This window comes from Euleptes europaea, chromosome 11 (genome assembly GCF_029931775.1).
Source record: "Euleptes europaea isolate rEulEur1 chromosome 11, rEulEur1.hap1, whole genome shotgun sequence".
Taxonomy (NCBI): Eukaryota; Metazoa; Chordata; class Lepidosauria; order Squamata; family Sphaerodactylidae; genus Euleptes; species Euleptes europaea.
In genome coordinates this window covers 39,929,613-40,073,791 of record NC_079322.1, presented here as the reverse complement: position 1 = coordinate 40,073,791, position 144,179 = coordinate 39,929,613, and the positions used below count along the sequence as shown (strand labels likewise).

The window sequence follows — 144,179 nt, the reverse complement described above, 5'->3', positions numbered from 1 at the left end:
CTCCTGAGGGAAACATAATGTCAAGCCTTGAATTCACCAGCTCTAAAAACACAATAAAGGATTTCATCAGAAATGACAGTTGGGCTGGGCATACACAAGAGAGACACATATTTCTAGGGTTGCCCACTCCAGGGTGGGAAATAACCTGGAGATTTGGGGTGGGGGCACAGCCTGTGGAGGGTGGAGTCTGGGAGTGGAGGAGGGACCTCAACAGAGTATAATACTATAGAGTTCACCCTCCAAAGCAGCCATTTTCTCCGGGGAAAGTTGACAAGACTACATCTTTCCCCCTTGCCCACTAGTGTTTGGATTCTTCCCCTCTTTCTAGTATGCAGACTAGTCACCTGTGATTTCTGCAAAGCATTGTATGCCTGAAAACCAGAACTGCAAGCTGTGGTTTGATCACAATTCCTAATTCTGGTTTCCAGACAAACAGTGCTCTGTAGAAACCTCCCTCATTCTCATATATAAAGGCAAAGAAAGAAACAGGAAGGGAATGATGATGCACAAGGGGAAGGGAAAAGGGGAGAGGAGAATGAACTGCATGAGTGTGCACTATATTCCTAATCCATGGTTTAGATCAGTGTCTCTTCACTGGTAGTCCACTACTGCCACCAAGTACACAACATTATCAGCGAAGTCCCCCAGCCACAAATAAAAAATTGGAACAGAAAAAGAGCTCTCCAGGGAAAGGCAAATTCATTTACATAGTTATGATATATGTGTATGATACCCAAAACTCAGGCTTGTGTTCAATGACAGCCTTGTGTATGATGTAAAAGGTAAAGGTCCCCATTGAAAGCACTGGGTCATTCCTGACCCATGGGGTGACGTCACATCCCGACATTTCCTATGCAGACTATGTTTATGGGGTAGTTTGCCAGTGCCTTCCCCAGTCATCTTCCCTTTACCCCCAGCAAGCTGGGTACTCATTTGAACATCGGAAGGATGGAAGGCTGAATCAACCTTGAGCTGGCTACCTGAAACCAACTTCTGTTGGGATCGAACTCAGGTCGTGAGCAGAGCTTGGACTGCAGTACTGCAGCTTATCACTCTGCACCAAGGGGCTCCTTGTGTATTATGACCATCAGCCAAATCCTTAATTCTAGGTTTTATTCTAGTTTACTCGGCCACTTTATTAAGGACCTGGGAGGGAAATCTAGGATCTGAGATTTTATTCTCAGTGCGGGGTGAACAGCATAAAATACCAAGACCACGGTTACACAGCCCGGATAACCTACAAGAACCAGCATAAAACCTCTCTCCTTTGCTTGCAGTCAAAAGTCATTGCAAGTGGGTACAAAGGTCTTCCTAAAACCCCGCATGCGCCCCAGTTGTCTCCCAAAGTTCTGGATGTTTCCCAAAATTTGTAGATTGTCCTCTCAAGGCCCCTGATAACAGTCATCAATTTAGTTGACTGGACGTGGATCCTGCACAGAGCCCTGCTTCATAAATAATAACTTGCCTGCCTCCCCACTTTGGCTGCAGTGTCTGGCAGCTCTCTGAAACCGTTCCTTTGTGGATCAGTGGACAGCAGACACTGACAAACATGAGTGGGGCAATGGCAGGACTGCAACAAGTGGGAGAATCAGCAAAAAAAATGGCCCTAAACCTGTTCCATGAATGGATTTGCCTCCCACAAGCAGAAAGGTAGCTCAGGTTCCAAGCCATTATGCCTAAGCCCATCATCAACAGTTTTTATTCAGTGAAAGCAATAGAGGAAATGCAGACACTCACAAAGGATGACCAGCCTTTAGGCCATTTCAGATCCTGCATCCCCAAAACTTTCCACAGAGTACATATGGGACAGGAATTGAATAGAACTGCCAGCTCTGGGCTGGGAAATATCTGGAGATTTGGAGGGTGGAGCCAGGGGAGGGTGGGTTTGGGGAGGGACCTCAGAGGGGTAGAATGTCATAGAGTCCACCCTCCAAAGCAGCCTTTTTCTCCATGGGAACTGATCTTTGTAGTGTTTTTTAAATACATCTATATCCTTGCCTTGTAGAGAATTAGTTAGTTTAGCGAAATGTATATAATCCAGAAGTTTACTTCTCCAGTCTCTTTTATGTAACTTTTTATCCCCTCTCCAAGATTTAGCAATTACTATTCTGGCTGCAGCAAAACAATATTGGCAGACAGTTTTGTCCTCCTTCTCAAGAACATTTGGTAATAAACCTAATAAGCAGTATTCTGGTTTTCTTTTTATGTTGCCCTGTATCAAATTTTGCGTTTCCATTGTTATAGATTTCCAAAAAAAATTAACAACTTTGCAGGTCCACCAAGCGTGGTAGAAGGTTCCCTTTTGTTCGTTACATCTCCAAAATGTGTCAGAAAGTGACTTATCCATCTTTGCTAGCAGAACTGGTGTAATATACCATCTATCAAACATTTTATACATGTTCTCCCTTATACTGCTAGCAATGGTAAATTTAAACTCCTTTGTCCAAAGCCTTTCCCAATCCTCCATGTTTATATTATGACCGAAATCTTTTGCCCAGGCCATGGGTCGCAAAAGTGCGGCTCCCGAGCCGCATGCGGCTCTTTGAGCCCTTGAGTGCGGCTCTTTCCATGTGCGGGCCTGGCTGAGTAGCGAAAGGGGCGGGGGGCGGGAGAGAGTCTGTGCAGGAGGCGCTTGGGTTACATAGGAGCGACCACGTGCCGCTGCTGCTGGCGTGCCTGCTGTGGGGAGAGAGTCTGCGCTCGAATTACAAAGGAGCGACCACGTGCTGCTGCTGCTGGCTGGCCTGCTGTGGGGATTGGGGGTTTCTTAAGCAGCGGAGGAAGCGGCCGCCGTTTCAATATTTGCACGGTAAGCCTGCCTGCTGCCTCCTGGCTTCTGCTGTCGGCTCCTCGAGTCCCTCTTCATAAAGGCTCAAGAGAAATTCTCATTGCTTTGGGTGCGCTTCGCCCGGACGAGGAATCCCTGTGTGGCGCCTTTCTCGCTTCAGGCTGCCCGCAGCCCGGAGGGGAGGGGGAGGCAGAGAGCAAGCTGCCCCGGTGGCCGCCACCTCCCCTTTCCTTTCCACACGGGCCTCTCTTTCAGTACGGCTGCTCTCGCCCCCAGGGCTGCAGAGCGGGCCCAAGGCCATGCTCAGGCCGCCCCTGGGAGCGGGGAGGGGGCTGGCGCTGTGGCCTCGAGGGAGGGAGGGGCAGTTGGGAGACTCTCCTTTCTCCCCCCCCCCGTGGAAGCCGCCTGGGTGCGCGGCCCTGCCTGCCTGCCCCCCCCAGCTGGAGGGGGGATCCTCCAGCCAAGCCACCTTGCTCGGGTGCCTGCCTGCCTGCCCTGAATCTGGAGCCCGTTGGTCCCAGAATGGTGGGGGGGGTGAGCACCTGCCCCTCCCTCTGGCCAGGAGGGAACTGGCATGTCCGTGGCTGGTGGTGGGGAGGATGGATGGACTGTGCATCTCCCTCCCTCAAGGGAGGGAGGGAGGAAGGGGCTGTTGGGGTACTCTCCTTTCTCCCCCCCGTGGAAGCCGCCTGGGCGCACGGCCCTGCCTGCCTGTCACCCCAGTCGGGGGGGGCTCCTCCAGCCAAGCCACCTTGCTCGGGCACCCACCTTCCTGCCCTGAATCTGGAGCCCGTCGGTCCCAGAATGGTGGAGGGGGGTGAGCACCTGCCCCTCCCTCTGGCCAGGAGGGAACTGGCATGTCCGTGGCAGGGGGGGAAGGATGGGTGGACTGTGCATCTCCACCTTGTTTGTTTGCATGGAACACACACAGACCGGGGACCTGCTGGCCTCTTCCTTTGTGCCTGGGATCCCTGGACATCTGGACCCTCACTGGGTGATGGTGGGGGGGGGAGGAAACAGTGGGCCTTTTTGTCTGGAAATTGTTAGCCCTCCCCTGGCCTATTACTACAGGTTTCCCCTCTTCCTGCTACTTTGTGCCTCTTTCAAAAGGAATGGGGGGGGGGGTTACACTCTCCCCACAGCAGCTGCACTGGCTCCCACTTAGTTTCTGGTGACAATTCAAGGTGTTGTTTTTGACCTATAAATCCCTAAATGTTCTCAGTCCCTCATACCTTTGGGGCTGCCTCTCCCAATATGACACCCCTCAACCCCTTCGGTCTTCATCACAAGACTTACTGCAGGTGCCCGGTCCACGAATAGCCTATTTGTCATCCACTAGGGCAAGGGCCTTCTCGGTGGCTGCCCCTACCCTATGGAACCAGCTCCTCGAGGAGGCTTGTACCCTATGAGATCTATTAAGGTTCCATAGGGCATGCAAGGTTGCCTTGTTTTGTGTGGCATTTAGCTAACTAAGAGAATGGGTGAGGTGGCCGTCTGACCAGATTTGTTCCAGAGCTGATGACCGCTTGAATTTTATTAGAATCTGTTTTGTTATAGTTATTTGTATTTATTGGTTTGTCTATTTTAAGTTTTAATTCTGTGTTGTACATGTTGTGAACTGACCTGAGTCTTTTATTGAGGAGAGGGTATGGGTTATAGGGCTATCAATGGCTACTAGTAAAAATAAATACTAGTCATGATGCATACCTATTCTCTCTAGTATCAGAGGAATATGCCTATTGTATTAGGTGCTGTGAACACAGGCAGGATGGTGCTGCAGTCATCTTGTTTGTGGGCTTCCCAGAGGTACTTAGTTGGCTACTGTGTGAACAGACTGCTGGACTTGATGGGCCTTGGTCTGATCCAGCATGGCCTTTCTTATGTTCTTATATTCTTATAAATCAAACAAACATCTCAATTTGTTCCTGTAAAAATCTCCCATTGGAGACATTTGTAAAAAAAAAAAACCTTTTTTTGCAATGGAGAAATATGTCTTTAATAGACTGAAAAGGCAGCAAGTCACACAGGTTATGTGCTCAAAGCTATTGTTTTTCCTGCAGCGAATGACAGACCATCTTTCCTCCAACCTAATCTCTCTTCTCCAGTGCAACACAATGCCTTGTTATGAAAACGACCCTTTAAAGCTGATAAAATATTTAAGACATGTGTTCTGATAGTGTTATGTAAGCAAATACCGAGAAGAGTCTGACCATTAGTGAACCTGATCGGCCCAATCTCCAAGGATTTGCTTGGAGCACAATCAAGATGGGCCCTCGATACCGAGGCAAATGCAAAGAGGTTGCCTCCCAGTCCGAAAGGAGCTTGCAAACTGGGGAGGCATGGCGTTGCTCTAACTGACAGTCCCCTGGAAAACGAGGCTTCCCTAAAAGAAAAATATATCAGTCAGCACTTCACAGGCTGTGGTAATCAGTAACAGAAACAAAAGAGACTTGACACAGAACTGCTGAGAATGTCAAGTCTGCTGAGACAAAGCCTGGAAAAGAAAGACATTGGTCACTTTAAATACAGAGAATTTGGAATATGCTTACTTAAACTAAGAAGACTGAATAATTTCCTCCTAGTCCAATGTAAGGATGAATGTACTAGCATGATGCTGACTTTAAAACATTAATCTATCTGGTCTAGTGTGGTGGGGGGGTTTTTTGGGACCTCAAGGACTAATCTTTGCAATCCCTGCTTCTGTCTAGCTGGGGATACCAGGGCCTTCTGAATGCAAGACATACACTCTCCCAGTGAACTAAAGCTCCCACCATGCCTAAAGGGGCTCAGATATTACCATACTTTCATATCTGGTAACTGTTAACAGAACAGTTAACAGAGAGAATAATAGTTTTTGCCCCAAGTCCTTAGTTTGATTCCCCTAGTCTACAAGAACCAGGTGAACAGCAGGGTCAGCAGAGTTGGAGGTCTTCACACAATGCAAAAAAATGTGAGAAAAACCATGCAATATCATCCCTTTTCTTCCTGGTGCTACAGCTCCCCAGAGCCCCGCAAAGATCTTTCATTGACATAACATTGAACTATGTCAGAGCTGAGAATCACAGAGAGAAAATTTCCCCAGCATAAGGAAACAATTGGGAAATCTTTGCAGGACCTCATTTTTTTCCCATTAGAAACAATGGAGAATAGATGGGGCACCCTCTTTGGGGGGCCATAAAATTGGACCCCTGAGCCAATCTTCACCAAACTTGGGAGTTCTGATAAGGCGAGTCACCTGCAGCTAGGCAGCAAATTTGGTGCCTCTACCTCAAAACACAGGCTCCCCAGAGCCCCGCAAAGATTTCCCTAGGATAAAATGGACCTGGAAAAATCGAAAAAAATCTGGAAAAATTCAGCTTTTTCCTTTTCCTTTTCAGCTCCACTGAAATGGAGCTCCATTTAAAACAGTGACCTCCCAGAACAAATATCTAAGATCCATGATGGATTGTTCACCATGATAGTAAGCAAACACAAATTTATTGCAGAAAAGACAGTGTTTAGGATGTTGGGAGAGTAATTGGACTGTTTTAGTTGGGAAGATACATTTCCTGGATAAGGTCACGTTCTCCATAAAGGAAGAGTGTGGAGGTATTCCCTGACCCAGCCCCACTTTCGGAATGACCATGAAGTACTATACCCCAGTGTGCCTGCCAGCTGTGGTTTGGTTTGTCTGCCAGATGTGTCTGATCTAGGCTTGGTCACTGTTGTTCCTGCCTAGGCAAGTTACAGAGTAGACTACTATAACACATTCTGTGAGGTGCCATTCAGAAACTTCAGTAGGTTGAAAACACCACAGGGATAAGTTGGCCGTCTTGACTCATGAGGAAAGGTGGGGTATCAATATTTTAATTAATAAATAAAACTAATGAACATATCACACCTATTTTATAATAACTGGTTTCCACCCTAACTTGAAGTGCTGGGTCTGACCTTTAGAGCTCTAAGCACTCTGGGTCCCGATTAATCATCTGTCTCACTTATGACATTTTTATTCTTCTCTTTCTCCAAGGAGCTCAGGGTGGCACACATGATTCTCCCTTCCTTTATCAACCCTGTGAGGTAGCTTGGCTTTTTGACAGTGTGCTTGGTCCAAGGACATCCTTAGGGTTGGCAGGGGATGAGGGGGTAGGGTTGCCAGATGTAGGTTGGGAAACTCCTGGTGATTTTAGGGTGGAGCCTGGGGAGGACAGGGACCTCAACATGGTACAATGCCATCGAGTCCACCCTCCAAAGCATCCATTTTCTCCAAGGGAATAGATCTCTGTAGTCTGGAGATGATCTGTAATTCCAGGGGCTCCCCAGGTCCCACCTGGAGGCTGGCATCCCTAAGAGCTGAATGGGGTTTGAATCCAAGTCTCCCCAGTCCTTGTCCGATATTCTAAACACTACTCATCACTGTCTAATATCACACATTATCTCAGAGGGCATCTTCTGCCATATGATCCTGTTGGTCTTCCTGAGCCAAGAGATCAGCCAGTGCAGCCCTGCTAAGAGAACCACCTATTTGGAATAAATAGCCCAAAGAACATGGCCCATGATTGGCTCAGAACCCTAAATTGTCCTCCATTGAGAGACTCATTTGTCTTCTTCCCTTACACATTTTCAGGGCTGGGTGAAGACATTTTTTTTTCCTACTGTACTTCTTAGAAACTGCACCTTTACTTAAGTGTATCCTGCTGTTAGCCCTTCAACTTGCTTTGTTTATATTGGTGAGCTTCATATGTTTTTTAACTTATTGATATATTATTACTATCTAAATGCATTTTGTAAACCATGTTGAGGATCTTAGTTGAAAGGCAATCCATAAAAAGTATAAATTAAACAAAGGGGCCAGATTAATAATTATTTAAAATGTTGTTTATAAATATGCAGTACTTTAAAAAAACCCTGCAATTTACAGGTTTTTTCCTCCCATACATAGGAAAGAATGCTTTCTTAAAAAAAAAATAAGATGCTGCCTGCTATACATGCAACATTTAAAAATGAAGAGTGTTCTTTGCAAATATGGTTTTATTCATATATCCACCTTCTCCTCCACCTCCACCTTCCCCTTCAGTGCTGCAGAGTGGTGGAGCATCCAGAGTGCCATGGGAAATCATTTGCATGTTATAGGAGAGGGATTTGGCTCGATCCTCTGCCAGGATGTTTCAGCACAGCTCTCCCATAATATGTCAACTGGCCTCTGTCTGAAATATTGAAGGCAGAGAAGGCCAAAAGAGTGATGAGCTGACTGAGGGCCTTCTGTCCCTACTTGTGGGATTTTAAGAGTGCACTCTTAAGTCACTTACCATCTACAAAGGCTCCTAGACAAAGGAGTCCCACTGAAATTTGTTAGAACTTGGTTCTGAGTCCTCTGTGGTTACTTGAAAACCTTTCCTCCAAGGAGCTCGGGGCATTGTGCATGGTTTTACCTACCCCATTTTATCCTCACAACAATCATGTGAGGTAGGTGAGGCTCAGCTGGCCCAGGATCACCACATGAGCTTTACAGCAGAACTGGGGCTGCCAGGTCCCTCTTCGCCACCAGTGGGAGGTTTTTGGGGCAGAGCCTGAGGAGGGTGGGGGTTGGGGAGGGGAGGGACTTCAATGCCATAGAGTCCAATTGCCAAAATGGCCATTTTCTCCAGGTGAACTGATCTCTATCGGCTGGAGATCAGTTGTAATAGCAGGAGATCTCCAATTAGCACCTGGAGGTAGGCAACCCTAAGCAGAACAGGGTTTCAAATCCAGGTTTCCCAGACCCCAGTCTAACATTCTAAACCCCTGGACCACGTGGGTCCTCTACACCACTGGTCTCCTGATCCAAAGATCAGTTTCATAGTGCTTTCTTTTTCTTTCCAGAACTTAGCTCTGTACCTCATATGAGTGGAAGTGGCACCAATGAAGGTACGGGGAGGCAGTTCAAATTCTACATAGACTGTAAATTCAGGCATCAACTCTGGACTTTTCATGTATCCTATTTTTGGCAGCTGAGTAGTATTTACTTTTAAACTCAGAAAGAGAATGGGTTTTTCTGAGCTATACCTTTCTACACTCCATAACTCACTCCTTCAAGCTCTGGTGCCTACGTACATATACTGCTATCACCATGGGAAACATTTTCCTTGGATTACTTTAAAGATACCCTTTGGTGTTGCCTCATGTTCTATACACACCACTAACTCCTTCGTAAGGATTGTTTATGTGGAATATTTCCCTACACTATTGAAAACATCACCTGTTTTTGGTAGTAGATTCCTGGTCTGGGTACGTAAATATTACGAGGAGTTTCACACACTGGCTAATGGAAAGTCTAGTAAGCGAAATGGTGTGTTTCTTTTTTTAAAAAAAGTAATAAATTCTATATTTGTTACCACAGCATTCCCATTAAATGCATTAATTACAAAAACATTTAATGAAGCAAATTTAAAAAGGGACATTATATATAGAGCTCTGTAAAAAAGTTATTTAGCTATGTGTACTCTTGTATATTTTAATAGAGGTCCTTACCTGAGGGTAAAAATCCTATAAACTATATCTTAATAGGCTGTGGACTTATGGTTGATTTACACTACAATTAGTCCTTTAATAGTAAGCAACCTGCGTACACAGGTTTTTTTAAAGAAAAAATATATTAATTCTTATTTTTGTAGAAAAACTGTGCTGAATATCCTTGGAATGGGTTCATTTTCAGTAGGATTCATTAACCGCAATACACTAGCTTGATTGTTCCAAGCTATATAACTTCTGTTTACTCCAGATTACTAATTTTAAAAGTATTGTTAACAAAACGAATGTAAAATATAAATTGTTTTACTTGATATATCTTCATTCATTCAAGGTGGCAAGAATATATTTTAATAAGTTCTAGATTACAATGTTTTTCAAATACCATATGTTTAAAGTCCAAGTTTTCAACCAAGGAACTATGGAAATAGATTTTATTCACCACTTTTCATGACTGAAGTTTTTTCAGTGGTATTCTCCTTCCTTTGTATCAGTAGGACACTGAATGACCAGAATGTAATCCCCCCCCCCGAAATATTTAGCATAATATTTTGAATAGAGCCTAGAAACCTTTGCCCCAGGCTTCCTCAGGAGGTGGTGGGCTCTCCTTCTTTGGAGGTTTTTAAGCAGAGGCTAGATGGCCATCTGACAGCAATGCTGATTCTGTGAATTTAGGCAGATCATGATAGGCAAGGCAGGAAGGGTGGCATCAGTGTTTGGCTCTCATGGCCCTTTCTTGCATGCTTAGGGCAAAGCCATTTAGGAGTCAGGAAGCGCCGATTTTCCTCCAGGTCAGATTGGCCAGGGATCCTGGGGTGCTTTTTTCCCCATCTTCTGGACATGGAGTAGGTGTTACTGGAGGTGTGGGGAGGGAGCAGATGTGAATTTCCTGCATTGTGCAGGGGGGTGGCCTAGATGACCCTGGTGATCCCTTCCAACTCTATAGTTCTATGATTCTAAGAACAGTTTCTTTATTGTGTGCACAAATTCATTAAAAGGTTAATAACCGAAGCCTCATAGAGGTATTAAAACCACCATATATATATATACACATTACAGTTTGGTTACACACATAAAATCACTGTGACCAGACGCGTTTTGACCCTAAGGCCTTCCTCCGTGGACTCAGAAAATTTATACACATACAAGGATAAATACACAGTTATTTTTCAAGTCAGAGCAGGTTGCATGTAAAACTTTATATTATTATAATGATAAGTGCTTCAAAAGAATTTTTTTATATCAGGCCTGAACACATCAAGGAGCCCCCCATACATCTGATATATAAGTGCCGCAACCGTACTGCTCATGGTTGTAGTTCTATTCATAACGTGTGTCCATGTGTAAACCAAGATTGAGGCACCTTCTGCGTGGGACTTTGATTGGTCCTTCAACTAGACCTAGTGTTGAGCATGGTGAGTTCCTCTGATCTAACCACTGTTTCCTGCATGTCTTCTTGCTCCTCGTGGGTTTCTTATCAGTGCGCAGCCAATGGTAAATGAACACTCATCAAAACTGATTTTATCTGTAGCGATGTGTAAAAGAGTAGCTTGTGTCAGGCAGTCATTCCTTTCATGCTTGTTGACAAATGAGATTTCTAAAGACTTCTAAAGACTCCATATCTCCCCCTTTCTTTTTAACATTTTTTTTTGTTCGATTGCTAGGTGGTGGGATTAACTGCTCCTAGGCCCTGCAAGGTGGAAACCACTGAGGAGCACCATTTTATGCACCTATGCATTTATTTATTCTGGTTTTATTGATTGATGTTTTGGGGCTGGATTTTATTGTTACCAATGGTTTTAGTGTATTTTAATAATTTAATATGTTCTTGTTTTGTTGTTAGCTACTCTGAGCCCGGCTGTGCTGGGGAGGGCAGGATATAAGAATGACGAACAAACAAAATAAATTAATTTTAAAATCTTGCATTTTGAAATTCTGGGAGAATGTTTAAAGGGGGAGCTAGGCACTTGCTTTGATTTACAAGGTCTAATTTTGAAGAGTAATCTAACCTGGATGAGAATAGAACATGGATAACCAAAAAAAGATCTTCTTTCTCAGGTAGGGGCACTGCTGACACACCAACCAGAGTTGATTAAAAGTGTGACACACTATAGTCCTGAAGTTACCTTTATTTCTATTATTATATTTTTACCCTGCTCTTTCTCCTCAGAACTTAAGAGTGGTGTGCATCATTCTCCTCTCCATTTTATCTTCACAACAAACCTGTGAGGTAGGTTAGGCTGAGAGAGAATGACTGGCCCAAGGTCACCCAGTAACTTCCATAGCTGAGTGGACATTCCAACCTGAGTTCTCAGCCTGGGACCCTAACCACTATGCAGCACTGGCTCCATCTAAAGAAGGAGAACTAATAGCATCCCGAGGCCAATGGACGGCCTTGGGGGACAAAAATCTGAATGAGAGACTTGTCATGGTGAGGGACCACAGAGCTGGGCAAATCACACAATTTGTTGTCATATAATGTTTTGAAGCGGGTTGTGCCTTTGAGTGACTATACTCTTAGAATGGACCACTTCCTGAGAAGTGATATGTTATCTTATTCAGATAGTCACCTACTAAGCAGGACTCAACGACTTTACCTACTTTTAAAAAGCAAGTCTTTTTATTGATATACTTCTAGTAAATATGTGTAAATGCAAGTTACAAAGTCTTTACACTTCGTTACAATGTATGCAGTAACAATGTATTCAGTTACAATGTATACAGTAAAGCAAGCAAGTCTTACATACTATTCAGATTTAAAATCTAACTTTTAAAATATAACAGTCAAATAAGTCTGATTGAGTTCAAAGTATCTAAATTCACAATATTCAAAGCCATTCATACCAATACCGTCTTCAAGTCCCTCTGAGAGAGATCTGAAAATCTAGTCTTTCTGTGCCTGTATTTATACTGTTTCAAGCACCTTGAAAAGGAGTTGTCTTAAAAAAGGGGTGGGGAACCTCCGACATCATTGGCAGTGGCCCGGGGACTCTCCCACAGAAGCCGCCACCATTGCCGCCACTAGAGCGGGCGGAGATGGCCGGGCAAGTGGGGAACAGAAGCCAAGTGCCAGCACTCGGCATGGCCTGCGGCTTCTCTGGCGCCCTCTGGGCCTGTGTGAGCGGAGGGGCATGGCTGGAGGGTGGCTGCCCCACCCCGCTCGCCTCTCACATGACTGAAGCTGTGCCCCACCACCACATCCCCCCTCGCAAGTGGGTAGGAAGGAGCCCCCCCTCAGGGCAGGTCGGCCAGTGGGAGATCCCCCCCTGGGCGGGGGGCTTAGGGGCCTGGGCAAGCCAGGCAGGCAGGCAGAGTGGGGCGCTGGGCTGGGCTCCCTCCCTTCTTCCCTCCGTGCCAGACGGGCCACCTCTGAAAGGGGTGGGTGGAGGAGGTGGCGGCAAGGCACAGCCGGCCGGGGGATCCTCCTCCTGCTGCTCACTCCAGGCACGTGGGAGGCGGCGGGGCCCAGCCCAGCCCACAGGCGAAGGGCGCGGCCGTCAGGCTGGTGGCTGGCGAGCTGCGGGGCAGGAAGTGGGGCGGGCGGAGGCTCTTGGGCGCCTCCCTCCCCTCTCCTCCCTCGCTGGCGGTGGGCCCGGCTGGGAGGGGGCAGCTGTCAGCGGGGCAGAACACCGAGCCTCCGCGGGAAGGGAAGGGTCGCCCAGCACCCCGTGCGCTGCGGGCTGTTCTGTGCGCGCGCCACACTTCTCTGCTGAGGGAGGAGGAGGCGGGGGGCTGTGTGTGTGTGTGTTTGGAAAAAGCGGGAAGGCTTTTCTCTCTCTGGCCATTCATGCACGGGAGGTTTTGCCTTGGACTTGCTGCTCTGTAGATGCACATTTTCCCCATCCAAATTCTCAAAACTCATCAATAAGTCCCCATGCAGAGTTTTGAGAATCCGGATGGGGAAAATGTGCATCTGGAGAGCGGCAAACCTAAGGCAAAACCTCCCATACATGAATGGCCAGAGACAGAAAAGGCTTCCCGCTTTTTCCACACACACACACACACACGGCCCCCCGCCTCCTCCCCCCTCAGCAGAGAAGTGGGGCACGCGCACAGAACAGCCCGCAGCACACAGGACTCCGGGAGACCCTTCCCTTCCCACGGAGGCTCGGTGTCCTGCCCCGCTGACAGCTGCCCCCTCCCAGCCACTTTCTGTCTCCCTCTGTCCTTTTCTTTCCCTACTTTTCTTTCTTTTTCTCCCTCGCTCCATTTCTTTCTCCCTCCCTCTTTCCCTCCCTCTTCCCCCCCCCCCGGAGATCTATGTCCGGTATGGCCCCTGGATGATGTTATAAATATGCAAATGGCCCTTGGCAGGAAAAAGGTTCCCCACCCCTGTCTTAAAACCTTTCCACGTATTGGAAATGTTTCTTAGAAATGTTACTGCTCAACAGCCTTCCTTTGTGCTGTTCAGTAACCTTTTTCTTATTACCTAATATGGGCTTCCTTTCCTCCAGTCTATTTTACTAAACTATAAACAATCAATTTTGAGCTTTGTGATCACTCTATATACTCAATTATAACATCATTCTCATCTCCAGCACAATACGGTTTCATTACATTCATTTATGAATCCATAGTATTATGTTTACATGTTTAAATCATAAAACACAATTATTGCTTATATTGCATAATGTCATCATTAGTTAGCATTGAATAGCCTTGTAGTGTGGAGGGTGGAGAACATCTCTTGTGAAATGGATGGGGAAGAAAATCAGGAAAAGCTTAACAAGCCAGTCAGCTCTGACCCTGAAACATTTTTCAGAAACATAAGCCTCTGGTTTAATATTTCCAGGCTTTCTTTCCTTCTTAAAAAGTAACTAAAACTTCTACTATATAGTTTGCAGTTTAGTCTGAGTTTGTTGTTTGTATGTGTAGTTGTAGTTTTATAGTGAATTATTTCTGCATATGTACAACTCAATGTCATAGTTCATGTGCTGTAAGATGTCAGAGACTGTGACAGTTTGAAATGGATTTAGGTGGTATGAGAGAGCATAGAGGGAATCTTTATCTGATTGGCCTGCGATGACCCTCAGGTGCCCTACCAAGCTGTGAATCTGTTCCTTGGGCGGGGGGGGGGGGACATACAATCTCAACTAGATGATTTCTGGGTCCTTGGGTAGCTATATGATCAATCACCAGTAGCATTTCAGTCCTGCCTTGATCTGGTTTATATTTATTTACCTCAGACCATAAGTGGAGAGAAAACAAGTTATTGTGCTATTGTTGGATAATATTGTTCATTTTTGACCACTAGTTATGAGATAACTACTTAAACTCATTCAGTCTCTGATTCTTCATAACATAATAATTTGGCCCAAGTAAGGATGGGCTCTCACCTGGTGCATGCTTCCCTGAAAAATCAATAATCTGGTAACCACCTGAAGTACTAAGAAATTAGTCTAAAATTCAATGGAAGCCAACAGACACCCATAAAAAAAGTTACTGAGCGACTTGGCATGACCAAACTCCTTGCAGATTCTCTGACTTCAGAAACAAGAATTGGCGAGTCAGGGGAAAACCTCATGAATTTCAAAATGTGACACAGTTCTCTGGCCAAACATGCCTTGTCAGGATCGAAGCTCAAAAATGGAAATGGTTATTTGTATTCTGAAGGAAGGATTGTGTAAACACCTTTAACAAAGCTATGGTCCCCATGTGCATGTGAAAAAGGTGTTTGGGAAGAGAATATCCATGAACAGAGCCAAAAAATAAAAGTGTTTGCCTAGCAAATGGCATTCTTTGACAGATACTTGATAAAACACTACTTAACCATGCCTTGTTTATGTAGCCCACAATGCCCTCTAGTGGAGTGAATAAGGGCATCCTCACCTTTGTCTGAGGCAGAACAATGTTTTGCAGAATGCTGCTTTCACCCAAGCAGTCTGTTGACTGGACTACATTCCAAACTCTCCAGAGGCTTTTGAAAAAAGATTATATTCCTGTGAGATGACAACCAGAAACAATGAAATACTTGTTCATCCTTTAAAAAAAGACCTTAACTTAATGCAGCAACAACAGAAATATTGTTTCAATGGTCTAATGTGTCTCACATTAGCCTTTGTTTGGGGCATCAAGTCTCTTTCAGAGATCAGAAAAATAATTAACGTAACTACATTTTTGTAATGTTTCCCCAGAGGCAAACTCAGGGATTCATGTCAAAAAAAAATTGAAGAGGCAATCCTTCGCTTTTTTAAAAGTCTAATGAACAAGAATAGGACATCCACAAATATAGGGATGCCAATATTAAGGTATACATGCAATATTATACAAGAGCCAACGTGGTGTAGAGGTTAAGAGTGACGGACTCTAATCTGGAGAACTGGGTTCGATTTCCTGCTCCTCCACATGAAGCCTGCTGGGTTACTTTGGGCCAGCCACAGTTTTCTCAGAACTCTCTCAGCCCAAGCAGAGGCAGGCAATGGCAAACCACCTCCAAACATCTCTTGCTGGGAAAACCCTATGAGGTCACCACAAGTCAGCCGTGAGTTGACAGCACTTTCCACCACCACACAATATTATACACAAGGGATAACATTGTGTTTTAGAGTTCAACCCAAGTTTGCAAAAAATGGTGTAAAAATGGTTTGTGTGTGTGTGTGGGGGGGGAATTAACCACACACCCCTACCCTGTACTACACCCTCATTCAGAGTCTGAGCAGGGTCCCCACAGCTACCATTTACCTTTCTTTAAAAAGTGGGATCCCTCACTGGCATGTTTAGATAAATAGTTACTGGGCATGTCTGTTTATGCAGTTCTCTGCCTGTTCTGGGAGTCTTAAAAGGCTCAACAGTATGGGGTTGCTTGTTTGAGCACCATTAACAAAGCCGTGGTCCCCCATTAGGGTCATAGTTGCTATTATGGAAGGAGGGGGGGATGATGACTGTCTTTCCTTGCTGGGAAACTCTTAGACTAAGAGTTACCTGGAAAGCACCTAAGTAACCAGCTGCCACCACTCAGGAACCTCCTGAGAACCTGTAGGTATCCTTCTAGCGCAGTACTAGAGCAATAACAGTGACAGGGTAGAAACCCTAGAAAATACCTCATAACTAACTATGTAGCATCATGCAGCCTAGCACGTAGGGAAGAGATACAGAAACCTATGGTACTAAATGAAGCCCCCCAAAAATCCTTTAAAAAAAAAAAGGTTTATTATAAAAGAGTGGGGGAAAGAAAAGGATGGTTGAGTTCAAAAAGGGTGAGGGAAGGGCAGAACAAAATACAGGAGAAAAAACCACACAAGAACACAGAGGACAGAATTCCAAATGAAAAGTAGTACAGTTGAACTCATTCTGCTAAGTTCACTTTACCCAAGCTTGTAGCAGGTTATTCAGAACATGTACAGAGTTCCTTCCAGTAACAAGATGTTGGAGGAGTTCTTATCCTCTACCCAACTTTTTTTGAACCCCCAGTTTCCACTGAAGACTTAAGACTGAAGCCCAGGGAAAATCCCAAATGTCCCGATTTTTATGGTCAATGATATTGGACTTAAGCCAGCCTCCTTTCTAAGAATGACAAGCTGATTTAGCCAATTCCAAGCAAAGCCTCATCTCTCATGGCTGAGGTTACTATTAGCAATCAGAGACTTAGAATAATAGAATCATAGAGTTGGAAGGGACCACCAGGGTTATCTAGTCCAACCCCCTGCACGATGCAGGAAATTCACAACTACCTCCCCCCCTCACAACCCCAGTGACCCCTTCTCAATGCCCAGAAGATGGCCAAGATGCCCTCCCTCTCACTTATAAAACATAGTCCCCATTAAGCATTTGGTAATGGCTCTGAACGTCCATGACAAATAGGTGGTCTCCAAACGGGATTGTCCTTTGAACAAAAAGGATTAAATCTGGCAGGATAGTCCAATGTGGAATGGAAATGAATGGGCTATTCTAATGTAAACCCAAGGTGTCCAAGATCCCAGATGCTCTAGGTGGCACTCTTGAGCCCTAGTAAGGGTTTAGGGTTTCCACAGCTGCTTCTCAAAGCAAGGGGCTTCTTGCTGTTCCAAACACTTTTATTTCATCCTGTATTACTACTTGCTGGGTGACCTTGGGCCAGTCATACACTCTCAGCCTTGACCCTGGCTAATATTTGGATGGGAGACCTCCAAGGAATACTAGGGTCATGACAGCTGAGGCAGGCAATGGCAAACCAAATGTCTCTTGCCTTGAAAACCCCATAAGGGGGTCACCATAAGTCAGCTGTGACTTGATGGCAAAAACAAAACAAAAACCTTCCACAAGTAGTCAGGAAAAAGGGAATCAGGATTGTTTCACCTCTTTGCAAACATTTGAGTGATGAAAAATACATTCGCTGCAAGTGGGATACAGCAGGATTCTATCCTCTGCAATCCTATGTAAAAAACTTCAGGGACTTTGATTGGAGCCAGGTAAGTCCCTTTTATGCAGCTCTTTAACACACTTTGGCTTCTAAAGTCAAACAAGATTTTTTTAAGGTTTCACATGCCTTAAGACTAAAACACTGTCCTCTCGCAGTTAATTAATCCAGGTTTCCCAAAAACCTATTTGGCTCCAATTTTTGTGTGTATTTGATCCTTAAGGTATGTGAATGCTTTTTAAAAAAAATTATCTGCTTTGAGAAGACAAAATGGGTTAAAGAGCCCATATGAAAGGGAACTTACAGCCCATTCCTGAGCTTTCGGCAGCGGCAGACGGTGTGGCCAAGGCGCCTCCGCATCCCTTCAAACGCCATTCCCCGACCACCATTTATTTTTTAAATGGGGCATTTTGCCCCATTGAGAACAGCGAGGCTGCGCTAGCAAAAAGCTGGTGCAGCAACGCTGTTCTCCCCGTCGGCGTACCCGGGGCAAAAGGGGACAGGAAGCTGCCTACTGGCAGCTCTGCCTCCCCCCGGGGTGCCCCGGGAAGACCCCCTGGGATGCCGGCAGAAGGTCCAGCTGGCATCCTTGGGTGGTGCTGCCACGTCAGAACTGGCAGAGCAGCATCCAGGTTCCCCTGCCAGCATCCGTGCCAACATGAATGGCATCAGTGGCACGGCTGCCGGTGGCCGAGCCGCTTACTCCAGTGCAGTCCTTTCCTGGCCTCCAAAGGACTTTCATCCTTTCAGGTCAGGAATGGGCTGTTAGTCTGTAATAAGACAAAGTAACTAAGAAGGTAGGTATAATTGAATTCTGCATTTTCAGATTGTGCTATAAGCAAACAGGCTTGCATACAGAGATACAAAACATTTTTATTAGTGAATCAATGATGCTTCAGAGACCTCAAAAGAAAACCATCACTGACAATGACACATGTCATCTATGTGGCCAGTTCTCAAGTGCTCTCCATTATCTCCAACATTACAGACATGTTCCTGCCACTTCTCTCTCTGCTTCTTCAAGTTTCTCCTAAAAAATAACTTTTTTGGTGTGGGTTGTAATTTAATCCCTTGACGCTTGTTCGAGACTTCAGCCAAGCTTAGGTGCATGTAATTGCATTTGCTTGCATTCATCTCTCCCTTCTGAGCCTTGTCTTCGTTCCCACCCTGTGGTGCTTCCACATTAGCTATTAGCCTGGAATTGCCATCATTCGTTCACTTCATTTTAACAGAGAGGCCAGATGGCATCACTGGCAATCTTTTGCATTCCGGTGTTTTCCCAGTAGTCCTTCCATCCTTTTCAGATCTGTTTTGTGGCAATATTTAAAACATAAAACAGAACTTAAGTTTCAGACTTCGGTGTGGACTGCCAAAATACTCTTGAGGTTTCTCAGGGCTACCATCCCTCCTTTCCCCCCTTTTCTTCTGTTTCCAGTTTAATAAATTACTTCTTGTTCTCCCTGGTCTGCCATAGAATTCATTAATCAACTGTCTGGCCCATTTGGCAGAAAAAGCAAGAAAGTACAGGGTTTTTTTGTTTTGTTTTGTTTTTCATTTTGCAACCAAAGCCATTCTCATTTTTATTTGTTTAATTATTGTTATAGTACTATTATGATATAATGACAATATTTTCTTAAATTAAAAAAATTAAAGAAGCATGGCTCAGTGGTTGAGCATGCAGAAGGTCCCATCTTCAGCCTTGAACTCACAGAACAGGAAGTGAGCATGAATCTAAGTGTCAGGAATTCTGCAACTGCAGGAAGTAATTATTTCAGCTGCAAGTGAGATGAGGGTGAAAAGTTGCAATAAATGATCCTTTCTTGAGTGGGACTTACTGCTCAGTTTACTTCTGAGTAGTATCTGGTCCTTGTGGGTGGAGACGGCTGGATTTTTACAGAGAACACAGTGCAATATTAAGCACTGCCTGAAACTTCTCTGTTTCAGGCAGAAACTGTACAAGTGCAGAATCAGCTTTCCTTGTTGCCTGTTTTACATTGTAAACACAATAAGGGGTGTGCCAAAGCAAAGATTCAGATTTGCTTCTTAGCTCATTTTGAAAACTTGATTCATGTAAGGAGTAAAATTAAAATGAAAGCAAACCCTATCAGGAGATTAACCCGATCATTGTTTCCAGTAGTTTGACTCGGAAAATACATTTCCACCCAATTGGGATAAAATTCTTATGGATTGAACCTTTAACCTAAGAAATCCTCTTTCCCAAATGTTGGCTGCTTAGGAGGGGGCATCTGCCTTCTATATGAAATTAAAATTCTATCTTGCAGATCAGGCACAGAAAAGAATGGATTAGCATTTAAGTGCACTTTTCTGAGATCCTTAGGGAGTGGGGTAGAGAGAACTGTGAGTAGTCCAAGGTTACCCAGCTGGCTTCATGTGTAGGAGTGGGGAAACCAGCCCAGTTCGCCACTCATGTGGAAGAGTGGGGACTCAAATCTGGTTCTGCAGATTAGAGTCCACTGCTCCTAACCACTACACCACACTGAAGAAAGCTGCCTCCAATCCTAGTATTACTGCAACAGAGAACCTGTCAACAGAGTCCAGACACAAGAGAACATCTTTCTCGGGGGGGGGGGGGGAGATGTGACTGCCATGGAGAGGAAAAGAGTCTAGGATCAGTTTAATCCAGCTATTCACAGCAGATGTTTCAAGTGATAATACGCCACTCTGGTTATTTCCGCATTTGTGAGGCCCTATAAAGGGAACTTGACAGCACTGGTGCCAGAAGGGATAATCTATTTAAGCTCTATATGTACAAATTTAGAAATACCTTCGGTGTTTCCATCACATTCAATTAGCAAACTTTGAAACCTCGCATTTCCATTGTGAAAAAAGGGAGGGGGCAGTTGGAGGATGGCAAAGGCGACCTCCAAAAGCAGTGGTCATGCATGTTGACATTGACAACATTATAGACCTCTGACACTTATCAAAGGAGACCACCCACCCTCTCTGATCCAAGTGCTTACCACAGTATATCAAGAGGAAGAGAGTTTGTATTGAAAGTGGGGTTCAAAGCCAAATGTGGTTCCGAGAATACATAACTAGATAATGAATTACATGAAATGTTTGGAGCCTTATCTGTCAAGGATCATTCCAGGCCTCCAAAGCTTTCTCTCATTTCTCTCCACTGGGATCTCTTGATAGTTAGGTATTTGCACTAATGCAATAAAGTTGGAGACAGTCCTACAGAAGACGGAAGAGCTTTGAACACAACTTGGAAAACAAATGTATCAAAGTACAGCAAATGTGCACTCAAACCAACCCCCACAACTTTTTGGAAGGTGTCTTCATTGTAGACATGTTTCTCTATGTGGGTCTAATTCCCACATTCATGTACCTGATGAGTTGCAGCAGAATGCATGGACTGCCTTCATCAGAAAGTAATATCTCAGCAATTATTTCCAAGGACACAAAAGCCCTCTCAGTGATGTTTGATCTATGACACACACCCCTTTTTTGGAACATGCATGACATCACTAAAGTCTGTACACACATTACAAACAATACATGGAATAGGGAAGCATTGTCGCATGCACCATCCCTACTCCCAATCTTCATGCATTCAGTGAAACATCTACATGGACCTATACATCTGTAGTGCATACACTACACCTTACAAAAACAGTGTTTCCAATTGCACAAAGAGCCATTTACACATATAGTTGTACTTCCATAGACTCTACACAAGAGCAGGGATAGCACAAGAGCCAGTGTGGTGTAGTGGCTGAGAGTGGCGGACTCTAATCTAGAGAACTGGGTTAAGTTCCCCACTTCTCCACCTGAAGCCTGCCGGGTGACTTTGGGCTAGTCACAGTTCTCTCAGAACTCTCAGTCCCCCATATCTCACAAGGTTCCCGTTGTGGGGAAAGAAAAGGGTTGTGATTGTAAGCTGCTTTGAGATTCCTTATGGTAGAGGAAAGTGGGGTATAAAAATCAACTCTTCTTCTGCTTCTAATCTATTCCTCCTACCCCACATAGCTCTCAAAATGTCCAATTTTGACTGAAGTTCACTTGACTGTTTCTTCCAAGAATTGTATTTTGGAAGGTTACCATTGACAACAACATAATCTCTAGACTGCCAATGCTTTGGAAGAAATCCAAGACTTGCAGCTAATAATGGGGCTGAGGGACATAGTGTCCTAGTAATAGGATGCCCAGTAGTTCGAGCTATAGCTGGAAACTTCAAGCATGCACTATGTTCATTCTAAGGAAGTAGGAAAACACTTTGTGGTACACCCCCTTTTCACTGTTGCCTCCTAATCTTCATCCCATGACTACCACACCTCAAACTAGTAAAATATCGGGGTGATCTGTTTCCTAGGCTGCTGAAATATAATTTTAAGACTTTCGTTTGAACAGCGGGCAGTATTGCTAAGTACTGAACATTGAAATGGATCTCATGTGCTGGGTGTTTTTTAATAGTTTAAATGGCCCTTTTAGAACTTAGGATACCCTTTCAAAGAGTTTTTGCACTTTCCCAAACTCTCCTGAGTAATTAATTATACTGCTTTGAGAATCAGTCTAGGGACATACCCATAGTCCTTTTCCAAAAGGCACAAAAATCTCACTGAAATGTCCCCCACCATCACATAACTCCTGGCAAATTTATATACTGAGTGCAGGTTCCCTTGGTTAATGTTCTTCACCTGTGACAATCATAGCTGATTACTTTTCAGTAGGCTCTCCACCTTAAATGGATTCTGGGAATTCCGCACGGGGAAATGCCATCTCCTGGCTGAACAAAATTTGGCACATTTCACCCCTTGCACAGAGATTTCTCATTAAAGTCATTGATTGGAACAGAGAGCTGACTCTTCACATTTGACTATTAGTCCCTAAAGAACAATTAGCAACAGGAGCAAAAGGGCAAAGACCGTTCTTTAAAGATGCAAAATATTCCTTCCTAACAATGTCTTCTCCTGAACTCCAGAGAGCTGATGAAGGCTCATGGGAGTTACATTAAAAACCAAGTTCTGCAAGTGCTGAGACTGCGGTTTGACACTATGACAATGGGTGGGGGAGTAAGTGCAGGATGTCAAACAATGACTATTCTCCACTTCCCCCCCCCCCAGCAAACTAGATGCCAACTTTTGGAAAAATCCATAACTTCATATGGTACAGTAAATACAAGATACATTGGTAACTTCTTCATATACAGAACTAATATGGTGTTGTAGTTAGCAGGTTGGGTACTGGAGTCCAAACCCTCTCAGAAATGCTCATTGGAGTGACCTCAACCCAGTAGCTCTGTCAACTGAAACTTCCTGGCAGTGATGATGTGGGTGAAGAAGAGACTCATGTGTGCTATCCTGAGCTCCTTATAGTAAGGGCAGGGTGCAAATGTGATAAAGACTACTTAACAGAGTAGTTATTTCAATACTTATTGAAGGTTTAATTTTCCTTATTTGAAGGCATTTTGTCATTGGCTGCCAGTCATTTAAACTATGTCTACACAAGGAGCTGTTCTGTGGCTTTTCCATTTAGAAAAAAAATGACCTAGGGCAGGGCATGACAGAGATCTATAAAATTATGTGTGGAATGGAGCAAGTGGATAGAAAGAACTTTTTCTTTCTCTTCTATTATACTAGAACTATACTAGCACCCAATAAAGTTGATGGGCAATTTATGGAGTATAGGAAATACCTTGACTCAATGAGTAATTAACTTGTGGAATTCACTGCCATTGGATGTAGTGATGGAAATGAGCATAGATTGCTTTGAATGGGGTTAGACTGATTCATGTAGGAGACATCCATCAATGTCTATGAGCCATGGTGAGTAAAGGGAATCTCCACATTCAGAGACAGTAAATCTAGGAATACTAGTGCTAGAAGGCAACATCAGAGTGAGGTCCTTGCCCTCTATGCTCTGTTTGGTGGTAACTGGTTGGCCACTGTTTGAAACAGGATGGTGGATTAGATGGACCAATGGTAGACGGGGCTCTTCTGTTGTGCCAAAATGTGGGAATTCTTATTAAATGTATTATTTTCAGTTATTCAAAATTTGCTTTTAAAAGAGCACTGTCACTTTCAGTTTCAAGGGTCTCTAAAACATAATAAATATCAGTATACAATAACAACTCCATGGCCTATTTCAGTGTGTGGCAATATTTAATCTAGTGCTAACTGAAGGTTTGTGGGCATTGTTATCTCAGCTAATCATTAGCAGATTTCCCCTTAGGAAATGTTGGCTTACTAAACATCTCTTTCTAATATAAATCAGTTGACACAAAGGGTAATAGAAGATTAGGGACTGAGTTTCGATTGGGAGATAGACATTGGAGAGTACAAAAATGTATTTGACACATATGCCAGCTGCAGAAAAGCCACAAGGATTGCCTTTTGATATTTTGTTCTTTAGCCCATGCATTGGGACCCTTAAGTAGGTCAAACAGCCCCACTTACTAGGTCACAAGCCCTATAGAGCCACCATTTTTCATCCTTTTTTGGGGGGAAACTTGATGTAAGTACAGAAAGCAAAGATTCCATGCCCCCTGTCTCTTTTTACATGTATGCTAAGGGAAGAAAGGCCCTCCGGACTATACAGGATTCCCCATAGCTATGACCTTTAGCTTGTTCCTCACTATAGTATGCCTCCTGATGCTCAATTTGTGTTTCCTGTCACCAGTTCTCCTGGTCTACAGCTCAAGGTCCTGGCTTCAACATAGGTGAGGTTATATTTCGATGTCCCATTGTTTCTGATGTGATTTCTTGTCATGTGCTTGCAGTTCAGTTGGCCCATTCCGCTACCTAGGGATTGTAGGTGGATTCCAGCCTGGAAAAGCTGAAGACCTTTGCTCCCTCCCAAATAAACCAACATACTATCCTAAAACTTATTTTTTTTAACACACTCAAAGAAGTACAGCGTTGGTGCTTTTTGATCTGACTCTCAATCCTTATTGTGCAGATCACTGTCAACAGCTCGTGCTGTGGACCAAACATCCATGTTTGCTTTCCTTGGATTTTTAACCAGGATTCACACATGCTGCCATTTCCAAAAGGCATCCCACAACTCACTCATCTATCTTCCTATCTCCCATGAAGATTCTTTATACAGAATCATACCTTTGGCTCATATAATTCAGTATTGTCTACTCTCACTGGGCTTTCCACATTCTCATTTTCCTCACCTTGAAATTCCTGGGGTTTTTTTTTGGGGGGGGGGGTCAGTTCTTCACATGTTTTGCTCTCTCAATTGGTTGATTAGGTATCACTCAGGTTTTAATACAGCATATCTCCCTGCACATTTAAACTGCAGGTTTTCATGCCAGATATAAACCTCTGTGATATCGAATCAACCATTACAGGGAGCAAAACATGTGGGGAATTGAAACACACACACACACCTCAGAAGAAACAGACAAGCGAGGAAAATGAGAATGAGGAAAAGCCCACTGTCAGTGGCTGTCCAAGGTCTCAGGTACAGACAGGGCTAATACCTTTCACTTGAGCTCCTCTAAGTGGAAATTCCAGAGACTGAATCTGGGACTTTCAGTGGTAGAGCACATGCCTTGAATCCAGAATTACAACCCTTACACCTGCTATTCCAGAATATCGCAGCAAAGAATATTACAGTGGCATACTAGCCTCAAGAACCTTTACATCTACAGCTCAGTTGCCTCATAGATGAGCAGTTCTGAAACAGTTGGCTAGATGCTTCTTGCAACCTGTCCAATAGCAGGTGTGGGCCTGACAGCAGAATACAATACAAATTTCACTTTTACTGTCTTACAAGCATCAACAAGATTCAATAGCCGAATAGCACTGAAGAACAGTGTTGTCCCTGATAACAGCAGGATGACATTCAGACACTAAAGTGCAATTTGATTATACTTCTATTTAATGTGACATCCAAATGCTAGCCACCGCACACTGCAGGAGGGCCACAAACCAGTATTGTTAGCCAGAGTCACACCTTGGTTCATGAGTCCTGCTTTGTAGTGACTCTGATTAGTCCTTACACCCAGATGCCAGCATTGATCCCAGCATTGTCCTCTGGGCACAGAGTCCCAGCTGCAGAATTGCCAAACCTCCCCCTCCTCCAACTTGCATCTCCTGCTGTCATATATAGGGCTGTGCAAAATAACAATAACAATAAAAATAATAATAATAATAATAACAATTCGGTTAATTTCAGATCTGGGTTTATTGGGCCCAATTTTTTTTTGGTAAACCCAAAATAAGCCGAATACCCATACCAGTAAATGGGTATTTGGCTTTATTTCTGGGTTTGCCAAAAACAAAATTGGGTCCATTTTAGCCTATGGGTTTTTTTTCAACACTCCTGTGGGGGAATTTTTTGAGGTAGAGTTCCCAAATTTTCAGGGTAGCTTCAAGGGACTTTCCTTACATGAACCCCCGAGTTTGGTAAAGTTTGGGACAGAGTTTCCAATGTTATGGGGCTCCAAAGAATTGTAAATTTTACAATGCTTTCCTATGGAAGAGGGGGTGATCCCCTTGCAGCTACCCCGAAAATTTGGTAACTCTCACAAAATGCCCCCCCAGAGCACTTCAAAAAAAGTTCCCATAGTGAAAAGCCTTAGGAAAGCTGGAGCTGAAAAAACCGAATACCTATTCATCTTCTTCGTCAATAGGCTATCCAGCTTAGGCTTGATTCTCTGCTTTAGTATTCGGCTCAAAATAAACCCGAATAAAGCCAAAATGCCTTTTTTCGGGTTTATTTTTGGTTCAGGTTTACCTGCAAAGTCATATATTTTCACTGGCAGCATCAAACTGCGATTTCTAAGCAGCATGAAGTCAGTTTTGATTCTCCGCTGTACTAACTGTGGTTGTTTCAATAAAGCGCGGTTTAAAATAAGGGCAGTTAATTGTGACCACTGGATGGAAACTGGGTTTTTCAAATCCAATAAATTGCAGCCATTTTTATATTTCTAATCTGTAAGAATAAGAACACCAAACAGTGCTCACCTATTTAGATTCCACTGCCTCAAAAGTCTCAATTGGTTCTTGTTCTTTCATTCTCTGTCTAGCACAACTCTAGCATTTTATTTATAAATTGTTCCATGCATACAAAGTTAACAGGGCTGTCCAGATGCAAAACATTGGTGGTGTCTTGGGGATTCTTCTGTAAACTCCTTTGCTTTTATTGGAACTCATGCCTATTGTATAAACAACTCAAATTTCTTAATCATTTTCCTTCAAGCAAAAGTTAGACAAATATTTGTGAAGCATGACACTGGCTTTTGGAGCTGTTTGGTGTTCGCTTCTTCTTACAGAATCCAAGTAATGCAGGATTTAAAGAACAATTTTTATCACCTGCAGTTGTATTTTGTAAATGAATGTTATTATCTTACAAGCCATGCTGGAGAGCATGAGCAATATTCAAAGATATGTAAACATCCTTCTATAATCCCAGCATTACCCAAGACCCCCATAAGTCTCCTGCAGCAGAAAGTGACCGATCTGTAGCTGCTAGCTAACCAATCTCTGCAGCCTTTTTGCTGTACTGATTTCAGTAAAGCTTTTGACAGGTTTCCTCATGATGTTCTGATGGGTAAACTGGAAGACTACGGACTCTAGGATAGTTAGGTGGATAGGGAACTGGTTGGAGAACCGCACTCAAAGAGTAGTTATCAATGGCATTTCCTCTGAATGGAGAGAGGTGTCCAGTGTGATGCCAATTCTGGACTCAATTCTGGGCCTGCTACTTTTCAGTATTTTTATAAATGATCTTGATGAGGGGGTGACTTTAAATTTAAATTTGCAGATGACACCAAATTGGGAGGAGTAGCAAACACCCTAGGAGGTGGAGATAGAAATTGACAAGATCTGAGCACACTGAAAAAGTGGGCTGATGAGAAATAGATGCAATTCACCAAGGATAAGTGCAGAGTTCTACATCTGGGTATCAAAAACGAGAAGCATGTATACTGGCTGGGGTATACTGGCAGGGTGTCTGTTGTGGGGAGAGGAAGGAAAGGGGATTGTAAGTCAGTTTGATTCTTCCTTAATTGGTAGAAAAGGTCAGCGTATAAAAACCAACTCTTCTTTTTCTCTTGTTCCTAGACTTCATGGGTGCATTTTCAAACATTTATTTCACTCGATGAGGAAGAGTGTGAGATCTGAGGCACAAGAAGCAAGAGATGTCAGAGGCTGTAATAGGCTCCAATTTGAAACTACTGCCTTATCACGGAGAGATCCTTAAAATTTTCTCCAATCTGTAAACTGTAAACAAGATTGTTGCAGCCTGCACCACAGAATTGCTGGGAGGACAAAATGGCCCAGGCGATCAGTGAACACAGCAATTGTATCATTTGAGTTAGCCAGTGGACAAAGTTATTATAATCGCCTCTCTTCATAAAATATGGCAACTATGTTCACTTCACAATGGCTGCAAAAGCTTATTTCCTACAGTTTACATTTACTCAAAATTATAGCATCAGCAACTGCAGGTGATATCTTTCCCCTTTTAATAACATGGACAGTTTGAAAGCCACAGAACAAAATGGTACTGCACATTCTTTCACTGATCAGAATAGCGTGCCATTAGAATTTGGGACTGGAACAAGATGGTGGGGAAAACAAAAATGGAGAATGACTTTGAAAGGATGGGAAAATAGACTTTAAATACGTTCTCATTTTACCCATGGGGAATCCCACCCATGTGTAAAGTTGATGTTACATGATATTTAACTGAGTTGCTATGGCACTGGCTTAGTGTTATGAAACTGTTCAGACTTTCCACCCATAAACATGGCCATGTCACTGGGGCTTATGTTTCATTGATTCTGCAGAAACATACCTCTAATTAATTATGCTTGGGACTGTACCTCTAGTCCAAAAGATGGAGACAAGCCAAACAAAAAGAAGGATACCAGGCCGACACAGGCCCTTGAAACATGGGCCCCAGGCAGCCTGTAAAAACTTGGCAGTTCTCTAGAAGTCAACACAAGGGTTGTAGCACACACCCCTTCCCCATGAGCCATGCCTAGGGTGATTTTCCCTTTCACATTCATCACTGGATGAAATAATCAATTCTCACAAATGTAAAACCAGAGATAGGTCTTCTCACATTACCACTACTTCACCTATAATATAACACTTTGTAGGGGAATGAGAGGCACGTGTGAGTCAGCTCTTGCCAGATGAACTGCCAATCAGGAATAGTTTACTTCTTTACCTGTTCATGGCCAAGCTTATCTTTAGCTTTAAATGGTGAATCAAACCACTTTGGGTTGTAACTGTCTACTCCCACTTTCCAGTCTAATCTGCTAAAGCAACTTTTTTACTTCGGGATGCTTCCAGGCAGAAGGATTGTTCTGCCCCAGGATTAACTTCAGCAAGGTTTTTGGAGCATCTACATGATGCCATCCTGTTCCCAGTGGCGTGTGAGCCACTAGGGCAAATGGGCAAACTAACCCTCCACGAGCCAGCATGTAGGGGGTGTAGGGGTTAAATGTGGTGGTTTGGGGCGCATGATCTGGAGAACCGGGTTTGATTCCCCATTCCTCCACATGAGCAGCAGAGGCTAATCTGATGAACTAGATTTGTTTCCCCACTCCTACAAATGAAGCCAGCTGGGTGACCTTGGGCTAGTTATGCTCTCTCAGCCCCACTTACTTCACAGGATGTCTGTTGTGGGGAGGAGAAGAGAAGGTAATTGTAAGCCGGTTTGATTCTTCCTTAAGTGATTGAGAAAGTTGGCATATAAAAACCAACTCTTCTTCTTCTGTTCACGCCTTACCACATGACACCTAGAAACTGCTGTTGGGTTTCACTGATGCTGTTGTGAGCAAACTTGAGTGTCAGCATCATTAGACACCCAGCTGATAGATTTAAAAATAACCCATTAAGTAAATGAACACAGCTCACACATCAGGAAATGCTGCAGGGGTCTGTGCCACTGAAATCACTCCCACGATCCATGCCACAAAGGACTGCATGAATAATAAATACCCACATCAAAAGGACAAGACATTTCCAGAGGTAAAGAAAAAGGGCAGCCATTGCCATATAAGATTTGTGATCTCAGAGCCCCTCAGAGCATAAATTTCTTGGAATCTCAACAGTTGCAAGAGCAAGGGCGAACTACCACATACAGGGAAGCGTTTTTAGTGCCATCAAGCCACATCTGACTTATGGGCAACCCATAGTGGGGTTTTCAAGGCAAGAGATATTCAGATATGGTTTGCCATTGCCTGCCTCGACATCATGACCCTGGTATTCCTTGGAGGTCTCCCATCCAAATACTTGCCAGGGTCGACCCTGCTTAACTTCTGAGGTATGACAAGATCAGACTAGCCTGGGCTGTTCAGGTCAGGGCAGGTAGCAATGTGGAAACCCCCATGGAAAGGAATGGAAATTGGCAATATAGAGCATCTGGTCCAGCACAACCACCATCTCTACCCCTTCCACTGAGCATTCTCAGAAAAAAAAATATCCAGGGAGCAATATGATATCCACAGCCACAAAGGGCTACCTTAATAACACTTGGTATTATAGGGTTTTCGAGATAGAAGAAGAAGAAGAAGAGTTGGCTTTTATATGCTGACTTTGTCTACCACTTAAGGGAGATTCAAACCGGCTTACAATCACCTTCCCTTCTCCTCCCCACAACAGACACCCTGTGAGGTAGGTAAGGCTGAGAGCTCTAAGAAAACTGTGACTAGCCCAAGGTCACCCAGCTGGCTTCGTGTGTAGGAGTGGGGAAACAAATTCAGAGATTAGCCTCCACTGCTCATGTGGAGGAGTGGGGAATCAAACCCAGTTCTCCAGATCAGACTCCACGCACCCCAAACCACCACTCTTAACCCCTACACCATGCTGGCTCGTGGAGGGCTAGTGGAGAACAGAGTCTAGAGTCCTGTGGCACTTTAATTGATGAGCAAGTTTGTTTTTTAATTCTAGCATAAACTCTCATGAACATTAACACCAAAGCTAATGCTAGAATAAAAACATGTTAGTATTTAATGTGCCTCGAGATTCTAGTCCGTGACAGCTCATTCTGGAATAAAACCTTGTTAGACTTTAACTTGCCACAAGATTCCTGTTTATTTTTACTGCAGCCGACTAGAATAGTTGCCTCTCTGGAATTATGACTAGGTGAGATCTTTTCTTCTAATACTTGGTACTCAGCAAGCTGATATACTCAAAAACTGAGGCACAAATCCATTGGTTGCTGCTGTGCATGGCTAAATGGGTTTATTGACATCATTGCTTATGGTCTCTCTATCACCTGCATGTGTGTGAAAAGTGCTGTCAAGTTGCAGAAAAATTATGGTGACCCCTGTAGGGTTTTCAAGGCAAGAGATGTTCAGAGGTGGTTTGCCATTGCCTGCCTCTGCGTCACAGCCCTGGTATTCCTTTTTTTTAAACTAAGAATATAAACAAAACATGTTTAAAAAGCTGGAATTAGTACAAAACAAAAAAGAATCATCATAATCTAATTTACAATTTGGACAGTTAAGACAATTATACCAAAGGGAAAATATATGAATATTAGTGTTGAATATAATGGCAGTTATAATAGATAGATAGATTGCTTATTTATGGCCCTTAGCCAGATAAAATCAGAAACATGGACTAAAATATTCTTACAAACAAAGAATTACAGTCCGAGTCTTATAACACTTAAAAAAGAAATAACCGAGACACTTCTGCCAATTGGGCTAAGAGACTGTTCTATGGCATCGAATTTTCATTGCTGCCGAGCAAAATTTCGCAACCTGTAAAGTGATTGAAGGATTATCCCCTTGTAGGAGCAACTCAATGTTTTCTCCTGCTCTGTCAGGTCCCATTCTCAATAAGAGGGGCTCAATAAACTTAGAACGGGGTAATGTGTAAAATTACAATTCAGGAGGGCGTGCTCAATAGTTTCTAAGCCCCCTGATTTACAGGGGCAGAATCTCTCCTCCCTGGGTATCTTCTTAAATTTCCCCTCTAGCATAGCAGAGGGTAAGGCTGCACACTTGGCCAGGGTAAAGGCCCTTCTATAATTATTTATCTCTAAGTAGTGGAGTTAGGCTGCTGCTGCAAGGATGAATTTAGAATGGAGGAGTGCCATGAATAGAGGCACCCTTGCTAAATCTGCTTGTCGCTTGGCAGTTATAATAAGTATTAAGATAATAGACAGCATTAGTTAATGATTATCCTAAGAGCCCATTCCTGAGCTGGTGGCGTGCGGGGATGGCGGAAAGGAGGCGCCACTGCGGTGTCTCCTAAGCCGTTCCCCGCATGCTGAAAACATTTTAAAAGCCTTTTTGCGGCTTTTAAAATTATAAACGGGCCTTTTTGCCCCATAGAGAATAGCGAGGCTGCGCCTGCTAAAAAGCAGGCACAATAATGCCATTCTCAGCACTGGCATCTGGGGCTGAAAGGGAGCAGGAGGTTGCTTAATGGCAGCTCCTCCCCCCAGAACGCCCCTGTGAACACGCACCCCAGAATGCCGGCACTGGCCTTTACACTGGTGGGACACTGGCAGAAGGCCTCTGGGCCTCCACACCAGTGCTGGGGCCACTAATGCTGGCATAAGTAGCCCGGGTGCCGGCGCAGAGGGCCCCAACGACGGTGCAGCGCCTTCCTGGCCTCCTAAGGTCTTTTGCACTTAAAAGTCAGGAATGCTCTGTTATAGTCTTATCCTAAATCATCAAATTCTTTGTTTGATACTTAATAACCACAATATTTATATTAATCAGTATATTAAAATGAGTTATAAAGTAATATAGCTAACAATGCATAATGTTAATTATTATATTTTGAGTAAAAGTTAATTATTATTTTATATTTCTAATATTTCTTCTCAGAATTAAACATTTAATTTTCTGCACCATGTTTGGTGTATATTGAATATAGAGTATCAAAGAGATTTTTCAGAATTTTAAAATATCATATCAACAAACTCTTTTTCTGTTCCCCATTTTTTGTGATAAAACAAATAGTATACTTTCTCCCATCCAAGTACTAACCTGCTTAGCTTCCGAGAGCTGTCAAAATCAGGCTAGTCTGGGCCATCCAGGTCAGGGCATCCATTGCCTACTCTTTCATTTAAAAAAATTAAAAATAAAATCTGAAATCAAGAGTTGGTAAGAGCACGTTTACAGTATCCCATTGAAATGTAGATGTAAGGGAAAGGTATGTTTAAAAAGTACTGCCGCACTGATGATTTAGGGTTGAACTTGAACTTACAGTGAAGCAGTAGCAGGTGGGAAGGGGTACTGCACCTTTACCTGCTTATGTTCTCCCCCCTCCCTAAAAAAAGGAATAGATCCCTTCCTCTTCTTGTGTGGCAGAGTTTACAGAAGATCAGCAAGGAGAGGAAATTTTGGCCTCACCACCTCTGCCCGCTACTTCACCACACAAAACCATTCCCACTCCTGCTTTGTGGCAGAAACCCGTGTTTTAAAATATGATTGACCACAATAATCTCCGGCTAGACACTGAAGGCCAAACTAGACATTAGAAGTGAGGAATGCTCGATCCCCTTTAACTCTGTCTTTCTTATAACATTTATTATAATCCACAAACTGATGTCATCATGCCATGTGTTTCTTTATTGCTGCTTCAGAGAAAGATTGATCCCAAAGTTACAAAACATGGGAACAGAGAGTAAAATAAGAGACACATAGCATCTAGTTTGGCCCCCATCAGTGGCAAAATTAGAGATAGGTAGATTCAAGTCCAGTATCATCTTAGAGACCTACAAGAGTTTCAGGGTATAAGCTTTTAAGAGTCAAAGTTCCCTCCGTCAGATGTGAATAGAGATACGAGCAGAGGAACATGATTAGAGCTAGATTTTGTTCCAAGCTCTGCAATAAATCCCAGATCCCACAAGGTGGCACTAGGTATCTTTAAATAAAACCTGAGACAACAAAATTCACTTTATAGAAGACATTGGGCGAAAAGGCATGGTGGCTTTAGCCTCCTTTATTCCCTGTTTCAGCCAGGATTCAGCCAGGATCGAATGCATGGATGCACATTCGGCGAAACGCATGAGTTCGATCCTGGCTGAATCCTGGCTGAAACAGGGAATAAAGGAAGCTAAAGCCGCCATGCGTTTTCGCCCATTGTGAGAGCTATGCAGTAGTAGTTTCATGATTTCTTTACGAAAGGTTTGTGGAACCATACTCAACTAAGTTTCAGCTTGTTTAGCAAATGGTTATGTGGAACCGATTTTCGCCATGAATGTGCTGTTATGCGGGTTCTAGAAAGGAGCTAGCTGCTCCTCCAGACAGCAATCCATCTGTTGACAGGAGTTCAAGTCCTGCAGATTCAAATGTAATATTGCTTGTTTGACTTCTCCTCTTTGAGGTTAAAGTCAATACGACAAATATTATAATTTAGTGGCCAGTTTATCAAATTCTTGGATTTGGATTACTGAGTCAGAGAGCACACGGTTGAGATGATCCCCCAATCTAAATGAATGTGCCTTATTCCTATATTGGTCCTACATACCAGATTATCTGCAGTCATGCCTAGATGAAAAAGGTGATTGACCGATATTTATCACTTTTTCACAGAGACATTTAAGGAATAACCATAACATTCAATCATAGGGATACAGTTAGATGATTGACTGAGAATATTGTGTATTGTGAAGTATTTTGTTTATTCATATAAAAAATTAACTTGGTATACCCCCCGAAGACCTTTACGATCATCAGATAACAACCTACTGGTAGTCCCTGGCTCTAAGAGTGTGTGGCTGTCCTCGACGAGAGCCAGGGCCTTTTCAGCCCTGGGGCCAGCCTGGTGGAATGCTCTGTCTGGTAACATCAGGGCCCTGTGGGACCTTAAAGAGTTTTGCAGGGCCTGCAAGACAGAGCTTTTCTACCAGGCCTACAGTTGAGGGCAGCCACGGGTATCATCTTTTGCTGGCCTCCCTACTACCCCCCCCCCTCATTTGTATGTTATTTTTGTTAATGGGGGGGGGCAACCTGCTGCTTAGTCCGGGCATTATTGGTTAACTTTTTTAAGGTTTTTAATTGGGGTTTTATTGTTTAATTTTAGAATTATCATTAATTTTGCTGTTAATTCTTTAATATATTTTAAGTGATGTTACCTGCCCTGAGCCTGGCCTTGGCCGGGGAGGGCTGGTTATAAATCGAATAAATAAATAAATAAATATTATTCTACCCAATTCAGGGAGCAATCTTAAACAGGTCTACTTAGAAATATGTCTCATTTTATTCACTGGGGCTTACTCCCAGGAAAGTGTTCTTAAGATTGCGCAGTTAGGCTTTGCTTCCAAGGTAGCGAGCAACACAGGGCCACCTGGACTCTTATGACCTCTGAAATGCAGCCAAGAGTCCAGGAGGCCCCGACCTGGAAGTCTCAGGCTAGCCCAATCTAAGCAGGGTCAGCCCTGGTTAGTATTTGGATGGGAGACCACAAAGGAAGTCCAATGATACTACGCAGAGGCAGGCAATGCCAAACCACCTCTGAATACCTCTTGCCTTGAAAACCCTATGGGGTTGCCATCAGCCGGCTGCAACTTGACAGCACTTTCTACCACTGACAGCCCATTCCTGAGCCTCCAGGACGAAAGCCTTTAGGAGGCCAGTAAGGCGCTGCAACAGCGTTCGTGCCCCCTGTGCTGGCGCCCATGCTACTTATGCCATCCCGGGTGGCACGGATGCCGGGATGCCCCATTTAAAAATAAAAAACCTTTTTAAAGGCTTTTTAAAGCCTTTCAGCAACCGGGGAACGGCTTTGGAGGCACCACAGCAGCACCTCGGCCATATCATCCCGGCCATCGAAGGCCCGAAGAGAACCCTGTCACCCTGAAAGGGTTTGTGGGACAGTCTCAGCTCAGCAGTCACAGCTCATGTAGAAAACTGTTATATGTGGAATTGATTCCCCCCCTTATCCTGTCTCCATGAGAAGAGGATATCAGACATAACTGACCCTGAGGAAGATACTTATCAAAAAAAATTAGGCTTTATATAAAAGAATGAACTGCAGTTGGCACTTGCTTAAGGCTAGTTCCTTGTCTCTTTCCCTATGATGTCTGACATCACAATTTCATGATATACAATGAGATTGGATCATTTGGCTTCTTGCTTTAATTTTGTTGTGTTTTTTGCCTTGTAATCCAATGCATGAGCAGCACGACTCCAATTAATGCCACATTTATTTATTTTTATTGGAGTTGTTCCTTCTCATACCCAAGGGGTAAAACCATCACCTTTGATGTGTGCTGGAGATGTCATGCTATGTAACAGCGACAAAGTGTTTCGGCTTTACAGAACAGAATGTGGGCAGTAGCCACAAACCTTCAGGCCATTTTTGCATGGTCAATTTTGATGCTCGCTCAAAGCTCTTTTTTAAAATGCGACTTTAAAAATGCCTTTTCACTGTCCCGACGCAAAAGAAGTTCCACTCCCCCCCACTTGCCAGCTCTTTTGTTCCTGTTTGCATAGCCATTAGCATATACATAGCTAACACGCCTCTGTTGTTTTGCATTGTTCCTTGAGCGGGATTCTTCGCTGCAAACACCAGAGGTCATGTTAAATGGGCTCTTTTGTAATGTGAAGCAGGTATCCGCTGCCTTCACAGTCACTTCCGGAATGATGGTTCAGCGTGCAAAATTCAAAAAAATCTGTGGGGCAATTCAGCCTGGAATGCACTGCTAATTACCATGTAGAAATGGCCTGTGTTCAGTTCTGGATATTAGGAATAATGAATACGTTCATGTGGCCCTAACTGCTTGCTTGCAGTCAGTGCTCTCTGCTGCGTTCTTTAGGCCAGGTCTTATATGGTATTGCAGGTATTATACAGATTTTGTTTTTTTTCCAGATTTTGCATAGACCAGCAGTTTTCAACTTTTTCTTTACTTCAAGGATACCTAATTTCATTCATTCATTCATTCAAGAAAGGGAATTGTCAACAGAATGAAAGCAAATCTGGTGTTAATGGATTTTATACCTTGTGCATTACCTGAAATAATCTTAAAACTACTAGGTGCTGCCTTTTACTGTCAGCCAGCAAGGGAACAGTTTATCTCATTTGATATTGAAGAGGAACATGGTTAAACTGTTGCTGGTTTCTACATTTCTAACATGTGGACAAAGAGCTGAGAGCGTCAGAATGCCTCTTCTCAGAGAATGTGCGGTAACCTAACACCAGCAGTAAAGTTAAAGCTTTGTGCCTGCTGCATTTCACGGAAGGTGCTTGTAAAATCAGTCATAACACCATGGCCTGAAAAATCTGCTTCTCACCCCTCTCTTTTTTAAATATTGTAACATCCAGCCTGACTAAGAGTTCTGGTGAGCTTGAAAGCTTGCACAAACACAAACACAAACCTTTATTGGCATAATTACGATGTCATAATCATAAATCCATATAAAATACACTTAAAGCATAATATAGATTGGACGGATACAATAAAATTCCATATAAACTAAGATATTATAAAATATACTAATTAAAAGCAGTTTTAATCTTAAACACTTCTGCGAGATATTGGGCCACCGTCTTAGTTATTTCAGGGATCGAATCGTTCAAAAGAAACTGACATTTAAGATCATTATTCAAAAATCTTTTGGTAGCTAATAAAGTAGATAGCAATCTTTCCCGCAGACATTCATAAAGAGGACATTCTAAAATTATATGATCAATGGTGTCAATAGAGTTAGAGTTGCAAGAGCATAGACGTTTGTGCCTTGGAATCTGGGAATATCTACCAGAGAGCATCTTAAATGGAAAGGCACTTACCCTGGCCAATAGAAAAGCTCTACGTTGTAAAGGTACAGAGTAGAAAAATAGCTATTGAAAGCTTGCACAATATTTGGAGTTGATTTGGTTGGTTCTAGTAAAAGGTATTATATGGCTTTCGCAAGGGCCAATATGGCCCTTTCCTTTTTTTTCAGATCCAAATTAAGCTTTGTTTAATAGTAGTCTCTTTAAATTCAAGCAAGCTGAGGAAAGAGGCTTGGGGATCAGAGGTAAAAGCAGTTCATGAAAACTCCTGTGCTCCAGACCCAGCATGGAGCAGTGATTACAGTGTTAAACAATTTCGTTTTAGATATGTATACCTATTCTTTTCCTCAAAATGGACCCAAAGCAGCTTACAAAGGTGTTTTATGCATGGTCGCTTTAACCTCCTTTATTCCCTGTTTCAACCAGTATCAATTTTTCAGTATGCACGCTATCTCATTCCTTGGAAGCTCAATGCTGTTTCAACGAAAAACGAACCCAGCTTTTCCCATTCCTCTTCTGGCCAGAATTAAACTGTTCATCCTGGCTCATTCTGGAGTCACAGAGTGTGCATGCTCCATTCTCGGGTTGAGCTTCCCCGTGTCATTACACCCCACCCTTTTCCAACCCCCTCCTCAAAGCAGCATGCCAATGGTTAAACAGGGGAAAACAAAAGATTGGCTTCTCTCATAGCCAATCACAAAGCAGTGTGTAAAGAGGTGGGGATTCAAGTGCTTCCTGCTACCTCAGAGCTCTTTCTGAGCAAAAGAAAGGCTTTTTTAAAACGAGGCTTGGATTTCTCCCCCCCCCCCTTTCAGGTAGCTCCGTTTTTTGTTTTTTGTTCTTAAAATGCTTTTCTATGCGACAGTTGGGTTTGGAGGGAAGGAAATCTTCTCTCACAGGGAGCACTGCGAAATAAGCCAATTACAGAGCAGTATTTAAAGGGGTGGGACTTGATTTGAGCTGGGGAGACTGTTTTTCTGTATTCATGGTTCGATTAGCACACAGTTTCATCCCTGATCATTCAAGCCAATGCATACAGTTTCCCGCAACCCAGGTTACTTTAATGTGCGATGAACCCAGGTCCAAGCAGGGAGATCCAACCCATGCATAAAAGACCAATAACATTTTCCCTTTCTCAATTTCATCCTCACAACAACCCTGTGAGGTAGGTTGGACTGACAATGTGTGACTGGCCAAGGTCACCAGTGAGCTTCCATGGCAAAGTGGGCATTTGAACCTGGAGATCTTCCAGATCATAGTCCAACATTTTCACCACACTGCTCCCCTGTAGTTCAGGTCAGACATAATGCAAGACCTTTTCTTTTAACTTTCTTTTAACTATAGTTAGTTTCTGAAACCAAGATTCAGCTCCCAGATAAATCTTGGTATGCCTTGACAAACCTTGGTCTCATTGATTTTAATCTGGCCAGACGTCTCTAGGAAGTGAACAAGAGTAATGCCAGGAAACAAATCAAAGTTAAACCAGGATATCTGCATTTGTACATCACACATAGTCATAGCTAAGACTCTGATTAAAATCACTGTTTCATATTCTGGTTTTTCAAACCCTAACTAACTGCATGGCCCGCATTCAGATGATCATACTCAGTTAGTTGACTTAAACCATGTTTTCACATGATGTCTGAACTGAGCCTAAATCTTCCTGGAGATTTACAGTGGCATGCATAAGTAGGGTTGCCAACCTCCAGGTATTAGCTGGAGATCTCCTGCTATTACAACTGATCTCCAGCCGATTGTAAGGTCTGAGTTCACCTGTTGAATCCCAATCACCAAACATCCAGACATAGTATTCTAAGAAGCTGGTTTATTTGGGAAGCATAAGATGAGTAGCAGGAACTTACGGGGAAAGGTACGAGGACTCTAATGGGGGGGAACGAGCAAGATGGAACATATACAGAAAACCAAAGGCACAGTTGGATACCAAGCCAAGCCTGGTTCCCATGATAGATTACAGTGATCACACCAACGGAGAGTAAGCAGTCATAACAACCTTCCAAATAACACAACCTTGGAGGGCAGCTGCGCTCCCAGGCTTGGAGCTCACATTCTGCCCCCCTAGCCCCCCCTCCTTGTTCAATGGGGCAGGCTTTTCCAGATACGAGGCATGGAACTGACGTAGCAGGCCAGGTGTGGAAACATGACGATGCTTAACCCACTCGTCATGGGTGGGGCTGAAATGCTTCCAACGGACTAGGTACTCCAGCCCCCCCCCCCCATGGATGCGGGAATCAAGGATCTTGGAAAGCTCGCAGTGTTCCTCCCCACCACCACCATCTCGGGAACCTCTGGGGGATCTTCTGGATGCCACTGGGGCGCTGGCACGTATTGCTTCAGTAAACTAACATGAAACACTGGATGGATTCTCTTTAAAGTTTTAGGGAGTTGTAACTCCACTGTTACCTCGTTAATGATTCAAGAGATAGGAAAGGGCCCAATGTACTTCTCATTCAGTTTTCTAGAGGGATGCAGTGACCGCAGATTCTTGGTGGAGAGATATACCAGATCCCCCACCCTGAAGGTCCAGCCAGGAGCCCGATGTTTGTCAGCTTGGGTTTTATATTGTCTTTTGGCCCGCCCCAAATTCTTGGTTAACCAAGGCCATGTAGCTTGTATGGTTTGCACCCAGTCTGATATCTCTGCACCCCCCTCCTCCCCTGAAACCTCCAGTTGACCAACAGGTCCAAATTCTTTGCCGTACACAATGCGGAAGGGGCTGAAACCGGGATGGAATGCACTGGACAACCCTTGTTCCACCCCAACCAATTTGAGGAACACCCTCCAAAATTTGGCTACGAATACAGACCCGCGGTCGGAAATTATCTTGCACGGGAAGGAGTGGTATTTGAAAACATGTGTTACAAACAAATGAGCCAATTTTTGAGCAGAGGGCATGCCAGCGCATGGGATTAGGTGCACCTGTTTGGAAAAAAAGGTCAGTAACCACCCACAGTACAGTTTTCCCCCGACTTAAAGGAAGATCAGTCATAAAATCCATGGCGATAACTTCCCATGGCCCTTGAGGTATTTCCAAAGGTTTCAATAGTCCGGGGGGTTTGCCGGTAGGACGTTTTGCAGTGGCACATATCGGACAGCTGCAGATGAAGGAGTCCAGATCTGAACGCAGACCTGCCCACCAGAACTGACGACGGAGTAAATGCAAAGTCTTAACAAACCCAAAGTGTTCAGCAGTTTTTGCTCCATGCGCAAGTCCCAATACTTCCGCCCGCAAAGGTTTAGGCATGTATAGTTTAGCGTCTTTAACCCACAGTTCCCCCCGATGCTCCAGACCAGCAGGCAGGGCCTTGTTATTTGCCTCAATTTGTGATTCGTGGATCAAAGCGTCACAGAAGGAATTAGGCAGTCCTTTCGGAACGGCAGGTTCACTCCCTGTTGGGGATTGGGCTGGAGTGCCACCGATAATGTCACTGAGCACCGGCAGAGGAACTTGAGGGGCAGCCCCATTAGTGGGCAGAAAGGAGTTACTCCTGGTCTGGGTTTGTCACGCTTGAGCGTGTGTTTGAACCACAAAGGTGGGTAGGATACCTCTTTGCTCCGGAGTGAACAGAGAGTCAGTGGAGCTCTCCACCTTGGTGGGGTACTGCGGGAGCCGGGAAAGAGCATCCGCCAAGAGGTTTTTCCTGCCTGGAATATGTTTGATTACAAAACGAAAACGAGAGAAGTCTGCCCATCTAATTTGTTTTGCGGTGAGCTTATGTGTCCCAGTTAAGGCCTCTAGGTTCTTGTGATCCGTCCACACCTGGAAGGGAGTGTCAGAACCTTCAAGAAAGTGTCTCCAAACTGCTGCAGCTTCCTTCTCCCAAATGGGCCAATTGAGCTGAGCCTGGGAGAATTGTTTTGAGAAATAGGCACACGGGTACAACTGGCCTTCCTCACCCTCCTGCAAAAGGGCCTCTCCCATGGCAACTTCAGAAGCGTCAACTTGGACAATGAGTGGACGGCCACAATCCGGATGCTTTAGCACCTGTTCGGTTGTGAACAAATGTTTTAAAGTCTCAAAGGCAACCTGACATTCCGGGGTCCAGTGTATTTTTGCAGAAGGCTTGGTAGCAGCAACCCCCTTCCCCTTGGTCTTTAGGAGCTCAGTAATCGGAGGTACCACCTGTGTCTCGGTTGCGCTCCCAGAACCGGGAACTACAACAACAAATGGCCCATCAGTTCATCTGGAGAAAATGGCTGCTTTGGCCATTGGAATCTAGGCATTGAAGCCCCTCCCCTCCCCAAACCTTGCCTTCCTTAGGCTCCACCCCAAAACTTCCCACCGGTGGCAAAGAGGGACCTGGCAAACCTATGCATAAGGGCAACGGCATGTTATTACAGGCTGGAAAGGGCGTACACTGTGAGGGGATGGCAGAAGCAGCCAAAAAAAATCCTTCAGCCCTCTCCTCAGCTGCCACCTGGCAGTAGCAGCCAGCTATTTCAGTATTTTGTTCCCCACATGGGTCTAAGCCCATCACGTCACATTTAACAGAAAAACCTTAAGGGCCCTCTACTCACCTGTGAGTAGGGTTGCCAACCACCAGGTGGTGGCTGGAGATCTCCCGCTATTACAACTGCTCTCCAGATGATAGAGATCAGTTCACCTGGAGAAAATGGCCGCTTTGACATTCTATGGCACAGGAGTCCCTCCCCTCTCCAAACCCCACCCTCATCAGGCTCCGCCCCTAAAATCTCCAGGTATTTTTCAACCCGGATCTGGCAACCCTACCAGTGAGGGAAAGGAAAGAATCAATTTGTTTCAACAGACATTTTCCCTACCTACTAGAGCTAAGAAAAGCTTGACTGTGGAAGATGGAAGCCTAACTGCTTAGAATAGGAGGAGACAATTTTGACATGGGAGCCTTCTTTTCACATGTTTTTTGGCGAGAAGGGGCTATTAAATAGTTCTCTGTCAGAAGGCCAAGGATAAAAAGCACACTTCATAGCTATACACAGTATGTGCCTTCAGTTCACAGTAGGCTGAATTCCCTTTCCTCCAGGGGTGTAAATTCTGCTGTGGGTAAAAGACAGATTCTTTTAAAGCACGTTGTGACAACAACTTTTATTGTAAAATGAAATGCCAAAGTACAAGCCTTTCTGGGGGTGGGAGGAGGAGAGGAGGAAGGAGTAGAATTTCCCCCCACCTGGCAGATGATCTCCTGAAGAGGAAGAGATGTGCAGGCTTATGCTATTAAACGTTTTGAGACTCAACGAAATCCAGCTGTTGCTGACCTGTGTATCCCACTTAGCGGTTGCAGGACATAATTCTTTCAGTGCCTATGTTTTTGTTTTAATTGCTGGGGCTGAGATCATAAACGCCTCGGCGTTTCAAATCTGAAGCATAGCCGCTTCCTAATTTGTTCTAATCAGCTGCAGTACAAACAGGCTCGTTCCATAAGTCTTTGTACTTCTTCTTTGCTCCTGCCCCCACCAGACAACAGAAAATACTCCTGATCAAAAATAAACATCTGGTTCGAATTCACCATCAAACTGAAGATACTTAAAGTGGCAAATATCAAGCTAACCTTAAATAGTTGATGTTCAAACATGATTCTTCATGGGAGCAGAACTTTGGGAAGTGAAGCACAAGTGTGTGAAGTAAGATTATTTTAGGTTAATGTTTGTGCAGACGTTTTTCTTTCCTAATTTTTCTCAGTCCAATGTGTGTCACTATTTCCTGGCTTCTACTCATAAAAAAGTATGATTCACTGGTGGATTCTGTGGATTCTAGAAGCACTCTGGATGCCCTGGACTGAAAAGAGCAAAATCCTATGCATCTCACTGGGATATTCATCCTACTACTGATGGTAGAAAAGTCGACTGCTTCACAAGTCCTTCTGCACAGCTGTGCAAAGACACAGCAGGCCATCCTTGCAACACAGAATCACAGAGAGGGCCGGATGTGGATTTATGATCAAAATCACATTTGTACAGAAACTAAAATGCAGAGGTCTCTCAAAGGGTAACTACCGTTAAATAACCGAGGAAGTTGAAGTGCACGGATTTTCTGTTTCATCCCAGGCTTTACTGATTTCTATTCTAAGGGAATATTAGGACAAAGAGATTATACCACATACCAAAAATTAAATATTTTTATACTACTCATTACTATGGACTAATTTAATATTACTAACAGGGATTAAAAACAAAAAAGCCAAGCTTGCAAAGCAAAAAGCCTAACATCCATAACTGAAGGGGAGACCTGGTTTGGATTGGGGCTGTGCTGGTGGGGAAAGGGGGCTTTAACCTTCCCCTGTTGCACAGATCTTCCTGGGTTGTAAGCAAACGGGTTGCCAATCTGCCGGACTGGTCATTTGGCAACCCCAGTGCACACGTGTCATCACTGTTCCAGACGTGCGACCAGCCCCAAAATGCTATAGAAGGGCTCCCACACCACCCCGCAGAAACAGGCAGCCAAGGAACCATGGCCAGGTCAACCCCTCCAGTGAACCAGAGGGCATCCATTTTCCTGTGATCCCGTTCAAGTTCCCAGCAGAAGCCATTTTGCAAGGAATCAGCAGGCACGTAGTCAGCGTTAAAACCCACCCACCCCCCATCCCCAGCATCATCTGCATGATTAATATCTCATCGGAAGTCTCCAGGATATCAGCTCCAGAAGATCGCTCCTCTGGCACTGCGAAAGTGACTCGACAGGACGCAGCTGATCGTGGCTTTGTATTCAGCCAGAAAGGTAATACTGTCCTAAAAAAAATATCTTCATATCAACACACCCACAGCTATTGGTACCAATGAATAGATTTGTCTATTTCTGAAGTAGATGTCAACAAGTGATGCCAAATTGGGAAAAGGGCACGATAAGAAAGAATATCAATAGTAGAAAGATCCATTGAAGAAAAATTCTGGAATACCCCATTACCTTCCCTCAAAGTCATGGATAAGGAAACTATATGTTCTTCCCTTTACTATTTGTTTTTATTTCCAAACTGTGTTTGATTAACATGCTGTTTTACTTCCAGAATCCAAATATAGAGGAAAAACTGGAACTTGGTAAATGGAACACTATTGCCAAGTGTTTTCCCACTATACAGATCCAAGGCAAGGCCCTACTTCTAAAATCACTTCTGGCCCAGAACATGATAAGCAGTGATTCGAAGCTTATGTGTTCCTTAACCGCACAAATGTTCATTTACAGGAATAAAAAGCAGATGTTTCCTTTTGTTAACCTTGTTTTCCATGTGATGTATTCCAAGATATCATAAATCTAGATGAATCAGAGACTAACCCTTTTTTCCGAGACTAATTAATTTCTCAAGCATTGTCATGAATAATTAGACCATATCCTCTGTAACACAATAACAAAACTGAACACTGGTTTGCTTCATCAAATGTCTGTCTTTTAAAAAGCTCCATTCCTTCCTATAGCAAAGATATAATTCCTTCAAACAACCAAGTTAATGGTAGCTTGTCTATTAGAAGAGCAGTGAAATGGGGACATTTGCAGATATGATAGAGTATGCAGAAAAATATTAGTTTGTAAATAATCTCAGGAAGACAAACCATGTTCTAGGCATGGGAAGCAGTAGCTATACAGCTGTTAAAGGAGGGGAAATGGACCTATGGGGACGTGTAGGCCTTCCAAACCTCTGAAGAGTACCCTGGAGGAGGAGATTTGGGACACTGGGAAATCTCCCAAAGGTTTATTCTCCCTGAGATTCTATATGGGCCCCTGTATTGTTAGTATATTATTTTTTACTTTTCTGTGGACTGAAGTAAAGCTATTTTGCCAGGCTTGCTAGAGCCAAAAGTTGAGCTTTCAAACCACACAACCTATCTAGTATTCCCTCAAGAATATTGTATACATTTCACATTCGTTCAGGAGTTAGACACTCATCACTCCAATCTCCAGTAGGCACCAATAACCTTTAATGGGCTACTATTTTCCTCCACCAGTTTCTTCCTCCTAGCAATTGGAACTGGCAGACCAAAAAATGCTGGCTCATGGTGGGGGTCCATTGTCACAGTTAAAGGAATTCTGCACATAGCAGTCTTCCATAAATATACACACAGAGAAGCTTACTTCTTAACATAGGTATTGGTGCAAAAGCAGACAGAAGTGTCTATTCCTATTCTTCTGTGTTGCTTTGGGTTTGAATATGTGAAGCACATGGGTTCAGATAAATCTGTGAACTTGTGACGTTTACTAATGTAATATTTTTTGCGATTAGTTGTAGAAGTAATATGCCTAGAGAAACCTTTACATTATAGATACATCACTTTGATGAGTGTTTTAATTTTTAAAAAAGGAAGTGATATCACAATGCGGAGATTGGTAGAACCAGCTTCAAATGTCTTACCAAAGAAATAGGGTTGCCAACCTCCAGGTGGTAAATAAATACAAACAAAAACCTATGCTGCAACAGCAACGCAAAACCAAATAACAAGCAGCACGGAGGCTCAAATTGTAGCAAAATATATAATACATGCAAAGACAAATCCTAAGTACTAATAAATGTCAATAGTAATACACAATATAAATGCAAAAACAATCAAGTGTACAAGCCAGTGGTATATACAGGTGTTACGAATAACATGAATCAAACAATAGAAGACAAGAAGTCTAATTCACAACATGTGTGCATCACAAAGTAGAAGCTTTATAGAGCTGTATAGAGCGTGAAGTCCAACAGAGCAGGAACGTGAATTCTAGATACTTAAACGCATTTCAAAGATCCTTCTTCAGCTTGTCCGTTGTTAATTCACATGAAATATCAAACCTCCAATCATGAAATGGATGGGTAAATCTGCAAATAGACCGCCGGGGGTTCAGTCTTACTCCTCCTAATTGGATGGATGTTTCCGTGCTGCTGTTATTTGTTTAACCTCCAGGTGGTGGCTGGAGATCTCCTGCTATTAGAATTGATCTGCAGGCGATACAAATCAGTTCCCCTGGAGAAAATGGCCGCTTTGGCAAGTGGACTCTGGCATTGAAGTCCCTCCCCTCTCCAAACTCCACCCTCCTCAGACTCCACCCCCAAAATCTCCAGGTATTTCCCAACCCGGAGCTGGTAACCTACAAAGAAATCACCTGGAGATCACCAGAGAAGAACTGTTGGTATTGCCCATGGACTTTTTTCTTATCATGGTTTCTAACATTAGTGGAGAAACTACAGTTGGTTTAGGGTACTTCCCAAATTTTTTATCAACTTTTAGCTATTAAAAAAACTTATGAAAGTGTTTGCTCACATCTACCTTGTGAGAAAGACATGGAAATGGGAGGGGCTGCGGCTAGAGAGTCTTATTTGCATGCAGGTCTCCATTTTTTTTTAAAGGGATCAGGTAGCAGATGATGTGAAAGACCTTTACCTGAGACTCTGCAACTGCTGCCAGTCAGAATAGACAATAGTGACCTTGGTAGACAAACAACCTGACTCAGTATAAGGCAGTTTCATCTGCTGTCCTATGGACAAAAGCATACACATATAACTGGGGGAACCCACAAGCTTGACTTGGTGCAAAGCTGACAGGAGCCCAACCCAATAAAAACCTTCAAACAAAACTGAGTCCTTGGCACTACACTGTATCATATCATGACAGGGCAGCAAAGGCGACCTTTGCTGTTGGAAGTAGGGCTGTCAATTCGGTTCAGCCCGAACTGAAAATCAACCGAATTTCCCCTGATTCGGTGCTTTTCTGTTCGGACAGATCCAACTCAAAACTGGCGGGCAACCGGGGGGCCCGAATTCAGCGAGTTCGGGAGTTCGCGAATAAATTCAGCAAATTCGGCCGTCAGTAAGCAGCATAACCGTCAGTAAGCAGCATTCTCCTCCCCCGGCCAATCGGTGGGCAAGCTGGGTCTTCTTCTGGCCAATCAGTCAGGATTGAGTACTGGAGGAATCAGCTGATGTGCGGCCCGGCCAGGGAGAGAGAGAGAGAGCGCGAAATCCTCGTGTGTGTGTGGGGGGGGTGCTTTCTGTGGCTGCAGGGGGTGAATTTTTTGGGGTACAGACACAAAACTTTCACTGGAACTTTAGATGAAGCTTCTTAAGGTACCCCCCAAGTTTTGTAAACATTGGGTCAGGGGGTACCAAGATATGGGCTCCCCCCTTTTTCTTTCCATGGCTGCAGGGGGCGCATTTTTGGGGGTACAGATCCCAAACTTTGAGCGGAGTTTCAGACCAGTGTTCTTAAGATACCCCCCAAGTTTTGTAAACATTGGGTCAGGGGGTCTCGAGATATGGGCTCTCCCCCTTTTCCCTCCCCCCCTTTTTCCATTTATGTGGCTGCAGGGGGCGCTTTTTTGGGGATATAGCCCCCAAACTTTTAGCATAGCTTCAGTGAATTATTCTTAAGATACTACCCAAGTTTTGTAAAGATGGGGTTCAGTGGGGGCAGAAATATCACCTCCCCCCCTTTTCTCTTTCCATGGCTGCAGGGGGCGCATTTTTGGGGGTGCAGATCCCAAACTTTGAGCAGAGTTTCAGACCAGTGTTCTTAAGATACCCCCCAAGTTTTGTGAACATTGGGTCAGGGGGTCCCGAGATATGGGCTCCCCCCTTTTTCTTTCCATGGCTGCAGGGGGCACATTTTTTGGGGTACAGATCCCAAACTTTGAGCGGAGTTTCAGACCAGTGTTCTTAAGATACCCCCCAAGTTTTGTAAACATTGGGTCAGGGGGTCTCGAGATATGGGCTCTCCCCCTTTTCCCTCCCCCCTTTTTCCATTTATGTGGCTGCAGGGGGCGCTTTTTTGGGGATATAGCCCCCAAACCTTTAGCATAGCTTCAGTGAATTATTCTTAAGATACTACCCAAGTTTTGTAAAGATGGGTTCAGTGGGGGCAGAAATATCGCCTCCCCCCTTTTCTCTTTCCATGGCTGCAGGGGGCGCATTTTTGGGGGTGCAGATCCCAAACTTTGAGCGGAGTTTCAGACCAGTGTTCTTAAGATACCCCCCAAGTTTTGTGAACATTGGGTCAGGGGGTCCCGAGATATGGGCTTTCCCCTTTCCCCTTTCCCCTATTGGGATGAATGGAGCAGCCGATCCTGTGTGTGTGCATCTCCTCTCCAGAGCAAAACGTTTCGTGCCTAATTGGAATCATATTGGATTACAGCCCCTCTTGATGGAACAGAAGACAGCCACAGTAAGACCCCTTTGGGGGCTTTAATCTATAATTTTTCTCCTGTGTATGTGTGTGTGTGTGGGGGGGAAAGCAGAGTCTGTGTGTGTGTGGGGAGGGAGCAGTTTCTGTGGGTGGGGGGGGAAGCCAAAGGGGGCTTTCGTCGGTTCTGCCTGGGGTGTGTGTTCCCCCTCGAGTCTCTCGCTCCCTGGTTTGAGGGGGGAGGTTTCAGTTGTGTGTTGCAAAGGTGTTGTTTAACAAGGTTGTGTTTGCAGTTGTTTTGCTATTTTCTCCGCTGTTGTCGGGGCTGGGAGCTTTGTGCGTGGGCGGCAAGCTCTGCTGAGAGATGCACATTAAGGGTGGGGGGGACCCCTTTCAGGGCCCATATCTCAGCCCAATCTTTACAAAACTTGGGGAGTCTATCAATAAACGTCCTTTGAAGCTCTGCCAAAAGTTTGGGACCTCTAAGCCCAAAAATGCCCCCCCCCCAGAGCCACGGAAAGGCGCGGTTGTGGTTTTAATGGCTTTATTCGGCCGAACTTGTTTCCGAACTTTGAATTCCCGCCGAATTGAACGGATCCGAAGTGGGGGAGTTCGGACTTCGGCACGTACCGAACCCACAAGGGCCAAATTCGGCCGAATCCGAACTGTACCGAATATTTTTTTTTTGACAGCCCTAGTTGTAAGGACATTTTAAATACCAGTAGCATGGAAGGTCATTCCACATCATTTTGGGTGTGGCATCACAGCTTCTGAGTGCTTGAACAGGCATAAAAGGGGGAAAGTGGGTTGGAACCAATGGAAGATTCCCATTGATGGAAGGGGAGATAATTTTTCAACCATTTCCTCTTCCTGCTGCAGTTCAACTTCTCCTACACCATGCTATCCCTCAAGAGCAGCATTTGGGAGAACATTTAGGGCTGCAGCAGAAGGTGAAAAAGTCATGCTCCCACTGACAAAAATCCCTGCGGACAGTGGAAATTTCCAGTGGATCCAATCCTATGGGGTGTTCTTGACTAAGGACTGGCAAAGAACCCCTGAGATGGACACCAATGAAAAGAGAGTCACAGAGAGATTGGTTGGGCCAGTTGCGGTCTTTTTGTAATTCAAGGGGGAATTTGCTAGATGTGCCCAGAATGTTAAGCTAGGTCTCAAGGATAAATTTGGCCCTATTTGTTTATGTTTCAATGGCTACTTTATAAGTAACGGTTTAATTTGGAAGAGAAACAGCTGCAATGCGCTTGGAGCTCCTACTTTGTTAGTCTAATTTGTCCAATAAGTATCTAACAAGCATGATTTGGAAGGTACAGCTGCTCTTTCTCCAAAACAGCCTCTCTTGTATTCATTCTGTGGAATGTTTACAAGAGCGGGTAAAATATTGTTCACGGAGCAGCCTGGGCTCATCCTGCCTGGGGAGCATTTCTAAAGAAACCAGTAATGTGGCCTGCGTCAGGTCAGTCAGTCAGCACAGCGTAACCTTAAGTGTAACCTTATGAATCAGAGAGGCAAGTCATCTCTGGCAGTGGCAAATTAGCAAGATGCACGAATGGAATGAACTCGGTAAGCCAGAGAAATCCCTTGGGTTTTACACTCGTGCGCACAATACATGAGATCACACCCCTGACCTCTTGTACTCTGCAGTTCATCAGGCCACCCAAAGTACGGCCATCAATCCATCCTTCTGCCTAGCTTACATACTTGCAAACAGTAACAGTTAGGTCTTGCTTTGTAAACTAAAGGCTTTGGGTGCCTCTGAAGAGAGCCAGCGTGGTGTAATGGTTAAGAGCAGTGGTTTGGAGAGGTGGAGTCTGATCTGGAGAACCGGGTTTGATTCCCCACTCCTCCACATGAGCGGCAGAGGCTAATCTAGTGAACTGGATTTGTTTCCCCACTCCTCCACATGAAGCCAGCTGGGTGACCTTGGGCTAGTCACAGCTCTTTGAGCTTTCTCAGTCCCACCTACCTCACAGGGTATCTGTCGTGGGGAGGGGAAGGGAAGCTGATTGTAAGCAGGTTTGATTCTTCCTTAAGTGGTGGAGAAAGTCAGCATATAAAAACCAACTCTCCTTCTTCTTCTCTTTCTCTTGCTCTCTCTCAGCGAAGGGCCTTGGGTCAGCGGCAGAGCAGCAGAAGGTCATGTGATGCAGAGTTTCCAGTGACTGGAGTTCTTTTTCTTCTGGATGCAGCGCTCATTTGGAAACAGGATTTTGCAGCACACCAAACCTGCAGTGCGAGGTTATGAGTCAATGTGCCAGACTCACACAGCTGAGTAGCGAGAGTGCTTGTCAGAATTCAAAGTCAGCTATACTTTTGCTGGGTAGGTAGCATTGGCTAAATTATTGTCTCTTAGCCACAATTCCCATTTTTAAAATATGCCCTTTCTTCATTCATCTGTAATAACAATGACATTTGTGAGGACGAAAAGATTGTGATTTGTACAGTGATAGGAAAACTAGCAATCCTATCAAAACATTTTTAAAATAATGTGAAGTACACTCTCCACTTCTGACATGAGCATGCTGACCAAGCACCAACCATTACTCTTTAGGCACCATGACTGCAGTGTTTGAAAGACACAAAGGAATCATCCATTCATTTTAGTAACGGTGAGTGTGCACCATTTACTGTGTATTAAGTATGCCACAGGAGCACTTTGTGATTTATGTGCCCTGTAGCATATTATATAACCAAACCTCTTAATGTGGATCTTATATTGTCTGCCTTCTTGAAGCATTATTCAGATTGCAGCTGCACTTTCCAGTGGCTGGTTCCCACATTACACAGCTAGAATGGAATTTCTGTGTGTGTAGCACACATCTGTTGAAAGAGCCTGAGCTCATTGCTATGCACACGGAAGACTTTTCCCATGTTTTGGAGAAGTGGATCCTACTACACTGGCATTCCTTTCCCCCTCCCTGTTGTCAACATGGAGCAGAGACAGCTTCCACTGTTCTAGTGCTGTCACAACCAAGCTCAGCTTCCTGGTTAAGCAGCATTCGTAACTTTATATTTTCAAAACAGCTAAGAAGAAGAAGAGTTCATTTTTATATGCCGATTCTTTTCTACCGCTTAGGGAAGAATCAAACCAGCTTACAATCCCCTTCCCCTCCCCTCCCCAGACACCCTGTGAGGTAGGTGGGGCTGAGATAGCTCAAAGAGAGAAGTGACTGGCCCAAGGTCACCCAGCTGGCTTCACATGTAGGAGTAGGAAAACCAACCCGGTTCACAAGATTAGAGTCTGCCGCTCGTGTGCAGGAGTGGAGAATCAAACCCAGTTCTCCAGATTAGAGTCCACCACTCCAAACCACTGCTCTTAACCACTACACCACACTGGCTAATCAATTTGTGGGGCGGGTGGGGGGAGACCAAATCACTAGAAGTTTTAATATATCTACAGGAGAGTTCCAAGACAGCAAAGACCTTTGGGCTTACCTTGCACATAAAACATGGAAACAAAGAGCATTTCCCCACATGCAATATATAAAATTCATTTGTATTCTATCTCACATTAACAGTATTCATGCAGAGCACAAGAGCACACACAAAAAAGGTAAGTTGTGCTTTTTAGTGTCAGATGTGAAAATGGTCAAAGATATCTGCAGGGAAGAACCCACATACAAAGAGAAAATGGGTGGATCTGAGCATCAGTGGTATCCATTAATTCTTTTCCCTGTTTACTAGGCTCTTATTGGGCACCAGGAAACAGACCAGCATTGATTTCCAGGTATGGTGTGGAACACGTCAAGAATATGGAGTCTGATACAAATCCAAGTATCATAGGTTCAAGAATCATGGAGTGTGTACAGAAATCTAATCAAAACTTTTCTGGGCTGAACCAAATATAAAAGGAATATTTGTGTAAGATCTAAAACAGCACTAAGGGGGGAAGAGGTACCAAGAAAATGTCATATTCTTGCAAACCAAAGGCTACATCAATTTCATTCTTTTGGAGAAGTGTTCTCCAGAGGCATAATCCGGCAGGAAGTTCCCCTGTGCAAGAGTCACTGAAGGAAACAGATCTTCAGGACCCCACAGGACATATTCCCCATGTATTTCTGAAGAATTCCCTCTAGAAAACTTCTCAGTGCATTATGACCCAATGAATTACCTGACTGTGATGACATCACAGCTCAACAAGCTGAAATTTTTTAAAAAAACTAATGTCAAAATATAAAATTTGTTATGGAAAGTGCCATTATGTCACAGCTGATTTATGGCAACCCCGTAGGGTTTTCAAGGCAAGAGACCTTCGGAGGTGGTTCGCCATTGCCTGCCTCTGTGTGGGCTGAGAGTTCTGAGAGAACTGTGACTGGCCCAAGGTCACTCATGATTTCCCATGAAAGCACATATAAAGCTTCTCTGTGTGCGTGTTTAAAGTGCCGTCAAGTCGCAGCCGACTTATGGTGACCCCTTTTTGGGTTTTCATGGCAAGAGACTAACAGAGGTGGTTGGGCAGTGCCTTCCTCTGCACAGCAACCCTGGTATTCCTTGGTGGTCTCCCATCCAAATACTAACCAGGGCTGACCCTGCTTAGCTTCTGAGATCTGACGAGATCAGGCTAGCCTGGGCCATCCAGGTCAGGGATAAAGCTTCTAATGTGAATCAAATTAAATGTAAGCACATATAAGTCTTCTAATGTGAGTCAAAATATTTTAGAACAATGTATCACACAATAGATTGGCGGAATTTCTTCATATTAAAAATAACTTCCAGACCAAATAAAGTACATTCCAAGAGGGGTTGTCTAATTGGGGGTATCTAAAAATGTTTCAGATGTTTGAACTATATTCTGATTGTTATTTTCAGAATTGATATATCCATGTTATCTACCGAACACACTCCATTCTTCACTGTGAACTTACTTATTAACTTACCAGTATATACCATAAACATTTTTTTAAAGGTAAGTTGTACAAGTACCAAAATGGATTTATTCAAGATCATTGTAAAAATAATTCATTCTAAACACATTGTAACAAACTTTGGTTAGTTTTTCCTAATGGTGTCAGCAATTTAGCCTTACAAACTAAAATCTGGTTGCATTAACCTTCTGCATATTTATAGAAATACACATTAAAAAATCTCACATTCATTGGAGTTTAAAAAACAATATCCGGTCAGTAAAAATGCACCATTCTTTCTCTTTTAAAAAACAACAACTGTGAACATAACATTCATTTTCAAGGAAACCCTTGGGAAAAATGCTTTATTCAAAGCCTAGGAGTCAGAATAGTTTTTGAATTTTAAACATCAGTGGTTAATGTTATCAATTCAAGAATAATCCTACTACTGTGTTATAGTAATAAGTTGGGTTCACATTATCTGGCAACATTGAGGCAAACCTGGCTCTTTTTAACAAAATCAAATCTATGAAAGGCAGTATCTGGAATTTCACTGATTCCAGATACCATAATTTAGCTGTGAATCAGGCACTAGGGGGTCAATTCTATTGCCTCTTAGGTCCACTTTAGATATGGCAGTACCTCTTGAGGGCACCACTGAAAAAGCCGTTGCTGGAGTGGAGATACAGAAGTAATACTACAATTAATGTACAAAATTGCCCTGTGCTGAGTCAGCCACTGGTCTACCTAGTTCAGAACGGTCTGTTCTGACTGGCAGCTACTCAATAGGGACTGGCAGAGAAAGGGCTTTCCCAGCACCCTGAGATTCGTTAACTGGAGCTGCCAAGGATTGGAACCTGGGACCTTCTGCATGCAAAATTTATGCTCTTCCACAGCCCTTTCTCAACCTTTAGCTTGTGCCTTGTTCCAAATGTATTCCATGTATGCACAACAATGTCAGTATGTCCTTACTGATGGCAGCAGCAGAATGTGTGGGCTTCATATGATTGGGTGGCAAACGTTACTGATTTTGCCAGTATGCAACGCCAGTACGGAAAACTGTTCTGCTGTTAAGTTCACAAGGGAATTAAAATCTAACCAGATCATAGTCCTGTGAAAGTGGAGCCCTCCACGTGACCTTGTATTCATTAATGAGAACAGCACTTAAAATGGTACAAGATCACGGGTAAAAGCAACATTAAAGGCACAGAAACCAGTTTAGCATCACTTTTTTTTTTGCCCTTTTGGTGTCTATCTTGGTTCATTTCCTGTTCAAGAAAAATTATGATTAGCAACAGAGTTAAACCTAGGGGCAGAGAATATAATGAAAGAAATATTTTTTCCCAGTGTGGAAAAATAATCATGGGACAACTAAAAAAAACGAACCCACACAATGACTTCTTAAAATACTGCTGTTTGCCAATGAACAAGAATCAGTGCCCATCTAACTTCAGGAAAGAATAGTGGTGGAACCCCATGGTAGTGAAGTTTGGTCCCTAAGTAGCAACCACTTAAGTAACAGAAAACTTCCTTAATCGCTGTTTCAGAGCATATTCTATTCTAGGGCCATCCCCCATTTGTCAGACGAAACCACCATTTTTGTCCAGAGGTGGCCCCTTAGCCAAGTATGGGCTACAGTTCCCACAAGACCTTCCTAAACCACGGTTTCAACATGCAGCAGATTCCTCCACAACAGACTCCTGCGAGCTGTAGCTTTCTTAAGGCCATCCCTCTTAGTCCGCAAAGCGCTGCAACAGGTGATCCTCTCCCCGCCGGGCACTGCTGCTACCTCCGCCAACAGCACTGTCCAGGAAGCGCTCGCATGGGAATTCAATGAGGTCAGCCTCATTTAAGGCACAGACAGTGCTGCGGGGAGGACGGTGGGACTGGAAGCCAGAGAAGTCCATGGAGACTCCAGTGCCCATGGAGCGTAAAGGCCGACGGGTGGAGTACATCTGCCTGACGTGTACCGGCGACGCTGCCTTCCTCCGACGGCACCCCAGCACCTTCTTCCGCACCAGGCGGGAGGCCCAGGCCGCCAGGGCCAGAAAGAGCAGCAGCGCATTCACTGCCAGCAGTACCAGGGTGAGAAGCTGCTGGTCTGGGCCTCGGGCCCCGCCTGCCACAGCCGCCGCCGCCCCCGCATCCTCTTCAGGCAAGGTGACCAGGCCCGCGCAATGGTCCCGCGGCGCCACTGGGCAGACACGGCCCCCGATGACGCCCTCCACGCAGACCAAGTAAGGGGTGTCAGGGCGCAGCTCCTGGAGCGTGGCCATCGGCTCGCTCCACTCAGGGAGATAAACAAAACGCTGGAACTTGACGGCAGCCCCGAAGCGGTCGAAAAGGATTCTGAAGCGCACAGGCCCCAGCAGCCGGGGGCTACGGTGCGGGCGGACCCCCCAGTGTACGGAGACTGCGCTGGCGCTCACTGCCTCCACTGACAGGTTGTACAGAAACAGCTTGTTAAAATCACACGGGTCAGTGACCAGGGGAGGGACGGCAGACACTGAAGAGACCGAGTGGGGTTTCCCTGCCCGCCTGGGCCAAGCACCACCAGGCTGCGGAGGGGGCCTGGTGCTGAGCAGCAAGCTGGACGTTGAGATGGTAGGGCTAGCGTTAGTCGCCCCGCCGCCTCTTTCTGGCAGGGGGACCAACATCTTCTGGGAGCCGACCAGCTGCATGGTTGAGGCGGAGGGCAAAGAGCTCAGCCTCTCCTGCACTAGGCCGGGGCTGTAGCTGATGTTGCCTCGAGGGAGTGGGGAAGGAGAGGCAGCCGCTTCAGAACAAGAGCCATTGGGAGGAGGGAGGAGCTGGGAATCCTCCAGATAATCGAGATATTTCCCAGCCAGGGCAAGCGGCTTGCGGCACTGCACGAAGACGGTCAGGAGGCGTCCCTGGGTGTGCCAGGAGCCCAGCCAGCGCTTCAAGCCTCGCAGGCGGCAGTCGCAGCTCCAGGAATTCCCATTCAGTTCCAGTCGGTAGAGAGCTGGGCTGGAGGCAAAGAGGTCCCCGGGCACGGTGGTCAGAGCGTTTTCCTGCAAGCTGAGCTCCCGCAGCTTGTGCAGGTGGGCAAAGGCGTCGGGGTGAAGGCTAACAAGCGAGTTGTGGCTCAGGTCGAGCACTTCCAGGCTACGCAGCGGGTGCAGCAAAGCGGCAGGGAGCTGGCTCAGCAGGTTGCCTTCCAAGCGCAACTCCTTGAGGGCCCCCAGCCCCACGAAGGCCTCTGGCGCCAACCACACCAGGCGGTTCCCGCTCAGCGACAACTTGGCCAAATTGGGCAAGTGCTGGAAGAGCCCCTTGGCCAAGTGCTGCAGGTCGTTGCCGGAGAGAAGGAGGGTGGTGAGCGAGCGCACGGGCCGAAAGGCGTCCGGGTGGCGCAGCAAGTTCTGCCGGTTGCCCGACAAGTCCAGGAAGCGCAGTTTGCCCAGGCCGGAGAAAGCGCTGCGGCTCAGCCAGCGGATGCGGTTGGCCTCCAGGTGCAAGTAGACCAGGTTGGCCAGGCCCGCGAAGGTGGCGTCGCCCAGCGAGGCCAAGGCGTTGCCGTCCAGCCGCAGCTTGACCAGGCTGCCCAGGCCGGCGAAGGAGGCCGCGCCCAGGTCGCTGATCTCATTGGCGTTGACGTAGAGGATGCGCAGCTTGGCCAGGGGGCGGAGGGTGCCCGGCGCCAGGGCGGCCAGCAGGTTGTTGCCCAGGTAGAGCTCCTCCAGGCGCGCCAGGCGCGCGAAGGCCCGCGGGGGGAGCGCGCGGATGCGGTTGTACTGCAGGTCCAGGCGCTGCAGCGCCCCCAGGCGGTGGAAGTCGAAGGCGGAGATGTTGGCGATGAAGTTCCCGCCCAGGCTGTAGGTGAGGATGCCCCGCGGCTCCGGCGCCTTGGGCACGGCCCGCAGCCCGCGGTTGGTGCACAGGAGGTGCTGCCGCTGCTGGCAGTCGCATGGCTCCGGGCACAGGGGCTCCGCCGCCGGCCGCAGCAGGGCCAGCGAGCCGCCCAGCAGCAGCAGCAGCAGCAGCAGCAGCAGCAGCCGCCGCATCAGGCCGAGCGCGCGCTCCATGCCGCCCGGGCGAGCGGCGGGCTGCTGCCCCGCCTCTCCGGCATCCCCCTCGCGACCCGGCGCGGCGGCGGCTGCAGAGCGGCCTCGACGGCTGCCAGGCGCGCGAGCCTGGAGGGAGGCCGCTGCACGCGCCTCGCCCTTCTACCCCCCGCGAGGGTCGGCGGCGGGCGGGCGGGGGTCGGAGCCCCAGCCCGGGGCTGGCTGCATCGCCCGGCTCGGCTCGGCTCCGGAGGCAGGGGGAAGCGCCGGCCGGCCGGCCCCGCCACCCTCCCGCTCGCTGGCTGCGGCCGGGCTGCTCTCTGGGCTGGACAGGCGAGCGGAGCGGAAGCGCGCGCTTCCCACCCTTCGCCCCCGCCTGGCGACGCGCTGGGAGATCGGGGGGACGGACGGGAAGGGGAGGGAGGAGAGAGGACGGAGCCGGCGGGTGGGTGGGACGGAGACGGGGCGGGGGGTGCGACTGGGACTGGGTTGTTTTGGCCCGGCGCGGGGTAGCCAAGCGGCAGGGGCGCGGAGCGGGAGACTCGCGGTTAGGAGCTTCGCCGTCTGGGAAGGGGGAGGGAGGGAGGGAGGGAGGAGACAGAGAGCCACGTGGGCTGCAGATCAAGGCCTCCGAGGTTTCAGTCGCCCCCCCCCTTCGCCCAAGAGAAGCCGGCCAGAAGGTCATGGTCACGGCTGACCACCGATGGAAAGGGCTGCTGCAAGCAGGAACTCAGCATGGGAGTCTCGTATTCAAAAGAATGACTCTTGCAGGATATTAGGGCGGGGGGGGGGGTGTTAAGTGCCGTCAAGTCTGTGACAGTACCCCAGAGATCTCCCGGGGATAGCTGGCTTCCAGACTGCCAGGGAAGGAATTTCTGCCTCGCTACAAGCCTGCTGTCTGTGCGCTGGGTCACTGGGCTAAGAGTCATGGAGGGTCAGAGGGAACGAGCAACGACGATAGGAGAAACGGGATGAAACTGCAACTGTCCTGAGTCGCCTTTCTGCCTGTAATACAATCAGAGAGGCATAACGTGTTGATGTATCGTCATAACTTGAATTTGGATAAATCTCTCTTCCCCGGTATAATCTGGACTCAGAGATTTCTGCCCCTTAGGGCCTCTGAGGCAGCAGCTGCAAATAAACTGTTTTCTTGATAACGATCTTGGGTCTCCCTCTCCCCCGCCAACCCCTGTTTGACTGCAACAAGTCGCCTCCGACTCATGGCGACCCTATGAATGAAAGTCCTCCAAAATGTCCTCTCTTGGACAGCCTTGCTCAGGTCTTGCAAACTGAAGGCTGCGGCTTCCTTTATTGAGTCCGTCCATCTCTTGTGCTATATTGGGTATGAGAGGGTTAAGTGCCGTGGAGTCGCTCCCCACTCATGGTGACCCTATGAATCAACGTCCTCATAGGTGTAAACTATGAGGAGGCTGAGGGGCTCGACCCCCCCCCCAACTTGGCCGGGGGGGGGGGGGGCTCGCAACCAGTGCCGCATGAGGGGCTCAGTTGCAATGGCAGCTGAAGCACAGTACTGTCCTATTTTCCTGTTGCATCATATTACAATTTCCATGATTCTTTGGGGCTTTGTACCTGTTTGCTAGTATGTATTTATGTGTTTATGAAGCCCCAGCCCCCCCCCCCCCGGAAATTGGAAAGTCTACTCCCTTGAACATCCTCAGAAACGTCCTTGCTCAGGTCTTGCAAACTGAGGGCCTTGGCTGCAGTTTTTTTTTTTTTAAACCAATTTCAAATTATGAAGTGAACTGACATCTAGTTCTCTAGTAGTCATACATTTGTACCCTACTCTGCCTCCAAGGCACTCGAGATAGCAAAAACGATTCTCCCTTCTCCATTTCACCCTCACAACAATCCTGTAAAGAAGATTAGGCTGAATAAGCCTCATGAGACAGTGGGGATTTGAACACAGAACTCAGTCTAGCACTAACTGCTATACCGCATTGGGCCTCCATTGGGACTCTGGAGACTGCATCGTAAAATTAATGATGCCCGCATCTCCAAGAGAAATAGCATGACCTAGTCCATTAAGTGTAATTAAATTCTCCCAGATCTACTCTGGATTCTGGAAGGCCCATAACTGATATGTGTGTAGCCCTTCTTCCCCATTGTTTAGTACTATGGTGCTTGCTTAGAGCTGTCATATTCAGATGAGAAATATGTTTGTTTTATTTACTTCATTTATTACACGCCTTTCCCCCCTCCATGAGGACCCAAAGCAGCATACATCTGCCTCTCTACATGGAGATAGCTCACAACAGCATAAATAACAGAAAAGGTGGGGCCATAATAAGGCAGCGAAAGAATAAAAATAAATTTAGAAATTAAAAACCTTAAAATAGCACTGGATAAAAAACTAGGCTAAAAATCTAACCCCATCCCCACTCAATACCACAGAAGAAGCCCTTTTAAAAGCAAAAGTACCATAACATCCAGAATGATTAGGGTTATTTATTGAATTAATTCATTTATACCCCACCTTTCTCCCCCATGGGGACCCAAAGTGGCTTACATCATTCTTTTCTCCTCCATTTTATCCTAACAGCAACCCTGTGTGGTATGAGTCAGGGGGACCATCTAAAATGGAAGGGATAATAAAAACCTGGCCTGCCCCCCTAAAAAACTGTAAATTTGGCACCAGGAAATTCCTCAACCTGGGTGCCACTACTGAAAAGGCCCAGTCTCTGGTGCTCACCTCTTAGCTCTGGTGGGGCCCAGAACAGGGTCTCTTCATCAGCAGGGGCATGTATAGGATATAGTAATGTTGAATTACTCCTGGACCAGACCGTGTACACTTTTATAAGTAATAACCAGCAATTTCAATTGTGCCTGGAATCAAACTAGAAACCATTGATAATTTGTTAGAATTGGCAAGGCATGGTCTCTATAACTTGGACTTGCTCGCAGCCTAGCTGTTGCATTTTGAATCAGCGGAAGCTTCTGGACAGTCTTCATAGATTTCTCCATGATCCAACCTGGATATAATCAGAGCATGCTTAACTATGGCCAAATCATGCCTCTCGCAGCTGGGGGATCAGGTTTTTCAAAGCTCACCTCCCACACTCTGAAAACTGTCTGCTAAAAACAGAGGTATCTGGCCCACTCTGTGCGTTCCTCATGAATAAATTGTAGGCTTCTGCTACAATACACAATAAGGTTCTGATCTTAAGCATACTTACTTAGAAGTAAGCAAGGAGAGTTACAAGTAAAGGTAGTTGAGATAGGGGGTGCATGAATGTTTTCCAGATGTCCCTTCAGTCACTTAAAGGGTCATCCTATCTGCCTGCTTACTCTCAATACCCCATAGAGTCTTGCTAATACTGTGTGCAAATTGGATAAAGCAATTATGGTAATGCATGATTGTGGAAGGCGAGATGATGTCATGTGCTAGAAAATGATCTGGAGTAGGATTTAATTTTTTTAACATATCTCAGTAAGGTTGCTAGATATCCTGGCCAATTCCTATACACAAGAGGAGATGGAGAGGAAAACTCCCATCACATCTTGAATCTGGAAAAGACAATGCAAAATGAACATTCTCACAAATATTACATTACTGAAGATGATCGAACATATAAACATCTGGCTTAAGGTTCTGATTCAGATTGGAGTTGGGAAGATCACAGGATAAATGAGCAATTAGGAGACGGCTGCTGGTGCAGGTGAGCAATTGGAACTCCCCTCGCATGGCTGGACATGATGCGCTACGTTCTACTGAGTCAGGCCTCTGATTGTCAAGGTTAGTGTTGTCTGCTCTGACCAGCAGCTTTCCAAGCTCTCAGGTCTTGTACATCACCTACCACAAGATCCCTTTAACTGGAGATAGGAGGGATCTAAACTGGGACCTTCTTCATGCCAAGCAGAGACACAGCCTGTCTAACCCTGGTTCCGATAGGGAAGGAGGAACTGAATGGCCATGGCAGTCCACAATGTTCCGTTCAATTTCTGGCTTATGCAGTTATGATGAACGTTCTGGGTGATAGTCAGCAGGCTTCCCTTGGCTCCTCTCAGGCCACAGGCCAGGACAGTTAGGCATGCTGGAGTCCTGCAATAAGACCTATTTCTTGTGCAAATTGTGGCTCCAAAATTTTAAGGGCCGCCCGAGCAGAAAATATTACAAGTCCAAAGAGAATTAATAAAGCCAACTGCACATGATAAGAGCATTTGTATCTGAACCCTTCACCATTTGGAGTTGATTTTGACAACCATTGCTTTCCTGTACTTACAGAAAACAACATAGGCTGAGTGTAGTATTCCCATGTGTGTGGTGATTCCCCAAAGATTTGTTACAGCTCTTCCAATAAGTGGCACCACACTGTTCCATATATATACTTTAAGAACATAAGAAAAGCCATGCTGGAACATACCAATGCCCGTCAAGTCCAGCAGTCTGTTCACACAGTGGCCAACTAGGTGCCTCTTAGAAGCCCACAAACAAGATGACTGCAGCAGCATCCTGCCTGTGTTCCACAGCACCTAATATAATAGACATGCTCCTCTGATACTAGAGAGAATAGGTATGCATCATGACTACTATCCATTTTGTCTAGTAGCCATGGATAGCCCTATCTTCCATGGACATCTCCACTCCCCTCTTAAAGCCTTCCAAGATGGCAGCCATCACCACATCCTGGGGCAGGGAGTTCTACAATTAACTACGTGTTGTGTATTTCAGGTTCATACCATTTCCTATACATTATTTCAGCTATCTTTACATCAGTCCTGTGATGGGCCCATATGCATGGGTGGCTACTTGGTGAATCCATGGCTGAGGTAAGAGTGGAAAGTGTTGAGATTTGCCAGGACACATTCATAACTACTTGTATACACCAGCTGCTCAGTTCTTTCTCTCTCACACACGCAGACCTCTGTATCCGTATCTCCCCCACCCACCCGAGCTCCCATTTTATTGCACTGGCCAGTAGTGGGCTCACTCCCAATTTTATTTCCACTTATTAAAGATCGCTGGGCCACACAACAAGATATTGATGCATTTAACAAATAGCTATCGCCATTGGATATATTCATTGACCTATGTTGTTTATGGCTTGCATATAAACTGTGGGCCTTTCTTGACATCCTGGGGTCTGGAGTCCATGGAGATTCTAAGGGGGAAAACATGGCTGGTGAGCTAGTATGTAGAAGGTATCCCACATTCAAAATTGAATGTTTAAAGGTTTGTGCAAAGGGTGGTTATTTTCTTTGCTGTTAAGTGTAATGACGCTCAGCACCAAAGCCAATTAGACTGATATAAATTTGCCTAATTTGAGCACTTTGCTGCTAGATAATATACAGTGACATTCTCCCCCCGCTCCCGTTTGTGGCTCACTTGTGGAAGTAATCTATATGCCATCTGTAATTCATGTTGGTTGAATAACATTGCAGATAAGGTATTTTGTGATGGAATCATTTGCTTTCATTTAAGAATGGAATGCAGCTGGAGACCTTCAGTTCTTCTTCAGCAAGAAAGCATGGATCCCAGGCCCATAGTAATTGTTCTGTGCTGACTCTGCTTAGACAGAGAGAGACTACCAGATGTTTAATAACTATCCAGCCCTTTTCCCATGGGAATGTTGAAGTACAGACCTTGTTCTGACAGTTGCAAAGATCTTTTAACAGTAAATATCTGAGTCAAGGGTGGGCGTAAGGCACACATCTGTGGTTTTTATTTTAAAAATGTAAAGTCCTCCTGAACCATTTCTTCTAGCATACCAGATTCATAGATAAGGATGCACATACCCAGTGGCAACTGAAGATGGGTGTAGCCCATTACATGGGACCATAATAAGGTAGGGATATGAAATGTGCAATTTGAACCCAGGTCACCGTCAGAATGTAGGTGCAAATTTGCAAACCGTTTGATGTGCATGTACAATACTTGCATCTGTACATGTCGGATTTGGGCATCTGAATTTTGATTTAAATTACAAACCTCAGCTATGTATGTATGTATGTATTTCATGTATTTTTCATCCACAATGGGGATGCAAAGGGACTTACAACCTTTTCCCCTCCCCCATTTTATCCACAAAACAATGTGAGCTAAGTTAGGCAGAGTCTGTGTGACTAGCACAAGGTTACCAGCAAGCTTCCACAGCAGAATGAGGATCTGTTCCTAGTCCAACACTCTAGCCGCCATCTTGCGTTGTCTTGGTTTTTTGTTATCCAATTTTTCAAAATAATCTATGGTTCTGTTTTTTCCCGATGGTTGTTTTAATCTAATCTTTAATTTTCTTTTAAAGGCTTATATGTTGTATTGTTTTTATTGATGTCACCTTGGGTCCCAGTTATTTGGGAGAAAGTCGAGTTTATAAATGTTGCGATTAGTATATCCAACTAGGATATGAGAGACCCAGGTTCAAATCCCCACTCAAATCCCCACTCTGCCCTTGGACCAGTCCCACGATTTCAGTTTAACCTACCTCAGAGGGAGATCACAATGGGTAGCCGTGTTAGTCTGTCACTAGCAATAGAAAAGAGCAAGAGTCCAGTAGCACCTTAAAGACTAACAGAATTTCTGGCAAGGTATGAGCTTTCGTGATTTCAGTGGTAGAGCATCTGCTTGGCATGCAGAAGGTCCCAGGTTCAATCCCCGGCATCTCCAGTTAAAGGGACTAGGCAGGTAGGTGATATGAAAGACCTCAGCCTGAGACCCTGGAGAGCCGGCTGTCATGTGAGGCTCAGCTCATGTCTTCAGATACCTGAAGAAGTGAGCTGCGGCTCACGAAATCTCATACCCTGCCAGAAATTTTGTTAGTCTTTAGGGTGCTACTGGACTCTTGCTCTTTTCTGCTACCTCAGAGGGTTATTGCGAGTTTGAAATGAAGGAGTGGAGAACAGTGTACTACTTGGGTCCCCACTGGAGAGAAAGCCAGGGTATAAAATGAAATAAATAAAACTCAAAACAATAAATGAAGAATTATTTCTATCTCCTGCATTTTTTTGCACAATGGTTTCTGATATACCATGTCTGTTATTTGCAACTGTAGCAGAACGGGACATGTGCACAAAGGATACATTAAACCAGTTCCATGGATTTATTTTTTTATAGTGTAAGGGCACTTGCTTTACCCAGGAACTATATGCTGAAATAGAGAGAAATGTATACTTTCAGTACAATGTAATAGCTATACCCATAAATGGCTGAGTGTAAGTCACTTGCATGAGGCCAAAAAAAGGGCACACAATACTTAAACACTTGTTGGCAAGGCAGATTAACTGCAATTTATTGCTGCAGTGTTGAGGCATGATTATCTGTTAGGGCACTAAAATATAAAACACCATTACACATTTTTCCCCCGCAGCCTTGCAACTGATTCAAGCAGCTTGAAGTCCATATAGGGCTACTTGAGTGCACATCATCAGCTCCTCTCTCTCTCTTTCTCTTCATCAAAAAGAATGTCACTTCACTACTTTAATGACTTGGAAGGCTATAATACTTATGTGCTGCTGATTTCATGAAAGTAAATGACACTCCTATGGATGTGCATTTAGAACTGGGGTGTTCATGTTCTGGACCTCATTTACTATTGAATGCCTCATTCTTCCAGGGGAAATAATAGCAATTAAAGAATCTGCCCTCCGAAGACCTTGAAGCAAATCCAAGTTCTCTTTAAGTGGAAATTCCAGTCAGTCCGACTCTTCACTCTCCTCAGTCAAGGCTTAACCTTTAATCCCTGGTGCTGGTAACCAAGCTTTAAATCCATTTAACTGTGTTTGTCCCAAATAAGTGTACTGCTTCCTTCCTCCCTCTGTTTAGCCCTTTATTTTTATTGTAATACCTTGAGATTTTTTTTGTCTATTAAACTCTGTAATGTACCAAAGGGTGCTATGTGAATAACAGTACACATATCCTCTTTCGTTACTCTCCCACCCCCCCACCCCAATAAATAAAGCTGTGTATCCCAACCAAACTTGTTGAATGAGCAATTGTCAGGACCTCTGTTTTATTGATAACAACTTGGAGGCAGAGGCTATTTAAAGTGCCGGTTGTGGAAATTTGGCCCACCTAGTACTTTGACAATCATGTGAGGATTCTGCCAGCATCTGTGCTGATTGATACTAGTCTGGATGTCAGACTTGGGTCTAGCAGGATTAGCATAGATGACACAATCTAAAACAGTATTTGTTGTGCACACATACACACCCAGTTAATTGGCTCTCTCTCTCTCTCTCGCCTTGTCCTGGTTTAGCTCACTGTAACTCTGGGGAACAACCATCTGGACATGTTGTTACATCTCCAGGTCAGAAATGAAGACCTCAGTGATTATTTCATTCATTCTTTATAATAGAATGTTAGAAATTAACATAACCATGTATTCATATAGATTAAGATGATGATAAATGTCCAGTATGTACTACTCAAAAAAGCCCCAGAGTCCTGATTCAACACCCTGTTTCAATGACTGAATGTCACTATGAAGATTTTTTTCAATATGTGGCCACTGCATGTGGTCTAGCCATCTTTGACATTCCCAGGACACTTCACAAGGAATGGATGCTAAAATTCTGGCCAGTGAATCAGTATGCAATGTTTTATTCTAAGAACATTAATGGCACACCCAAATGTGGAGGTCAATGTCAGATAGTCGTAATTGCCATTCACAGTTTATGAGGGCTACTAGCTCTGTGACTTTCCCCTATAGCATGGGTAGTCTGCATGTCAGAACTATGTAATTGGCAGCAATGGCTGGTGCTAGCATAGACATTTTTCATGTGATTCACACACAGAACAGCCCACATGTGTTATGGTTACCACCATATAAAAAGTGATCCCAGAACCTTCAGCATTGCAGCCAAAATGGAAGGATCGGTCTTTCCTATCATGCACAGTAGCAGAGTATCAGCGTGCTTCCTCAGTCTACTGGAGAGCTACAGAGCTGATATCAAATATTTTATTTGATAAATAGATACAGCTCTGACTCTTTCACAGATGTGTTCAGAGCCATTGACTTGTAAATTATACAGACTTCTTCTGCCCCTTGACTCTAAATTTCACCTTGGCTACTATGACTTGAGTGCTCCTATTGTCCCAAGCCATGGGCTTGAGGACAAGTTTGACAATGGTTCATGGTTAAGTAGCTGTTGTATTATGGCTGTACAGATGATATGGGAAAGGGGTGGGCTGAAGAGAAAATGCCCTCTCTTCATTGCTGATGCATACCACAGAAAAATATGCATTCTTGGACGGATTTAAATAGAAAACATTTCATTATTACGTCAGTAATAAAAGAGGAACAAAGCAAATATCCTTGGAATCTGCTAGTGTCACATGGGAAAGTGGACTTTGGCTACAAATATAACAATCAGTTCTCCTGCACCTCAGTATACACATGAACGCATGAAGCTGCCTTATACTGAATCAGACCCTTGGTCCATCAAAGTCAGTATTGTCTACTCAGAAGGGCAGCGGCTCTCCAGGGTCTCAAACAGAGGTCTTTCACATCACCTATTTGCCTAGTCCCTTTAACTGGAGATGCCGGGGATTGAACCTGGGACCTTCTACATGTCAAGCAGATGCTCTACGACTGAGCCACAGGCTCCATATAAGTCCATACAATTTACAATAATGTAGAGACAGTACAATTATGAAGCACACCTCTGTGGGGAAGGGGTAGCCCAGGCTTGTCTCTGCAGTAGTCACCACTGACAAGTCGTCATAGAGTTGGAAGGAGCCATAAATGCCAAAATCATGAGACACTGCTTTTCTCTACCTTGAGCAAACGGTAATGGGAGTCAAGCTGGAAGCTGATAAAGCATCAGTGGTACACAGTGATCCCTCAAAGTAGTAACTTCTGCCAGCTTTGAATATATTTAGCTCAGAGGAAGAACTGTTTTTGATTGCCTTCCTGCCAAAGTTTTCATTTTGTGTTCCTGCTCCCACTCGCCTACCCTCTTGCCCATGTGCCACACTGAGTAACTTCATTTTTTAAATCAAATTTGATGGATTTTCTGTAGATCTGAATGTAGCCTCATCAATTTGGCTCAGTTTTATAAGTTTTTTACTTTCCTTGGGTAGTTTCCCCCCCCCCAAAAAAAAATTAATTTCTGTCCTCACAAGCTTCACCTCAACTATGGCTTCAACTATAGCTTATCCCTTATTCTGAATAATGTACATGCTTGAAGGTAAATGCCCCCTTCCTTCTGTCTCCCCTCTGCCATTCCCCCACATCCTTTCTCCTCAGACCAACCATTTGGTCCTCTCTGCTGCCCCGAAGGCAGCTCCTGTCCTTCCCCTCCCCTCCTTGCCTCCAGCCAGTGGGGGAGCACCCCACCTGGGGTGGGGGATTCTTCGCTGCATCAATGAAAGGCTGCAGTTGGAGGCACAGATACTCCCTTTCCTCCTCCTTCTCCACTCACCTGAGCTTTGAGTGCAGCTGCGGTGGGTTCTGCTGCAGCCACATCATTGTTGCCTGAGAGGGGGTGAGCCACAACACCTGCTCCTCCCTACCCCCCCTCCAGGTAAGGGTGAGCCGAAACTCTTCTTCCCCGCCTGCCCGAAACTTGGCCAATAGGGAGTAGCAGCAATAGTAGCTGCTGGGGGTCTCGGCATCATCTTCCTCGTGGTCTCTGTGGTGGGGTCCGTCAGCATGTTTTTGTCTCTCTTCCCTCCAGCCCTCCTCTTCACACGCCTGCCTGCCTGTGTTTAGAGAATGGTTCTTTGTGCTTGCCCAGTCAACAGTTCTCTGTGGTTTTTCTTGTAACACCCCCCTTTAGTAGCTTTAGGATTAGTCTGTTTCAAGTCTTCCAGTGTGGGAGCTTCTGGTCCCCCTCTGCTAGTCCTCCCAGAGTCATTGTTCTGGAAATGGGGACAAACTGTGCCTGATTCTCTAGCTGGTGATGGCATGTGGTGTGGTAGCTACACCAATAGGTTAGTATATGGACATCTCAGCTTAAAATCTCTGAGCAGCCTCAAATATCCTGGGATTCCACAGAGGGGGAAATCACATTCTTTTTGTCTAACAGTGACTTCATGGAGTTGCAAGGATGAGATGTGGTCAGCCAGTCGACACCACCCTGAGCTCCTCAGAGACTGGGTGGGATGCACAGGAGACAAAGAAATATGTATTTTCAACAAAAGGCTTCAAGAAGAGTCATGCACTTATGATCACTCATTGGGGTCAGGTCCCTGCATGACCCATGTGCTGTGTTTGTTTTTTTAGCAAAAATAAAAAGAGCTGTTCTCAAAAAGGCTCTATTTCTCTAGTATCTTTCCTCCTGATATGAAGTTAGGCCACCAAGCTTGTGCTTCACATGAAGGTCTTGGCCCTACAGGGATTATCAAGCTCCAAGAGAATACATCAGGTGGGATCCAGTCTACCATGTCCATTTCTGCTGGTTCCTCTTTCAGATGCAGACCACCCCCCCCCATGCCATTCCTCTGGGACCTTCATCCCCCAAGAGCAGTATTTGGTGGAGATCAGTGGGCTGCAGTGGGAAGGGGAAGCAGAAAAGTTCCTTCTGGCATGGGAAAATTTAGTCTAGCTCCATCCTATCAACTGTACCTTGAGCTGCCAAAGTTCCTGCACAGACAGTATAATAATGCACTATGGGATGGGACACTGGGCTGTTGGTTGTATCTTAATCCTTTGGATCAGCAACAATTACATGCTCAGTTCAAAAGAAAATGAGGAATAGTTTTATACAAGACTGTGATTGTTATTTGAATATTTGGATCGTTTTTGGTTACAAGAGATTGAGTACATATTGGAAAATGTTGCAGTATGATCACAATTTATACTTTTTGTTTTAGGTCAAGTCACGGGATGGGGAAAAGAAATTCACAAGTTATTCTGTTTTGTCGTGTAATGGTTATGGGTCAAAAGCTCTCTGCTTTTTCTGCGTTTTAAAAATATTGGGTCTTAACTGAAATCCAGAGATGTCATTAACAAGTGACCAAATGAGTGGAGCAAAGTCTCCGCCATGGAAGCTTACTGGGTGTCGTCAGGCCCTTCACACACTTTCAGCCTAACTTACCTCATATGCTTGTGAAGATAAAATGGAGGAGAATGGCGTAAGCCACTTTGGGTCCCCATTCTCTTTAAGTGTTACTCTGTAGAAATCAATGGCAAATATTCACACAGGAAGAGGTAAAGGGACATATATTTGAAAACATGAGATCGCAACTAACCATGTTCTCTGCTCCTGTGGCTCCAGGCATTTTTTTAAAAAAAACCCAAACTTTCTCTTATTTGCACTGCTCCATGTTAGACTCTGTTTCTTGGTCACAGTGAAATGTTAAAAGCATGGGATAGAATGTTTAGACTGATTATTTAGTTTGATTTTCTGCAGTACATTTTAGGTGGACATTCCAGGATGAAGGGCCATTGAAAGTGTCAGTAGCAGAGAACCACTGCCTAAGTGAGAGGCCCAAAAAAAAAAAAATCTTAAAATACTATACACTTTTGTAAAGTTAATAGAACTTTGAAGCTGTAGTAGCTCCCTTCCGGCTACTCTCTGGTCTCCCAGGTCGTTCTGAGAAGTTCAGCTGTTTGGGGCAAAACCGGAGTCAGTCATCCCAAATCCTCTGCTCAGCTTAATGTGTTAGGTCCAACAAACCATAAACAGAACATCTCTTTAGTACCTCCCAATTCTTTTTGAAAAGCTGTTCCTGAACATTAGGTCACCTTTGGGCATAGTGGGAAATACAGTATGGTGTAGTAAATCCATGGGAATTGTGGACCCATCTTTGTACAAAAGGGAAAAGCTGTATTACTTGAAACTGCTGATGGTACTGGGAAATTTTAATGCTCTATAGGGTTACTGTCTTTAGTAATCATTTTCTATGAGCATATAACAGCACTAAAGAGTTATTTCCCTGCATTAGAGAAGTGGTAATTTGACTGCCCAACAATAATAAAGCATTAAAGTTTTCAGCCCATTTTTGATTTTGTACAGGGTGTCAAAGAACTTTTCTGGAACAAAAAAGAACCCTGGAGCTGAATTATTTGGGCCATGGTGTTCTTGTATGTTGCGATGCTTGTGTTTTCTTTTCATGCAGCTTGGTAACTCTGATGTGCCTTTCTTAAGAAATCCTCTGAAGCAGTGATTCTAAGTTTTGGCGTTGACATGACAACCTGAGCTGCAAGGAAGGAGGCCAAAAATGGAAAGTACAATATGGAATAGAACTCAGGGAAGCTGCAAAGACTATAAAGTTGGATTAAATATCATGAGTTTCTGGCAAAATTAAGTGATAAGCAGGTACCAGAGATGTTACGGCAACAGTAACAAGGCTTGAACAATCTACATATAATAGCAGACAAAATATGAGGGGGTTGAGGTAACCATCCCAGAGGACAAAAGGATTGTGTTACTCTCCGGGCAGATCTCCAGTATGTTGACGTGCCAATAAAATGTTAAGTATTCTAAGCAAAAGAACCCTTCAGTTGCTGCAAATTCAAGGCAGAGACCAAGAACTCTTCATAGTTACTGGAATACCTAGAAAGGACTAATTTTCAGCAGAGGAAAATGATACTCATTTTATCTCATCTTTTGCAGAAGCCCCAAGGACAGTTACAACATAAACTTAAATAAAAACCCTAATGTTTCAGCTCTGAAAATTCTTACAGGGACACTTTCAACAGGACCCTATTCATTAAAATAGAGGAACCTAGGCCACACTACTTCTGCACATGCAAATTGGGGTCTGTCCATAAGAATGAATTGGGTGGTGTGCTTCTGCAACAGATTTGTTTGCACATGCGAGTCCTTGCACATCTATGTATCAGCATAAGTTGGCCAGACCAGCCAAACATATAAGGTTGCCAACCTCCAGGTACTAGCTGGAGATCTCCTGCTATTACAACTGATCTCCAGCTGATGGAGATCAGTTCACCGGGAGAAAATGGCCACTTTGGCAATGGGAGGGACATTGAAGTCCCTCTCCTCCCCAAACCCTGCCCCTCCTCAGGCTCTGCCCCAAAAATCTCCCGCCGGTGGCAAAGAGGGACCTGGCAACCCTACAAACATATTATCTGTAATGTTTAAAATAACAACCAACAGAAACTAAACAAGATTAAATCCTCAGCTTGATATTTTTCATCCTAGCCACTCTTATAACACATCTGGGAGGGAAATCATGCACTGGTTTGTTGTTGTTGTTTTTAGAGAAGGAATTTCACACATCTCAATGGTCACCAGAGAAAGGCTCCATCCATCAAGTGAAGACATACAGATTCTATATTCAACTAATGCCCAGTAAACTGGGATGTTTAATGGGTTTTCTGTAAAATCTGCAGGATAATACCCAGTTTGCAAACAATTTTAATAATCTCCAAGCAGTGGCTGCATTAGGAAGGTTTGTAGAAAACCGAGCAGAAAACAAAAACAATGGGGAAGGTTATGAATGGAGAATGGCTATTCCACCATACAGAACAATTGTTACAACAGCAGCAATTATTGTTATGGATTTGAACTGTAAGCCGTTTTGGGAACCAACCAACCTGAAACCAATCTGTAAAAGGGTGTATAAAAATAAAATAATAATGAATATATTTTCTATACAATGATAATCTACAGGTCTCCAGAAATCAGTTTGATAACCTTCTTTCTACCTCTGTTTTTGGTGAATAAAAAATCAAACTGCATGCAATGTTACCTTACTATAGTAGTATATCTCCAAGTTTACAAACTGGGCTGTTTCTCTTATTTTTAAAAAACAACAACTCCAAAAAGAAGTTTCAAAAGATTGAGACAAAATGTCAGGGTAAACAGTTTACTTAACATGTCATGCTAATCATTCAGAATATGCACTTATCATCTTTCCCAAATGAAAATTCTAAGAAAAGTACAGGAAATTAAAGGGGTGAACTTTGACATTCTATCTCCAGGTCACAGCCAAGAGCTTTTTGCCTTGTTAGGTTTAATGTATTTATCAAAACAGTCTGTATGCTGAGGTCTGGTAAAATCACTGGTATCGACTATACTTCATGTGGCTTTAATATAACTTGACAGCCACATGGACGGCCTTCCCCATGATGAATATCCACCATCACAGTTCAAAGAACGGTTTAAAACTTTTTCAGACGTAGAAGCCTGGCCATTCCCTTTCATACTGCAAAAGCTCCACAGCGATGTCCATGGGGAAATATGTTTTATATTTCATAGAAACCACCTTCATGTGTTTTAAGTGCACTAGAAGTCAACAGTATGCCCTTTAAGTGATTTGCTTCAACCACAATGAGGTAGGAAACGTATTAGGCATGAATGTTTACTGTCTAAAAGAACCTGTGTGACATTAAGATAAATACACTATAAAGTGTTTGCATCCTGTGTTATTTAAGAAAAATGCCTGTTTTAAATCTTTAGCACCTCCAAGATGTGATCAGAAATATGAGTGTCTGATTTGATTTGAAATCATTTTCAAAGTGCAAAAAAAAAATTATTTGGAACAATCTTTCTTCGAGAAGGGCAGAGTTCTAGTTCTGAGCTTAGACACCTGAAAACAAAGCCCCCATGTTTCTGTTTTGACAAAACACAATTATTTTGCCTATTCCTCTTTTGCTTTGATATGCACTCCATTATGAGAGGCTTAAAAAAAACAAGTTTAGAGCTACCTCTCTCTCTTCACTGAAGTCAACGAATAAGCCCACATACATAGGGCATCATTATACGCTTTGCTGGACACTACAGGGCTTTGGTTGAGTGAGTGAAGTAAAAGTGGTTTTAGGGTGGTAATTCTGTGGGTGTCAAGAATATTGTCAATATACTGGAGTCTCAGATGAGGTTCATTTCTGAATTGGCAAACGGTTGAAATTGACAACCATATATATATATATATCTCCCTCCGTAAAAAAATAAAATCTGAGAACCATTAATGCTGAAAACATGCATAACAGACAATCAAAGGGCAGTAGCATGCATATATTTTTGCATCTAGAAATTAAACCAATGAAAATGTGAAGACTTTGGCCAAGTGTACTGTAGCAAACAAACTTTTGTTACAGGCTTTTGTGCTCCAGGCCATTGACTCCTTTTGTTTTCCCATGCATTGGAAGCAGGCTTTCCGTTCAAAGTATGTTTCTAAATGGACTTTGGAGACTCTTTATTAAATTAATTTAAAAACTGATCTGTAATTCAGAGCACATGTATTTGAGATTTTTCCAGTTTTAAGCTCCATGCTGCTGAAAACAGTAATTATATATATATTCTCCATGAATAATGAGTGTTGTGAAGTCCTCTCTCCAATAAAAGAGGGATTTGTTATATAAATATTACTGGAGAACAAAACAGGACTGTTGAAGAGTATCCAACACCTGCCTGCTAAAATGAGGCCAAAGAAGGAAGAATTTGCCTAATGGGACAGTTCCCAGAAGAGCTAAACTAAGGTGTTCGTTGAGGATCACCTCATGAAAACAAGACTCCTATGGTGACAGTACTTCCTTTGATGGTAGAATCTGCTTAATTATAGGTTCAACGCCTTTTTTTTTATTTAGGTTCCTTATAACACTGAAATGTCTAGCCCACAGATTTTAGCACTTTAAAAACACAGATGCACAACTGAACTAAGTAAAAACTAGTTGGAGAGATTAATTTGTTTTTGATAAACACCTCAAACACATGATATCCAGGTAACTTTGAAATCCTCATGTCCTATGAGTGACACTCAGTATTTCCAAACAAAAGATAACTGAATACACAATATTTTGTCCTGGTTCTATAAAAACCAGATAGATTGAATGTGTAGCTGACTAGCACTACAAATAAATTTTAACAAGGTCGGACAGAGCAGAACAGTAAGAATTCTCATAGAAACAAAAATATTTCTAAATTCACAGCAAGGAATGTTTTCCCTTTTCGATTTGCAATGTAGTGAGCCAAAATATTAAATGTTTCTAATTGTAGCACAACATAAGGTCCCGTAAAACAGAGTGCCAGCTTAGATACATGTATACGGTTCAAATGAAAATGGTGTTCACACTGTATTATTGCCAAACTTTTCAAGTATTTATATCTCATGTTATGGTTTTTATGGAACACTCTTCCAAGTTCCCTAGGGTGGATGTATTTGAGAAAGTCTCTCCAGGTTGTTCAGAGTTGCTACTCTCACAGCAGGACTTGTGTAAACAGGCACAACCTAGTGATAAACTGGAATACAGATATTCATGTTGTTTGTGGGTCAAAACACTACAGGACAAATTAAACATGTATGGAGTTCCAGATGTGCTATGTGGCCATTAAAAACAGTCTTGAGGGGGAGGGGGACCGCTATGGATTGAGGCCGAAGTGATAGGAAAAACTGGTTAATTTCCTCCTTCCCCACTGTTCCCGTAATTAAAAATGCTTCTCCCGGGCTGTTTTAAGTGAAAGAGAGAGAGGCAGAGAGAGAAAGGTATCCAACTATATATTGTTTAAAATATTGTCTAAGGCTTTCACGGTCAGAGTTCATCGGTTCTTGTAGGTTATCTGGGCTGTGTGACCGTGGTCTTGGTATTTTCTTTCCTGACGTTTCGCCAGCAGCTGTGGCAGCCATCTTCAGAGGAGTAACACTGAAGGACAGTGTCTATATATTGTTTGTTTATTTGTTATGGCCAATGGCCAGCATATATCTACTGTATACATTTAATTCTGAAGTGCGTCCCCTGCCTGGATGCTTAAATGCACAAATAGGGGGCACACTCACCCCCAACAGGTTTTTCTGCAGACTCAGGGGACCCCTGGTCTGCAGAAAAATCTGAAATTAAAAAAAACCCCGGGGTGTGTGTGTGTTAAATCCCAATTTTTAAAAGAGCGTTGTCTGCACAGACAATGGTCTTAAGCCGCCACCGATGTAGACAGCTGGGCCCGGCCATGTCGGTGGCAGACACCAGGAGCCGCTCCTAGGCTGCGCTGCTGCAGCGGCAGGTGCCTGGGGCCACTCCAGGCTTTTAGGTAAGTGGTTGAGGAGGAGGAGGCCTGGCTGTGCTCACCCAGCACCGGGTGAGCCAGCAAGAGAGCAGGGCTGGGAGTGGGAGGAGGAAGCCTAGATACGCTCACCCGGTACAGGGCTGGGGGGCGGGGGAGGAGGAGGCCTGGAGCCACAAAGGGGGAGATATGGGATCTATTTTTCAAGCATGGCAGTGGAGCCTGCATTTCCAACTAGGAAAATGGTAAGAGCATGGGAGGGGGGAAGGTTACCCGCCGCCATTCAGCACTCAGCCCTAATTCAAATACTCCCCTTTTAAAACATCTGAAAACCTGAATGTTGGCATCACATAAAGCTTTGCCATAGATAAAACAAAGATACCAGCTCTTGAAACCCAGTCAAGTTTTCATTGGGAAGGATGGCCACATGTGGGATCCTGAAATATTTATTTACAAAACCAAAACGCTACTTCACATTTTATGGCTCCTTTCATAGTCTGTGCTGTTTTGGCTCCCAGTTGGTAACGGGTTTTGTTTTCACACAGAGGCACTTGTGTCCTGTTACAAAGCGGGGCTAAATCTGGTTTTTTGAAAACTTTTATTGCATTTTCAAGCGTTCTGTGCCACAGTTTGCTTCATATGACAATTCCCAGTCTCTTTGATATGTAAAAAAAAAAATCCTGATAAAGAAGAAGAAAAAAAGTTGGTTTTTATATGCCAACTTTCTCTACCACTTAAGGGAGAATCAAACCGGCTTACAATCACCTTCCCTTCCTCACAACAGACACCCTGTGAGGTAGGTGGGACTGAGAGAGTGTGACTAGCCCAAGGCCACCCAGCAGGCTTCACACACAAGAGTGGAGAAACAAATCCAGTCCACCAGATTAGCCGCTCATGTGGAGGAGCGGGGAATCAAACCCAGTTCTCCACATCAGAGTCCACTGCTCCAAACCACCGCTCTTAACCACTACACCAAAGAGCAAAACACCAACCAAAATGAACAGAGTAACTGTATGCAGACATATACAAATTTTCCAAAGATGCTTGTATAAGTTTGGTCTTGAACTCCGATTCTGCACATGTTGGACAATTACATTTTAGTTATTCCAGTAGCCTAGACTCTGGAACCATCTTTTTTTGTAGAATTAGCTGAAGCGCTGTCTGACTTAACATCCCACCAAGATGAATTCCCACCCCCGCACTACAGCTTTACCTCCACGGATTTTTCGACAAGAAAACAAATTACACATTAGTATTTTTTTTACTATTTTAATGTTCAGTGCCTTTCCTTAGCCAAAATTTATCTAAATACCAGTTAACTCTCTTGTTCAAAAATTCAGAAGGACCAAAGCATTAAAGCTGTCTTTCAGTATTCATTAAGGTTTCCATCCTTTGTTTGATATGAACCTGTCAATCATGTCCAAAGATCTTTCTGGCTGGTCATAAGGCAGGATGTGTCCTCCACCTCGAACAATGACCTGTAGAATTATAAATTCATTGGAAAAAATAAAGACTAAGCCCAAGAAAAAGAAATGCTGCTACCTATACAGTGTAAACTTCGTAGCTGTATTAATCCTGCAGAATCATACGCGCAGAACAGATAAAAATTATTATTAATGCACCAGATACAAGTACTGCAACCAAGCTCTTCATAGTGTTCATGAAAATCAAATAGATTGCACAGTGAAATGAAACAGATGAGTAATAAATGAAGAAGGTTCCACATGTATGCACACACAGCCTTCCATGTACAACCCATGCTCCTTGCTCCCCATTTCCCATGTCCACAACTAATAGTGTCAAAGCCCAAGTCCCTCTTTATCTTTTCAAGTTGGCTACATTTGCACAAGTGCAAACTATACAGTACATGTGCCACTTGTAGTATAATGGATGCATATGCAAAAAAGAGAAAGGTTTGGGCTACCACATAAGGGATTTTTCAGTGTCATGCACGCCCTCATAATTGTTGCCCAAGTATGGATATGTACTCTGGACCCCAAAAAATGAAACCAGAATTGGCCTATAGGCTGATGGGCCTGCAGTTGTTTTTGGAAGACAAAGGAAGTGGCAGTTAACTAGGTAAACTGTCGTAATAAGGGTGAAATAAGACAACATTTTCCCTGTAAGGAGAATGTTTTTCTTGTATTCACATGCTCTGACCCCATAAGATGCTTTCAATGTACACCTAAAAATGTGAATCAGCTTTCAAGTAATTTGAAACTGGTTTTACACATCCAAATCCATCATCAAACCACTGCCTCTTAGTAGCTCTTGACAGCTCAGGTATGGATTTTGTCTGGATCGATATAAGCCTATGGTATAACGTGGTGGAGCAAGGTTAATGAGACTGGTTCAAATCCCAGGTTATCATTCCACCTCAGCATCAAGAATGACCATCACATGCCTCAAAAGAGTGGCAAGTGTCTTCTCCAGTCCTTAGAGATAAGTCAGGTAAGATATTTGGTTGACATTTCAAAGAGAAGGATGACTGAGCATCCTGGCCAAGACAAACAGCAGAATGAGGTGGAAGAATCCTGAGACGGCCGTGTTGACTGCAGGTTGGGAGTACCATTTTTTAATGCTCCTTTAAGTAAAACTCTTTGTAAACAAATAATGACAGCTGCTTGGTGTGCTAATTATTTATTTGTAGGGAAAGTTTTGTCTGCTTTTTTTAAGTAGGTAAAATATTCAACAATGTTTCCTGCATCTGCAGTCTACAACCTCAGGACTTTGCCACTTCTTTACTACCTCTCCCTGTTACATGTGTATCAAGCCAAATTAAAAAAAAGAAAAAAGTGAGCTTTGGTAATGCAGTAGATTTTTTCTCAAGTCTTGTTAATTCATGCTACTTTTTAAATTCTTCATTCTTAGATTCTGTCCTTCTGGAATTCATCTGAATTCATCAGATACTCATCCCTATATGCTAAAAGTAAACAACAACGGGACAATGTCTTCATGTTACTCCAGAGAGGATCTTTGCCAGTGCCAACAAATCAAAGTCTGGAGCCTTGAAGGAGAAAAAGAGCCAGACTTCCGCGTTGGCAGTTCTGTCTCAGTGATTTCTGTGGAAGCACGGAGATAGCTGAAGGACACTGATATTTGTATTGTATGATACAGCCTTTAGGTTTAAAATGAGTTTGGCAGCAAAAATCTCTATTAAATCTGAACAGAGTCTGTTGTTTTTTAAAAAAAGGTCACAGTGCCATTTCCTCACTAGCATTACCACAGAAAGGGTTTGTGTGTGTTAAAACTCTTATCATATAACTCTACCAAGGACGCAGCCATTTGATGCTTGATTTGCACCACAGATCCTACTTCAGTATGAGCACTGAAACCAGAATAGCCACCCTTACCAAGATGACAAGCAACATTCATAAGCTGTGGTCTGGATACCACCCATAAAGAAAAAAACTTTGTAAATTCAGAGCTTCCAGAGCAGAAATCAGAAGGTCTACTCGCATGAGGACAGCAGTGATCTTCTATGAACACACAACACTTCGTAACACATAATACAAAAATACACAGCAACCATGGGTTTTTGCAGCTTGCCCTTACCACACACCCACAGTTTTGGTTGCATAGATTTCCTCTATGCACATGCACACTGATCTGGGGTGTCTATATAAGATGCTCAGGAGAAGGAACCATCCAAAAGCAAATTAGCGGAAGAGGAGGGAGACTTCTCCATCAATACCTACTGGATTGGGGAAGTCGTGAGAGGTGAGCTGCACCTGGATTGCTGCTGCACCAAGAAAATGTATGTGAAAATTACCTTCAGCATACATCCTTACATATGTAGCCTCCCCAACTGCCAACACACACACACACATTTCATTTTCTCTCTTAGGGTTAACAAGCGAACAATTAGCTTGTGTGTCAGATTCAGAAAAATACTGAAGCCACAGCACAGCATCTTGGCTTCGGCCAGAAAAGCACATCCTTTCAAGGGGTGAGAAAGAGTTCAGTTTTCATGCACAATCCACTGCTGGTCTTTCCCCTTGCAGGAACCAGATGTAGTAATTTATTTGGGATGCACACTCTACCCTGATGTTAACTGGCTTTAAACCGCAGCCACCGCACTCATTTTACTTTGGCTTTGGGATCAGTTTGAAACACAAATGCTGGCTATACATCCTTCCAGACGGTGCTACTCACTCTTATCCAATCATTGCCCTGACTAGACGCTGCTAAATGTTCCACAGAGGTTGTTCCAGGCTTGAACATTAATTAGAAAAACTGGGGGAGGGATCACAAAAAGGGCTGTTTCAGTCAAAGCAGTAAACAGCTGCATTTCTCCTACTTTTCTATCCAGCTTCAAAGGCACGCACACACAGTATTTGGGGGGAAATTAGCCAGTAGAGTTCACAGGGCTCGGTTCCAAATGGCATCCATGCACGACAGAAAAGGAGCAGTAGAATGCAAAGCCTTTGCTTATATTTACCGTGACCCAAATTTCCTCTTTGACCTCCACATTTGAAAGTAAAGGAGGGCAGCGGCTGTAGGATATCACAGTGCTGCCTGATTGCTGATCTTCAAAAGGCCTAAAAGAAGGCTAAATCCCAGTATGTTAAAAATATGCATCTGCTGGTCAGATGCTATAACCGTATCATGAATGTAAAATGGCTTTGTTAATGTACACAAGTGGTTTGTACATCACAGTCAGTTCAAGGAAGAAAAAGAAGAATGACTTCATTTTAAACACACACACACACCTATCAAGTTTGCACCTGGCCTGAAAGTTCCTGAAGCCTAACCATTTCATGGACTGGCTGCAACGTTATGGCATCTTCCCAAACATTCTACATGCTCAGGGTTAAAATGTCACCACAGGATACAGACAATCCAGGCAGCAACCAATTTCCTGTTGGGCAGAGGGTGGAAGCACTGTGAATCATTTGCTACTTTGAAAAAGGACAACAGAGGACAAGGAAAAGTTTGGAAGCTGTAGAACTTAAAGCCAGAGTAAAAGAGAGCAATATTAGAGGGCTGCACTATAACTCTGGTTCAAATCCCTACTCGGCTATGAAGGGTGCTAGGTGAATTGTAGACCTGTTTCTTCCTCTTAGCCCAACTCCCAGTTCGTAAAGATAAAATGGAGGACAGGGGAACCATAAACACCAACCTGAGGTCCTTGGAGGATTAAAAAAAAATGTGAAAGAAAGAGGGGATACATTTCTCATTTTAAACAAACCAGCCAAATCTTTTGCTGCAGATCTAAAGTCAGCAGGAATTTCTGGAAGCTATAGTTAGTACAGAATGCTAAGGCCATTGCAGTGGGTTGTAGGAGCCATATAATTCCAGTTTTGTTCCATCTAAGGTAAAAGGTAAAGGTCCTCTGTGCAAGCACCGGGTCATTCTTGACCCATGGGGTGATGTCACATCCCAACATTTTCTAGGCAGACTTTGGTTACGGGGTGGTTTGCCAGCGCCTTCCCCAGTCATCTTCCCTTTACCCCCAGCAAGCTGGGTACTCATTTTCCCGACCTCGGAAGGATGGAGGGCTGAGTCAACCTTGAGCCGGCTACCTGAAACCAACTTCCGTCGGGATCGAACTCAGGTCGTGAGCAGAGCTGTGGACTGCAGTACTGCAGCTTACCACTCTGCTCCTTGTTCCATCTAAACTGGCTACCAATTTGCTTCTGGGCCCGATTCAAGATGCTCGTATTGACCTTTAAAGTCCTACACAGCTTGGGGCCAGCATGCCTGAAGGACTGGCTATTCCCACATGGACATAACCGAGGACACCGGTCATCTTCAGAGGCCCTGCTTTGGCTGCCCCCACCACCTAAGGACAGATGGGAGGCAACCCTAGAAAGGGCCTTCTCAGTTGAGTTCCAAAACTCTGGAACTCCCTCTCCAGGGAAATTCATCTCACTCCCTCTATCATTGTCTTCCACCAGTGGGTGAAGACTTTGTTTCTGGTTCGGTGTTCCCTCACTAATATATATATATATATATATATATATATATATATATATATATATATATATATATATATATATATATATGTTTGCTGCCTTGGGGACCCTGAATTGGGTAGAAAGGAGACATAGAAATCTTTTAAATAAATAACATAAACAAGCCTTCACATTCAGTAGAAGTAAACCTCTTAACACCAGTGCTAGGAGGCAACACTAGTGGAAAGCTTTGGCCTCTAAGCTCTATTTACTGGCTCTCCAGGGTAACTGATTGGCCACTGTGTAAAAAAGAGTGCTGCTCTAATCCAGCGGAAAATCACAGATATTTTCATTTGGATTGTATTTTTTACAACCACTACTGCCGTGTTCTTAATTCAGAATGCAAATCATTTGTACAAGGAGAGAAGAACACTTTTTTGCCATCATGTTAATACCAGTTGTGACATTTTCTAGCCTTGGTAGAGATGAAATGTTTTGCCTATCAAGAGATTTAAAAAAAACCAATTAAAGCCTTTTGAAAATGGAATCTGTTAAAGCGCTACTCATTTGTCTCCATCATCTTTAGACAAGGGGTTCTTTGTGGTCCCTTCTTGCGGATACCTCCATGTGTGCACAACCATTTAAGCCAGAAAGCCGAATGCTGCAGAACAAATGTGACATAAATGAAATGGCAGGAAGAACCAAGCTGTACTTTTAAGATGATTAACAAGTCAGCACACCAGGCCCACGACTGGCTTCACAAGTAGCCGCGTGGCTTGGTGGGAATAATGTGCAGTGTCACATAGCAGAATCAGCTGGATTATGAGTGTGGGATATATTCATTTATTGGCTGGAATGTTCCAGGGGACCAGTAAACTCTACTGTCACCTTTGAACATATCACTTGCTACACTTCACTGTTTATGTACAACATGGGGCTTCCACTGACTGAGCTTCAAACAGGCTTTATTATAAATGTATATTGGCTATTGATGGTCATTCATGTATACATTCTCATCTTGCCAGTCAAAAGCTTAGGAAGGTTGGAACTCACTGGATAGATAATGAGCAAGAATACTATATGAGATGGGCAAACTCTAAGAAAGCAGAAACAGAAAATGTTGTAGCAAGCATAATTTTTATGTTATGTGTGTGTATTATTGACTGAGATAATACTGTCTATTGTAGATAATGCTGTCTATTCCCTGGCATAAGAACCTAAGAACATAAAAAGTCATGCTGGATCAGACCAAGGCCCAACAAGTCAAGCAGGCTGTTCCCAAAGTGGCCAACCAGGTGCCTCTATGACGCCCACAAACAAGATGACTGCAGCAGCATCCTGCCTGTGTTTCACAGCACCTAATATAACAGGCATGCTCCTCTGATGCTAGAGAGAATAGATATGCATCATCACTAGCATTCATTTTGACTAGTAGCCATGGATAGCCTTATCCTCCATGGAAATATCCACTCCCCTCTTAAAGCCTTCCAAGTTGGAAGCCATCACCACATCCTGGGGCAGGGAGTTCCACAATTCAACTATGCAGAAAATGATGGCCAGAAGAATGGAATTTCTATTGCCAGTTAAGGCTGCCCATTATGCCCTTACCCTTCACAAAACTTTTTGTAGCTTTGTAACTGACAAGAAAGGTAGAGTTTCTTTAAGGAGAAGTTTGTTGTGAACGTGTGGGTGGGTTGTTTTGGTTTTTTTCTGGTTTTTTCCTCAAGCATCAATTTCCAACTCTTGAAAACCCCTTTATTTGTATGTGGTGGGGAACACCTATTACTCACAGGTACATCAAGATCACAGATCTAGTCTTCGGTAGAGATGAATATCATTGGAAGAAAAGCAAAGAAGTATACATTAACACTGCCACCCTAAGCAGAGTTACACCTTTCTAAGCCCATTAACTCCAAAAGGCTTAGAATGACATATCTCTACTTAGAAGGGCACTTCAGCCCAGCATACTCTGTGTCTCCCTAGGCACCCAGCTTCAGGAACTTTCTACATATGCAAAACACAACCTCTACCACTTATGGATCCCATCTCTTCTGTAATTAACTGGCACTAGGTATTTTGACAACTGAACAACCATTGAAAAAGAGCAAAGAATACCAGGGTTGCTGTGCAGAGGAAGGCACTGCCAAACCACCTCTGTTGGTCTCTTGCCTTGAAAATCCAAAAAAAGGGGTCGCCATAAGTTGGCTGCGACTTGACGGCACTTTACACACATACACAATCCTTATATTCAATGCCATTACAATATGTTAAGAACACATTTCTGTATGTAGTTCACAAACTCAAGACAAAGCCATATGAAATACCAAAACTTCACAAATGCACAGAAGGTTCTAGAAAAGTACAGACATACTATGTGGTATTAGGAACTTAGCTCATCTTCAAAGTATGAAGCTAGTCACTGTACTTTAAGTCTGACAAAGACATCAACAAAGCCAAGATTTTTCTTGTTGGGAACTAACTGCCCTTGGCAGTTATTATCCCAAATCTATTTAGCAGTTCCTTCCTTTGATTAGAAATACATTTATTCATATTGACTTACTGAAATTCAGCAATCTTCCCAAAATCCTTAGAAGGACCCAATTTCAGAAAAGCACTTAGCCACATGACTGGAATTGAAATCTAAGCTTGTTGCTGACTATAAGCCAAGCATTCTCAAATCATTGTGACAAACCCAACAGAATTTGTTTCTGAACTGCACACTAATAGAACAATTTTAGCCTAGCAAAACAACAGCATGGTAGATAGCTATTACCTAGACTATCTATAAACTTAGAAGTTTACTGACTACAAAAGACAATCCTTTTATTTATATTGCCTGAGCAATTTGTTTCCGCCTAAAGTGGCGACAGGTTAATATAGTCCCATTCACTTTTCACCAAACACTTGCAGAGAATCAGGAGCTTTATTAGTGAAACCAAAACTGTGTTGACTTATATTATCAGGAATCAGCCAATTTCAGACAGTACTTTAAATAAGGATCTTCTAATAAATAATTTTGGGTCGTCAATAAGATTTATAAAAGCAGCTAGATAAGGGGCATCTTATTTACTGAGCTTGTACAAAAAATATTATCTCCCAAGTATGGGCACCCCCTAAATCATTTTAACAGCTTTAAAACAGCAACCTAACAAAACATGACCTTGTCCCTATCCTAAGAGATGCTGCACCAGCAAATGGGTATTGTTGATGAATGATAATGGGTATGTTATTTCTGGGTGTGTGTATGCTATGTGTTTTAAAAAAACACCAGACTGAGTTCCAGAAGCTGTTATGGGAATTGCAGGAGCAGAGAATGCATGCAAGAGCCCACAATGAAGCTCATTATGATGCACATGAACACACTGAATCACTTGTGATAAGCCAGTGCAGCGCAATACAAGACACTCAGTTATGTATTTGCAGCTGTTGCGCAGGAAAAAAAACCCAATGCCTTTTTTTTTTTGCTAGCAGGCATCAAGCATGAATGCCATCTTTGTCAACAGTGATCAAAGACCACAAGACTGATCAGTTACTCAGTGCTTTCCATAGAAATCAATTAAACTCCCCCCCAAGGATAACCATTTCTTCCTGCAAACTAGACTCCGTACTGAACTAAGAAACATTTGAAATTAGCTCTAACACATCACGGACTGTTCTAGGCTGCAAGGTGATGGAAAAATGATCATATCACTAGCACTCCGGTGGTATTCAACCACAGTGGTAAGGGAACAATGACAACTGAAGGCACAGCAAAACTAGAGGTTCCTACACTCCATCCCAAGTTCTGGAGGGCACAACCTACAAAACACGGGAAGGTAGATTCAGATGTAAGCGCTAACAAATCCAATCAGCTGTATTCCTAAGTAAGGTTGTGTAAGAGAATAACCCTGGTTTAGAGATGGCACATCTTAAAAATAGTTGTCAAGTGAGATGTTTTTACTGCTTTTTTGCTGACAGCAAGAAAACCATATTTTAGGGTGGACATTCATTATCACATCTCACATTTCTTTAAACCTTTTAATATAAGCCAAGGGAGAATCCTCCACCCCAGACAGGATCAGGATGACAACATTTGAGGAGGGGGGATTTCTTTCTCCCAATGCTATTTTTGCAGTGAAAATTCCTTTATTGAGTCAATCCATCTCTTTCCTTACTGCCTCCAACTTTTCCTAGCATTATTGCCTTTTCCAGTGACTCTTATCTTCTCATGCTCTGATATGATAGCCTCAGTTTAGTCATTTTAGCTTCTAGGGAGAATTCAGGCTTGATTTGATCTAGGATCCACTTATTTGTCTTTTTGGCGGTCCACGGTCTCCGTAAAACTCTTCTCCATCACTAATGGTACCTGTACATATTCCCTATGAAGCAAATAGCAGCTCTGGAGATTTAAACTGGGAAACGGCAAAGTGTGTTGTGGGTGTGAGTGTTAAACATACACACAACCCTTCTCCAGTACCACAGTTTCTAGGTGTGCTTCATTCATTTTACTGGTCTGCAGCCACCATGTGGAACTGAGCTTGAATTCTGCTCATCTAAAATGCAGTTTTCGTATCATAGGGAAATCTTCTCTTACCTGACAGAATTCACCTGCTTGGCGTACATAGCCAGCTACATCGGGATCTGCAGGATGTACTTTCCACACGGTCCTCTCAGCATTTTTGTACTCCTCCACTTTGGCCCATGGCACCGTAGGCAAAAAACGCTCTGTCAGTGGGGCTGCTACAATGATGTCAAGTTGTCCATTGTATAACATAACCTGAAAAACAGACTCAAGTCAACAACTTACAAGACAATGGCAACGTTTGGATAAACACAGGGTAAGCCAAAAAGGCTTTAGATCAGACCCATCCACCCAAATAATTATTTTATTTATTTTGTTTATATCCCACTTTCCTTCCCAATGGAGACCCAAAGAAGCTTACAACATTCTCCTCCTCCATTTTATCTTCACAACAACCCTGTGAGGTAGTTGGTTCTTGTAGGTTATCCGGGCTGCGTGACCGTGGTCTTGGTATTTTCTTTCCTGACATTTCGCCAGCAGCTGTGGCAGGCATCTTCAGAGGAGTAACACTGAAGGACAGTGTGTCTCAGTGTCAAGCGTGTAGGAAGAGTAATATATAGTCAGAAAGGGGTAGGGTTTGAGCTGAATCATTGTCCTGCAAAAAGTATCAAAGGTAATGTGCTAATCATTGTCCTGTAAGTATCAAGATAATGGGCTAATGAGGGTGTGGTATGTTAATATGGAACCATTGTATCCTGAAGTGATCTGTTAATGTGTAAACCCAAAGCTAATCTGCATGGCTATTATGGACTGTAGTCTTTGTTAGTCTGGAGGTTTTTCAGGACAGGAAGCCAAGCCTTATTCATTCTTAAACTCTCTTCTTTTCTGTTAAAGTTGTGCTGATGTTTATGAATTTCAGTGGCTTCTCTGTGTAATCTGACAAAATAGTTGGTAGAATTGTCCAGTCTTTCAGTGTCTTGGAATAAGACCCTGTGTCCTGTTTGTGTCAGTCCATGTTCAGCCACTGCTGATTTCTCAGGTTGGCCAAGTCTGCAGTATCTTTCATGTCTTTCACCTGAGACTTGGCCAACCTGAGAAATCAGCAGTGGCTGAACATGGACTGACACAAACAGTCCTAACCCTAACCCTAACCTACAAGAACCAATGAACTCTGACCGTGAAAGCCTTCGACAATATCCTGTGAGGTAGAATAGGCTGAGAGTGTGTGATTGGCCCAGCAAGCTTCTGTGGCACAGTGAGGATTCAAATCTGGGTCTCCCAGATACTAGTCTGATACTCTAACTTCTATACTACAGTGGCTTTCTGTGATCTATAAAATCATGTCCCTCCAATCAATACAGAGTGAGGAAAATGTCATACGAGAAGCACAGTTTAGACTCTGAACTGGCTTCAAATACCATCTGTTTGATATTGTGACATTATCAAGTCCACAGCAAGAGCCCTTACTGGCTGTGCTCGCATTGCGAGGGAACAGCCCAATTGGAAAGAGAGTGCTGAAGAAAATTCCACAAGGGGAAGTGAACAAGCTCAAAACAGTAAGCTGAGGAGAGGTTGACTTTTAGGAAACGTCTCAAGTTCTACCACTGGTCCCATTTTGGTCAAAAGCATTTGGCATAGCCCTTCAATCAAATTTTTGAATGATATTCCACATAAAGTATTCCATAATAATCACAACCAACTTATGGAGACTCCTCATGGTGTTTTCAAGGCAAGAGATGAGCAGATGTGGTTTGCTATTGTCTTTCTCTGCATAGCAACCCTGGTTTCCTTGGTGGTCTCTCGTCCAAGTACTAACCCTGGCCAACCCTGATGAGCCTGCAAATTCGCACAAGCTCAGACTAGTCTGGGCTGTTCAAGCTTCTCATACACATCCCCCACCCCCAAAAAAACACCATGAGGAGGAAAAGGCTAGCTCAGAACCTTCCCCCCAACATGCAAACTTTGTACGTGTAAGGGGCATGTGGTGTGGGGAAACCTTTCACAAGGAAGTATTACATCCCAGAAACAGATAGTGGAGCTTCAAAACTCACTTATTTAATCTCTATTACTAGATCGTTTTCTGCCCCCCCCCCCATCTAATATTTTTTCTAAGCCTTTGGCTTTCATTGATACACCAAACCAAAAAAATACACTTTTAATTAAGAAACAAAACAAAGCAAAACATGGTAGAAATTGGGTTACTGAAACATATGCAGTAGATGTTCACATTTGATATTTGAGAGTTAAAGCCAAAGATCAGTGCATAGCCAAAATGTGAAGGAGTAAAAAAAATTCTAATCAAAGCTTTTCAGTTTATGACCCTTCCCCCCATTTTGCACTCAATTACTGGAGGACCAAGCTTTGGTTCTGTGAAGTAATAGCTGTCCATGACCACACACACACACAAAAAAAAACCCAGCACTAAAATGATAAAATACAATTAAGGCAATGATTGCTTATTTAAAACACTTCTAATGCTACCTTTTCCACATGCTTAAGGTGGCTTAAAACAACGGAAATCGAAACTGAAAATGCAATGAAAATAATACCATCGATGGAATTTTAATAGCAACTGTAAAAACAATTTCAAGACACCTAGTAGCAAGCTAGCAACTTTAAGTGCAATTCACCAAGCACTGCTGCCAGGGAGTATCTGTTCCTGGTCTAAGCCATACAGGGGAAGAAAGGGCACCACCAAAATGCCCGGCAGCCTGTTCTGGTAGTTCATACCAGAGATGTAAGCTTTGTACTCTAGCTTAGTGAATAGAAAAGGAAGGTTTTGAATAAAGACTCTATTAGTATGCAACGCACATTGCTTAAAAGAGAGGGGAGGGGAAGAAGAGAACGGGGGGGATGTGTTATTGGTGCAGAAACATCTCATATCCCACAAACCTGGTTTAAGTTTCTCTTTAAAGCCCATACCCAAACAGCAGATATGTTTTGTATCAATCAGGATCTAACAGCAGACTGTTAGGGCTCAAGCCAAGATGGAATCCTTTGTATGGCTGCGATACACACATGTTTCCTATGAACTATTAATTCTTTGTTACTAAAAAATCCTAGTGGGGTTAAAAGCCTTTTCTGTAAGACTCACCCAAGCTAGCTCAAATAAAATAATTGCACTGTTTATATGATGGAGCTATGCCTCAAAGACCTTGATTCTCCATGGCCTCTGCAAAATTTTCTGCAGCTGTTACACTCAACAGTATGGGAATAATTACAATTACTAGCGTAAGCACAGACACAGTATAGTAAAAAACAGCACCGCCCCTGTTGGCGAGACAAAATAGCCTCTCTTTTACAATCCCACAAGCATCATGTAATTGGCGTTGCTTATTCAGACTAATTACTGCTTTTCTGATAAGTTTTTAATATGCTGTAGTTTCATGAAGACTGATGAACACATACATGTGTACAAATGACTTATTAAAGTAGTCTGTAAACCTTTAGTTCTTTTTATAAGTTCACTTGACTATTTTGTTTCCGGTTCTTGTGAAATAACTAGCAAACTACCAATGAAGTCTCATTTTGATTAGCTGCCCAATCATAGCACATGGATGAAGGGCCAAACTACACATAATGTTTTATATGAGTTCCTAATGGAGACTGGCAGCAATACTGCAGTTGTGAGTGCCTGGTGTCAACTCCATAAAAAAGCGCTGCAGGGGCCTGATTCAGATCGGGAAAGCAGTGGAAGAGGGACTTCTGCCTTTCCCCTCATGCTGTTTCCCAAGCCAAAATGCCCTGAGAGGACAAATAACACTTCCAGGCTGTTTCAGATCCAGAAGACAGTTCAGGAGAGAGGCCTTTCCTCCCACCCCCCACACCATGGTTCTGATCCAAACTGGACCCCTGAGGGTTTTTTACATGAAGTTGCTACCTGGGACTCACAGCTGCAGTATGGCTGCAAGTCCCCATACTGAATTATAATATATAATGTATGGTTTGTCCATCAGAGAGAGAAAGAGGGAAATTATCATGAAAGTATATGAAAGTCTACCATTTCATTCAACATAGTGCTTTTTGTTTTGGAAAAATAATATCCCCTTTTACAATAATGGTTCTTCTTGGGGCGGGGGGAGAGATATGTTTCAAGAACTGGTCTATGTTATTTATTAGCCATTACCTAAGCAATCAAGGAGAAACAACTGCAACTTTTTAATGGGAATTATAACTAGGGTTGCCAACCTCCAGGTAATACCTAGAGATCTCCTGCTATTACAACTGATCTCCAGCTGATACAGATCAGTTCCCCTAGAGAAAATGGCCACTTTGGCAATTGGACTCTATGGCATTGAATTCCCTCCCCTCCCCAAGCCCCACCCTCCTCAGGCTCCGCCCCAAAAACCTCCTGCCGTTGATGAAGAGGGACCTGGCAACCCTATAGACTATATGAAGAGAAAAGAGCAGACATTGAGAGCTGAGTCTACACACATTCTCAACAGGTTTAAAATGCTGTGGACTACATAACATCAAACTCAAATGTTAATGACATAGTCATAGCTATATAAGGTGTCATATAAAAGTGACCATCTTCACTAAGTGCTTCGGAAGTGAATACCAGCAGCTTTTATTCATATAAATTCTACTGAGAAAACCTAAGTATCAGTTATATGTTGTGAACAAATGCTGTCATAACAATGGCTAAGGAAAGTAAAGGGAAGCCTCATTTTTATCACCTGTTAACTTATCATGGACACATCGCCAATTAGATGGTTAAGCAGGACTTGCCACAAATTCTGACTTGCCACAAAGTAATCTGTTTGCATTTGAAGACATTAGAAGATGTTAGAAATCAGGTAAAAGTGAAGTATGCAAAAACAGTGCAATGGTTAACATAGTACAAATTAGTGTAAAAACAGAACCAGATACAGCACTTATTCAAGCATTAAAAATATGAATGCAAACTTGAAAACACTGCTAAAATTTCATGCCTTTAGTACATAGTGCTCTATTTAGGCACGGCGGTGGCAATGAACAGGTTTTTTTCCCTTTAAAAATTAGTTCTAAATTCAATTGGCAGTTGTGGGGAAGTTGGTGGATAACAGAACCAGCCATTAAAAGTTGCAAGCTTATCTGCTCAAACACCTCAAGGTTCTCGACTTGATTCAAACAATGTGTGCGATAAATAAAACTCTTATCCCTGTTATATTTTTAAAACCAGTTCCATTTTCATGGTTTGGCCTATGTACAATACACCATAATACTATGTAAACAAACTTTTGCTCCTTTCCCTAGTGACTTTAATCTATGATATTTTGTGGTTTCCTGCAAGAGGAAATTATGATTGAAGAGCAGACCAAGACGTTCTGGCCTGCCTCATGCACCCAGTTAACTATTGTCTCCGTTCTGAGCACTCCACAAAAATCAGTCAACCAAAAGGCCCTCAGTAAATGCTACTAAGCCCCCCCATGGATATCTATAGGGGATGCTGAATAGGGAACCAGACAAGTAGAGACTGTCCCCTGATTGGTTGAGGAAGCACTGCCATTTTTAACAGCTGCAACCATAATTCAATAGATATGGCTACTGGTAAAAGCCAAGACAGAACAAGACACAAGTTCTGACGAACGATTACCGTATTTTTCCGTGTATAAGACGCCCCATGCATACGACGACCCCTATTTTTTTGAACCCAAAATTAAGAAATCAATATTTTAAACATTTCCGCACTTCAGACTCAGTCCCTAGAGTGCTGGCACGTTCTAATCCATAGAACTGATAAAATATTTCCCATAGAGGAGGCCTCCCTTCCCTCCCAGGCTCTCTTCCTTCAGAGAGCCCATGTGAGGCCACACTCCCCGTCCTTGCCCTTCTGCCCATCCCCTGCCTGGCCGGCCCTGGGCTGTGGCCATGTAAGGCCACGCTGCCCTGGGCTGTGGCCATGTGAGGCCACGCTGCCCCACCCTTGCCCTTCTGCCCTGGCCTGGCCGGCCCTGGGCTGTGGCGGCCGTCTTCAGACTGCCGTTCTTCGTCTGGACTTTCCAGCTGGCTCTCCAGGCCCTCCCTGGCAGCTGTCGGGCGGGGTGGGCGGTGACCGGTTTGAACGCCGGACACTGGCCGGCCAAGACAACCGGGCTCTTTCGCCGCTCACTCTCTTCCCCCAATGTCTTCGGGCCTGGGTTTGTCGAGCTGAGGTGGGTCAGCAGCGTCCGGCTGTTGCTCCGCTCGTCTCCCAGGCTTTCCCCAGGTAAGGAGGTTCCTTGAGCCCCACTTTCCCCGGGTGGGTGTGCCTGAGCATCCGTGTATAAGACGGCCCCCAATTTTTGACCAAATTTTTAAAGCAAAAAACATCATCTAATACACGGAAAAATACGGTACATTGTCAAAGCCCAAATCCATTCCAGTAAGCAAAGCTAACAGGAGTTAATAGCCTCATTTTATAAAGGGAGACTGATCCGTTCATTACAGTTTTGTTGAATGATTATGAATGATAAATAAATCATTTATACTATTCATTTTCCAAAAAGATTTTTCACTTCATTACAGTTAAATCATCTGAGCACAATATGACCACTTTTTACACTGTTTAAATAGTTTCAGAATTGTTTACTTGTCAGGGTGGTGTGTGTGTTTTTTTAATTCAAAAAATGCCCAGGACTGAAATACAAGCCCAGAATAGAACGGGGGATTTTTGCACACTGTTATCTAGGGATACAGCTCGTCACCGTCAATCAACAGAGGAAGGGGAAAAGACTCCAACAGAGCTACAGTAAACAGCCAAATGAAGGCCTCTTGAGTTTACCCCTGGGATTCTGAAATACAGCCTCATATTTCAGATGGCTGAAGAGTCTCTCCGTCACACACACAAATGTTTCTTTTTAGATAGCTTAATAATGACATGGCAGTCCTGTCTCAAATAATAAGCAATTAGAAGTTACAAGGGGAGCTGTCAAGGCAAATTCGGAGCACAGTGCCAAACTCGGGATACATTTTACAAACCTGTGGTGTGTTTTATGCCAACACCAGTGGTCAAAACACCTGGGGGAACAGCAGTCTTAGAACTGGAATGTGCAAGATTCATACAGACCACAAATGAGGTTCCAATTTTTAGTGCCCTTCCTGCGTCACTTTGATCAGAAGCACTGAAGACTTTGGGCTTTTTTATATTTATAACATGAAGACATGACTCACACTTTGGGACTTCCTAGAAATTTTTCTATTCCTGGGCCTTCTAAACCTTAAACTGAACCTAGGCCATAGAATTACAAGCCAAAGTGCAGTTGTACCACCATGCATAAGAACATAAAAAGAGCCCTGCTGGATCAGACCAGTGGCCCATCTAGTCTAACATCCTGTCTCAAACAGTAGCCAACCATTTCCTCTGGCGGTCCAGCAGGGCATTGAGGCTGAGGCCTTCCCCCGATGTTGCCTGCTGGCACTGGTATTCAGAGGTTTACTCTGAACATGATTCCCTTTAGTCACTATGGATAGCAGCCACTGATAACCCTATCCTCCATGAACCTCTCTAACCCCCTTTTAAAGCCATCTGAGCCTGTAGCCATCGCTATATCCTTCGGCAGTGAATTCCACATTTTAATAAAATGTGTAAAGAAGTATTTCCTTTTGTCCATCCCGAATCTACTGCTCATCAGCTTCACTGGATTCCCTCAAGTTCTAGGATTTTGAGAGACAGAGAAAAACATCACTCTACGTCTACTCTCTACCCTATGCATAATTTTATAAACTATCATGGCTCCTCACCCCCCAGTCATCTCTCTTCTAAAACTGACTTTAAACTGAGTACCAGTCAGCCTTTCCTCATTCCACAACTTAACTGACCCAGCAATACAACAACAGATAATGAACCAACATAAAGTCCGTGCCCTTGTACAGGGAAACAGCAGCATTAGATCCAGTGCTCCATTAGAGTTGAACACTGAATCATAAGATCAGGTAGTTAAGAGACAGAAGATGCTATAATTTTTTAATTTTTTAACCAATGACTATTGAAACGTAAAGTAATCTCATGCCCAAAGGAAGTTTCTATTGTTAACAGCAACACTACCAAACATACAAAGGCCTGTGAAATGTGCCCTAAGGACTACTCCTACAGGGGAAGCTGACCATTTACCCCACGATGGCATCGGTGTGGCAGTGCAAAGGCCTTCTCTTCTTCCTGCACTTCCTTCCCCAGGCACCTCGCTAGGATGCAGGACAATGAGTACCTAAACCCTGCAGCTGACGTTCTTGCTTTTGAAAGAGCCACAGACATTGAGGCAAACACATAGGAACAAGATCAGATGTTACAAAAAGGCTCAGCTGCCTGAGCCAATTCAGCCACTAAAATTAAATATTGCCAACAGTTCCTCAAAGACAGGATCAGGCACCACTTTGGCCTTCCTGTTTATCACCATTCAAATGTCTTTCAATTGGTAGCAAAGGCAGGAGAGTAAAGAGAAAGAATATCATTCATATTAAATGCCTGAATTGAAATATAAATATAAATGAGCACTCAACTATCTGCTAATGTGGTTGTGTATCTGTAGCCACAGTCTGTAGTTTCAGGCTTGTGGTTTAGAACTGATTCAGTACACTTTAAACTTTCATTGGAAGAAAACTTTTTCAAACTTTGGTTTTACTGGTACTAGGGTCAGATAATGAAGTTAACCACAGTGGTTTGAATGTTAAGATTTTAGTGAGATAATTGAAGGACTGAGACATTAAAAACAGGAACAGTTACAATTAGCAGGGATTTAATAGGCTGTCTAATGATAAACGACAGGGCCTGCCACAATTTCCTGACTAGATGAAACTCTTGAAAGCTGCTGCGGATTCCTAACCTAAGGCAAGTTAACCTTTCCACTGAAGCTACTAAGGAGGTAAAGAGGAAATATTCCCGGCAGATTTGTAAGGTTCCACTAGCCTTCAAAATCATCTATTGCCCAGGAAAGGATCAGAATTTGACTACTACAAAGAAAAATAATCTGTTGCAGTTCTAAAATATTGGCTGGAATCAAGGAATACTGTCAATGAAGGCCACTCCCATTCACAATAAGTCAATATTTCTTACCTTTGAGTCGGTCACTTCAGAAAAACTCAGTAACTTGATATAAAGAGAGTCCCTCATTTTGACGTGTCAAATAGTGACAACATAAAACTGTGTTTTGGTAGACTGACAGGAAAGGATTTACCATCCAAACAGCTTTGTGTGTGTCTATGTATGGATTTGCACAACTGTACCCATCCTTATGGACACCTTGTGAAATTTCAGTTGCTAACAGGATCTAAAAACCCCGCTAAGCCACCATATTCTCTCATGGGTCCTTCTCCCGCTGCTTTTGAAACTCTGCATCCAATTTATGTAGTGGATAAATATATAAACACGCAAATTCAATATTTAAAAAGGTAAAGGTCCCCTGTGCAAGCACCGGGTCATTCCTGACCCATGGGGTGCATCGCATCCCGATGTTTCCTAGGCAGACTTTGTTTACGGGGTGGTTTGCCAGTGCCTTCCCCAGTCATCTTCCCTTTACCCCCAGCAAGCTGGGTACTCATTTTACAGGCCTCGGAAGGATGGAAGGCTGACTCAACCTTGAGCCGGCTACCTGAAACCGTTCCATTGAGATCGAACTCAGGTCGTGAGCAGAGTTTGGACTGCAGTACTGCAGCTTACCACTCTGCGCCAAGGGGCTCTTAAATTCAATATTAAGGAAATAAATAAAGCTGAAGGTGTGTGTAAAAATGTGTGATAATCTTGAAACATAAAAGTGATGCCAAATGAAGAGTGACTAAACTGCTAGTGTGGATACCCCCAAAGTGATAAAACAGTCATTGTCACTTCTAGGTTTCTGAAGTATGTGTCTGTCTTAAAGAGCAACAATAATATAGTTAAGGGGGAAAGGTCTCTAACTGCAAAAGAACCCATATTTGAAATGTATGTGTGTTTAGGTTCCTGAGGTTCTTTTCTGAACTTATGATGAACAATATAGTCAATGTTATAGGCAAGTCCGGAGAAATGGTCAGTTTGCACATATTCAACGTCTGAACCTCCTGGTGTACTATTTCCTCAGAAGTGACACCATAAAGCACAGAAAATCTGATAAAATCACTGAACATTTCAGTAACAGATGCACTTTCTATGTAAAAAAAGATGTTGCCAAAATTAAAGCAGAAAAGGGCAGCTAGAGACAATCCCCAAGTGCAAACTGGGAGGAAATGGAGCACAAGCTCAGAAATAGAAAGAAGCACACAAATAGTCAAGTTAGTAATATGTCCCAATTTCCATGCAACGGGAAAGTCTTCAAAAGAAATTTTACTCCCTTTATAGCCTGGGGAAAAAATGTGTTGGAGAGAAACAGGAAGGTATTGGTAAAAAAAAAAATAGAACAGACTTCTGGCATTCATAGATATCTGGAATTTGAGGGAATTTGGGAAAGATCAAAAAAATAAGGAATGTAGTTCCTTTGCATTTTACTGGGTTTTGCTATTTATTCACAATATCAATATCCTGCCTTTCTGTTAAAAAAAACCCAAGACAACTACCAAAACGAGTTCCAAATAGTAGGAATAGATAAATCCCCCAAAAGAATAAAGTATCAATTAAGGCTACAAAGCACCTCCATTTCGGGTCAACATGGCTTGGCTCTAGAAAGCCCCTTGCGAAAGTAAAAGGGAGATCCACATGAGCACAGGTAGAGTCTTAATTTCTGCCAATTCCCTTCCAGCTGCAGCTGCCATGCTGTGTTGAAAACTGTTCCGGAGGATCCTTCGCCCAACAACCAGGAGTTGCTTTTCAGGAGGGAAGACAGAAGGGGCTGTGGCAGGAAGGAGGATCTCAGAAATCATCTACACACAGCTCTTAGGAAATGTTAGTTTATACACAAAATTGATAAGTAAAGTCATGTGGAGATTTTAAAAGACACAGTTTAGATGCAGATGGGATAGTCTGCTCTGATAAATCTGTTAATACGCCTTAGAAAGGGCCTCAAGCAGGTCTCTTGAGAGGTAGCGCACACAATTTCTACATAAATAAACCTAATTAAAAATAAGAGTACCCTGAGAGCTATTGCTTTCCTGCAGTCTTGAACCTTCTTTAGCTACCATTTTTTGGATCTCTGTCAATATGACTGAGCTTTCCCCTATTTAAGTCCTGCCAGGCACAGTCGGCCCCGTAGATTTCCCCACCCATCCTTCCCTTTGTTTTGCAGCATTTCAGGGGTGCTGGGTTGGGTTTTTCTGTATAATCCATGTCTTGTTATTTTATTCTCTGGGACAACTGCATTGGGCAATGTCAGCATGAGGCCAGAACCATTTTTGAGGGAAAGGTGGCATGTGTGCCTGTTTCCCCCATCTTCGGGGATCCCCTTAAGGGATTTGGAGGTGAGGGCTCATAGGGAACATGCCCAGCTTGCCGATGCCAGGATCCACTGCTCCATGCTGTGCCAAGACTCTGACAACTGCTGCAACCAATAAAGTTGTGGCCATTTTCAATGCAGAAGGTTGTCCGTTGTCATTGTATGTTCTTGTGGTTGTGGGGAGGAAGGGAGTTGCCTCGTCATCTCTTCAGTTATCGTCATCTCTCTCCCACCCCTTCAGTGCTGGGACCGCAAATAAATCTCATTAAAAATTTGAGTACCCTGAGTGCTTTCCTGCAGTCCTGTGCCTTCTTTAGCTACCATTCTTTAATCACCATCAATGTGACCGAGCTTTCCATTATTTCAATCTGGTTGCTTAGTCAAAACATATGAGAAGAGGTTGGAATGAATGAGAAAATTTAAAAGCAAGGGAATTTGCCATTGCTTTGAATAGGATAGTGATGCAAACTGAATATTGTCCACCAGCCAAGCCCACATGGAATTATACCCTAAACAAGGCCTGGAGGAGGGTGGCGGAAGTCCAAACCTGAGTTACAGCAGAGGCTGTCGACCAGACAATGGTAGAAGGCCACACTCTGTACTGTAGAGTTCAAACTGTCGGCAGCTAATGTTGCAACACCCTGCCCTTTCTGAAGAGGCTCCAAGGCACACACAGCCCTGGTAACTCCTGCTCAGTCGCATACTCCAATCATTAGATTCAGTTCCAGTGCAAAAAGAGTGCCTGTATGCAAATGAGCATTTAGGCGTAACTTGATTATAACTTTCAGCGTTATCTTCAAAGCGGCCATTAAATAATAAACTACGGATAGAGTAACAGCCTTATCTTTACCAGTCAGCAAGTAGATTAAGTGGTAGTTGTGAGAACATACAAGAAAGTGTGGAACCAATGGTGTAATAAAAGACCTTCTAGAAGAATAAAAATCACAATTGAATAAAAAATGGGTAAGTGTTCCTGTCTTTGCCTTTCCACATGGGCAGACTCCTGTTCGATTGGGGAATTTAAGAATCTGCAAATAATTAATTGAGAGGTAAGCGTTATGTCTGGCTAAGAAGAAAAGTCTTTGAAAGGTTAGGTCCTAGTTTTTAACCACCACAACTACAGTAACATGGTAGCTCTGATCATTTAAGATTTTATAAGGGCCCTTTTGATCCATACTAACTTTGGTATGTTTACGACCAGACTTAACCTAACAACCAATCCATCATGCCAACAACCTGATTCTCTGAAGCAGAAGGAATTCTGGGTCATGGTTAAGTTAGTTATAATAAATGTCATTTTGTTCATTGGTGCAAAAAGTCAGAAGCAAAGTAGCAAAAGTAATTAAGAACTTTTAAAATTGCATATGGTAATTTACAAGAGGAAGTAAAATTGATTATCAATATAAATGAGCTTCCTTCTATTTAATTAAGAAAAATTAGAAGCTTGCTTCCTCTGTTCAATTTTAGAAACCCTTTAGGGGTCCTGCTTAGCCCCTACCCACCTTTAATAACCTTGCAGCAAGATGGCCAATCTCAGTAACATTTTTAAAAAGCCAGCCCAATTAAATGTTGCAATAAACCTTCAGCCACCTGGATGCTCTATTTGATGGGTGGAAGTTTGTAACCTTTAGGAAGCTCAGCTGAATAAGATGGCTGGAAATATGGCTTTAAACAAGGAAGATTGGGTTTTCTTCAGAACACTAAGCCAGTGTCATTATCATTTAATCCGCCTTTGCATGTATCACTTCTTCCAGCTCTGGAAACATAAGCCATTACGCCGTGTCATAAGCAGAATCGTGACATGCTGGATTACAAAACTGTTATATAAGATCCATTCCTTACAGATCCATTGAAATCCAACAAGGCTACAATCAGCTGACTTATGGTGACCCTGTAGGGTTTTCAAGGGAAGAGATGTTCAGAGATGGTTTGCCATTGCCTACTCTGCATAGCGCTCTGGTATTCCTTGGTTGTCTCCCATGCAAATACTAACCTTAGTTTCCAAGATCTGATGAGATCAGCCTAGCCTGGTCTATTCAGGTCAGGGCCAGCTCTTCTTTAAATAAGTCCAAAAGTTACAGGATTTCCAGCCAATAAGCTATGCCAACAGGATTTGACAAAAATAGTCAGATACCACCAGATGCTGACGGCATGTTTTTAATAGTCCGCTACTGAAACAGCATTTCTCAAATAACACTGAATGGAATCCAATGACTCTCTTCCATAAAGTGAAGAGTTCTCTGTCAGAGGAAAGATGTTGGAAGAAGAGCTCATAGTTAAGGAAGGGTGTTACCGGATCCAGCCTCATATTTTTTTCTTAATTCTTTATTAACTTGTACATGGAAAAGAAAAACCAACACAGCCAACAGTTTGACAGAGAGACTCTGGAGTACCAGAGTCTGCAGCAGAATTTCTGAACCAATCCGGAATCAATTTCTAAGCACCAAATGTGATGCTCTTAATCTAGAAGTGATTGCGCTCTTTTGAAAGGTCAATGGACCCCTACATCCATCACTGCAGCTACCTCATGCCATACTGCATCTTTTGCAAACCATATACAGTGAATTATGAGGAGAATTATTCTCCATCTGGTTTTGGTTGAGTGAGAAGCACAAATGCTAGCCCCCCTACATTCTTTTTTTACACCCCTTAAATGCTTAACTCCAGAAAAATTCAAGAGGATATTCATCCTTTCCCACAAAATATCAGACATTTCTCTCTAACAAACATCTTTCCTACATTAATTTCTGACATCAAGTAACCATAGGACATGTTTGTTCAGCTTCACCTGAGGAGACAAGACAGAGTCCAAGCTGTGCAGTACATTCAGGCAGGGAGATTCAGCCTGGCCTGGCCCCCTCATCCTGATGCACACAAACCACACGGTCTTGAGGGAAAGGTACCAGTGATTTCCAGGAACACTGCTGCAGTTCTGGTATGGTTTGGGGGACTCATTGAAGCCACACAGGTCTGGTGAAGTAAGCACCTGACTCCCAGAAGATTATGCTGGAATAAATTTTGCTAGTCTTTAAGATGCCACTGAAGTCCTGATTCATTCTGGGTTTGGTCTTTATTCTGGGTCTTCGATGGGACACCTTTTGGGAATCCCACATAAGCCACCAGTTTCACAATGGAAAAAATGGGGGAAACAGTTGTAATATATTAAATTAAAATTCTGCACTACACCACTCAACTTGGAATGCACAAAAGTGTCTTCTAATAGTATGTACTACAAAGTTAAACTTAGTTGCCCATCACAACACTCATCTAATGAAATACGTGAAAATACAGTTTTGAGAAGAGCTATGATGCTCACCAGAAGCAGCTGGGCCAAAAGTCTGGCTGATAAATTTTTGGTTAAAAGTGTGCTTTCGGAGGGGGGGGGGGATGCCCCTGAGACCTCTCTTCCCCCACAACACTGGCTCCTTTGACAGTACCCCAATCAGCTGCTGAAATGGCACCCTTATTTTCTTTTCAAGATAGGTTTCATTTTTAATTCTCTTCCTTCAAATGATGAAGCTGTTGTACAGCTAATTAAATGTCATACAAATGTAGAGCTCAACATGGGAATTCACCCTCATTGTATGCTGGCTTTTGGGTATCCTCACTGACCTCTGCATTTAGCCAGATCTCATTGGCTTCATGACAATGGTACCGTTTGCAGGAACTGAATTGGGGGAGGGGAGAGCCAGAAGCAACACAACAGCCTATCAGGGGTGCAAACAGACTTTGCTTTAGAGTGGTACTGCCACCCAAGGAGATGTGTGTGCATACCAATTCCCCCTCCCCCAAAAGTGATTGGCAAAAAGGGGCACAAAAGACTACTGTTGCTCCAAGGGACAAAATAATTTAAAACGTCAAGTACTGTGCTTCTATTTATCAAATCCTGGGAACTATCAACTAGTCTGAACCCCATGTCAGCCAGCATGGTGTAGTAGTTAAGAGTGGCAGATTCCTATCTGGAGTACCGGGTTTGACTGCTCACTCCTCCACTTGAGCGGCAGACACTAATCTGGTGAACCACACTCCTACACATGAAGCCTGCTGGGTGACCTTGGGTAGTCATACTCTCTCAGTCCCACCTACCTCACAGGGTGTCTGTTGCGGGGAGGGGAAGGCAAGGCAAGGCAACTGTAAGCTGCTTTGAGACTCCTTAAAGGTAGAGAAACAGCAGGGTATAAAAACTAACTCTTCTGACTCAGAGAGCCTACAGACAGCCAACATGTTGTTGTGGTTAGAAGTCACAGTAAGATCTGTGAGACTCAGATTTGAATCCCTACTTTGCTGTGGAAACTTGCTGTGTCACAGGTTGATTCTTGAGAGGATAAAGTTAAGGGGGAAAGAATTATGTTGTAGACGGATTCGGATCCCCCTTGGGGAGAAAAGCAAGTCATTAATAAATAAAATAAGTAAATAAAATGCTGTCAAATGGTGGTTACTCACCCTGTAATTATCCATCAGAACAGCTAACCATGGCTTGATTGTCTTTATCACATCTTCAAGCAAATGCTTCTCCACTACAGACCCATCGTGAAAAGTCAAGTTCCCAACATGGATAGATTTCCTTACTTCTGGCAATGATAACAACTTTCCGAAATATTCCTGATCAGCCGGCTCCTGGTTAAAAAAATAAATAAAAGAAAATGTGAGAAAAGGCTACATTAAGTCAACACAATAAAATTATACACCCAACTTATCCATCCCCAGGAGTTTTTTTGGCAGCTAAGCACGCAGAGAACAACGTAAGGTGGGAATTGTCTTAACTGACCCCTGCCTTTTCATGTTGTAGTCTGAAATGTTGAAGCAATTTAATACATTCAAGCCTATTAGTTTCATAAAAGGGGGAACACAGCAGGTCGTGAAAACTGGTGGTACTTGGTAACTGATCAGAGGAGAAAGGCCAGATGTTTGTTGCTGGTGAAACAGTGCAGCCACATTCATTTGTCACTGCCTGGACAGTGTGCATTTGTGTTGAACAACATTCAAGGCAGGCAACGTGAGTTTGCTCCATAGAAACTCCTTCACTGTACAAGATTTTCCTCAAGAACATACAAACAGTTCTGCTAAATCAAACCAAGGAAGCACCTACTCCTTTATCCCGTTTCCCACAGTGGCCAACCAAATGCCTACACAAAGCCCCTAAGAAAGGCTTGAAAGCAACAGCCCTCCCTTGTTCATCTGCCTAGCACATTGCCCTATCCTCCAAGAAATAAAGGTACAACCTCCTCCTGTTCTGCAGCAGCACAAGGTTGTCCTGCCCATAGCAAGCAGAGAATGGGGATGTGCAAGGAAACACACATTCTACAGACAGAATATGCTATTCCACAATGCTAGGAGTCTAATCCCCCTTATTTCTCCTAGGCAGCAGGTGCATAACTGCTCATAGAATCATCGAGTTGGAAGGGACCACCAGGGTCATCTAGTTCAACCCCCTGCACAATGCAGGAAATTCACAACTACCTCCACCCCCACACCCCCAGTGACCCCAACTCTATACCCAGAAGATGGCCCACATGCCCTCCCTCTCATCATCTACTTAAGGTCATAGAATCAGAATTGCTGACAGATGGCCATCTAACCTCTTCTTAAAAACCTCCAGGGAAGGAGAGCTTACCACCTCCCAAGGAAGACTGTTCCACTGAGGAACCGCTCTGTTAGAAAATTCTTCCTAATGTCTAGATGGAAACTCTTTTGATTTAATTTCAACCCATTGGTTCTGGTCCAACCTTCTGGGGCAACAGAAAACAACTCAGCACCCTCCTCTATATGACAGCCCTTCAAGTACTTGAAGATGGTTATCATATAATCTCTCAGTCTTCTCCTTTGCAGGCTAAACATACCCAGCTCCTTCGACCTTTCCTCATAGGACTTGGTCTCCAGACCCCTCACCATCTTTGTTGCCCTCCTCTGGACATGTTCCAGCTTCTCTACGTCTTTCTTAAACTGCGGTGCCCAAAACTGAACACTGGGTGAGGTCTAACCAGAGCAGAGTAAAATGATACCATCACTTCCCGTGATCTGGACACTGTGCATTCCTCAATCTGGCAATGCTTGATCTGCTTAGCTTTAAGCAAAACAAAAAACAAAAAAAAAACCCCAAAACAAAAAAGGGCTTTCCCCAAACACACTGCAATCAATGGTTGCTAGTTACCAGCTTGCCTAGAGACTTTGATGTTGATAGCCCCAATACCAGTATTTCCATTGTTTACAGTAACCTGCAGCCTTTACCTGGCACTGCAAGAAATTGAAGTAGTTGGTACACCCTGTGACATTCTGAGTATAGGAAGGGCTTCCAGTTTCATCCCCATTCAACAGAACGTCAAACACCTGTTGGAAGAGAACCACGTACAAGAATGTAGTACAGACCACAGAGCTTACCTTTCACTGAGTACTACCCATGTTATTGTCCCTAATAATTTCTAAAAGAGGCAGAAAGCTCTGTGCAATTCAATTTCCCATGACTAGATCATAGAATCATAGAGTTGGAAAGGACCTCCAGAATCATCTAGTCCAGTCCCCTGCACAATGCAAGAAATTCACAACTACCTTCCCCCATACTCCCAGTGACCTGTTCCATGCCCAGAAGATGGCAAAAAACAAAACAAAAAAACTTCCAGGATCCCTGGCCAAACTGGACTGGGGAAAATTGCTTCTTGGCCCCAAAGTGGTGATTGGCATTTTCCTGGGCATGTTAAGAAAGGCCCATGAAAGCCAAGCACTGACGTAACCCTTCCTGCCCTCCATCTCATGATCTGCCTAAGTTCACAGAATCAGCATTGCTGTCAGATGGCCATCTAGCCTCTGCTTAAAAATTTCCAAAGAAAGAGAGGTGTTTGCATTGCCCTGACCTGGATAGCCCCAGGCTAGCCTGATCTTGTAGCATCCCAGAAGCTAAGCAGGGTTGGCCCTGGCAAGTATTGGGATGGGAGACCTCCAAGGAATACCAGGGTTGTGACGCGGAGGCAGGCAATGGCGAACCACCTCTGAGCGTCTCTTGATGGCAAAAAAAAAAGGTTTTCATGATGGAGCACACAACAGGCAGGACATACCAAATGGATGGATGTGCCTTGTGTTCTGGGAGCTGAGTTACCCTTACCAGGGGAAGAGAAATCCTGCATTCAGCCTCCACCCAGTAGGAGGGAGAAATGACTCCGCATACTCTGCGGAACCATTCATTGCTTCACTCTATTCCTCCCCAAGCTAGAGCACTTAGCACAATCCTGCTCCATAGGCAATGTTTGTGAAGTGAGTGAATATTAGGGAATGATATGAAATTAATGCAGCAGACCCTGCCGAGGGCAGGATGCCAAGCTAAATGATCGATGATAGATATGCATTTTAAAAGGCTAATCTCTAAAATCAGAGAGAAAACCCAATAAATCACAGTTTGGCTCTTCGCAATCACAGCATGCATCGAAATGCTACTCTAGCACCTAATTTGATGGGAAGCACGATATAGTGTTGCCAGATTCACTGAAAATGCCAGTCAGCAACGGCAGCGGGTGGTGGAGTTCCCTTCCTCCCCCTTCTTTTGGCAAAAAAAACCTGGAACCATTATCCATGGATGTAAAGGGTTTTGTGCATGTGTTCGAGCATAGGCAGTGTGTTCCAGGATTGCATTTCTTCTGATTTCCTGGGGATAAGCTAACCCTTTAGGGCACACAAGCACTGGCTTAGAGAAACTAAAGCAATTCATGAAAGAGATGCCTGTATAAACATACACTAAGGCACTCCGGTTTGAAAAGAGGCCAAGGTAAATTCTGGAGAAACATTGGACAGAGATTTCTCTCCCCTATTATTCTCTTCTCTTTTTTTTACCCCCTTTCTGCTGCAGTATAATGGACACCTTTTCCAGCACCAAGCTTCTGACCTCCATTCTGCTTCCTCCTGACCCCTCTACTCTGCTCAGATGGTTTTAATTGCTGAAGGCCAGCATGTGGGCCTCTAATACATACTTCAAAGGCTTTTCTCCATTTCTTCTGCTGAATATAGATTGCTCCCAGATCAGTCTGCCGCTGGACATACGCCCTCTGCTTCTCATCCACCAAACCAATTTGATACAAGAACGGCGCATAGCCACCCAACATCTGTACAAAGGGAACACAGAAACTGAATTGGGCAGTATTAGTGAAGACTGTTGTCTAAAATACCATTTTAATATTTCAGAAATTAAATCCATGCATTCATCTAAGAGATGTATGTGGTATTTGTAATAGTTTGCTAAGGCTGCCTTAAAAAGTCAATGGGCTTTACGCAGCCTAACTCTATGCAGTTAATTTCATAAACTGATGTTCAGAAACATGTGGCAAAAATTAATAGTGTTTGTTAGAATCATTAGGAAGTCATTTGGGGCAGGGCTCTTTTTTATCCCTGCAATCTGAGAATCCCTTGCTATTTAGATCTAAAAAGCATTTAAAAATATACAATAAGTAGTCAGCATACCACTTCTGGGTCACAGAGACCATCTCCAATGGCAATACCCTTGAAGTTGATCTTTATCTTTGCGGCAGCATTATGGGTATGAATATAGTAACCAATGGCAGGCACATATTTTCCAGCATAAGACTAAAGACAAAGAAGAGGCAGGACAGTCAATAAAAGCAAGAATGAAGTACTAACAACCTGTATAAATCAACACAACTGAAATATTATACAACATACTCTATCAGCTTTCAAATCCATACTGTAACCTGGATTTTTAAACTCTTTTAAAAATCCTACATTAACTAATGCTATAATCTAACACTTTTTAGTTGCTAGGATTTCAATAGCAATTCTTCCCAGCAGTTTATCAGCTCAAAGCACAATCATAGTGTCTACACAACAATAATAAATCTCCTGGATTGTGATACTACACTGGCACAATTCCATTATTCTAAACACTAAGTTGCAGTTAGTTGGAGAGAAACAAGAGTTTTAAGAGACTTAAAAGTAAATTTAGAGGGGATTTGTTTCGCATGGTATAGGCATATTTATTTTATCTTCATGATGCTTCTGGTCAAATAGGTTTAAAAGGCTTTCTTTAAGAACCAAGAAAAAAATCCCTGCAAAACTTCTTTTCCAGATGTGTGTGGGTTGGGTATACACATCATGAGCAATGACACTCTTTTAAACTTCCATCTTTGGGGGGGGGTGCCATCCTAAACACAATTAAACCCTTCTAATCTCCTTGACTTCAATGACATTAGAAGGGTATAAAATCTCTTTAGGATGGCTCTCTCAATCCTATGGGCCCAATCATGAGCCTCTCACCCAAGGGGCTTCAAACAGCTCACTTCTCTTGACATGGGAGTGCTGAAGGGGAGAAAAAAGAAACATTTAAATGAAACAGAAAATGTATGACCCCTGTACAAAGAAACAAAGACTTTACTAATTATAGACATTACAAGCAGGGGATCTGCAAGGACATGTGGGGGGCATCTCATTTTTCCTCTTGCCCACTGTTATCTCTTTCTCTTCACTGAAAGCCCCCATAGCCCCTCCCCTTTCCCTGCTTCCTTCTCTCTTTCCCACCCACCAGCCAACCTCCCTTTACCTCCCCCCCACCCCTATTTTCAGATTTCCCTCCTGGCATCCTCTACCCAGGAAAACTATGGCTGAGTTGCAACTGGGCCCACTGGGGAACCTGCAAGGACCTCCAGGGAGCACTTCACTTTCTCTGTATCCCATCTCTACACTATTTCCTTTTCCTGTCAACTCCCATATCCTTTATTTTCCCTGCTTCCTTCTCTCCTGCCCTCCCACCAACCAGCCTACTTTTCTTCCTCCCCCCACCATCTTCAGCTATAATTATTTATTTACTTCATTTATACCACGTCATTCTCCACAATGGGGACCCAAATCAGGTTACATCATTCTCTCCTACATGCTACCCTTACAACAACCCTGTAAGGTAGGTTACGCTGACAATCTGTGAGTGGCCCAAGGTCACCAAGAAAACTTTACAGCGTGGTGTAGTGATTAAGAGCAGTGGTTTGGAGCAGTGGCTTAGAGTAATTAAGAGCAGTAGTTTGGAGCAGTGGAGTCTGATCTGGAGAACCGGGTTTGATTCCTCACTCCTCCACATGAGCGGTGGAGGGTAATCTGGTGAACTGGATTTGTTTCCCCACTCCTCAACTTGAACCCAGCTGGGTGACCTTGGGCTAGTCACAGCTCTGTTAGAGCTCTCTAAGCCCCACCTACCTCACAGGGTGTCTGTTGTGGGGAGGGGAAGGGAAGGGGATTGTAAGCCAGTTTGAATTCCCCTTAAGTGGTAGAGAAAGTCGGCATATAAAAACCAACTCTTCTTCTTCTGTCCTGGCAGAGTGAGGATTTGAACCTGGCTCTCCCACATTCTAGTCTGAAATTCTAAGTGCTATACAACACTGGCTGATGTGGGGTGGCTACTGCTGAATAGCAGCAATCAGCCAGTCCTGGGTCAGTCATGCAAGTCACATGCCAGCAAGTCACCAGGTGGTTGCAGCCAGGCCTGGCCTCTCAAAGGACAACACAGTCCTGGAAGGGGCCCTTCCCCCCCCCACTGCCTTTTACCAACAAAAACTAAGGCTTCAAGGCTGGCAATACTGTTGTGGTTGCCTAGCAACAGCCACTGAGGGCATTTCAGATATTTCTGCAAACCTGGAGCTTTTTTTCAGGTTTGTAGAAAATACCTGTTTTGTCTGTTCAGGGCTCCGGTCTCTGGATTTAAGTATTCACAGATATGCTGAGACATATATCAATAGAGATCAATAGAGATCAAGTAGCTGAGAGATTTAGCAAGTAATAAACTGTGAATACAATTCCTCTAAAAATAATTTGGGGGGAAGATGATGCAGGAATAGCTTGAGTTCCTGCATCCAAAAAAAAAAAAAGAATTAAGTCCAACAAAAGCAGTTATCAGATATAGGCAATTGAAAGGAAAGGCAAAAGAGCAACTCAGAATTATTGAGGAGCGGCCTAAAAAACACTCGTATTGCAATCCTATGTGGAATTACTATCCTCTAAACCCACTGAAATAACTTGGCATATGATTGCAGTACCAGTGCTTCCACAGGGTCAGCCTTCCAGATCCAAACTGCAATGATCAACAAGCAGAAATCAGATACCTTGTACAAGATGCCGACAGAGCAATATCTTGCAGATAACTTAAGTGAGAGAGCCAAGCCACATACAACAATATTAGTGATTGCTATTATTGTACAAAGCCAAAGATCCATTACAATCAATTGCAAATAACATAATACATAAATCATAAGTAACATCACTGCAATAACCAGATTTTAAAGAGAAGAAGTGATTAATGAAAAACAAACTCCTGCATTTTCCCTGCCATCAGACCTCAGTTAAAGAATTAATTTTCTTTACAGTAGAGCTGACATTTGTTAAAAGCAACAAAAGAACAATCTGATGAACTTTGAGCAGAATACAACTTTCCCATCCGCCCCTTCCTATTTAGTCCCTTCTGCCCTCTGAAAAGACCCTCCTGAGGATCTGAGGGCCTCTGAAATTATGTAGGATGGGGTTGTAGAAGATGCATCAGGAATAGGCAGAGGACCTCCACCCAAGTAACCTTTCACATGCACAAGGACAACTTTGGGTCCTAACCAATTTGCTTCAAATCTTGTCACCTTTGATTTAAAATACTCTTTATCATATGAAAGCATCACAATTTCTGGTCCCTTGATGCATAAGGCATAATGAAATAAGTTGCAATGGTGATGCTCTTAGACCATCTCACTGCAGACTTCTCTCCCTTCCAAGTATCTGTTAGCAAAAATAAATGCTAAAAATGTCTTTCCTGCTGGACAGCTCAAGATGGAAACTTCATCTTCAGGGACCAAGCAGAATCAGAGAACTTCTAATGAAAGCAACATTCTCAAATTGACTGTGACATGTGTTACTAGTTAGGATTGATGAATGAACTGCTTCGCTAAAGTTGTTAGAGACGGTTAGCAATTGTTTGCTTTTATTTACATTTTACCGGGCAGAAAGACAAAAATGGTCTCTTTAGTACTTTAAAAAATTAATGTGGGTAACAAAATAAGCATCGCTGCAAAGGGCGATAAACAAAGCTGTTGTTCAGAAAAGCTTGTAATCTAAACTCTTCGTTTTAAGATCAACACTGACAGACTAAATGCTGAGGCTGAAGACATTTATCATGAAGTGTCCTTTGGACTGACAGTGAAAAATGATAAATGAACCTTAGATACTCAGCAATAACAACATTTTTCTTTTAGAAGCCTTGCTATGCGCACTGCTTCTGTGCTAAAACGCCAGATGCTCTTTTGTGCTCCCCCTGCTGGTTGCTTTACAGGTTCAATTTGTGTCCCTAATTCTAAACACAGGTATTTGCCCCAACATGTTCATAATATACACAGAAGAATCTTGTGCCCCAAAAGGTAAAAAAATAAACTGAATAATACTGGGCAGGATAAAAACAAATACCAAGTAAACAAATGTGAGTTGGAAAAAATGTCTGTAACAGGTGTGTTTTTCCCCAAAACAAGAATTCACTGTGTTTAGCTTCTCTTCCATTTCTTGTACACAAGCAGGGCCTCCTATTAATTAGTTTTCTTAACTAATGCTAAACGTGTGGAATTTCACTTGTGCATAGGTCAACACCTTAATAAACCTACACAAATTGCTATAAAGGGGACGTCACATAACAGACTTGGAGAGTTCTGAGATCAGAAGGTTGCAGGGTGAGTTTATGCTCAAAGAAGTTATTTAAAAATTATTATAGTACTGGTGATGAACCGGCACAAAGGATGCAGTGGCAGAAACTTCAACATGTTAAACTTTAAGGGACAAGGCACAGGCATGTGAGGATACTACCATTACTGGGAAGCAAAAAAGCATCGCCCCAGACCAACTTTTGCAGGCTCACTGCCATGCCTTACTTGATGAGAATGTTACTTCTCTTTAGATTAGTTCAGGGGTGGGGAACCTTTTTCCTGCCAAGGGCCATTTGCGCATTTATAACATCATTCAGGGGCCATACCAGGTATAGATCTTCCGGTGGGGGGGAGAGGCTAGGGTTGCCAGGTCTCCAGCCACCACCTGGAGGTTGGCAACCCCAGGGCACACCATGCAGAGAAGGCCTGGAGGGCGCCCCCGCTTCCCCCCTCCCAGGCGGGAGGGCAGCCAGCGGTGTGCCTGAGCAAACGAGGCCCCAGGGAGGGCTGTCCTGCACCGCGCCTTCGCGGCAGGGACCCAGAGCTCCCGAGGGCCACAAAAATGTCCTCGGGGGCCGCACATGGCCCCCAGGCCTGAGGTTCCCCATTCCTGGATTAGTTGGACTTTCAGATAAATCACTTCATGGTCAAATAAGTAAAAATGTTTGCTACCTGACAGTGCCATCCTAAACAGAGTCAATGGGTTTAGAAGGGTGTAACTCTGCTTAAGAGCCCCGCGGCGCAGAGTGGTAAGCTGCAGTACTGCAGTCCAAGCTCTGCTCACGACCTGAGTTCGATCCCAACAGAAGTTGGTTTCAGGTAGCCAGCTCAAGGTTGACTCAGCCTTCCATCCTTCCGAGGTCGGTAAAATGAGTACCCAGCTTGCTGTGGGTAAAGGGAAGATGACTGGGGAAGGCACTGGCAAATCACCCCGTAAACAAAGTCTGCCTAGTAAACGTCGGGATGTGATGTCACCCCATGGGTCAGGAATGACCTGGTGCTTGCACAGGGGACCTTTACCTTTTTAACTCTGCTTAGGATCATCTCAAGTCAAGGAGTAAATCTAGTCAGTGAACTTTTGCTCTTTTCACATCATCTCAATAAATCGTTACCTTTCTTACAAGTCAAATTTTTGGCAGAAGGCAGAAAAATTATTCACCCAGTCTTGTTGAGTTTATTAGTTTCCCAATTCTGCTTGGGTGATCATATAAAATCTCCTAATTTCCATATATACAATGGGGGAAAAACAGAAGGCAGAAGTTTGTTTAAATAAATCTTGTCAAATTGCATAGTCAGGTAAACATTTTTTTCTGTAACAGGAAATGGCATACAAAATCCAATCCAAGCCTCCAGGAGAAGAATGAAAGCCCTGAGCAAGAGTAGTGGTCGCCAGAGAAGGGGGGACCTTCCCCTTCTCTGAGAGCTGAGGTAAATGCCAGCGCTTGCTGGGGATAAGTTGTACCTGATGGGGCGGATTGAGAATTTCATGAGCTCCAGTTATTGTTAAAATAAAATCTGAACTTACTTCTCCTGTTGCATAGAAGTCATTTTTCTGATAATCTGGAAAAAGCTGAAAAAACTGGACAAGGGCACTGAAATACAGATAAAGTACAACATTTGTAAAGGAAAAAGTTGCTACGAAAACTCTGACAGTTCATTGCATTCAGAAAGATAAAACCTTGACAACAAGATCTTTTAGAAAGTAGGCCTACACATAAAGATATGAACATACAAATTTCACCTTTAAAACAACAGTTTTTCTCAAGAATTTACTTTTTTAAAACCAGTGACATCTACTTAATCTCATCCTTGCTATGTATTCTATTGCACACAAATCTAGAATAAGAATAATTCAGAAAAAGGAACAATGATTTCTACTCAGTTGACGTATTTTATTATGGCTCTTGGTAGTGATTAGTTTTAAATTACAACATCTTCAATGATAACCCTGTACATATTCTCTGTGAGGAAAATTTGAGCAGAAAGACATATAAATCATGGTTAACTTCTACACCCAGGGCTTGAAAACCTGGTGAATACTATCCAAGATTAGCATTGACACTAGTGGAGATGCAAAACTGTATTGGTTGAAAGAGAAGGGAGGAAGGAATTCATATGCAAGAGGAAAGGAAGTAGAATGCATGTGTAACATTATCTCTCCATCACCTAACCTTTCTTAGGAGAAGGGGAGTGCTTCCTCCACACCAGGCCACTATGACAAATGGCTGAATATTTCCACCCATTTGGGCAGCTTACCAAAATATGCCTTCTCAGCTACTGCTGCTACCTATTGTATTTTTTACTTATTTATTTACCAACAATTTCCCAGGTGTAATTCGAGGAGAGTTTGCCACAGACGTACTAAAACTTCCGTAGATATTTAAACACTATTACTATGAGATGGACCTGTTCTCCATATATGAAGAAACACCTTTCCATACAATTCTGACATACGTAAAATCGTGACTTCAAAGTGAGTAGAAGAACCAGCATTCGGAAGGTCAGAAGGTGATTTGCTACAAATATTTTAATACACAGAAGGGGTCAGTATTGCTCACTTTTCAAAAATCTCTTCAAGCACACCAGAAAAGAGCACAAATGGCAGCCTGCATCTATTCATTTACCTATATAAATCTCTTCCTACGTCATCTTCGTTTACTGCATATCCCGTGTCACCTGTAAAACTGAAGCCAGTTCCAACCTGACAGTAAAAGAGAATATAGGATACATGAGGAATAATTAGCTTCTAGCTCGGTGCTGCTGTTTTCCGCATCAAGCAACAGGATATTCTGTTAGGTATATGGTTTCCCCTAAATTGGTTTAAATGCTGGATTTCCAATTAGCACATTCCAGGACTTGGGTCTCAACCTCCTATACTTACTGCTTACAGAAATCTTTCTTTGATAGAAGCTCACTGGTTAGGATTATTCAGCAAAACGTCCTCCTGAGCGTCAGACATTTTGGCAGCATTGCCACTAGTTGACCAGATGACAAACACCGCCCTTAAATTGGTCCTGTTAAATAAGTAAATAGGGCCTTCTCTTTTTAAAACAAACTTCTAATGGCCACTAGAAAGTTTACCAATTAAGATCTCAAAATACACCCCTGAAATTTAACTAAACTCATCCCAGAATTAGAAGGAAGAAGGAAATTTAAGTTGTAATCCTAAAAACACTTTACATCCCCATTGAATAAATTTGAGTGAACCTGCTCGGGACTGCTCACCAATAATGTGTGGTAGGGATGTGAAGACTCACTTTATGTAAGACAAGCTTAACTTGCTTAACATTTCTGAATGTTCTGAGCCAGCTGCAGGTCACTCATGGCTGAGATGCCACCAAAACTGGAACTTTCTTCCCAAGGAGAGTTGTCTGTCCCCTTCTGTTGCCACCTTCCACCAGTAGCTGAAGACTAATTTGTTTTGCTTGACATTCCCTCCGTGATCCCACCTTCCTGACCAATGTTTTGATTGTTGTTTTTATGTATCTGTACATATGTTTGCTCTGGTTTTAATTGTTTTAACCCTATGACCTGAAGCCACGCTACGAACATAAGAAAAGCCCTGCTGGGTCAGACCAAAAGGTTATCTAGTCTGACATCCTGTTTCCCACAGCAGCCAACCAGTCACCCCGGGAAAGCCTACAAGCAGGGTACAGAAGACAAAGGCTCCCTCTGTCGTTGCCCCACGGCAACTGGCATTAATGATGCACCCTCTCTGAACACAGAGGTTTCATTTAGCCATCATGGCTAACAGCCAAGAAAACCCGAGCTAGCCTGACCTATATTAGACTGCATTATAGAGAAGCCCCCAAAGCTTTAATGGAATGGCAAGATTGGGTCATTTTTTAATGGACTCACTTCTGGGTCTGTAATCTAACCTTTATGGGTTTTAACTTACTGGATTGTCAACGTAGAGCATGGAGAACTTGGATGTCCAAGGAAACTTCCGTTCTGACACTATCAAAATGAAAGAAAGCAAAGTTAAGTTGTTGCATGTGGCATTGGGAGCATATCGGAAGTATACACAGAGGTCCCAAAGTGATGACTTGGGCAGATCGAAAACAGTTATATTAGTCTCATAAGAAAGTGAGACTGACTCATCAAGGTCAATTAGTCATTGCAGACTCAACACTTCCAAGACTATACAGTACTAAGAAGCCATTATCTTGCCACTGTATTTTAGTACGCTCACATGTAGCTCTCAAAATCATGGGGTATACCTAAACTGAGCGGAAGTATCAGGTTCTCATTGCTGCTCTCTAGGTGTGTATCAGTTAATTAACCTCTTGGCAGTTTGATATGCCAAGAAAATACAATATATTAGCAATAACATGAAAACGTTCATTCTAGCATGCAGAATGGGTTCAAGGTGTTTAAAGTATGTAATACTGGTTTTACTAGGGCTTTTTAAAATGTGCACACAAGTAAAAGATAACACAGTTCTAGGGAAAAACGTGCAGAGCCAAAAAACATCTCTGAAGTTCAGAAACTTAACACAAAAAAGCGGTATGGTAGCTGATACAGGTAGTGCTTGGTAACAATGTGAAAAGTAAAGTGAGAAGTCTAGGCTCCTCCAGAACCCTAGACCCAGGTCAAGGTTACCCATTCCTCTTCCCTGATAAAGACACTCCTTGTAGGTCACACAGATATGTTTTATTCATGAATTACTACAGAGTACCTTTCCTTTCCTTTCCTTTTATCCCTTAGAAGCTCCTTGATCAATTGATCTTGAGCAGCATATATCTAGTGTTGGAGGGATATAAGGACTGAAACAAATCTTGCCACTGACAATGTAGCCTTGGGGTCCCTATCGCTTAGTAAAAAAGGCATTATGTCAGTCACAGAGGCATTAGATTTGTATATTAAAAGGTGGGAAATATAGTGTGATCAAAGTTGCTCGTAAAAGCGGCATTCCAAAAGGGCATGGGCTAATGAGTCAATAGAGCCAGAAGAGCAAGGGCAGGTCCTGTCTGAGTATGGTATATTCAGAATTCTGCCCTGCATTACCATAGAAGGGTTAGCATTCAATCTAGCCAAGCAAAAAGCTCTACAGAGACGAGGAGTTGTCAGATAATATGTATAGGCAGGCAGACCACGTGGAGGGAGTATTCCGAAGAACTGGGATGAACAGACGCGACGAGCACGAAAAGTAGTGCTGTTATAATCGAGCTCTTTAATGCGCTTTTTAATTTTGGTAAAAGCTTCAGTTTTCCCAAGATCTAATAACATATCCTTCGAGAAGCCCAACAACGCCAATTTCTCATCTAAGATTTTTTGCCATGAGGATTTAAAAGGGTCATGCTTCAGAGAAGCTAGGAACCCCTCAGTGCTAAAGCACAGTTTAAGGTATAGTTTAAAGGTGGCCAACCACGCCCTAGCTTCAAGTGACATTTGGCCAAACTCGGAACGAAGAGTAATGCCAGCAACACATCGAGGGGCATTTAGGAGTTTTCGTAAGAACTGAAGCAGTGAACGATCTATAGATTCATTGATGACTGTAATCCAGATGGCAACGCCAAAGAGAATAATTGGGGTAATTTTCAGGTTAAAAACCTGAATAGTCCCTGGAATATATTTGCCACCTTTGGTGTGAAAAAAGTTGACAATAGCACCAACCCCAGGTTTAATTTTGTTGGACACTGCTTTTTGATGGGCATTTCAATTTAGGTTATGGGAAAACAGAATGCCAAGGTAAACAAACTCCTTGACTTGGTCAACCTCAAAGCCATCTAATACCCAGCGAAAAAGAGGCATTTTTCTCCTCTTAGTGAAGATCATAATCTTAGATTTATGATGGTTTATTTTAAGACCTTCCCTAGAGCAGTACTCAGAAAAAGTTTGCAAAGATCTTTTCAAACCAATTCTTGTGCGGGACAGGAGAACTGCATCATCAGCATAGAGTAGAATTGAGGTGGGATGACTTGCAAGCTTTGGGGGGTGGCAAAACTCTGAGAAATTGGTTGCCATATCATTCAGGTATAGATTAAACAAGAGAGGAGCAAGGAGGCAACCTTGTCTAACTCCCTTGACCAGTTCAAAGGGCTCAGTTAGTTCTCCTTGGTTGCCACAGCGAACCTGAGCTGTGAGGTACTACAGAGTACCAGCACCTTTCTGGGGGCCCTCCCAAGCCCTGAGCAGGGAACTGGTGGAAATCAGTGCAACCATATACAGGCTGAGTATCCCTTATCCAGACATTCAATATCCGGACTGATCAGAAAACCGGACCTTTTGAGCCGGCACGCAGGCATTACTCACAGGCCCTCAGCAGTGCCATTGATGGTTCAATGTACACACAATTATTTAAAATATTATTTAAAATGACATTCATGCTATGTGTTTAAAGTATATGTAAAACATAAATTAATTTTGTGTTTAGACTTGGATCCCATTCCTAAGATATCTCATTATGTATATGCAAAAAATTCCAAATTATGGAATGCTCTGAAATACGGACCACTTCTGGTCCCAAGCAGACTGGATAAGGCAGTGGTTCTCAACCTTTTTTGCTCCATTTCCCCCTTTCACCATTGTTCAGAATATAATTCTCCCCTTCCCAAAATAGTCTAACTAAAAAAAAAAAATCTACAATTTTACAGATTGTACATAATCTACAAGGACATCACACTTTGCTGAATAGTGGTCCCTATTCCCTCCCCCGGAACCCTAAAATCCCCCCGGGAGGAATTCCCCCTTGTTGAGAACCCATGGGATAAGGGATACTCGACCTGTATATGAATACTGACACCTTTTCTTTTTACAGAATAAGAACCACTGTGCAGAAATTAGCACTGAGTGAGTTGCAAGAAAGGTGAACCATCTTTAGCAGTGAGGATTTGAACTGAGCTTATTTTCAGCCTACTACTATTACTATGCAATCCTAAACAGAGTTACACTCTTCTAAGTCAATTGGTCAGATGGCTTACAAAAGTGTAACTCTGTTTAGAATTGCACTGTTGGACACACATTTGTCCCCAACAGGTCCTGCCAGACCAACCTTGTTTCCTTCTTTGATTGAGCAATGAGCTTCCTGGATCAAGGAAATGCTGTGGATGTTGTTTACCTGGAGTACGGTAAAGCTTTTGGCAGAGCTCCCCATCATGTTCTGATGGGTAAACTGGGGGACTGTGGACTGGAGTCCAAGATAGTTAGGTGGATAGGGAACTGGTTGGAGAACAGCACTCAAAGAATAGTTGTCAATGGCATTTCATTTGAATGGAGGGAGGTGATCAGTGGGATGCCACAAGGCTCAGTTCAATAATCTGGATGAGGAAATATTCAGTTTGGAGAAGAGGAGGTTGAGCGGGGACATGATTGGCCTCTTTATGTATGTGAAGGGCTGTCAGAGCAGGACAGGGAGCTGTTCTGTTGGGTTCAGAGGATAGGACTCACAATAATGGGTTTAAATTATGCGCAGAAAGGTACTGGCTGGATATTAGGGGGGGAATTTACAATGAGAGTAGTTCAACAGTAGAATCAGCTGCCTAGGGAGCTGGTGAACTCCCTCTCACTGGCAGTCTTCAAGTAGTGACTGGACAAACACTTGTCAGGGATTATCCTTTATTGAGCAGATGGTGGACTAGATGGCCTTTATGATAGTGACCTATTTCCAAAGCAAAATATGTGTTTATAGCTATAGTTTTAAAAGCTGGAAAAACAAGCTTCATGTTATCCATAGCACTGGCATTTTTCTAACTCTTTCCAATCCTCCTTTGTACAGTATAGGAATGCTGTTGTGGCATAGTTTATTTTTAAAACTTCTCCTGAACCTTTTAAGTTAATTCATTATCACTGTAATAGTTATTTCCCATCAGACTGATATAAAGCCAAGTCTTTCAAACAACATTTTTCCAAAACAAAAACTTATTTATGTAAAAAGTAAAAAGCAAAATAAACAAACAAATAACTCAGGTTTTCATTTCTAAGCGAAAATATAGTCAAATGGATAACATCAGCTTCAGCAAGAGAACCTAATTTGTTCAGCATCAAATAAATGTAGAATAAATATAATTATTTAATCATGAGTAAGGAGTTTATAACAAAGATATAATATTTACATCTCACTGGAATCCCCTGAGGAAGAAACAAGCCATACTAACATGTGAGATTCTTGTGAACAACATATGGCCCGTGTTCAACGAAAAGGCCAAACATGGATGTTCCTCCGGGTCCACCTTGGAGCCAAAGTAACACAGGGGCATCTTCCGGCTGTTTCTACAAGTTAAAGGACAATATGAAGTGAAACTAACACTACATAGTTGGAAAGCTGAATTAAATATTTTAATACACAGTAAGAAAAAAGACCCAGCACCTTCTTTATAAAGACTGTTCATAGGTTACATGAGGGTAAAGTAAATGGAGGGAGGTGTTAGCTAATCATACCAAGTTGTCAGAATATGAGTGAATATAGATCCAAATAAAGAAAAAATAATTTCAATGCACACAGGTGTTTTGAACACATTAAACTTCCTTAGACTGCCTAACTCAGTATTATCACACTGCAGTCCCTCACAGATAAAGATCTTTCTTTCTACCTGAGAACTGAACTGTAACAGACCCTGATAGTTCAGGTGCATGGAGGCTTGATTCTGAGTAGGACTACAGGAAGAAGAGTTGGTTTTTATATGCCAACTTCCTCTACCCCTTAAGGAAGAATCAAGCTGGCTTACAATCACCTTCCCTTCCCCTCCCCACAACAGACACCCTGTGAGGTAGGTGAGACTGAGAAAGTGTAACTAGCCCAAAGTAACCCAGCTAGCTTCATGTGTAGGAGTGGGGAAACAAATCCAGTTCACCAGTTCTTGTAGGTTATCCGGGCTGTGTGACTGTGGTCTTGGTATTTTCTTTCCTGATGTTTTGCCAGCAGCTGTGGCAGGCATCTTCAGAGGAGTAACACTGAAGGACAGTGTCTCTCAGTGTCAAGTGTGTAGAAAGAGTAATATATAGTCCACCAGTTCACCAGATTAGCCTCTGTCACTCGTGTGGAGGAGTGGGGAATCAAACCTGGTTCTCCAGATCAGAATCCACCGCTCCAAATCACCACTCTTAATCACTACACCAGGACAAGGTGGGGGTGTTTAAGGCTTCCCTCCATGCCATTTTCCCAACTTGGAATGACCCAGTGGAACTACCATTTGCCTTGTTGGGGTCAACAGACAAATCCTGGATCAGTTCCTGTAGGTTTGCCCCAGCAGGGTAAACAGCAGCTCTACTTGGGCCTTTTCAGGCCAGGAAAATGGCATTGGAAGGAGACTGAAGCTCTCCCTCCCCTTGCGCTTCAGTCCCAATCAGAATCAGGACCTATCATTTACAGAAAAATACTGAGCCATAAGCCTTCCCCCATTTTACCGAGCATTCTCAAAAATCATCCTTCAAAGAATTAGGTGATCATCATTCCTGTTTTACAGACAGCGAGCTGAGACTGACATACTTGCTGCCTTCCAGTTCCCAGTTCCATTCATTTAGTCCAGGGTCTAGTTTCACCGAGTTTGATTATTTTGCCCACTCTGTTCATATTGATTTTTTTATTGGTCCCTACTGCAATTAAATTGGTTTGTTGCGACTCATTTATCATGTTGAAAACAGGTTTGAAATAGAAGCCCCCAATATTGCTTAACAGCTTAGATTTTAGATCGTTTGGGTTTTAATATGTGTTTGTTTATATGATCTTCATCTCACTGTTTTAATCATGGACAGAAACAGCCTCAAGAGCATCACTGAGCATGCAGGGTAAAAATATTTTCAGTAACCTGGAACAGTTTGCCCAGGGCCAACAATGTGTATATGGTATTTGAGCCCAGGTCCCTTGAATCAACACTTTGGTCATTAGGCATACTGGCCTTAATGATTTCCAGTGGTTCAGTTGTGAAATCAAAAACACATCTGAAGAGCACTTCCTCGGGTGACAAGGAAAGAATTCTACCAGAAGAAAACCAGATCCCTAAGAGATAGGAACAGTGTCTTGCACATACAGCGAAGAGACAGTTTCCGACTTCAAACAGAGATAGAAGGAATATACAGTGCTGCCATTTAAAAAAGTCAGTGCAGGACTGTACCAGTGCCCAAGAGGCAATTTCATATTTAAAGGCCTCATGGTGGGCAACGCACTTCTCTTCATAGGAAGCTAACTTGTCAAAAATGAAGGCTAGAACACAGAGTCCTTCTAGACATTTCCTGTGGACTTGTGTGTGTGTAAAGACCGAACAAGAGATGGATTGACTCAATAAAGGAAGCCACAGCTCTCAATTTGCAAGACCTGAGCAAGGTGTCAGGAGTTGTGTGGGCCAGGCAGGCTCTTGACATGAGTTAGGCCCGTTTCTGTTCAAGAGCATCTTTCAGTTTTGTTTCCCTGAGCTGTTCAAACTATCCCCGCTTCCTGCCTCCCCCCCCCCCGCTCCGACCTTGAGTCACAAGCAGGCAACTTCAGTATTATGCCTTGCTCACTCCCTGCTTCCCCCCAGGCACTGTTATCTCCCAATTCCCAGGCCTGCTTGATCTTGCACCTGGGATTGCTTTGTGCTTAAAGTTATGCTTTGTAGACTGGATGGTCATTAGCAGCTTTGAACCTGTGGATTGCTTATGCTGTACCTGTGGCTCCTGAATAAACGTTTACCTGCTTTAGATCTGCCTGTCTGAGAGAGTGACTTTTTGGGATTGCCGAGGTTGGCTGGAGAACCTCACACAAGGCTGTCAAAGATAGGACAGTTTGGAGGACATTGATTCATAGGGTCGCCATGAGTCGGAGGTGATTTGACGGCACTTAACACACACACACACAAAGTGCTATCAAGTCAGAGCTGCCTTATGGCAACCCAGTAGTATTTTTGAGGCAAGAGACTCACAGGGGTGGTTTGCCATTGCCTTCTGCTGCATGGCGACCCTGGTATTCCTTGGTGGTGTCCCATCGAAGGACTAGCCAGGCCAACCCTGCTTAGCTTCTGAGATGTAATGAGATTAGGGTAGCCTGGGCTATCCGGGTCAGGGCCCCTAAGGACTTAGGTATATGTAATTTTAAAAAACTTGAAGATAATAATGTAATGAAATCCTAGACAATTCAAACTGTTTTCACTCTGTTTCTGTTTTTTTTTTTTTAATCCTATCTAGTTTCATTTGTGATAATTTCTTTTTAAACACATGAGAGTTTGGCTGGGTAAATTAGTTTTGAAAAGGGGTTCAGGAACTCCTCTAAGCTAAATGTCTGCTTCACTTGGCATCAGTTGCACGACATGGACTACATTGTTCAAGTAGGAGGCCAGGTTTGTGACAGCAACATAGAGTGCAGAAATAACTCAGTTGCTATCCTAGCACGTGGGATGAACGGTTCATGCTACTTAACAAAAAAGAAAATCCTTTACTTGGAAACAGTGCTGGTGTTTTGATATTAAGCCATTTTTCTTTATTTCCCCAGGAGTCTTTTGAATATGTGTAACACTAATAAACATTTAAAAATGTAAAGCAAATGAAGCTTACTGGCACAGGCTTCTCCACTCCTTTTCAATTTAAAGATATTGTTTTGCAATTTCACCATTTTATATAGTGGCCTAAAAACCTCTCTGCAAAAAACCAATAGATGTTTTACATGGTCAGTGTCAAATACCTTGAAATCTCATCAATTACCCTGTCCAAAGTTTTTTTTTCCAGAGCTCATTCATTGCAGGGACTTCTGGGCCACAATGCTAACTGTTGTAAATCTATCAGTATTTGTGCACTAAATAGAAAGCACCAGGTTTTGCTTGCTGTTCAGGCAACCACTTCTGCTAAAGGTCACTTTCATAGAACTCAGTTCTTTCTGCTAAGAAAAGAACCACATTATGCTAATAGTTCAACCAGCCTAATTAAAAAAAATGGTTTAAGCTCCCTCAGCTTAAAATCGTTTTTAGCTACCAACACCAAAGAACAACCTGTATACACAATGTGGTATCAAGGGGCTGATTGCTTCTTGACCACTTTTTTAAAAAAGGAAATGGTTTTGCAGCACCTTGTTTGCAGGGACAACAGAAGAAGCTATTGACCAAACCTCAAAGGCCCTGAGAGAGGAGGAACGAGATAAAGAAAAAATAACGTTTACCATGGTGGCAAGAGAAGGCCAAGGCATATTTTAGCGAATCAACAGGCCCTTCCTCTATCTTCTTGGCCAGCAGCTCATAAAGGACTGTAACCTGTTTCTCCAAAGGGTCTGGCCAGTCCGCTTGCAGGCCAGGGGAATGTGCCTCAAGCTCACCTCAGAACATACCACAAATGCTGACATGCAGTCAAGCATTTGTCAATGGAAAATTGTTCTTCTTAAAAAGCAAGATCTCCAAACCCTGAAATTTTTTACATCCGAAATGTTTTGCTCAAAATGGTTGTTGATGCAAGAAACTGTGCTATGGACGTTTATCTCATTACCCCCCTTTAACTGTTCTTGGTCCTTGCCCCCTTATGTCAGCTTAGCTTTGCAACACACCTTTTCCTACCAATCCTCTTGTGCACTAAATTTCTGATAAGGAGCTTCTCAGGCAACAAGGAGAAGGACACATTTAACCTTCTGTTTTCTAAATATGCATTTAACATCGCTTTCTAAGATTCAGGCATAACATCAAATGATTTATCTGAAAACACCCAGATTATGCCACGGTGGCCTATCATTACGAGACCCAAAAGGGTCAAATCAGAAGCATTTGCAGTCTGCTCTGATAGCCATAGAGCCGTAAAATTTCCAGAAATGTTTAAGACCAGGGGGGCAGACATTTAAAAAAAAAAACCAGGAAAAGAAATTCAGAAAAAGGTTTTTGGAGCCTCCTCCCTGCACTGCTCTTTGGCCCCTTATATGGGCCAGGCTTAATCATGAGCCTTTCCCTGACTTCCCACACCTGTTCCTCGTTTGCTTGATGGCCTGGCCAATCTGGCTCAGCTGCAGCTCCTCCACGGGGTCTTCAAGGGGGCGCTTGGTGATGTATAGGAGCTATGCATTGCTTGGCCATGTCATCCCTCTTGCTGTCAGGGTGCCCACAGCAACAGCTGGTAGCCTGAGGGTCAGAGACAGGGTCATGGCCTCCTGCTGCCGCCCAGGTAAGCGTGGGGGAACATATCCTTGGACATATCCCATTTTATATGAAGTTTTTATTTTACATTGCAATTTTATTTTACATCTGCACAAAAAATGTCCTTCATTAAGAGGCTGTTTCAATGGAACATCACAACTCTGAATCTAGGGAGGATGTAATTGCTGAAGCTTGTAAGAGCCACAAACGTTTGAAAGGAAACAGCATTATGATTTGTTTAAGATAGGCACATGTTTCTTGTCATTGTTCAGCATCATTCCTTATCCAAATAGGCCCATTCTCCTGAAAGCTCAGAAAGAGACAACAACAAAAAAAATGTAATACTATTTATCTTCATGCTCTCTAGCAATGCAAGAGACGCAAACCAAATCTCTCCGTATAGTCTAATAAATACATTCTAAGAAATAATTATTTTTATGTGCTGGAAGTAGGAAAAAACAGGAGGATTTGAAAGTTGCATTTTAAAAAAATAGGCAGACAGTTGTTTAAAAAACCCTGTATCAAACACTACATATAAAGAAGAAGAAAACTGTCTGCTCATTAAAGCATTAGATGACAGGCTACTTCCCAAACTGACATTTGAAAATAAATATGAGCAGGATGCTTGATTTGGCAGACCTGGGTACCAGCCTTACTTCTGACAATGACTCATTTACCAATTACCTGTTATCTCCAGATCAGCAGAGGACTCTGTGTGCTTATGGGTACCTGAGGCCAAGAAGTGCTCCAAGCACTCAGTTCCCAAATCCAAATAGGCTCTATTGATATGCCACCTTTTCACACTCAGGCTTGACACAGATAACCATTTGTACAACCATCATCACTTGCAGACTCCCATCGAGGAACGTCCACACTATTTGAGCACGAGATGATGCAAGTTTTACCACTCTGAGAGTAAGTTTTTAATTGGTTGTGTGTTTGTGGATAATATGTTGGGGCTCCTAATCACCATTGGCTAGTAAGATGTCTTTTTTTTCTTTTGGATCAGGGAATTGGGAACATTCTCCCCTTACTCATGAGTAACATCTGTCATTACTGCTAGCTTATGGCTTGTTTGTGCACAGCGAAAGTTGGGGGGTAAAGGAAAGAAGTCCACACCAGGCTTGTTTTAAGAAAGGTATCAATCTGGGTAAACAAGGAGAAAGCAGAACAGCAGACAAGAGGAAGGATAGAGTGGGAAAGGACCCACCTACCTTACTAGCTCTTCCTCTGGGGTACTCATGCACCCACTTCCAACACATGTTGTTTATCTGCTGTTTAGTCCCTGAAAAACCTCACAACAGCATAACTCCTGATAAGGGTGGGAGCCAGCAGCAGACTCTCTCCGTTTGCTTGACTGGCTTGGACGTTTGCCTCTGGAGCCAGTTTATCCTGCTCAGGGTCTTCTCAGCAAGCTTCATTAAGACCTTCTCTGTCAACTCCACAGCTCTCACTGAGGCCTATGGTTGCCAGTGAGTCCATTTCATATCTCCTGGCTGAGGGTAGGAGGTGGCTGCTCTTCTTCTGGCTCAACCGTGTTTACTTCCAGTCACACCAATCATGACACAAAGCCAATGTCTTGTCCTGGAAGCTACTCTCCCCTACAATTACATTTTGGAAAACTAACTTTGAATTCTTGAATTTGGCAGCATTTCAAGTGAGACCTACCTGAGCTGGGAAGAACCAGAAGAAAAGGTTGCTGTTGTGAGTTTTGTTGACTGTGAGATAGCCAGAATAGCTCTTCACGTTGTTTCCTGGGAGACGACCTACCAGACTTAATTGCCTTCCTACAGAATGACAAATACAACAACAGAAATTAAGCCAAATGTTTTACAAATACAAACAGCAATATAAAGAAGTCTTCAAGAATGCAGGGATATTCAATATATAGTCACTATTTATGGAAACAGGCAAAATATTTAAAAGATCTACTCTACTGGAAACAACCTGTATTTCTGCAAGACATACATAGAAAGAAGAAATACGGATCAGCTTATAAAAAATACTAGGAGTATATACAGGTTGCTAGAGATTTGTCTAATTTTCTTAGCGTAATGAACAAGTTCCAAATCAAGCTACCTCACTGCAAGAAGCAACAGCACACTCAGTGTAAAGACTTGGACTGAAATGAGCAAAGTGTCTTGAAATAATACTGTGGCCACATCATGTCACACTAGAAATGCACTGGCAATTTAAAGGCAATTTCCAGCTTTAGTAAGTCAGATTCAGACACCTTTATTGGCATAGTGGTAAGTCAGAAGTACTGTACTTGCAAACTGGGCTACTGTATACCAGACAAGATCAAAGAACAGATCTTGGGAAGATTATTATAACAATGACAATAGAAACAACAGAATTGGGGTGGGGGAGTGATCTGAGCCAAGGCAAAGCTTCTGCAGCTTTCCCAAGACCAAAGTTCAGAACAGAAATGTGCACTTGCTTTGTAATCAATTTAGTATGACCTCAAGAACAAGAGAGTATAAAATCACACAAATTGACCAACAACACAAAAAGGCTATATTACAAAATCATAGTCTCCGCTGTGACCAACTTCAAGCAAATGTCTGTGGTGGAGTCGGTTAAACTTTCAGACAAGGATCTGCAAAAGCCACCTTCAGCTCCGCCCCCCACCCCTCTGCCATGGAAGCTTGCTGGGCGACCTTGAGAGAATCACATACTCTCAGCCTAATTAATATTTTTTGCTGTCAAGTTACAGCCAACCTCATAGGTTTTGCAAGGCAAGAGACACTAGCAGGTGGTTTGCCATTGCTTGCCTCTGAGTACCACTGCTGCTTGCCATAATGGTCTCCCATCCAAATACTAACCAGGGCTGACTCCGCTTAGCTTCCGAGAAAAGACGAGATCGGGCTAACCTGGGCTGTCCAGGTCAGGGCCAGCCTAACTTACCTCACAGGATTGCTGTGATGATAAAATGGAGGAGAATGATGTAAGCTACTTTGGGTCCCAACTGGAGAGAAAGGCAAGTCATAAATCAAGTAAATAAATGCAAGCATTTCTAGAAAAATAGTAAAAGGGGAAATTAAAGCACACTTCCTGACAAGTTCCAACAAGGACATAAATGCAAAGTGTGATCACTTCAGAAATATTATGAGGAAAAGACAGAAACATTTCAAAATATTCTCTGCATTTAACAAAACCAATTCTACCTTCCTCAATTCGGCCATTTTCAATATAAGGAGTCAAAAACAGTGGTTCTCCAGGATCCCCTCTTGTCGGCGTGGAACACTTTATTCGTTCAAAAGTTCTTCGGAAAACGCTCGGTCGGTTATGGCTGCCACCTTGCTCAAAGGTCAAGCTCAGGCTCAGCAGAGCCACTAGAACTGTTATCATGCTCATCCTTTCATTTAACCACCTTTGGGGAGGGGGGGAAACAGATTGAAAGCAGGATTAGAAAGAATTAGAATTGGCTGTTGTTGCCTTGTAAAGATCACCTGGGTTCTAGCCTCCCCCAGGTGTAGCGAAGGAGTGTTACATCACGTCTACAGCAGAACAAATTACTTTTACTTCTCTGTTATGAAACTTCAAAACCACTTCTGCGGCCATTTTTGAAGTTTAACTCGGACAGCATGTCCTCTTGACAATTTAGCAGGAATCACAAAACTCCCACAAACACCCTCCTGAGAATACAAGGGACCCTGTCACTCATAAATAATATAGCAGTTAATGGTCTATACTCTAAAAATATCCTCATCACCCTACTGATCTCAGAGCATTCATTAGCATCATATTAGAGCATTATATTAGCCTTTGCTTGCAATCTGATGTGTGCAGTCCAGTTACAGGTTTGCCCCTCAACTCTACTTTTATCCTGCCCTTCAGCCCGGCCTTGGCCGGTGGATTGAAGGCAGGGTATAAGTCAAATATAAATAAATATACATGATCCCCTGCTTTTCCATTTTAACCTCATAACCACCCTGAGGGGTAGTTAGGCTCAGAGAAAATAACTAGTCCAAGGTCACCAACATGTGGCAGAATACAGGTTTGAACCTCATGCTCCCTGGTCTTACATCCTAACTGCGACACAACACTGCCTCAGCATAAGAACTAGGGTTCGGAATATAAGACGGCAGCAAGTTGCTTGAAGCATTATCTGAGAACACAGCCACCATTAGCAAATCACAGAAGAACATAAACCACAGAGCCACAGAAGAACGTAAATCACAAAGTATCACTGCAAATGATGTTCCAGTACCATTATGAGTAGTCTTGAAGTACTGTCGAAACTTGAATAAAGACAAACTGCTGATTGGTCAAAGAGCCACCAACGGAGGCAGGAAAGAAGAGTGATAATGTTGAGAATTACAGGACTTGACTCCCTTCTCACCAAGCCCACCAGTTCCTCAGATGCCCCAATTATTCTGAAGGGAAAATAAAAGAGGAATTCATAGGCACCTTCAAGCACTGATCCTCAATGTGGTGCCCATGGATGCCATGGTGCTCACTGGTGTGTTCCTTGGTGCCCACCTGCTCTTTACCCAAACGTGTTCCCATCAAAGAAAAAGACATTTCCCTGCTTTCACCCATTCAACTAGAGTAGATGCTTCAGAAGAATCCAGGAGGCACTGCCTGAAGAGAGAACCCATTTGTAAACAGATGCCTCTATGACAGAAAGATGTTTGGCTTGGAACTGTTCAACACTTTGTGCCACATTTTGAAATTGGACTCAGCCCCAATGGCAGTCCTTTCACGATTGGTCCCACCCTGTGGCAGCCATTTTCTCATGGTGCCTATCATCTGCTCTCAAAATTTCAAATATGACCACAGGTTCGATAAGGTTCAGGACCCCTGCCTCAAAGACCAGAATAATTTATTCCAGCACAAGCATGTGTGAATTGGGCTCTGACTCCCAAAAAATTACCCTGGAATAAATTCCTTTAGTCTCTAAAATAAACCGGATTCCTCCTTCATTTTGCTGCCGCAGATGACACGCCTACCCATCTGGAATTAATTTGAAAGGAGAAACCCGTCAAAGTGGGGATACATTCATGATGGAAAGAGACTTTTATCAGAAGCAGACTTACTTTTAAGCTTTCTTGCAGGTTTGGATGTAATAGAGACCAACGCCAATCACTGGCATTTCCAAGGGTACACAGAATTCACACAGTAAGGGAACGACTCCCTAACACAAAAGCAGACCAAGCTTTTCTTTGACATAGTTCCAACCTGATTTAATAGGACTTCTGATCCATACAAAACAACTCCACTGTTAGTCCCAGATCGCCGCTTGGAACTGGATGACCTTTCAAGGTTTCTGTCTTGCTCACATCCTAACATTGAGACAATTATCACAAGAAGAAAGAACTTTTAGGCACTTTAATCCAAGTGTCTTTTATGCAAAAGGAAAGCTCACATTTTTGCAGTACACTAACTCTATTTAACCCTGTGAGACTAACTGTGAGCAAGCAAAGGAAGTGTCTTATCACACTGTACTTTCAAGTTGCAACCAATCCTGCCCTGGGACCACATGGCTCTTGTATATACATTGAATGCACAAAAGGCAAGAAGCATAACTGCTGGGGCAAGCTACAACCTACATGCATTCAGATGGCAAATGAACCCATGCACATATAAATGTCCTTTGCGACCAAGGCCTTTGCTTTTTGCAGGATTCCCAACTATCGGCATATGTACACACAGAGGTTTAGAATTGTCAACTGAAAGTGTATAAATCAGGTAAGGGGCTTTCCTGCCATAATCCTATGCTTCCCCCACTGGCAACCAAAAATGTCCAGGGTCTGCACGTCTCTGGAGTTGCCAGGTAGAGTTTTACAGGCCTGGACAGAACTGATATCCTCTTGGCCAAGTGCCAGAATCGCAAAGCAAGATAAAATTCCAACTGAGCCGTTCTTGTTAAACAACATCCAGGCAGCTGTTTTCATCGCGCACACCTTGGACGAAGCAGCCATATGGAGTGCCGCCTGGGTCTCAGTGATTAATTTTCAATTATTTCTTTTATTTATGGCCTCCCATTTGTCTCTTAAACCGCAGACACTACGTCCCATGCTTCGACAGTGCCTGGTTTTGTGCTTATGTGGCTCATTTGGGCAACAAAGCGAAGTACACAGGGCCTTTTCAGATGCTGTCGTTTAACCAGCTGTCAGTAAACTGCCACCAAAGTGCCATCTGTCCTCAGCAAACACTATGGTGGGGCCACTATTAACCTACCCTCTTGCTCCTCGTCAACTGCGTGATTTCCCCCCACCGCCACCACCACCAACATGCACAAATGTCATTCGTTTTTGCTGGGCAAGGGGCAGGGGAGGCAGCCATTTTAGTATTACAAGCACTTATTGAATGCAAGGCACATTAGAATTGGTTTTTAATGCTGTACCAATTTAGTATAGGTTGAGTATCCCTTATCTGGACAGCCGATATCCGGACTGATCCAAAAACTGGACCTTTTCAGCCAGCACACAGGCATTACTCACAGGCCCTCAGCAGTGCCACTGATGGATCAATGGACACAAAAAAAATTTAAAATGTTGTTTAAAATTACATTAGGGCTATGTGTATAAAATATATATAAAACATAAATGAATTTCGCATTTAGACTTGGGTCCCATCCCCAAGATATCTCATTATGCATATGCAAAAATTCCAAAATGTTCCAAAATATGGAAAGATCTGAAATACGGACCACTTCTGGTCCCAAGCAGTCCAGATAAGGGATACTCAACCTGTACTACTTTTCTCCAGCATCCCTTCCTTCCTTCAGGGCCTGAGCTCACCCTTCACTCTGGCACAGAGACATCAGCATTCACACATGCGAAGCAAAACTGCACTGGGCCTGTATGCAAACACTTTCACTTTCCAATACAACCACTTTCACAAAGATGCTTTGCTCCTCCTTGATTTCCTGACAACATCAAGGGAGACCTTGCCATCCAGGCGGAGCTTTTTTCTTGCTTAGCTCCACCCCCCTAGCTGCCTTCCAGTGAAACAAACAAGCCTGAAAGATGCTGTTTTGTTAATTATTTGTTGTCTGTATTAAATCCACACGGTATCATCCTCTGTTTGTCCTGCTCCTCTGTTTCCTTCTGCTTTGTTGGCAATCTTTCCCAAACCTATTTCAGTAGGATCCTTTGGGAAAGATCACAGTCAAAGCACCTTTGGATACTGTGAAGACAAGAAGGCGTGCATTTTTTCAGTTCCTGCAAAGACGGGTGCCACTTTCCTGACTTCAGTGCTCACAGCTGCCAGTCCTCCCTTGGAAGGCTTTTTTAAGGCCTTTTTTTTAAAAAAAACCAATAACTGATTGTAATGGTGTAATGGTAATGATACAGCAATAGATTGTTGCAGTAAGTCATGGTAATGATGCAGCAATGTACTAGTTCCCAGGTTGCACATTTCCCTTTATAACTCGATAACAAAAAAGGATGCATACATACTTTTTGAAAAATCTAGCAATCTAGCACGGGGGTCCCCAACCTTTTTTGAGCTTGCACTTTGGAATTCTGACACAGGCGGGCTCAGCCACAAAAATGGCTGCCATAAAATGGCTGCCACAGGAGGTGGAGCCAGCCCCAAACTGGCTGCTGCAGCTTACCTTGAGTCACAAAGTGAAGATCATGTGCTGTGGTACCAGCTGCTACCGAATCAACATTTTTTTAAAAAATCTACACTATCAGTGATATCACCAATAGCCCATCAGAGGCCTTGCTGGGCAAAAGCCCCACCTGGCCCCGCTCACTTTCTAGAAACACTTGGTGGGTGCCAAGGAATGTGTCAGCAGGCACCTGATCAAGCGATTGGGGACCCTTGATATAGTGATTGCCATTTTTTAAAACAGTGGTCACAAGGGGGAGGAAGGTAAATATGGGGGGGAAACTGCTATACAAATGCTGTGTTGCAACAGTGAATGCAATCACAACAGCAATGAGTACTATGCGGTTAATCATCTCTGTGGTGAAAGCAGCCTACGCTGGCATATTAATACTAGTAAAGCTCCAATACTAGTAAAGCCCCTTTGAAATGTGGTGTTGAAGGAGAGTGTTACGGATACCGTGGACTGCCCCCCCCCCAAAAAAAATCAGTGGGTTATAGATCAAATCAAGCCTGAACTGACCCTAGAAGCTAAAATGACTAAACTGAGGCTATTTGTATTTTGGTCACATTATGAGAAGATAAAGAGTCACTAGAAAAGACACGTCATGCTAGGAAAAGTTGAGGGCAGCAGTAAAAGAGGAAGACCCAATAAAAGATGGATTGACTCAATAAAGGAAGCCACAGCCCTCAGTTTGCAAGATCTGAGCAAGGCTGTCAAGGATAGGACATTTTGGAGGACATTGATTCATAGGGTCGCCATGAGTCAGAAGTGACTTGACGGCCCTTAACACACACACATGCACACAAAGCTCTAAGAGCAACTGTGTAAAAGAACCCTCGCTGGAAAAGACCTTTAGAGTTCATATTTTAGTAAGAAAAAGCAAGCTATGCAGTAATCAAAAAAGGTTGATGATTACATAATTTCTCTCTCATTTGGCAATCTGTAACTCCCATTACAAGGTTCCGCTAGCATAGCTAATCAATGGGATAAGATACAAAGGCAAATGAAAGAGGTGGAACAAAAGCAGTACCCTTTGTAGTCAAACACAAGGACACATTAGTTCTACCCATATAAAGCCAGCCAGCCATTCCAGCACACTTCTAAATGTTATGTCAAAATTTCCTCAAGGGATGTGACTAGGCTAGACAATGTTATCTGCCTACCACAGCCTTGATGAACAGGGACTAGTAAATGGCCAACCAGAAAGTGGATATTATATTCCATGTCCCTGTTGAATATGTTGCAAGCATTCTGTAGTATTATCCCCCCTTTGGAGCAGGTGAAGAAGAGTGAGAGTATGCACCACCAGTGTGGTGTAGTGGTTAGGAGCGACGGACTCTAATCTGGAGAACTGGGTTTGATTCCCCACTCCTCCACATGAAGCCTGCTGGGTGACCTTGGGCTAGTCACAGTTCTCTCAAAACTCTCTCAGCTCCAACTACCTCCCGAAGTGCCTGTTGAGGGGGTGAAGGTGATTGTAAGTTGTTTTGAGACTCCTTGAGGTAGAGAAAAGTGGGGTATAAAAACCAACTCTTCTTTTAACATCTGAAGTAGTTCACAGAGGGCTTTCTTCTGAGTTCAGGCAGTACATTTCATCTCCTGCAATCCACACGTGCCAGGAGTTTCAGTTCCAGTCATCCTTATATTTATCCATATCAAAGGTCCACAGGGCTGCAGAACAGGTGAAACACGTGAAATCAGCATAAGCAGCCTTCCATGGGCAGGACTTCAGTACGCTGCAGACAAGGAGCTTGCTTTGACCTGTGCTGCAAGGTATAAACTAGGGCACAGGAAACTGCTCTAGGGGTATTTCCACTCTAGTTCTAATTTTCCCAAGATAGCTCCATGTCCACATTGGTAAAACTATGATTTTATTATAAAAGCCTTTTATTTTAAAAAATTATCCGTTCTTCTAGATAACAGGTAACTCGATTTGTTTATAACCAGTCCCAGACAAGCTTGATATTCAGATGATGCTGGATGCTGAATCTAACAATACTTAGCATTTGCATAGTTCATCTCATGAATTCACCTAAGAGAAGGGAAGTATCACTTATGGACAACAGATAATTTGATAATTTGAGTTTTTCCTTTTGATGGGTATGTAAATTCTGTGCAGAGTTGTGATGGTACAGGAAACATTTTCTTCCATTCTTTGGAAACAAACTGGGTAAAATTCTTCATATCTCTAATTGTTATATTTCTGATTGAAATATTTCAGTGATAAGGCACTGAAGATGGCTTACATATGCCAAACAGGCACTTTACTAATAACTACAAAGCCGTACTAAATTCATGGAACCTTTTACAACAGTTTAGAAACATAACACCTGTAAGATCTCAGTCCAAACTCCAACACTGATATTAAAGTCCTTCTATACAACACAGGACTTCCTTGGAGGCAAAGAGAGAAGGAAACTTTCTTCTGGAAGGTCATTCCAAATAGAATCTGCTAACAAAAGGCCCACAATGGCAGAAGTAGATAGCACATCTCTAAGAGAAAATGGCAAGTCAGAGGTTTTGTGAAGAAGACAGGTCCTTTTCACGTTTGTTTCTGCTCTTCAGTCTTTACCCGATAGCAGCTAACAATGGTTCCAGTAAAGTTCATCTTCTCACAGTGGGTATCTATAGAGCTGTTACATTCAAGATGCTTTACGGACACAACATCAGTAATTATTGCAAAAGCCTCAAAAGATAGGCCAGTATTACTCAAGGGAGAGGGCAGGAGCAGAAGGAATAGAGACTCACTATAGTCAGTTCTTCTCCGAGGTGAAATTTGAAAAGAGGGCTTCCTGGCTTACCCTCTACAGCAGCTCACAATCCTATTTCAAGTCTCAAGTGATTTTGCCTATGGTAAATCATTGGTCTTCAGAATGGAAATCTGGGATTTGGCTGTAAATGAAGTACACTGAGTTAACAAGGCCAAGAACCATCAATGGAACAGCATTCCTGACAAAGCGGAGGAGAGATTGCCAAACAGCTTCCACCGTGACAAGCTCTCAGTTACTGAAGTGTATCTCTGTAAAACACAGTAAGGGTGTAATTTTAACCATTAAGAAGCTACGAAAGGAATCGGTTTTCATTACACCGTTTCAAGGTTGCTTCAGATTACGTTTTGCTTGGTGACAACCAGCTAGCCCTTCCAGCAGATACAGAAAACTATTCCCATTCCGGAAAAGCTATCAAAATAAGAAGAGAATTCAAGAGACTTCAGGGGTAGAATGCTCAGTTGCTGCGAGTGAAACTTAATGCATAAAAAGGCACCATGGGGCATCTTATTTTCATATACATAATTCATAAAATATGTAAGAATCACGGAGTTATGAATTTTACATCGACACTTCCTGCCTACAGAGTAGGCTCATGTTGAATATGTATATGGCTAAGTCGATAACTCAGCTACAAAAATAATGAATACTAAGAGATTACACGCTTACCTTTTAGCCTAATAAATCTACTTCCTCCTTTTCCAGCCCTGTTAAGCAGAGTCTTAGTAAAGCTACCCAAACGAAATAAAAGGGCCTACTTCGGTTCATCCTAGGTATTTTCAGAAGGCAGCAGTGTCTCCAGGTCAGCATCTGCTAATTCTAATATTCTGTTACAACAGCACTCCCTCTTGTGGCCTGTTAGTTCATACTAAACCTTGGGAGTCCAGTTTTTGTTGTTAAAAACATAGTCCACTTATGCAGGGCTGTTTCCCCACGGTCACCCCCACCGACTGCTTCGAGGCATCATTTTGATAATGCATGCCCTTCACGTCTGTCAGAGGTCGCCTCGCTCTACCCGTGCGTTTTGCCTGCGACTTCCAGATTCTGCCTAAAACAGCATTCGGAAAACACAGGCAAAACGTGTGGAAATGCGCAAGGATAGCAAGGCGACCTCTGACGGTCAGGAAAGGCAGGCAAAATCAAAAGGATGCCTCGACGCAGTCGGCGGGGGTGACCATGAGGAAACACCACTGCATAAATGCCCATAAATAGGATCAAAAGTATTTAGCACATTTTCCAACAAAGCCACATAATCGCTCCAAAGGTGCTTATGACTCCATGGCAACAGACATTCAAAAACAGTCACAGAAATAACTGCAGGTCTCAACCTTCATACACTTCCAAAGATTTGTTTGTGCTCTCCTTTTCACTGACGCATTTCACATTTGAAGCTTCCTACCAATTCTATAGAGAGCAAGCATTTCTAGGAGTATTTTCTCTTGCACATTTTAATCGCTCTTTGCATCTAATTTCTAGAAACACTGTTCCCAAGGAAAGGTTTAGGCAAAGCATTGAAAACGACACCTTGAAAGGAAAACTGGCTTAGTGCCTGATGGGTAGCTTTCATGAGACAGAGCTTACTTCATCAGATGCAATGAAGTACATATCCCTTATATTCACAACAACAGAAAGGCAGTGGGGGGGAGATGATTCAAAGAGAGGCCAGTTTAAGATTATGCTTGATTATGGGAGGACAAAACGAAGCAAGGGACTATGTTGTGACTTTTAGTCTGTCCCAGGGGACAAAAGGATAAAAATAGCTTAGAGGGATTTTGTCTTCTTATTAGTAACAGCTACTTATTTGAGCTGTGACAGTAATGACATAGAGCCAATACAGGTGACCATGGTAGGGTTTTTACCACAAGGTTGCTTGGCTGTCTGTATTACTATAAAAGTAGTGTGGGCTGATGTGTGTATGTGCTATGTATTTTCATATATGGTAGTCACTGGGTTTGCGAGATCAACCTTGCGATTCCAGGGTCTCTACCATTTGTTCATAGCAACTCACTTCCTGATGTTGCACTGATATCCACTCCAACAGGAACAGCAATACAAAAATCGCTGCAGTAGTGCCAACTGTGTTGCTAGGTGTTCGATTCCCGCCCCCCATCTGAAGTGTTAGAACGCCCACCAAACTCAGTGGCAATGATAACTCTGGGTCTCTGGAAAGCTGTTGTGAGCACAGCCTGGGGTATTCTGATGATTTATAGCTAGGATTACCGACTCTGGCTCAGGAAATTCCTGTATATTTCGGCATGGTGTCTGGCAAGAGCAATTTGGAAAGGGAAGGGAACTCAGCAAGGATGTGATGCCACAGAGCAGTGGTTCCCAAATTGTGCTCCGTGGAGCACTTGGTGCTCCGCGAAACATCCCCTAATGCTCCGTGGAGAGATTGGAAAGAAAAATACTACTGTCGTTCGATTTAGTATATAGGTGCTAGGTTAAAATTAGTGCTCTGTGACGAATTTCTCTCCTGAAAAGTGTTCCATGACTCAAAAGGTTTGGGAACCTCTGCCATAGTGTCTTCCCCATACTGAAACTGGCATTTCCTCCAGGAGAACCGATCTCTGTAGTAGAGGTAGTTTGTTTATTTTTATTTATTTATTTCTTCACATTTATAGCCCACCCTCATACCCAGCAAGACAGGCTCAGAGCGGATCACAACATTTATAACCATAAAACAGAAGTTAAAACATATATTAAAACATACATTAAAACCACAATTCCATACAGTACAGTAAACAAGAGGGCATTAATTGATTGTCAATAGCAGCCACTAGAGAACCTGGTCAGGCAGTGTAATCCCCCCTAAACAAAGTGGGGGGGGGTAGGATGGAGAGGTCAGCAACGATGACAGAGAAAATCCTGTGGCTGGAACAGTTCCGTTTTACAGGCCCTGTAGAACTCACTTAGAGTCCCGCAAGGCCCTGATGTTACTGGGGAGATTGTTCCACCTGGCTGGGACCAGGGCAGAGAAAGCCCTGCCCTTGTCAAGGACAGCTGCACACTCCTTGGCCCAGGGACCGCCAGTAGAGTGTTGTTCATTGAGTGTAAAGCTCTCTGGAGGGCATACCCAGAGAGGTGGCCCCGTTGGTATGAAGGACTCCTGGCCCCACCTGGAGCTTGGTGACTCTATTTTATAGCAGTCCTATACAAGTTGACTCGGAATTAAGTCCCACTGAGCACTGCACACTTACTCCCAAGACAGTGTGCAATGCACAGGATCCATGCAGCACTAGTATGAAGCATTTCCAAGTGCGAAATAAAACAGGAGCCCAGTGGCGCCTTCAAGACAACTCAAGTGTAAGCTTTTTTTGCTTCATCAGATGCACTGGAGCTCTGACTCAGCAAATCTTATGTTTTGCAAAATATACTTGCATAACTTTACGGTGTTGGGTTCCTGCTTTACTGGGTTGCTCCTGACTAGTATTGCTACCCATCTGGAATTTCAAAGCACAAAATACCGTTCTTGGCCACCTCAAAAAAATCTGCCATGTTAGAGCACAAGAAAAAAGCGGCACTTGAAGTTTATTGTAAAAACAAGGAAGAAGCCCTACCCCTTACAGTCCTACATGACTCATTTCTTGTCACAAGTGGGGAAGATTCATGATTTCGCTTCCCTTTTGAGGATTTCAACTTATTCTATGGGTTTTGTTTTGAGCAAAGCCTTACGATTTTACCTTCAAGGCTCAACTCCCAAAGGAAAAGAAAGAGGGAGATAAAAGTTTGCAAATACTTGCAAAAAACACCCGTCCCCCGCCCGTTACCACGGTATAGTCACAACTGACCCTCCCCCCGATCTTGGATTTGGAAGAAGGCCTTCCAGATCAGGGCCGATGCGCCGGCAGCACCACCACCAATGCTTTAAATAAGCCATTGACTCGATATCTAGTAACCACGCGGAGGCGATCTTGTGCTTCACATGATCGTGTCACGAGCTCTGCCGGCGAGCAGAGGCTCAGCCGGGTCCTTTAGAGGCAACAGCACCAGCACCTCTGGGCTGGAGGCAGAGGCCATTTATTCATGGAAGGTTTTGCATTGGATTTCCAATGCAAAACCTTCCATGAATAAATGGCCAGAGCCTGCCGAAGGGAGGGAAACCCCGCGCCGGCCCTTCCCCGCGATGCCACCGCAGATCGCCGAAGCTTGGGCCACTTATGCACGGGAGGTTTTTTGCCTTGGATTTTCTACTCTCCAAATGCCCATTCCCCCCGTCTGAATTCTCAAAACTCTGCACGGGGGGCTTATTTTTGTGTTGTGGGAATTCGGATGGGGAAAGCTGTGCATCTAGAGAGCGGCAAATCCAAACGCAAAAACCTCCTATGCATAAATGGCCTTGGACAGCTACCTGCCTACGTTCTTACAAGCCAACGCAGGGCCATCGCTGCACTCACCGGTCCCGGGTCATCTGCCGCTGCTGTAGGTGTGCGTGCAGAACTGGGAGGCACCCACCCACCAGGCTCCACCAATCAGCCCCGTCGCTGAGAGGAAAGGCGGGTGCAGAAAAACAACAAGCCCCGCCCCCTACTTTCTTGCTGGCCATTCCGAAGCGAGCCGGCAGGGGTCAAGGCGGCCGCAGAGGTGGCTGTTTTGCAGAGCGCTGCTTTTGTGCGCTGGAGGCACAGGGATCGCTCCCCTTCCCCCAGCAGTCCTAACTTCAATAACTAGGGCTGAAAGCTCCTACCCTACCAGAAAATATTTTTGTTAGTCTTTAAGGTGCTACTGGACTCTTGCCCTTTTCTACTAGGGCTGTTAGGTAAAGGTAAAGATCCCCTGTGCAAGCACCGGGTCATTCCTGACCCATGGGGTGATGTCACATCTTGACTTTTCCTAGGCAGACTTTGTTTGCGGGGTGGTTTGCCGGTGCCTTCCCCAGTCATCTTCCCTTTACCCCCAGCGAGCTGGGTACTCATTTGACCGACCTCAGAAGGATGGAAGGCTGAGTCAACCTTGAGCCGGCGACCTGAAACCAACTTCCGTCGGGATCGAACTCAGTTGCGAGCAGAGCTTCGACTCAGTACTGCAGCTTTACCACTCTGCGCCACGGGGCTCCTGAACTAGGGCTGTTACCGCACTAGTATTCCCAGCGATGTATCACGAGTTTGAAAATTTATTAAAAATACTGTTCGCAATTTCTATGAATTCCCACCGATGTATTAAGAGTCTGAAACTGTTATAAAAGATACTGTTTGCATTTTGTTTGGCCCCTTTAGCTGTGAAGATGTCTTCCAACCATTTTTTAGCCGTGGCAAAACCCTTTTAAAGCGATGTTTTTTATAATATTTCCAAACTCTTGATACATCGCTGGGAATACCTAGTGAGGTAACAGCATAGGTTTGGTTAGATCTTGCAGGGCTGGGCCTGGATAAGTATATGGATGGGAGGCCACCAAGAAAGTCTAGGATAGAAAAGGTTGAATCTATAACTAGTACGTGAAGCTGGAAGCCTCAGTTCAATTAACATAAAACTTACAGCTATTGTTTGATGCATATTACTATTACAGGTGGTAGTCAAAAAGGGCAAGAGTCCAGTAGCACCTTAAAGACTAACAAAAATATTTTCTGGTAGGGTATGAGCTTTCGTGAGCCACAGCTCACTTCTTCAGATATTACAGGTGGTGTTAGACTATTTAATTACCGTAATATTTAATATCAGTTATATTGTTAGAATTTAATGATCTTTTATGTTAACAGTGCATTTGAGTAAAGAGGTGGAGTATAATTATGTTTAGATATCTTTAATATTAAAGTTGAAATTAGAGATGGGGGCAAGTACGTATTATTAGACCGATGCTTGGGCACGGACATGCTGATATTCCTGCAATTTCCCTTATTTTTCCCCTTCTCTTTTCTGTATCCCCGCATATAAAAATTATATATATATATATATATATATATATATATATATATATATATATATATATATATATATATATATATATATATATATATATATATATATATATATATATTTTAAAAAGACAGTTTAAGATCACTGTGCAGAGGCAGGCAATAACAAACTACCTCTGAACGCCTCTTGCCTTGAAAACCCTTTGGGGTCACCATAAATCGGCTGCGACTTGACGTCGAATAATAACAACAAACCACCATACTTACAAAACTCACTTTTGGAATTTCAGTTCACTTTACATCACCTAGTAAATAGTACCCAATTCAGCCTCTGTTAAAGGGCTAGGGTACCTTTTCAATTAGGATAACAGGTGGCAATCCTAATTGGCAGTGAGGCTTCTTTTGAAGGGCATATGGGGTTGGGGTACATGGATCCAGGGGCCACAATGCCAAATCCTAACCTCTCTATATATTGTCGAAGGCTTTCACGGTCAGAGTTCATTGGTTCTCGTAGGTTATCCGGGCTGTGTAACCGTGGTCTTGGTATTTTCTTTCCTGACGTTTCGCCAGCAGCTGTGGCCGGCATCTTCAGAGGAGTAACACTGAAGGACAGTGTCTCTCTGTTTAGTATTAAGGCTTCCGTATTAGGAAGTAAATCCCATTGAATTCTGTGGATTTACGTCTGAATAAACATAGCTAGGAAGAGTGGCACACTCTTTCCAAGGATACAATCTGAAAGCCACTTTCCTGAGAGCAAGCCCCACTGAATGACATGAGACCAGTCTGCTGCTTTATCCCCCCAACATGTGTGAAAAGGATCTTGGGGTCTTAGTAGACCAAACACTGAACATGAGTCAGCAGTGTGATACGGTAGCTAAAAAGGCAAATGCTGTCTTGGGCTGCATCAACAAAAGTATAGTGTCCAGATAACGCGAAGTGATGGTATCGCTTTACTCTGCTCTGGTTAGACCTCACTTAGAGTACTGTGTTCAGTTTGGGGCGCCACAATTTAAGAAAGATGTAGACAAGCTGGAACGTGTCCAGAGGAGGGCAACAAAGATGGGGAGGGGTCTGGAGATCAAGTCCTATGAGGAAAGGTTGAAGGAGCTGGGTATGTTTAGCCTGAAGAGGAGAAGACTGAGAAGGGGATATGATAACCATCTTCAAGTACTTGAGGGGCTTTCATATAGAGGATGGTGCCGAGTTGTTTTCTGTTCCCCAAGAAGGTTGGACCAGAACCGGCGGGTTGAAATTAAATCAAAAGAGTTTCCATCTGGACATTAGGAAGACTTTTCTAACAGTTAGAGCGGTTCCCCAGTGGAATAGGCTTCCTCAGGAGGTGGTAAGCGCTCCTTCCATGGAGGTTTTTAAGAAGAGGTTAGATGGCCATCTGTCAGCAATGCTGATTCTGTGACCTTAGGCAGATGATGAGAGGGAGGACATCTTGGACATCTTCTGGTCACTGGGTGTGTGTGTGTGGGAGATAAGTTGTGAATTTCCTTCATTGTGCAGGGGGTTGGACTAGATGCCCCTGGTGGTCCCTTCCAACTCTATGATTCTATGTGTTAAATTCCTCCTACTTTCCGTTCTTAAAGTAACAGTACATTAAAAAACACTCAGTTGTGTGCAACCGGTAACACTATTACATCTGATGTGTAAAAGTATACTGATTTTTTTAAACTTTATTAGAAATAACAGCTTTTGCAAAGCTAGTGTTACCAAATCCAGGTAGGAAAATTCCTGGAGATTTTGGGGCAGAGCCTGGGGAGGGTGGAGTTTGGGAGTGGGGGAGCCCAGCAGGGGGTGTACCATAGAGTACACCCCCCCAAAAGCTGTCATTTTCTCCAGAGGAATTGATCTGTGTTGTCTGAAGATCCGTCATAATTTTGAAATAACTCCAGAACCTACTTGGAGGTTGGCAAACCTATATGAAAGGTAAATGGTGTATTGCTATCCTTATGTAAAGGTACTGGCGTGATTGATTTAACTAGTGCATTCTGCTCCAAGGTGAGAAGAGTGTATTCCTCAAGTAAAGCAAATGCAGATAGTGGTATTGTATACTAATTTAGAATCAACACTGATAACGCTAGAAAGAAAATAAACACCATTGCTATAAAACAGGTAAAGATGCCAGGTAGGCATTAATCAGCTAACAGTAACACTCAACAGCTTTCCTAGGATGGTGCCACATGTGTCTTATTTCATGGCATCGATTAGCAATTCTTCAGTAGATCACATCTCTCTCTCTCTCTCTCAGATCAATAATAATCCTCTTGGCCTGCTTACATGGTATATAAGTCAGCACTTTTCTTATTCATCCGAGAATCCTCCTGTAGGTTAGTCAATTCCTTGTTTCCCATGACTCATTTTTACTCTTTACTCGCCATCATGTTCTAAAAGGCAAAAGAAAAACTGTTGAGAACCATTTTGTCTTTCTAATCTACATTCTGGCTTTCACCAGACTGTAGGGTTTCATCTCCCTGCTCAGCGTTTACACCATGATTTGAAGGCTTGAGCTGCAAAGCAAACCACGTGGGTGAAATTCTCAGAAAATGACCAATGCAGTTGTGGTATAGGGTTGCCAACCTCCAGGTTCTAGCTGGAGATCTCCTGCTATTACCACTGATCTCCAGCCAACAGAGATCAGTTCACCTGGAGAAAATGGCAGCTTTGGCAATTGGACTCTATGGCATTGAAGTCCTTCCCCTCTTCACACCCCGCCCTCCTCAGGCTCCGCCCCTAAAACCTCCCGCTTGTGGGGAAGAGGGACCTGGCAGCCCTATTTTGGCAGGAGAATTCTGTTCCTGGTTTGGTATAAAAGCAAGGCCCAGCACTGGCCCAGCTGCTCCCCCTGCCCCCCAAACAGTCACCCAAGCTCCCATGTAGGTGCTTGTCAGGGCAAGACTGGTGTGTATAGTGCCAGCCTAACAAGTTTTCACACCTAAAGCCAAAATTCAAATCACAGCCCTCCCTCCTTCCATTTTACAAATGACAACCTGCAGTGAAGATATAAAATGGCATCTTTTTCTGAGAGCTGCTGACAGAACTGATTGCTTTGTGGGGAACCCTGGGAGCATCTGAGGCTCAAGCTTGCTGAATCAGTCTGCCTGGTTGGGGTAGAGAACCAACATGCAAATGTCCTGATCGTTAGGATTACCAGCTGAATACTAAGAAGCCAACCTGGTTTATGCTTCTAAGAACATGAGGTGTGTATTATTTTGATCATGGCACTGATGTAAAGCAACTATGTAGATAAGCATTAAAACCTGATGATATCTGCAAAGAAAACTTCTGAAGGTACAGGAATTTATTAAAAAGTTGGCGGTCTTATTGGAGTCACTTGGCTTGATCTTAGTGCTAAGTAGTCTACTGGCTTTGTGAACTTTCCTCCATGTATTCAGTAATGGGTATTTGCTTAATCCAGGACAAGCTTGCCAGTTTATTTTACTGGCAGAGCTCCTCTGTCTTTAACTGTTGCATGACCTAGAGTAATATAACAGTAAAGACATTCCCTGCACAGAAGTGGAAAGAGAATGGCCATGTCCCTGCATGTTAGGCAGCTCTTCAAGGCACAGGCTCTTCCAGAATATGCCGACAACCCACAGTGAAAGCCAGGGTGGTGTAGTGGTTAAGAGTGGTGGACTCTAATCTGGAGAACCAGGTTTAATTCCCCAATCCTTCACATGAGCGGCAGATTCTAATCTGGTGAACCAGGTTGGTTTCCCCATTCCTACACATGAAGCCTGCCGGGTGACCTAATCACAGTCCTCTCCGAACTCTCTCAGCCCCACCTACCTCACAAGGTGTCTGTTGTGGGGAGAGGAAGGGAAGGAGATTGTAAGCCTATTTGATTCTCCTTAAAGGTAGTGGAAATATATAAACAAATATAAACCAACTTCTTCAATCGGCAATCTGGGATCCAAAGAACTGGGCAGTTAGAACCCAGTGATCCTTGCGATTCTCAACAGTATGTTTTTTTTTAAAATAGATGAGAATTTTAAAAAGAATCTATGAGATGGCCTGTTGGCCTTCGGTTCAAAGCAAACAAGTGGAAGAAAGGTCCCACTAGGTGCACTCACAGCTCATTCCTGAGCCCTGCAGCGGCCAGGGACAGTGTGGCCGAGGCGCTGCCACAGAGCCTTCAAAGAGGATTTGCAGCCTCTGCAGGGGGGAAAAACCCTTTAAAAATAAAAATGCCAAAATGGGGGAAATAGCCCCATTGAAAACAGCGATGCTGCTCTAACAAAAAGCTGGCGCAGCACCACTGTTTCTGAAGGCAGCGTTTCCAGGCTGAAAGAGGTTAGGAGGCTGCCTACCTGCAGCCCCACCCCCTGGAATGCCCTGGGAATGCCTCCCAGGATGCCAGTGTGAACACTTGCATTGCCGGGACACCGGCAGGAGGCTGAGCTGGCGTCCATAGGGCCACGCTGCTGCAGTAGTCCTGGGGGTCCACCGCAAGTTGCACTATGCTGGCGTCATGCCAGTTTGCATGGGACAAGTGGCATGGACGCTGGCAGAAGGAGCTGGTCTCCTAAGCCCATTTGGCCCTCTGGCTCAGGAATGGGCTATAAGTAGTTCTCTGTATCCTGTCCTCAGATCCTGAGTATCCTACTGTAACTCCACACTCTCTTCCTGTATCATATCTTTGAGCAAATGCAGAAATCTCCTGTGTTTCATTCCTGCAGAGCAAATGCCCACCGTATTGTTTTGTATTAATTTCATGAAACTTATCTAAATCTTACCTCTTAGAAAATGCCTCTGAGTGCAAAGGGCTTTGCTTCTGTTTTTGTAGAATATCTGGATTGCATTCAAGTTCAAATTATTCACAAGAGCCCAGATGTCAGATTCATTATTCTTTTGCCAGATAAATATAAGTCCATAGCACTTTACAGGCAGGGAGGCAATAAATAAATAAATAGATTTATCCAGCAAGGTTTCATCATATAATTCACTGATCATGATTTGCCCATCAGCAGATGTACAGTTCCCTGTCACTTTCCAACAAGCAGCTGGCACACATCTGTATTCTGCAGACTGATATGCCATTTAGATGATAGGCAAATTAGCACCACAGACTGTCAGAGGAGCTTCTGTATTAACAGACTAGACAGAATTTCCAGTGTGTGCAGTTATGTTGCATTGTTTCAGCTTCCTATCACTCCTACATAATCCACAGGAGCTGCCAGCTGGGAAAGTGCTCAATTAGTGGGATGTCATCATCCCCAAGGGGGAACTCCTTTACAACTGAGATTAATATTAATGTTCATCGCACCATATTTTAAATATGTCATAAAGTCCTGTGCATAATCCAGAGGCGGTTTGGTCCCCACTGTAGTGTCAAAGATCCACACAATCGACTTGCTATAAATAAAATTGGTTATCCCATAGCAACTCATGCTAATAACATCAAATCTATTCTCTCACCCTCGAGCACTTGGTGTTCCTGAGCACAAAGTACTTCTTGCATTGAATGGATATTTAATAACATCATTAGTGGTGCATTAGTAAAAGTTCATTTAATTTCCATTGA

At 43.5% G+C, this 144,179-nt stretch overlaps 2 protein-coding genes across 2 annotated transcripts; both read right to left on the bottom strand.

Moving 5' to 3' along the window:
- Nucleotides 1-54,947: 54,947 nt before the first annotated feature.
- On the bottom strand, nucleotides 54,948-57,242 carry TRIL (TLR4 interactor with leucine rich repeats). The gene has a single exon (XM_056857445.1). It carries the CDS (start codon nucleotides 57,240-57,242, stop codon nucleotides 54,948-54,950), a length of 2,295 nt encoding a protein of 764 aa, XP_056713423.1.
- Nucleotides 57,243-76,404: 19,162 nt separating this feature from the next.
- CPVL (carboxypeptidase vitellogenic like) lies at nucleotides 76,405-125,828 on the bottom strand. The gene is made up of 12 exons (XM_056857430.1): nucleotides 125,633-125,828; nucleotides 124,134-124,252; nucleotides 117,543-117,657; nucleotides 113,345-113,403; nucleotides 112,071-112,147; nucleotides 110,972-111,038; nucleotides 105,236-105,358; nucleotides 104,749-104,880; nucleotides 103,022-103,120; nucleotides 101,237-101,410; nucleotides 85,569-85,751; nucleotides 76,405-76,576 (listed from the first exon to the last, which is right to left on the bottom strand). The coding sequence occupies exons 1-12, from the start codon at nucleotides 125,820-125,822 to the stop codon at nucleotides 76,475-76,477; spliced, it is 1,440 nt and encodes a 479-aa protein (XP_056713408.1). The 5' UTR covers nucleotides 125,823-125,828; the 3' UTR covers nucleotides 76,405-76,474.
- Nucleotides 125,829-144,179: the final 18,351 nt, after the last annotated feature.

Coding starts and splice junctions, on each gene's coding strand:
- CPVL (XM_056857430.1), bottom strand. CDS start 125,822: ATGAGCATGATAACAGTTCTAGTGGCTCTGCTGAGCCTGAGCTTGACC. Junction 124,253..125,632: donor AAATGGCCGAATTGAGGAAG/GTAGAATTGGTT, acceptor GTCATTCTGTAG/GAAGGCAATTAAGTCTGGTA. Junction 117,658..124,133: donor TCTGGTTCTTCCCAGCTCAG/GTAGGTCTCACT, acceptor TTTAACTTGTAG/AAACAGCCGGAAGATGCCCC.
- TRIL (XM_056857445.1), bottom strand. CDS start 57,242: ATGCGGCGGCTGCTGCTGCTGCTGCTGCTGCTGCTGCTGCTGGGCGGC.